This window comes from Manis javanica, chromosome 14 (genome assembly GCF_040802235.1).
Source record: "Manis javanica isolate MJ-LG chromosome 14, MJ_LKY, whole genome shotgun sequence".
Taxonomy (NCBI): Eukaryota; Metazoa; Chordata; class Mammalia; order Pholidota; family Manidae; genus Manis; species Manis javanica.
The window spans coordinates 49365230-49472953 of record NC_133169.1 but is presented as its reverse complement, the minus strand read 5'-3'; the positions used below and the strand labels follow the sequence as shown (position 1 = coordinate 49472953).

Below are 107724 nucleotides of genomic sequence, written 5' to 3'. Positions count from 1 at the left end.
AGTCAGGAAACTGGACAACATCAAACTAAAAAGCTTCTGCACAGCAAAGGAACCCATCAACAAAATGAAAAGGCAGCTTATTGGATGCAAGAGAATATTTGCAAATCATATGATAAGGGGCTACTATCTAAAATATATTAAGAGCTCATACAACTCAATAAAAAAAATCCAATTAAAAAATGATCAGATGAACTGAACAGACATCTCTCCAAAGAAGACATACAATGGACAACAGGCACATGAAAAGATGCTCCACATCGCTAATCATCAGAGACATCAAATCAAAGCCACAGTGAGAGACCACCTCACACCAGAGGCTGGAAGAGGCATGGGAGGGGTTCTCCCTGAGCCTCCAGGAGTACAACCCTGTCCATACCTGATTTCAGTCCAGTAATGCTCACTTCAGACAGCTGCCTCTGGAGCTGTAAGAAATTGTGTTGTTTTAAGTCACCTAGTTTGTGGCAATTTGTTAGAGCAGCCATGCGGCATCTCTTCCAGGAAGCTGGGACCTTGTGTTCTGGCTGCTCTGCCGGCTAGTGGAGGGATCAGTGCCTGGGGAGGTGTCATGTGGGGACTGAACCCAAAGCCAGCAGCCCTGAAGGCCCCCTCAGCATGCTCACTTTCAGCTTTCTGACAAGCTGGGGGGCCTCCCAGGCCTGGCCCAGAGCAGAGGCCAGCCTGTAGGCATAGCAGCTTCCTCAGGGCCATCTGCTTCCCCGTCCTCAGGTCCCAGGGCCAAATGGGGGAGGCTCCCTCCTTTGCAGCCTGGCCTGGCCAGAGTGGTTGCTGAGAAGGGTTTGGGGTCACAGCCTGTGCTCAGCATCCTCTCCACAGCATGGCCACGACCCCCAGCTCCCCAGCCCAGTTCCCTTGCTGGCTCCTCCCACCCCTGGCCCCTCCGGCCATTTCACATTCTAGGGCCTCCACATCAGTTCCTGACTGGGCCTCCTGGACAGAGACTGTCCTTCCTGCAGCAGAGGTGTAGAAACTGACACTCCTGGTGGGACTGCTGGCCTCTGCACAGGTCTGGGCAAAGTAGGCCTTGGCACCTGGGGTGTGCTGGACACTTGGCGTGAGGACCAGACTGGCCTCCTCTTCCCATTCTGGGCCTGGAGGGCAGGGTCGGGTCTGACTGGTCTTCTGGCCCCACTACCTCCCAGGGATGGGGGGAGGCCTGAGTGTCTGTTGAATGAGACCCTGAGAGAGTTGGTTTATTCAGGAAAGCATGAGGGCCATATTTCTCGTCTCATTCCCCATCCCGCCCCCTTCTCTCGTAGCCCGCTCTCCTGCCTACTCCCAGCTGCAGATCTGGGCATTGGCAGGAGGTGGAGGCCCTGGTGCCTGACTCTGTGAAGACTCCCTGGACCTCTCCAGCACATTGCTTAGGACTTCTGATCCCATCAGCCAATTGGCTTGGGCCTCTGACTCCCGCTGCCCTCCCTTCCCCTACACCCACTCCCTACACACACTTCTGAGGCTGTCCTTCTGCCCATTAGCTCTCACTTAGAACCTCCCTTGTGCATTCCCATAGCTCCATGCTCCTTTCAGGTCATCCAAGCTCTGACCTCCACCCTCTGGGCCCTGAGCTGGGGTGGAAACCCTGTGCAGACTGGATCCAAGACAAAGGACGTGTATTCTTGCTTAGCTGACACCCCTTGAATAGACAGCAGGCCCACTGGCCAGGGCTGGTCCCCATGCACAGGCCTGTGCACCCCTGGCCATCCTGCTCTCTCCTGGCTCTGCATACTCCATGCTGACTGCACACTCAGGCAGGCCCTGGCATGCAGACTTCACGTGCCCAGCTTAACAAACCCATGGGAAATAGTCCCTACAAAAGTCCCCGAATTGGGTCCTCTCAGTCTGCGTTGAACTTCTTCAGTCTCAGCAGCAATAACTTGGGCAGGGAATGGAATTTTCTGAGTCAGCCTTTGGGCCTGGGACCTGTGCCTGGGGGTGCTGGAAGTGCTGATTTCTCTGGAACCCCAGCTACTGAGAGGGAGGCAGGGGAGAGGCCCACGGGAAACCCACTGTGGGAGAGAGTGGATGTTGAGGGGACAGAAAACGCTGCTGCCTCACCAAAAGCAGCCCACATCTGTTGCACCCTCCTGTGGCCCCTGACACTTCCCACATCCCCATTGCCAACAGGCTGCCCAGACCCCATGTGGGGCTGCACCTGGCCACTGGGCATGCCCTTTGGGCTGCAGGGCCTCTGCTTTGTTCACTCCACTTGCCAACACTTGCCCCAGCCCCAGCCTGATGGCCTCAGTCCTTTGTAGGGACCAGACTGAGCCAGCCAAGCTCGCCAGGGGGCCTCCTCACCTCCCCCAGCTGGAAGAGGCAGTGAGGGATAGCAGGACAGGGAGTTGTGTCTGCCACTTAGAAGAGAGAATTCCGTCTCAACCTCTCTGATCACCAAATGGGGCAAAGCAGAAATTCCTATTACCTGTCTAGGCTGGGATGAGGGCAGCTACAGGAGGATGCTTTGCGGGCTAAATTCTTTGTTCAAATGTTAGCTGGCCAGTGGGTCTCCCAGGCAGTTCCCCTACAGTGTCTCTTGGAGAACGTGCCTCAGACCGGGGTGTGGTACCCAGGTCAGCAGCTCCAGGTGGGATTGGTCCACGCAGACCAGACGCCCACCTATTCATTTTCAGCAGGATATACACTGATCCTCCATGAGATGCCTCTGGAAAGTGCTCAGAGCTTACCCTGCCTACAGGTCTGGGGTAGGGGGCTCACAGCGGCCCCTGGGCACTTAGCCAGGCACAAAGGGGAGACCTGACACCCCCCAAAGTCCCAAACTGGTGAATGAAGTTCTGCATAAGGCCCATGTTATGTATTCCAAGGGCTGCCTTGAGGGGCATAGCTAAGGGGAGCGTGGTCCTCAGAGGAGAGAGGCCTGGGGGTTGGGGTCACCTGGGAGGCTCCCAAGAGGAGGAAGCTAGGCCTGGGGCTGAGAGAGTGGGGGGCAGGGGAGGGTGCTTGTGGGCAAGGCTATGGTGGTGTTGGGGAGGCAGAGCATGGTGGCTCGTGCTGGGCCAGCAATGATCTTGGAATTCTCTAAGGCTTTCCAGAAGCCAAAGGGCCAGGGTGGAGTGGGAGGTGCACCAGCCACAGCTTGTAAGCCCTGGGCAGGTGCCCGTGGGCACCTGGCACACTCTGCTTTCCCTGAGGTTGAGGTGGGCTGGGAGGAGTAACAGAGGGAGCAGAGGTATCCTGATGTACAGTGTCCTGTACTCCAGATAAGAATGGAGGGAGCTCAGGGGAGAGGGTGACGACGGGGCTGCCCCATCCAGTTGTTGTGCAAGAAAGACATGTGTCTGGTCAAATTTCAGGGCCAATGGGGAGAGTGTTCTGGTCATGGGTCAGCCCCAGCCAGTTCCCTCCCCACTGGCCCAGGAGATCTGAAATGGGGAAAGCAATTCACACTCATTATCAGAGAGGAGATGACTGCACCCAGTTTACAGACAGAAAAGCTGGGGCTCAGAGGATGGATAATGCACCCGAAGGGCCAGACAGCAGCTGCAGGCTGGGGTGGCCACGGGTTGCTGACTGCTGACTCTGGGCTGGGTGGAGGAGGGGCCAGATGGGCCTGTTCTGCGAAAGGAAAGGGCCAACCTCGTGGGGGCTGGGGGAGGGACCAACCTTGGGGTGGGTGGGGCAGGCGTAATTGCTGACCAGGAAAACGGGAGGTCTGAGAGTCGGGAAGGCTGACAGGCTGCAGACAGAGGAGCTGTGGTGCGCTCAGTCAGAGGTGGAACTCCGGTCTGCAGGGGCAGAGCCAGGCTGTGGACTGGCCCCGAGGCAGGTCTGGTCACAAGGCAAGGCGTGAGGTCCAGAGCAGGGCGGATCCCACTCAGAGGCCTCTGCGTTCACATCCCAGACCCCTCCCACCACTCCCAGGAACCCTGTGGACAGGTTGGTGTCTTCCCCCTTCTATAGGCATTGCAGTTTCATCTCGTAGTCGACCCTACCTGAAAGAGTCTCCACATACAAACCACGCATACCCAAGCGTGAGCTTCTGCCCCTTCTTCCAGCTTTATCTCAGGAAGGCTCCCCAGGAAGCAGCTCCTGAATTTCTCTGGATCCTGGAATACGTGGGCCAGTCATTCAACACTGGTAGAAATACAAGTGTGTGCTGGGCACCCACCATCCGCCCTGACAGTCGTGGGGGAAAACAGACAACCAGAGGAAGGAGCAAATACACCATGGCACTTTGATTCCTGAGGGGAAGGGAAGGATCAGCATGTCAAAATAGAGCTAAGAGGTCAGGCCTCTCTGAGCTGGGGAGGCAGGGAACGAGGGTGCTGGGGAGATCTGTGGGCATTCCCGGATGAGCAGGCCCCGATGCAGAAGGAAGGCGTGAGGCTGCGCCAGAAGGGGTGGGGAGTGGCCCGGGCAGAGTGGGACCGGTTGCTGGGTCCTGTGTTTCAGGCGCTGAGGACCTGGCGGCAGGGTTGGGCTTCGTTCTTAGAACCACGGGAAACTACCTGCAGACGCCCGTGTAGTAACCGATTTGCGTTTGGGAAGCTCCCCCTAGCGGCTGTAGGCGGAATGGGTCGGAGAGCTCAAGACCAGGTCCTGGGATACCGCTTTGCGGCCAGCGGCAGCCATCCGCTTCTAGGACTAGGGCAGGGGTGGTTGGATCTAGGGAGCAGAATTGGGGGATAAAAAAGGGGAATCCCAGGTGCAGCTTACTTCCCCTGAGGGGACGCTCGGACAACGGCAGACTCAGGGGGCAGTGGGACGGGCCATGAGTCCTGTCGGGAACTGCAGGTGAGTGACAGCCGAGGAATGAGTGCACACAGCAGGTAGACAAGTTATCCCAAGGGTCTGGCAACGACACATAGCTTAGAGTCACCATCAACACTTGTCTGACCACATAGTCAGGAGGGCTGAGGTCAGGTCCACTCCACCACATATCAACTGGGCCACCTGGACCCGTCATGGTTACCCACCCTCCAAGAAGGATTTCACCTGCACTGGGGACTTCAGCCATCAGAGATATGCTCCCAGCTCACACCCACACCTCCCACCCAGCTTCAGGCACAAGTCCAGCTCCTCTGGGACACTGCACCTGGCTGTCATCAGGCACCCCAACTCCCACAGGCCCAAGTGAAACCTATGCAGCCTCCCACTTGACCCCATGCCCACTCCCATTCCTCTTCCTGCATCCTCTGTCAGAGGCGACCTAACAACAGCAGGAAGCTTAGTCGGCCCTCTGGACCAAGCCTTGCACATAAGTCATCTGGAGGGCCTATGAAAGTGCAGGTTCTTGCTCACCAGGTCTGGGAGGCCCTGAGATCCGCGTTTCTGACCCGCCCAGGTGCTCTGGCTTCTGCAGGTCCTTGGAGCACAGCTGGAAGAGTGTGGCTTCCCTAGGCCCTTCCCCTCCCCCTCCACGTTCTGAATTCTTCCTCCATCTGTCCTGCATTCCCCTCCTCCCACAAGGCCCCAGGTCTCTCATATGGATGGCTGCAGCCACCTCCTCACCCATGTTCCTTTGGTGTGTGTTACTGATGGGTGTGCTTAGGAGAAAGCAAATGTGCCAAGATCGGTATTACTTGCCTAGTTTCCTTGACCACAGCTGTTAAAATGGGGAGGGTGAGTCCAAGGCCTCCCCCCTGTGGTCAAGGCCAGGCTGGTGGGTCCAAGATGCTCCTCACGGCTGACTCCGTACACGGGGCTTGGGGACACGCACAGAGCAGAGTCCCAGGCTGAATGACAAGAGCAAAGTCAGGAAATGAACTCTAACAGGCCATCCCACCAATCTCGTGGGCTTGTCCGACAATGGGCCTGAAGGCCCTGGGCCAAAGCGAGGGAAAGCCCTGCTCCAGAGGAGGAAGGGAGGCCTGGCCCCCTTTCCCCAGTGTTCTAAATCAGTGGGTTCCAGATTTTCATAGTGTGGACTAAAATCACTTGCTAAAATACAAACACCCTAGCCCTAGCCCCTGAGATTCTGATTCTGTCTCCTTGGAAGAGCCATTATTTTAAAAGAAAAACAACAAACAAAACGACTCAGGAAGGTGCACGGGCCCACCCACGTTTGAGCGCCCCTGCTCTTCAGCATTGATGCCGAGGGCCCCACCCGGCGGCCTTCGGGTGACTTGCACTCCATTCCCCACACATCGTTCCCTGCACGTCCCACCTTGGACACAGGCTCACTATGCAGAGTATCTTTTCTCATTTTCCCAACAACCCTTTCGACAGATCCTCATCTCCATTTTGCTGATGGGAAACTGACACTTGGAGACTGCAGGTGACGTCTCCAATCACATCTGGGAAGTGGAGGAAGCAGGGTTAGACTCAGGTCTTTCTGAACCCAGCACTGTCATCTGTTCCAATGGCTTGTAAACCCACCTGGTGGTCAAAGTCACCCATGGAGGCCTCATCAAACAAAAGATGAGGTTTCAGAATCCGCCACATGCATGGGACTCCTCACCTTCCTAAGCAAGAGTGACATGCAGAATAGTCAAGGGCAAGAACACTGCGGCCACCCAGGAGAGAGACTACACCTGGAGCTAGGGTAGGTTTTGGAGACTGCTCCCTGCTAAACCCACCAGCTGCTCGATCGTTGCGGGGTGCCAGGGTCTCAGGAAAGGAGTGGGGGTTATGGAAAATACAAGCATGGGGAGAACAGAAGAGGGAACAATAGTAACACAACTTCTGAGACTGGAAAGCAGACACTTTGGCAATTGACCTAGCAGTGGATGTGGGCTGGGCATCTGCTGTTTTCCCGAGTTAAGATGAGAGTCAATGACTAAGGGCCCTATGAGCCCCTAACATAAAGAAAAGGGATGCCGACAGGAAAGGTTTCCTCAGAGGAATGGGGAGTTGGTGAATCATGCTGTAGCAGCACTTCCGGGGGTCCTCAAGGCCCCCCAGCCCAGGGGGAGTCCCAGCGCCTGAGCCAGGTGCGGCTGCCTTCTGCAGCCCTGTCAGTACAGGGACAAGTCAGTCCTGTGGTGACAGCTGCCAGCCCCAAGCCCTGCCCCCCAATATCCTGGTCTTTTCTTCCCTGTGTATTGTGAAAGGAAGAGCAAGAGGCACCTGATGCTCAAGGAAAGCCAGCTTCCTGAAATGGAGAGATCCAGACCAGGGTCCTGAAACAGGATGTCCACAAACACAGGGACAATTCTGGGAAAGAGGACGGAGCCAGAAGTAAAACTCTAATCAGAATCTTCAGAGAGGTTCCAGACAATATTGCACATTGTATCCCCACCTGAAAGATATCTGCAACTTGCTCTATCCTCTTGGTGTTGTTTTTGAGATTTATGCATCAGAAGTATATTAAGTAGTTAATTTTTGCAAAATTCATTTGTATGTATGTTCCACAATTTACTGAACGACCCTCAGGTGGATTCTGTCTCACTTTGGGATTTTGCAATTACAAATAATGCTTGATAGCCCTGTGATTTTGCAGTTACTTTGAACCTTTCTGGGCTTCTGTTTACAGACACTTGGTTTACAAATACTTATCTGGAAAATGAGGATAATAGCAGAATTTACCACATAGGCTTGTGATGAGAATTCAATGAATTCATAACTATAAACCAGCAGTAGGTCTCAACCAAGGGAGATTTTGTACCTGCAGACATTTAGCAATGCCTAGAGGCATTTTTGGTTGTCAAAGCTTGGGGAATGAGGGCACAACTATTAATGATACCTGGCAGGCTGTGGCCAGGGATGCTGCTAGAAAGGAAATAGGTAATAAAACAAATACCAGGAGAGTAGGAGGAGGAAATTAATAAACATAAAAAATAAATTAATGAGATAAGAAAAAAGAGTAGCTTCAATACATATTTTTTGTATGTCAATAAAATAGACAAAATTCTGACTACTATGTCAAGGCGGGCAAGCTAGAAACAGAAATAATATTAGGAATGAGGAAAAAGACATGACCATAGATAAATAGAAGATTAAAAACTGTAATAATAAAGAATTCTATTTAAGATAGAGTACTGTCTACACCCATCTGATTTCATTTCCATGAAACCTCATAAAAACTACAGTAAAGGGACGAGGAGGTAAATAACCCTACAAAACAAAAATGGGCAGAACAAAGAGGAGAAATACAGTAATAAAAATTTGGAAGCTGGAAAGCAGATATTTGAGTCATAAGTGACTTGGACCCCAGACAACAGAACCTAAGCCAGAAGTGGGGAAAACTGAGAAACTGGATTAAAAATTAAAACCTAGCCCCTGCACCACAACCTGGCCATCCGATCTACCAGCTGCAACAGGGCAGTGAGGTCCCTGGCCTCCCAACTCTCACCTCAGAACCTGGCACTGCAGATAGTGCTATTATCCCCCAGCAGGAGCAGGGGAGTCTTGGGGTGTCCTGGTCCCTGATTTCAACCAGACACTGGTGGGCCCTGAAATGGGAGTAACAGCAGAGTGGTTACATCTCCTCGCCCTCTGCCCACTGCTATAAGGAGACCCAGGCCCAGTGGCCTCTGCTCGTGCCCCTCCCCTGCTAAAGCCACACAGAAACAGTAGGCCAGCCAGGGAAGTGCCTCCTGCCCCCCAGAAGAGCAGCCGGCACTGAGCTCCTTGCAACAGCAGAAGAGCAAAGCTGACTACTGTGGCACAGCAAGGGCTCAGAAAACTGTCACTGAGACCAAAGCGAATCTACACAGTACACTGGGTGACTGCCTGCTGACGTAGAAGACCTGAAAACATCTAAGGACCAAGAGTCCTCACACGTAATAACCCAAATGTGAAGGGTATGATAGAAAATCACTTGTATACCAAGAGCCAGGATAACCACCATTCAAATTAGGGAAGATGAGATGAATCAGATGTTGGGATTATCTGACAAGGATTTTAAAGCACATAAGAATGCTTCAATAATAAATTACAAATTCTCTTGAAACAAATGAAAAAAGAGAAAAATCTCAGCAAAGAAAATAATTATAAAAAACAAGAATCAAATGAAAATGATAGAACTGAAAAATATAATAATCAAACTCACTGGATAGGCTCAACCGTAGAATGGAAAGGACAGAGGATAGAATCAGTGACCTTTAAGACAGATTGACAGAATCTAATCAATCTCAACAGAGAAAAAATAGATTGAAAAAATAATGAACAGTTTTGGGGACCTGTGGGTCTATAATAAACTATTTATGTCATCAGAGTTCCAGAAAGTGAAGAGAAAGAGTGAGATTGAAACCATAGACATGGAAATAATGGCTGAAAATGACCCAAACTTGGTGAAAGACATAAATCTACAGATTCCAGAACGGGAGAGAATCCCAAACATGAGTAACCCAAAGAAATCCACACTGAGACACATCAGAACTAAACTTCCAAAAACTAAAAACAAAGAAAAAAATCTTAAAGATAGCTAAAGAGAAATGATGCACTATCTACAGGAAAACAGCCATTCTAGTGCCAGTGTGTTTCACATCTGAAACCATGGAGGGCTGGCACATTTTTCAAATGCTGAAAGAAAAACTCAACTTTCAAGCCTAAATCTGGTGACACTGTTCTTAAGAAGTGAAGGGGAAATAAAGACATTCTCAGATGAAGGATAACCAAGAGGATTTGTTGCCAGCAGACCTACCCTTAAAAAATGGCAAAAGGAAGCTTTCCAGAAAGAAAGATTGTGGTAGGAGACTAGGTGCACAGAACAGAAAGGACAATGGAATGGGGAAACACAATAGATTATCCTTCACCTCATAAGTTTCCTTAGTCATATTTTATGGTTGAAGCAAAAGTTATAGCACAATCTGCTGTGGTGTTCAATGTTTGTGGAGCAAATAGTCCACAAATTTATATTTTAAAAGTAGGGAGATGAAAGGAACCTAAATGAGGTAAGTTTTCTTCACTTTACTCAAAATGGTAAAACATTGACCCCAGTAGACTGTGATTAACTTACTTATATATATGATAATTCTAGAATAAAACATTAGGAAAACTATATAGTGATACACTCAAAAAGCTTACCAATAAATCAAGGTGAAACCCTGCAAAAAGTTCCAATAACTGACAGAAAGGCAAGAAAAAAGCAAAAGAGGAATGAGAGAGAGAGGGAACAATCAGGAACAAATAATATAGGGGGAGACTTAGCCCTAATATACCAATTACTGCTCAATTCCTATCAAAGTTTCAACAAACTTTATTTTATAGATATAGAAAAGATGACTCAAAAATTTAAATGGAAAGGCCTGCAATGGCAAAAACAATTTTTAAAAAGAAAAGTAAAATGAGAGTTATCACCCTTACAGGTATTCAGGCTTTACTATTAGCTACAGCAATCACAACAGTGCAAAATCAGCAGAGGGATACTCACAAAGACAAGTGGAGAATTAATTAATGCTCAATTAATTTGTGAAAAAGGAGGAAAAGTGATTAACAGGAGAGGAACTTTTTAGTAAATGGTGTTGGAGCCAAATAAAACAAAAAGAAACCTTTTAACTAAGCCTCCCATCTTACACAAAATGGGTCATGGACTTAAATTTAAAATGTATAGCTATAAAACCTCTAGAGAAAAAGTTGGAGAAAATGTTCTGGACCTAGGACTAGCAAAGAGTTCTGACATTTGACACCTAAAGCATAATCTTAAAAAGAAAACTCACTTAACTGGATCTCAACAAATTTTTAAACTTTTGCTTAGCAGTAGACCCTGTTAAGAATGTAAAAACACAAATTACAGACTAAGAGAAAATATTTGCAAGTCACATATCTGACAAAGGACTTGTACTTAAAAAATATATAAAGAGCCCTCAAAACCCAGCATTAAAAAGACAAACCCAATTAGAATCCATTTCCTCAGGCAAGGCAAACAAAAGCAAAACTAAGCAAGTGGGACTACATCAAACTCAGAAGCTTCTGCATATCAAAGGACACCATCAACAAAATGAAAAGGCAACATACTTGAGAATATATTCATAAATGATATATCTGATAATGGGTTAACACCCAAAATATATAAATAATTCATGTTACTCAATATCAAAAAAAACCCCTACAAATAATCTGATTAAAAATGGGCAGAGGACCTGAATAGACATTTTTCCAAGGCGACATACAGATGACCAACAGGTACATGAAAAGATGCTCCACATCACTAATCATTGGGGAAATGCAAATCAAAACCACAATGAGATAATCACCTCACACCAGTTAAAATGACCACTATCCAAAAGACAAGAAATGTCAAGTGTTGGTGAGGATGCGGAGAAAAGGGAATCCTTGTATACTGTTGGTGGGATTGCAAATTGTTGTAGCCGCTGTGGAAAGCAGTATGGAGGTTTCTCAAAAAACCTAAAAATAGAAATACCATATATGACCCAGCAATTCATCTCCTGGGAATTTACCTGAAGAAAACAAAATCACTAATTCAAAAAGATATATGCATCCCTATTTATCGTAGCATTATTTACAAAGGCCAAGATAGGAAAGCAACCTAAATGTCCATTAAATGAATGGATAAAGAAGATGTGGTACATATACACAAGACAATACTACTCAACCATAAAAAAGAATGAAATCTTGCCATTTGTGACAACATGGATGGACCTACAGGGTATTATGCTGAATGAAATAATCAGACAGAGGAAGACAAATACCGTATGGTTTCACTTATATGTGGAATCTAAAATACAAAACAAATGAACAAACAAAACTGAAAAAGACTCATAGACACAGAGGAACAGACTGGTGGTTACCATGGGGGAGGGGAATACGAATGACAGATGGGTGAAATTGGTGAAGGGCAAAAATTAGTGAGAATGTTTGATATCTTTATCTGGGTGGTGATTTACCTGAGTGTGTACACATGTCAAAATGCATCAAGCTGTACACTAAAATTTGTGTATTTTATTGTATGTACCTCAATAAAAAAGAATTCTAAATGCAATAAATAAATAAATGCACAAAAATAAAATAAAATGTTTTCTTGATCCAATTTTTAGGACCTGGCTAAAGGCTGGTCAGTTCTTGAGCAGACAATTAAGCCTAACCCTCTCCCCAGCCAGCTCTTTTATTGGGCTGTCACAGTCCCACCCACTATACACCTGCTTTAATCATCCCAAGGCAGGGCACTAGTACCTATGCCCCAGAGCCCACTGAAATTATTCAAATTAGCCACTGTAAACATGTTTACCCTGCCTCACACACTCCTCCCTGCAGAAACCACAATAAAGTCGCTTGCCCTCAGTTTCCCCTCCCTCTGCCTCCTGACCCACCCTGGTGCTTCTCCAGATGGTCCCACATGGAGTACTGTGTTCTCACATTGAATTTTGAGTAACAAAACTGTAAAACTCTTGCTGTTTTTCTCTCTTGACCTGCATCTTGTCTCACCATATCTCACCCATGTTTAAAACATGCAGCCATTCCAGAAAACAGTGTGGCCGTTCCTTTTGAAGCTAAACATGGGGTTACCATATGAACCAGCAATTAAACTCAAGGGCCTTTATCCCAGAGAAGTGAAAACACATTTTCACACAGGAACTTGTCCATGTTTCAGTAGCTTTATTCATGAGCCCCAAACTAGAAATGACCCTAAATACATAGGATTATGAAGAAAGACAGTTATATTGAAATAAAGTTACCAAAATATTTAAAATGTCATGACACACTATTTACACAGTTCAAAAGCATATCACATAACAAGATCTACTACTGGTCAGGTCTGACATCTACCATATTTTCAAAGTAGTAAATGAGTGAAAATGGTACTTCAAGATACCCCCAACATTTTCTTACAGGATGATGTTTTAGAACTATATTGTGAATGTACTAAATACCACTGAATTGTACACTTCAAAATGGTTAATTTTAAGTTACATGATTTGCACATCAGTAAAGAAGAAAGAATTAATTGGGGGAGAAAAGATCTCCCCAACAGCTGTGACAGGATATGGAACTGTTGGGATGGGTTTCCCTAGGCACTACACATGCCACTGGTTCAAAGTGGCAGGAAATGGGAACATATTCCCATCTCTGGGTTCACCTCACCCCACCTTGAATTCAATCCACAGATCTCTTGGGGGTACCTGGACCACAGAATAAAAACCCCTGCCCTTGGGGGTGACAGAACCAAGAGAAAGAGCCCAAGTACCTGAATCTTTACGTGGAAGAAAGCCACCTGCTAAATGAGTTGTTATACACGCAAGAAATTTTCTGTTTATTACAGTAGCTTGTGTTACCTTGAGGCAGTACGTTCCCATTTCTTATTAAATTACTTCCAGTCAGGTTTCTATTCTAGAAACTGAATGGATCCTAATAAATTCAGAGAGTGACCCAGGAATCAAGTTATACAGAAAGAGGCCTGGGTCTTCTGTCACCGCAACCCCTCCCCATAAAGCCCCAGAGCCCCAACCATCTCTGGAAGGACCTGCATCCTCTGCATCTCTCCAGGTTTTCACCTTGAGCTCCACTGAGGATCCCCACGGAGACCATATGGGGGTTCTGGGCTGGCCCCCTGTCCACAGGGCAGACGAGGGTCTCAGGGGTCATCAGTCTGGGTACAGAGCCCATGTGTGTGTCCTCGAGATGAGCACCATTCCCCAGCTTGCCCACTGTGATTTCCCAGGGGCTTGGAAGGTCGGCTGATGTCAGTTTTGGGAGACCTAGGCCTCATTTACCTGTCTTGAACAAGAGTCAACTTCCCTTAAACTGTTTTTAGGCCAATCTCCCCAAGAAACATCTTTCAGACTTCCCTTCTAGTTCAGTCTCCTGCCATCACTCCAACCCCCAGTATTGTGTAGCAAGGAACAAAGAGACAAATTACTGTTCTTTGCTCAGGGTGGTATCAGGGATTAATCTGCCCTCTGGCCTCGAATACCCCTAGAGGCCCCCTACATGTGGACTTTCAGTCACAGGAATCAGTAAGTACACCCACCTATTAAACATGTTTGAGGAGGTTTGGGTTAGTTTTGTTTTGTTATTTAAGGCCAAAGCATTGTAATCAATTTATGCCTTTGGGAAGTGTGGCTGGGGTAGGGGCAGGGCTACACCATCCATTTTTTTTCCCTCTGGGACCCCGCCAACTCTTTCGATCTGTGCTTTGAGTAAGGTTGAAGACAATCCAGCTCCAGGGGAGGGCATGTGACTTCTCCCTGGCCAGGGTAGGACATTGTCCTGCACATGGGGTTTGGTTCACAGATGGAAATGAGAATCAGGCCCGTGACATTTGTTCAGCTGTTGAAGGAAGCTCTCGCTTTCTGGCTGGGCTTGAACCTTGTAGGGGCTGGCATTCATTCTGCTTCAATGTGGCCCTGACTGTAAAGTCAACATGGAGGTGAGCAGAGCTGACAGTGGCATTAGCCCCCAGACCAAGCTACACCTGAAGCTGGTGGACTCTTCCTGGCCTTTTAAAGCTATTTGAGCCAACGAATTCCTTTTTTCTCTTAAAGCCATTTCAGTTGTTTTTTTTTTTAAAGCTATTTGAGCCAACGAATTTCTTTTTTCTCTTAAAGCCATTTCAGTTGGGTTTTCAGTCAATTGCAGGCTGATAGAGTGAACAAAGGACACTGCTGGGAGCTATGACTGGGACATGAAGCTTCAGCTACTATATGGGGCCCTATCTGAAGAAAATGGTGGCAAGGGGGCCTTGAGCCCAGACACTGGGAGAAAGATGGCCAGGGTGTATACACTTCCTTGGCACTGGGTAGGAGTCACAGATCTTGGTCCCTGGCCAGCGAGTCTCTACCCTAAGAGGAGGCATTGGACCAGCAGAACTGAGTGGCTCCTCAGAGTCCATAGTTCAGGCTTACCAAGCAAATTCTAATAACCTATCTTTCCACGGGCTTTCCTACTGGGACAGGATGTGTGGCTCTGCCACCACAAACATTCTGGTCCCAGAGAGGTTCATCAGTCTGATCAACCCTGCCCATCTCTGGGCACCCTGGTAACTCCAGCTGCTGGACTCATAGAGTTATGCACCACAACCTACACAGAACCTGAGTCTGAATTCCAATGCTCCAGTCACATCCAGTAAATAGATACAACAACATCGGTGATCATGACCTTCACTTGGTTATCTTGGTTATCTTGATTATTTATCCACCCATCTATCATCTAATACATCCAGTTAGAACTATTTTGATTCCAAGCAACAGAAGCCCAACTCCAACTTTAGCAAACCATGAATTTGTTGGTTCATGTACCTGAGATAGGTTACAGGCTAAAAAGAAAAATGACCAAGAGCTACCAACTCCAAGCCGCCAAGATGGTCTTTCACCATCACTCTGTCCCCAGTTATATGGTGGGGAAGATGCACTGCCTGCCAGCAGTTCATACTGTCCTGGCTTAGCATCCAAAGGGAGCCATAACTCTCTTCCTACGCCCACATACCAATCTAAGATCAGCCACATGCCTGCCTTGGAGCCTGAAGGGCAAGGCTCTTGTAACAGAGGAAAGAAATGGAGAAGCCTGGGGTCGGGAAAGTTTCAAAAGCAACCCCAGTTGGCAGTGTGGAGGCAACAACATGAATCAGATTCATAGGAGCAGCCCACCCTGGCAGGGGAGATGATGACTGCACCATCTGCTAAGTGCTCTGATGGGTAAAGGGGCTGGGAGCCAGAGGACACAGTGACCAGCTCTGCCAGGGAAGCCTTCCCAGAGGAGGGGTGAGCTAGAATCTGCTCCCCTGCTTCTGGCCTCCTCCCAGTCTCCATGAGGAATCATGACTTCCCCACTCTCAAACCCTCTGGCTCATGTGGGGCTGACCTCATACTTTGCTGCAGGGATAGAGTCAGGGCTCAAGCCAGGCCAATGAGAGCCTGCCCTGGGTTTTCTGTTGGAATGAATGGGCACGGGGTACTCTTTCTATCCAAGTCAAGAAGGTGGTAGAATCTAAGCCTGCAGAAGCTAGTGGCTGTCTTTCCTGTATGGTCAGAAATTTTGCATGACGAAGCCAGTGGGGGGGGGGGGCAGTGCAGCTGAGGGTGGAGGAGATCCATTCTTGATGACATGATGCGTGCGTGACCTTTTCAGTTATGTGACACCCTGCACACATAAATTATCTTTTTCAGCATAAAGCCTGTTTGAGTTGGTGTTTTATAACCTAAAAACCTATTCCTGCATAAGCCTGTTGGGAGTTGGGAGGTCTTTCCTAACATGAGAGGTACTTTGATGTGGATCTGGAAAGGTGAGAGGCACTCAGGTATTCAGAAAGAACAGGATGTGCATAGGCAGGGCCACCGTTGGTGACAAATGGCTCCAAATAAATCTGCTCTCCCTGTATGTGCATGCTGCTTCTGTGTTGCTTATGTGTCCTGTGTCTTCTTCTCTTGAATCTGGACTTGGCTGGTGACTGCTGTGGCCAACAGAATACAGAGGAAGTGACATTCTTCATAAGGTCTGGCAGCTTCTACTTCTTCCCTTTTGGAGCCCTTGCTTTGTAAGATGTCCAGCATAATCTGCTAGAGGGAGAAGCCATACAGAAAAGGGGGTCAGAGAGGCCTCAGTGGGGGGCCCTGAGGTGCCAGATATCCAGTCCCTAGTCATTACCTTGGGTACACGCATGAGAGAACCCCAGTGAGACCCACAGAACTGGCTGGCTAGGCACCAGATTGGTGAGATAGAGTAAAATCGTTGCTGTTTTATGCACTAAGCTTTTCGTTACCTATTTCCCTTCCTCCATACACATTGTGCTACTCATAAAAAGTAAATCCTTCTAGGCAAATTACCAGAAGGCACCCCTCTGCCCAGGTTGGAGCACAGGTTGCCAGGACGCACATTCACAGGGGTGGCAGAGACCCAGCTGGATGTCGGCAGCCTCTGGCCCGAGTCTGGTAACATTTTGTATGCCCCAAAGCCAGTGCTTAGTAGTCTGGGGTAGGAAGGCGTGAAGGGAGGCCCACAGCAGCAGGTCAGTCTGCACCGGTTTTATCCACCACTTACCCTTGCTGGCCTTTTGTCTTGCCCTGCACTTGTCCAGTGTCCCCTGGCTCTACAGGACTGTGTTGACACTGCTGATCTCTTGACACGTGTTAGGTAATGGCCTCCCAAGGCCATGCTGGGAAGAGCTCAAACAGCCTTTGCCCCTTGACCTTTTCCTTGCTCTTCCAGCTCTCCTTTGCTCCAGCGACAGCTACCCATCTCCTATCTCTTCTAGCTCAGACTTCAGTGAGGGGTGTCTCACTTCTTTGTTATTGTTAGTTCCTGGGACTGGTGCCACACTCACTTCTTCACGGTTGATCTTCCAGGAAAGAGCCAGGAGCCCACCTTAGTTTGCCATGTAGGCGGACAGGTAGCTGTCCCTACTCCCTCACACCATGCCCCGCCACATGCTTCGCTAATGGATTATTATTAGCAGTCTGTTGGGTGTCTCTCTTGCCCCTGGTCTCTGAGCTCACTTGGGGCAGGGTGCGCCTGATTAATCTCTAGGCCTTGGCCCCAGCACAGGGCCTCCACCATCAATTAATGTGTCCTGATGCAAGCATCGTCAGTCAGCTCTGTCTTTCTCTGCTCACCTTCAATCACCCTTTGAATAGAATGTCTGGTTCTTCGAAGGCAGCCAAGGGCCCATTTATTCCAGCAAACTTGTCCCTTAATTTACTGGATTTAATGACGATTAATGGACCGACTCGAGTCATGAGTTAACTTTTTCTGCACATTTGAGGCAGGAAGAATTATGCGACTGTTCACGATGGACTGTCTCATCTTTAGGCAGATCAAGATACCGGCTAAGGTCACAAGTCTGAAAGCTTATCCCTATTTCCACGTGATTGACAGGCCCAACGAAAGAGAGAAAGATCGGGAAAACTGAGGGAAGACGGGAGATAAGAGCGGACAGTCCGAGACAGAAAAAGAGCTGGGTGAAAGACGGGGCGGCGTTAAGAGCAGAAAGACACGACGCGGCAAAAGAGCAGCGAGCAAAGCGGGAGGAGAGGCGGGAGCGCCGGCCGCGGAGCGCGCCGGGGCGGCTCACCGCCCCCAGCGCGGGGGTGAAGGGGCGGGGCCTGGGCAGCGGCGTGCGTGGAGCGACCCCCCCCCGGGGCCAAATGGTCGCGCCCGGCGGCGGCGGCCAATGGGCGGCCCGGATGTTGGAGCGGCGGCGGCGGTCGGGGCGCTCGCTGGCTGGGGGAGGCGGCTGCCGCCATGATGCTTGTTTGCTTTCAATGAAAACGAGGGGGGCGCGGAGGAGGAGGCGTCGGCGTCGGTGTCGGCGGCGTCGGCGGCGCGGAGGCGAAGGCGGCGGTGGGCGCAGCGAGGAGGGCGAGGCCGGCGGCCGAGAGGGCGGGAAGGCGTAGTGGCGGCCCTTCCGGGAGGCTGAGGCTGGCGGCCGACGCGGTGGCGCTCGAAGGGGGAACAAAGAGCGGCGGCTGAGGCGGCGGAGGAGCGGCGGCGACGGCGCTGCAGCAGCGGGCGGGACTGGTATGGTGTGTCCACAGGTCAGACCCCGCTGCACTCACAGGGAGGAGGCGGCGGCGGCAGGCAGCGTACCCCGAGAGGTAAGCGAGACGGACCCAGCCCCGGACGGCGCCGCTCCCCGCACCGCCACGCACGGGCCACGCTCGGTCGTGCCCTCGGGACCGGAGCGCGCGGGCGAGGGCAGAATGCCCGCAACCTGGCGGAGCTGGCGGGTGTTGGGGGCCCCGGACGCGCCGCGGTAGCGGTCCCGCCCCTTCCAGGGCCGCGCCTCCGCGCCCAGTCGGCGCGGGCGGGGGGCGTTGATTGACGGCGGGGGCGCGCGAGGGTCGGGGGCGCTCTGGCTCTGCCCCCCGAGGTGAGTCGGGGTCCGGGACTCGTGGCCAGGACGGGTGGCAACTTTGGAGGAGTGGTTTTGTGGGGTTGCTGCTGTGGAACTTCGCAGTCACTGCAGAGCGGGAAACCAGCTGCTCACCCCGTACTCCAAATGCATTTGCAGTTCAGTTTAAAGAGTTTTGGGGGGGCGATTGGGGGTTGGAATGACATGGTAAAAGACGCACTTAGCCCTAGATGAAGAGATTCATGGTTTTGCTAAGGACTCGAAGACAGTCCTTATTACGCGAAGCAGTTTTCGTCTGTAACTTCATCTCTCCTCTTTATTTCTAAACATCAGTCACTGTGCTCTTTGAAACTGTTTTCTCTGATTTTTTTTCGTCCACCTTCCCCAAACAGCCTGCTAATAACTGTAACCTTTTCTTTATAACTGCTACTGCTAATGACAACATTGTGAATGGATGTCTTGCTTGCCTTCTCTTGGACTTGTTACTGTGTTCAGCTGCCGTTGTTTAAATAATTTGCTTGTGTTCTTGTCCGTTTTCCAGGTGGAATGTCCCATTAGTGCTCGTGTGGAATCTTCTTGACTCTTATGTGTCTGGGGATTAAATTTTGGAGAGGCAAAGAGCAAATATGAGCAAGTGAAAAGTAAAATGGCGTGTAATAGCACTTTGTATTGTTCACAGTACAGGAGGCTGTAGGAACTGAGAGGGCTATTGATCAAGATTTTGAAAACTCTGTAATTGCTATCACAGCAGTTATCACAGTCTTTAGAATGTGATCATTTTTAGGATAAAAAGTGCTTAATATTTTTAGACCTATGGTCTAGTCCAGTCGCCTTGCTTCAAACGAAATATTTGAAAAGCTGCTGATGAGGAAACAGACCTAGAAAACTTAAAGCAGCTCGCCCCAGGGAGGTGGGAAGGACCAGGTTTTGTGTGAATGTACGCTCACATGGGGGTGTGGTGTAATTGCTGGAGATTAGTTTTTTTTGGAGGGTAAAGGGTGTTTTAATGGATGGGAGATGTTTGAGGTGGTTTGAGTCTGGTCAGTTGTCAGTAGGTGAACAAGATGGATATGGTGAAAAATGAGGATGTCACAGAAGACAGACATTTTCTTGTGAGACTCAGAACATTGACTCTGAACATCCATCCTGTGTGGTTTGGAAGGTGTCTTGATCGGTAGTAATGTAGATGAAGTTTCTTTGAATGCCTATTTGATTTGTAGGTATTTTCAGGTTTCTTAAATCTTGGTGGCAAAGTAAAATTAAAATTATTGGAAAATTTCAGACTATTTTCCTCTGAACAGGCATGAGGTTGGTTGTAGAACTTGGTCCTGACTTCAAATAAAGTCATTGTAGAAATTTGCCTAGTGTACCTGTAGTTGGTATTTATTTTGGTTGATCCGTAGGCATCCCACTGTACCTGTATTAGCCTTCTTGTATTCTTTAAAGTGTAAACCTTCGTCATAACATAGTGCAACAGAGGGATAATACACAGTCTCTTTCTGGAATACTGGAATAAATGGTCAAGGCTGCTCACAGCTATAGCCATTAGGCCAAGGGGACTGAGGGGACCAGTATCTTCAGGACACTTGTAACTTTCCCCTATGCAAGGTACACTGGTTGAGACGCTCTGCTTTTAAAGTGTTTATTACTTCAGAAAAGTCCAGGCACATTCAGCCAAGACCATGTATCTTAATGGAGAAAGGACTTAGGTTTGTGGGGATGCAGTGCTGTTTACATTTTTCTTTTAATTGGAACTTAATGTTATTTAGAAAAAAGTTCCAATTTTAACTTTCACATGCTTAGCTTCCACAAAATCCTCTACTGATGTACTTTTTTGTTTAACCTTACCTACCTACTTTATTTTAGGAAGGTAGCCATTACAGTGTGATTAATAAAGCATTCTGTGTGTGAAATTAAGAAATGCTGAGTAATTAAACTAAACTTTGCATCAGACTACAATGGAATGCACCCTATTTTGGTATTTGAATAAATAATCAGAGAGGAGATTATTTGCATCCAAGGTGGGGACTCAATGAGGCTGCATTAACCTTGCCCAACCCTGGGCTTTACCTCTCCTTCATCCATTTGTATTTTCTTGATAACCCAAGTTAGGTGTCAAGGAATAGTATATCAGGCCCTGAGAATTCAAAAATGAATACTACTCTGTTTCTACCTTCTTGTAGTCTCAGGCTTAGTAGGTAGGTGTACAAAAGGTTGTGGGAGAACAGAAGAGAGAATGATTCAGTCAGTGGAAAGTGTGGGAGCAGTTTACAGAAGTAACAGAATAGGTGTTTATCCAACTGGGGCAAAGGCGTCATTTCAAACAAGGTACAGTGGGCGTGTTGAGGTGCCAACTACTAGGGTAAGGCCACTGGTGAGGTGTTACTGGAACAGGGAGAGTGACTAGAGATGAGCCTGCAAAGGTGTGTCTGGCCTAGATTTTGAAGGACTGTGTTTACTCAGCTAAAAGTGAGATTTGTATCTTCATCCTATAGCAAAAGAGGGAGCCAAAATATTTTCAGCAGGAGAGCAAGGTGATTTAGAGATATCACTTTGGCATTGGTGTGGAGGGACTGAGTGGAGGCCCCACATGTAAAAAAAAGTCACATTTGAGATTGTGTGGGGCTAGTGACTCCAAATCTATTTTTAACTTGAATATAGTGTCTCTTGTGTCTTTGGCCCCTTGATAGTATGGACTTGAGGGCTCTGCCCAGCTGTCCTATAATACAGGGTAATTTAAAATCAAAATGTCAGGATGTTTTGGAAGAAGTTAAAAGCAATCAAAATAATAAAACCCATAGAACGGTACACTTGAAAGTTCAGGCATTGAGAACCCATCTTCTGAATTAGGCTTAGGCAGATTGTAGAGATTAAGCTGGAAAAATCAACCCTCTGCTCACCACACGTGAGAGTCACCAAGCCTAAAGGGTATGACTCTCCTAATGGTCTGTTGGAATATGGGCTGTGAACATTTTATGAAATCTGGGGGGAGGGCAGAGTTTTTGCTCCAGTAAATTATTACAGTTAGAATATTGAAACTTCTGTACAGCCTAAGAGCTCCTCATACAGCTGTTAATTTACATAATCAGTTATGCTATAAACATCACATGTATTCCTAAAAGCCACTATGGTATGCAGAATTGTGCATAAAAACTGCCGGCCTTACAGGGAAAAATGGGATTGGAGCACAACAAAAGCTTTGTCAGTGACTTAACTTTATGAGAAGGAACCTAATGAAAATGTAGTACAGTTTTAAACATGTGAAGTGGTTAAGGAATACTTAAGTCCTAGGGTAAATGTAGTACTTTGCCTTGAAAAAGACCTGTTTGGCTTGCGGAAATGGAAGTGGGCATAATGTGGAATTGCTGCTTGTGACTTATTATGAAGTGGTGACAGGCAGGTTACCTGAAATCAAATGGAATGTTACAACCACCCCAGACGACACGTGGTGAACTGATGCAGCTGGTAGGTGTTTGAGGTGTGTATTTTGTGTGTGTCTACAAAGCTCAGTTCAGCTGGGTGCAGTTTTAGTGTCTTTTGCAGACAAAATTGTACATAAGCAAATGGGAATTTTGCTTTATGACGCTGAAACAAATTCACATTTTCAGAACATGGGATTTAACAGAACTACTTATACTTGAATACTAGTACTAAAACTCAGTTCCAAAAATAGTCAGATGCCCATATGTCAGGTGCCATGTATAGACTTTGCTACCCTTGTGGGGCTTACAGTCTTTTGTCCTCAGTGGCTGTATAGTGGTGTAGAAAGACAAGTGAGCCAATGAAGCACTCACCAGGTTATATAGTAATGAGGAACATACAAAGTAGTTAGCACATGCTAAGAAAGGAGCGACTACTTTTGCTTGGGAAACTTGAGGGAATCTTCTCAGAGGTCTTAAAGCTGTTTTGAAGGGTGAATAGGGGTTTGTTGGGCTGTACTGTGAAATACAGGATGCAAGGATGTGAGGGACAAGAGAATTGGCCACAAAAACAAACACTTTGTGAGTAGTCTTAGGCTTTTGCTTAAAGTGTGGGATTTCCATTATATATAATGAGGATCCACTGAGAGTTGTTAGGTGGATAGGGTGGGGAAATTGTGTGTTTGACATACCTTTCAGGAGACAAACAGTAAAAATGTGGAGGTGGGATTAAAGGGGTCAGACTGGGGCCAGAGGCTCACTTACATCCTCTGTGAGAAGTCCAGGATATCAGCATAAGAGCTAGAAAAGCATAGAATAAACTTGATTGAAAGATTCCAAAACTGGGAGCAGATAAGCACTGCGTTATAAAATTAGGAAAGAGTTCAGGCCAGAACAGAAGTTCTTCAGCTTAGGGAACTGTTGATATGATTTGATTTGGAACATAGAGGATCCTAGAAGAGCAGATTTGGGCAAGAAAAGTGGAATAGTTTTGGTTCTCAGTTTGACACATGTGTTGGATATTTCAGGTGGATATGTCTAAAATAGGTATATGGACTAGAGAGTGGTTGGGGATTTTATAATTTGGTCATTATATAATTGGTGTTGGAAGTTAGGAGATCAGTCTGGAAGAATGTATGAACAAATGCTTTTCACCTTTTTTGAGGGGAGGTAGGGTCCCCATTTGAGAATCATGTGAGAATTATGGCCCCTGCAGAAGAGAATGAAAGTATATCATACACACACATGTGTGAAACTTACTCGTGGACCACAGGTCAGTAGAAAACAGAGAGAGGAGAGGACCAGAGGAGCCGTTAGGAATAGCCAGTGTTGCATTTTGGACAGGACTGCAGTGAAGTGGTTAAAGAGGTAGGAGAACAGGAGGGCGCAAAGTTAGAGGTGCTGGGAGAGGTAAGAGTGCCCAGCAAGACGAAGTTTTCATTGGTGACAAGTGGTGCCCAGTTTAGGGTAGGATGCTCTCAGAGCGGACTGATAGAATTTGGCCATGAGCGAATATAAATAGAATTATTTTTCCTGGAATCAGGAAAGTAAACATTGGATTGTAGGTTGGGCTGGGAACAAATGGGAGATTAAGATGAAAAAGTTATATAGACTGCTGTTTGGGAAAATTTAAAGTGGAGGAGAAGGAAAAAGGGTAATAGTTGAAAGAGGAGGAGACAGGGTTGAGAGAAAACAGGCACCCATGTTAGTTGCCAGCCTTCTGTTTCCTTTAAGTCCAAAACTTGGGAAATAAATTTCATATATATAGATACATATGTATACCTATCTATCTATACCTGTATATATATATATATATATATTAGATGTATATTTAAAACTTTTCCTTTATACATTGGTTGAAATGATTGATTTGTTCACATAAAATTGTTCTCTTTGGAATCTTTTGTAATTTCAAAAATGGGAAAGGAAATTTTTCCTCATTGGAAGTGGACATTACATGATGTAAAATCATAAATACTAGAACTTTCAGTCCTCAGTTACTAGAAGACTGAAATTTGTTTTCGTATTCCCTGTGCTAGGTTTGTACTTAACAAAGTTCATTTGAATATCTGTACACTTTTAAATGTAGAATAGTAGCAAAGAGGAAAATTAGGCAGAGTTATTTTCTTTCAAAGTTATTTGCTACAAACATAGACCTCACAAAGGGAACTTGTGGCGATCTAACAAAGCAGAAATTAGGCAGTGATCTTTGTATCCAAAGAGTATCACTGGTAATTCTCTAGATACATGGGGTGGTTGTATACAGATTTTTTTACCAGGCAGATTTTGAGTCGGGTAAGTGTGGGGAGACTGATGAAAAAATAAAAAAAGATATTGGTAGAGTCCCTGCTAATTAAAGTCCAAACAGAAACGATGGTTTATTGAAATTAAGTCAGAAGTATTATTTGCAGTCAGCTTTTGGGGGGGCAAAATTTTTTGTCCATAAGGTTGTTTATAGTTGTGTGTAAACATTGCAACATAATTAAACAGGACCTTAATGAAGGTGACTGCCATGGTTTAGACAAAGAGCTTCTTTCATACATTTTCATCTGAAATTGTTGAAATGAAATGCGTAGTTTATTTGGGACATCTAAAAGAATTGTCATTTGGTTTCTAATTTTAGGGAAACTAAGAAACTCAAACTTAGGGACTTGTAGTCACAAAAAGAAATACCTGTTGAGTGATGTGACAGGCACTGTGCTTTACATATGTTGTCATTTAATCCTTATACCAAAAGAGTGAGGTAGATACTTTATAAATGAGGAAACTTTTTTTGGCCTGAAAGATGAATGTAAACACACCCTTGCAGAGCTGGGACTTGATATCAGTCGATTTGACTTTACTTTGTGTTCTTAATGACACTGCTTGCTCCACTTCCCTCTTATCACCCTCTTGGTGCTGTGCCTTTCAGTGGGCCTTTGGCATGGATTTGAGAGTATAGGGAGACCCAAGTGCTGCCCTAAATTTGAAACCACTTACATTAGTGGCGATCATGTTGACATTATATCTAACTGGCAGAATCTTTATTAATATTTGTGATTCTCTTTTTGAAGATCAAAAAGCCTTATGAGAGCCCATGTAAATATACTATTCATGGTGAGGAAAAACCCAGTTTTAAAGCATTTCACTGTTTTAGGAAGAGACAGTCACATGCAGTCAAAAATCAGTGCAGAGTGGGACTCCCAATTGAACACAGTTGCCTTGGTCTTTCTGGGTCTTCTGAAACATCACTCAGGGGCTTCAGAACAGTATTCTAGTGTTGGTAAAGGCTCCTTGATGATTTGTTAAGTCAGCATTTCACGAATAATCTTTATTCTTGTTTTGGGAAAAAATGACTAGTGGGTCAAAACTGCTAGTACATTAGAGCCTCCCAAATGATTGTATCCATGAACCAGCAGCTAGGGTAAATGTTGAACATCTCAAAGGCCAAAGTTCCTACTAGGTATTGTAACTGGAATGTTATGATTCGTAAGAGAGGGAAGGGCAAATAGGTTATGAACAATCTCGCAAAAGATAAGAAAGGTAAATGAAAAGATTTCTATTGGCAGCCATCATTTGGTGCTGGAAATACAAACTAGATGGTTGTTGCTTTTCTCATGCTAAGGGAGCAAGCAGATTTAGGATTGATGGCATCCCTCTCCTTACCTTTTTGATCTTGGTGAGGTTTTACCAGAAATCATGGTTTTGACTTAATACCCTGCAAATTAGTGGACACTCAGCTTTTGCTGATAGAGCACAAATCTTGTCTGCTTTAATATGTTTTGCGCTATGCTTTAGACGTTAACATTTCTAGGCTAACTGGTTTTTGTATCTATTTTGAGTTGAAATTTGTAGGTGACCTATACTTGATGTGTCTTTATAGGTGTATTTAGAGCTAACTTACTGGAATGAATGAAATTGCTAATATTTGACTCTGTTTTTTACCTTCAGAATTGGTAGTTTCCTGTGGTGGTTGCAGTCACCCTGCGCTTCTCTCTGGCTGTATTATGTATTCTCTTGTGTTGTTGGGCACGTGCACGTGGTCAGAGTTGCGTTTTAATGGCAGTCTGGTAAACTTCCACATTGCCTGGCAGGGACCTGACACTGAACACAGACGGGTGCCCCAGTCTTCCCCTTTCGGAACTTAGTATTGGCCACATCTGCTACTCAGCTTTGTTTTTGGAGGAGTGTTTTATCATATAAAACTTTCTGTTTTTGCAGGGGTCTTATTGATTGGAAAATTTTAGTTAAACCAGTTTGGACTGAAATTTATTTTTGTTCTACTTGAGAAAAGGGTTTAAGGAAATTTGTATGAGTTTTCTGGGGGAGGAGGAGGTGACTACAGAAACTTTAAGTTCTTAGAAATACTACTAAGATATTATTTGCCTTTTTTCATTTTCATTCTCTTATGAGTATACAGTACTTTCATTCTCTTACGAGTATACAGAGTTTTCCAGAGGCTAGCAAATGATATGTGATACTTGATCAGATTGAATTCAAAGGAGATACGTGAATTCAGCTGTCCTCTAGTATGTCAGACATTAAACAGATTTCCAAAAAAGGAAGAAAGTGTCACTAATTGTGAAATTTTACTTTGTTTTTGAAAAACAGTTTTCATAAAAATGCTGTTTATTAACGTGAGGTAGCTTTATTATATTTATTGAATTACTATTTTAAAATTTCTAACTTCTGGTATGGCAAATATTGACAGATATAACCCACATCAGTGAAAGTTCTCCTGAGATGATAGTGTTGAGCATAAAATAGGTTCTTTTATGCTGTCTTTGATTATTAGGCAGAGTTTGGGAGTGGAGTGTAGCTTGGAAGATGGTACATCTGAGAAGGAAACTAGAAGGTTCATGGTCTCAGTAACATAATATTTGGAGAATGAATGTGACATCTTGGCTTTATCTGTGACAGAATTCTAGTTGTGTGAGACAGTAATGTCGTAGACTACAGCTTTGTGGCAACATTAGTCTCAGGTTCAAATCCCAACTCTACTACTTAACAAGTGTGTGTAACCTTTGACAAGTTATAAACCCTGCGTCTCAGTTTCTTTATTTAAAGTGAAATGGGAATAACAGCTACCTTATGGGTTGCTATGAGTATTAAATTGAGATAATAGAGGTAAATTATTGCATAGCCACTTGGCAGCACAGTCTTTTGGATCAAACAAGTTAAAATCACAGTTGTGCCTCTAGTATCTCTGTGATCTCAGACAGGTTACTCATTCTCAGGACTTCCCTGTCTTTGTGTAAGAATACTAGTATTTACTTGCAGGAGTCTTGAGGGTTAAATGAAATATTGCTTGTGAAGGACCTCATAAATGTTAGCTGTCTTGTGCTCAGCACAGAATGTGGCAGGTGGGTGTTCAGCAGTTTTGCCATTACCCCCAGGTGTTTGAGGTTTGCTATTATTTTGCCTTAGCATGTCACTAAGATTATGTTTGTACAGTTTGACCTCTACGTTTATACCTTGTTTCTTATTCCAGGCTGTTGGAGAACCAATATTGTCAGTTTTGGGTTACTGTGGTCCTTTCTGTCTGGTTTCTCTAGATTTTTTTGCCTTCATGATTAGAAACATAGGTGTTAGTTTTTCTTATTCCTGGTAAGATGGCATTTCCTCTTTGCCTCTGTTAGTGCATGTGTCTTTTACAAAATGTTTGCTTTTTTTGCTATCAGCTTCTCTCTTTGAATTCTTGTAAGTATTCAGACTTTGTACTTATTATTTGCCAGGCTCTGGAGATGTGAAATATTTTAAATAGTGCAAGGAACTATATTAGACTAAGTAAGACATGTCTTTAAAAATTGATGGTGGTTAAAGATTAGTGGGTTAAAGATCACAGCGGTAGAAATACCTTCAAAGTTCAGAATAGCTTGGAACAGAGAATGATGAACTCTCCTGTGTTTGGGAGGGATAGGGAACAACCTTTCTGAAGTTGGCTATCTGAGTTGGCATTTGAAGGATGACTAGAATCCCTAAGGTGTCAGAGGAGAGATGGTATTTCAGGCAGAGGCAATAGCATAGGGTAAAGCATGGAGGTTTGTAAGAGGTAAGTGGGAATTGGGGAGACCCAGATGATGAGATAGGAGAAGCACACCGGAGTCAGGTTATAAAACCACCTAATTTATTTCTTAAGTGAGCCTGAGTTTCGGTTTAGTTCCACACATATTTGAAACTTTTGTGTCAGGTACAGTGGCAGAATCCAAGGGTACAAAGATGGAGATGTGGTTGCAGGACCCTGAGGTGTAAGTACTTGTGTTTTTAGGAGGGTGCTTTGGACAGGAGCCAGGGTGCATTAGAGTAGGGGAGAGCAGAAGGGAGAATGTGGGTCTGAGACAGTTGGAGTAGCTCATAGCTTGAGTAAGAGCCCAGGGAATTAAGGTTGAGAGGATGAGAGAAAGATTTAGGAAATAAAATGGCCTTGAACTAGAGACTGAATATGAGGGCTGAGATTAGACGAGGAAGAGTCGAGGATAATGCTCCTATTTCTGGCATCGAAAACTGGGTGGAGAACATGGGAGGAAGGGTGGGTTTAAAGACAAAGATGACAGTTTCATTTTTAAGGAGATCTTTTTGGTACCTTGCTGATTTTGCTAGCTGTTTATTCTGTCCTTCCTGTGCAGTTCCATTGCTTGCTTAGAGAGATTATCATGAGTTTTAAAATACCTGCCTGAGTATCATTGTCTGTAATAGTAACTCTAAAATCCATAGATCCACAGGTAGTATTTAAGTTTTGCTTCTTAGGGAAGAGTAGTCATCATTTGCAGAGGTTCTTTTTATGCTTGTTTGTTTTGCCACAGGGGTACTAGTGGTAAACTAGCTGCCAGTAAGGACAGCTCCTGAATGAGGTTTGTTGTTTCTATAATGGAATGCGGATAGAAAAGGGAGAAAACAAATGTGATGATCTTGAGAGTCTGGATGATTTGGGTTTAAAGTGAGATGTGGAAGTACCTTAACTCAATTGAGGCTATAAAAAAGACTTAGGAATGTAGTCCCTGGGAGCCACATGGTGAGATTTAGAGCAGTCACATAACAGCTTTAATTTGCCAGATTCAACTAATGTTTAATTTGTAGAATTCAGCTAATATTCCCAGCAAAAACAGGAGGTGAATAAAAAATATGGTGGACCTGGCATCTCAACCATAATTAATTTCACATTTAAAATTACAGAATATTTTCATATTTTATAAAAAGTTTCAAGTTTATTTTGTTTATATGAGATTTCAAATGTCTTATGTGTCTTGTTGGAAACAATATAGCTTAGTGTTGTCACACAAAGTTCCTAATATACCTTTGAATCATCATTTGGATTGTAGTTAAAGAGGGAGTAACCTTTTTTCCCTCTGGTATTAGAATAGTGACTAGGTGTTTTTATAACAGTGGGAAATAGAAAGGTTATTTTTTATTCATGTTATAATTTCCTTTCTTTGGCTATTTCCTTTTCCATTTTAAAATACCACCATTTTCCTTCTTCCCTTTCCATCAAAAGCATGGCTCAGAACTAATTTTAATTTCTCTTACTTGATTTTGAAATTTATAAACTTTTTGATAGAGCTGTCAGTGCACTCTCACAGTAGAGTATAGATATAATGGGCTGTGATTAAATTTAGCATGGGTTATTGGAAACATGAGTTACAGTGTATTTCTGTTTACTGAAAGCCAGGGATTTCAGATTGGTCTTTGAAGAACATACAGACTATTTTTTCTAGTTTTACTTTGTGGAAGGCATTCATGGTTTTAGTGCTTTGGGAAAACAGTCTGTTACCAGTTTGTGATGCACTGTGAAGGCCTGGGTGAGGGTGTGGGTAGGAGATAGTATTTGTCCTAAGCTTTGAAGTATGGATAGAGTTTTAGTGCTATATGATATAACTAATGGCATGGAGATAGGGAAATGTGATCCATATTTGAAGGATGGCAATTTGTCAGTTGCATTAAAACACAGAGAAAGTCTTAGACAAAAGTCTAGAAAGGTAGAATATCTTGAATTCTAAACTGTAAGTTTAAATTTGTTTTCTAAACAGTAGACAGTAAGCTGGGTAGGATGGGGGTTGGGGGAGAAAGGATACCATAGAACAAGCTTTAAAGCTGATAGAGGACCAGAAATCATACCAGATAACACTTTCAATTCTTTAGTTAGAAGTCTGCCTCTACAAAGGATGGTTCTTTTTCCTGAATTTTGCAGTGTAATTAGAACTTGGCTTTTAGGAATAATAGTTTGAGAGTGGTATGTAGGTTAATTGTAATCTTAAAGGCATAAATACCAATTATAAGATACCTTTAAATTAGTTGAAAAAATGGGAAATAAAGTCCTGAATTAGAGTGATGTCTGTCAAGAAAGGATTGTTGTATGATTACATGTTGGTGAGATGTTTGCTCCCACAGTAGATTAAGATTGAGATCATTTATTTCTTTTTTTATTCTTGGTACCTGGTAGGGTCCTTGGCACATAGAAGGTGCTTAGTAAATATTTATTAAATGAATGATTCTGAAAGGAAAGCTCCCTTAAGGAAGCATGGTTCGGGTGTATTGAATTGCTTTTGGGTTTCTCTTCTGTGAAAACCTGATTCTGGGTCATGAAGGGAAGAATGTCTTGACCAGTTTATGAGTGCAATGTGCAAGGCCTTGTGGAAGACACTGGTAGATACAGACTGGGTGGTAGATGCTATAGCCATTGTGTGGTGTGCAGAGGAGGGGACAGTGAACTTGTGCCTTTGTGAGGAAAGGCTTACAGAGGCTCTAACATGTAACCTGTGTTGCTGTGAAGGGTGAAGAGTAGTTTAGGGTGAAGGCTGCCCTTCAAGGGATTACCATGTTTTGAAAGACTGTCTTAGAAATAAGTTTCTCTAAGACTTTATAGGATGGCATGTCTGTAAGTGGTTGAAGCTGAGCGAGAGTATTGACTAAGTGCCAACTTTGAGGTTTGGACTTTAGGCAGCAGAAAGGGCCATCTTAAGGTTTTTAAGGAGGAGAATAACAAGATCAGGCATCTTTCAGAAGATGGATGTGGAGGAGGTTGTTTAATAGTTGAAGCTGAGAAACAAGGGGGGTCTAAATTAACTTCAGTAGTAGTGAAAATGGGAAGACAGGTTTAGAAATCCTGATGACGTTAAAACTCAAGTTTCATGAAAAATTGGATTGGAAGAAGTGAATTTTGGCACCAAGGTTAATGTCACTGCGTTTTCAAATACGTCTTACCTTGTTCCTCTGAGAGGAGCCTGATGAGTCAAACTAAAAGTGTCTTTGACACAACTCTCTCTCTACCTGCTACCCTCCCTTCCTTTCCTCCTCTCCTTTTTTCTCCTTCATGTTTGGCAAAGAAGTAAAGCACAAAAAATGGAGGAGAAAATATAAAAAGCACGTAAGAGAAAAGAGAGATGTTAAATTTAGGATTTTATCTTGTCAGTGGAGATTGGCCATAACTCAACCTCATTTTCCTTGAAAAAAATCTGGCCAATACAATTAAATTATTTAACTTCAGAGTGCCTTTTAACAAGAAACACCTTTTTTTGTACATGGCCAAAGTAACATGATCACATAATTATTCATTAATATTTTAAATATGAACTAAGTATTAAAAGTTTCTCCAACTGTCCACAAAATGTCCTTTATTCCTGACTTGTAGATCCTATACAGGGACCATTCATTGTATCTGATTATATCCTAATACTCTTCAAATCTAAAATAGTCCTGACAGCAGCTTGTTGAAGGAAGCAGACCAGTTACCCTGCAGAAAGTCCTGCATTCTCATTTTGCCCACTTGCCGATTCCTCTAGTTCTTAATCAGGATAAACATTCTTTATGTGTACTTCGTATTCCTGTCACATTGAGAGACCAGTATCTGGTTCTTCTCCCATTTGTGTTGCAAAGATTGGTGAAGAACGTAACAATTTATTCCTCCTTTGAACATTTTCTATTTTAGAATCTCAAAACAATCTGGGTGGTGGTGTTACCTTAGCATTATGCCAGTGCCAGTGATTCATCTAATGGTTTTAACCCAGTTTATAATCCTTGCCTAAAAAAAGCTTCATCAAGAATTACAAAATGGTAGTCTTTTTTTGTAATCCTTTCATTCTTCATTTATTAGTTGTCATTTTTTGGTAAAGTAGGACTTTTCCTTCAATTGGGGGTCTTTGACTACTCTGAGATGTGTACATACTGAAAGGATAAACACTTGAATCTTTCTTTTTGGTTACCAATTTTCTTAGTTTATGTCTGCCTCAAATGGTGGCTGACGTGTGCCTTTGGCCCTGCCCCACTCTTGCTTTCTTCTCGCCTTGATTCCTGGCAGTAGTTTCCTCTGCTATTAAACCATCTTTTATTTTATTTCCAGCTCTGTTTTCTGCAGCACAGATGATGATCATGTTACCCATAGATTTTTATTGATTCACTGTATTTCATTCCATTATAATTATGATTATTTTTGCTCAAATTGGCACATTCTGGACAGTGAGGACCCCTTCTAGCTGGCTCCTGTATCAAGTAGAGGTGACACAATGACCACATTAGACTTAGCGTTTGGGCACTAAAAGATGTCCCAGGCTCGTTTTATACATTTCTTGCCCCAGACTTGTAACTGGCCATTTCACAAAAGACACTGCTTTCCTGGTATTAGAGATCAAAATTGAGGGGTAGGAGTGCTGTTACTACAAAGGCAACGTTGCTTCTACAAGTCTGAGGTCAGTGGATACTTAGAAACCAATTAAAAATCATGAGTTTGTATTGTATTCTCAGGTCAGTTTTAGTATTAGCATTGTCATTTAATTTCCATGATTTATAAATGTTTTCTTACCTTGACAAACCTAGTTCCTAACATTAACAAAGTACTTGCTTCATTCTGCCATGTAAAGTAAATAATTCAGTATAACATCAGTAGTTAACATTCTTTCCACAGTGGCATGATTCCCATAGTATGGCTGGCACAATGACTTACTTAATCATACATTCCTATTGGTAGTTATTTAGGTTGTTGGCATTCTTTAAAAATCATAAACAATGCTCCAGTGAGTAATTATTCAGAAGTCCCTGGGTTTTAGCTTCGTAATTGCTTGTCTGAAAGCACCTTTTTGTTTGTCCTTACAATTGGCCAAGTGTGAGTATAGAATATTTTTTAGTTGAAGTAAAAGTTACATAAAATGATATTTCTAGCCCTTAAATGTACAGTTTGAGTTTTGATAAACGTACCAATGTAAGTCATAACTCATTTAATAATATTTTCATCATTCCCATAAGGGCAGCCATTGTTACCACTATAAATTCATGTAAATGGAATCTCTCTTAGATCTTTTTCATTCAGTTTAATGTTAGAGATTCATCTATATATGTGTATGTATCAGTAGTTCATTTTTTATCACTCAGTAGTGTACTGAGTAGTATTTTATTGCTGAGTTGATAAGGATGTGTCCCAGTGTGATTATCCTTTCACTGTTGATGGACATTTGGGTTGTTTTCAGGTTTTGGCAATTTTGAATAAAGATGTTATGAGCATTTATAGAAATGTGTTTTCATGGACATTTTAATTTCTCCTGGGTGCACAGCTAGGGGTAGATGTGCTGAGTTACAGGGTAGGTAACTGCTGTCTTAGACATTAATCAGTTCTTTGCCTTTCTTTTGTTTTTCTGTAAAACATGTTTTATTATGTGCTTTGTGTTAGTGGGAATCACGCTTACATGTTCTTCTGTGATTTGCCTTTTGTGCCTCAACCTTGTTTTAGAGATTCTAATATCCAGATACTTATTTTTTTCTCAGCTTTGCACTCTACCTTTTGCCTTAATTTTTCTTGTCCCATACTAGGCTCCTTTATTTGTGGTTTTTGTTTATGAGTTTCATGTTCTCTTTAACTTCTTTAAGCATGAGAAGCCTTTTTGTGAAAATATTTTTCAATTTCTGTAGTATTTCTTTGTTTTTTGTTTTTTATTTTTTTTGTAATAGTGGTTTTTTATAGTCATTATGCTGTGTGTTCATTTAACTTAGGTTTGACATTGGCCACTCTGTTGCTTTTTATTCAGATATGTATGGGTGGGTTCTTAGGCACCTCTCTTGGCTTCCCAATTCATTTTGAAGGTCAACTATTGATGGGATGGAGGAGAGGCAGGCTGTGGCACCTGTTACCTGTGGGCAATTATGATTGGTGGATTTCAGTTACCAGTTGGTGGGCTTTGTGATTACACATCCTTTTTTCATGCAGTGCCTTCAAATATTTGATAGTCCCCAGTTTTGACTCAGCATGTTTGTTTCCTGACAGAAAAATAGACCAGAGGCTCCTATTTTATGTCCCTGTCTGCAGCATCTATTTCTTTTCACTCCCAGCAAGAGGATGGTTAAAGTAGATTTAATTGAAGGGCTCTAAGAAACTAAATCTATTTGGGGCCATGGGTCAGGGGGATATAACTTTTTACACAGGGCCTTTGTGGACATTGACATTCTATTTTGCTCTTTTCGTTGTTCTTGCCTTATTTGTTTTCTTTTTACTTTAAATTCTTTTAAATCCCTTATAACTACTCCATATGATTCCTGTCTCTGCTCCTCACTGAACCAAAACAGTACACACACACACACACACACATTTCTGGGATACACCCCATTTCTGTAATTGAGGGGGTTAGAGACTGGATTCCTGAATTTCCTTCCCTTCTAAAAGGCAGTTTTTTGAAGATTATGGTATGAGGTTAGGCCACCCTTAGTTTAAATGTTTGGATAGTCTTTTTTTCACTGTGTTATGGTTTGTAGTTCTGCTTTGCAACACTCACTTTCCCAGGACAGTCATAGTTCTGTATTTTTAAGCCATAACCTAAAATGTCTAATTATGGAAGCATATCTTGCTATGCTAGTAAGTGATGTGCTATGTTTCTTTAAGGTAAATAATTATTCTAAAATGATGAAAAACTGTTCCTTTCATCAACAGAACAGGATGGATTTTATGCTGCCAGGATCAGTAGTGGTGTCTGGTATTGGATTGGAGGAGTAGGAGATTGACTGAATTGTGCTGTATACCTGCTGATTCTCGCCTAGCTGTTTCGTTTTGTTTTTTCTTTTTGAGTCTTTTGTAATTCTTCTCGAATAGTTTTTAAGTCTGTTTTGGAAACCTTTTTTTTTTTTTTAGATAATAACCTGCAGTGGCATACTGTATTTTTTAGAGAGCAAGATCTGCTTGTACATAATTACAAAGCCTTGGGGAAAAATCTTAATTGTATGTTTTTTTAAGTCCTTTTCTCTGCCTGGTCTCCCATGTTGTGTTTTTTTGGCCTCCCAGAAAAATGAGTGGGGTTGCTCGGTGGGCAGAAGTGCTTTTCTGCTGCTCCTTGAAAGAACTTGACTGTCCAATCTGCAATCATTTCTTTTTTTTCTGTTGTATTCCACCCTGTTGCACCCTGCCCCCCCTACCTCCTTCCTAATCCTTACCCTTAGGGATTTGGGAAATAGAGATCTCATGCTCTCAAGTTTAGTGTAATGAGGTATTAAATTTTAAGACAACCCATCTCATGTTATGAAAACCCAGAAAAAGTGGTTGGCTGCCTAGGACATTAGATGGAATGACCCGAGATCTGGGCCTGATTTTCAGATTTCTTAGTTCAGTAATACTTTTATCAATTCTCTGAAGTGTGAGCAAACTCTGGGCATTGGTTTACACTAACCAGACTCACATGATGGTAAATCAGACTTCTGAACTTTCACTAAGAAGTCAAACGATTGATAATTAATAGGATCAAAACACTAACCTCAGCTGGACAGAGCAGTTTCTTAACATGATTAAATTCCATTTGCAAAAGACAATAAAGATCTGAGAGTTGTTTTGTAAGTAGAATCTGGTCAGAATAATGGCATTTGGGTGATGTTAATAGCTCTTGTCATCAAGCTCTGGTACCCTACACAACGTTTTATATTTTCTAGATAGTTATGGGTATATTCCTATTATTCAGAAGGGGCACTTACCTCATCAGACTGTTCTCTAGACAGAATAGGAATAGTTCTTGACTCTGTTGCTCTCTGTTAGGCTTTCTGTGTCTGTCTAAAGTCTTCAGTCATTAGTATTTCTGTTTTGAAGAAATTAACATATGCAAGAACAGTTTATCAGTAATATTTCACAAACAACAAAATAGATACACTATTTCTTTTGCAGATGATTATTTCACCATTTATATTCCTGATTTTCTCAAGCTGCTTTTTAGGATTACTTACTTCCTCTTGTATTTTGACTACATGGTCTAAACCCACTTCTGTGTTTTAAAAAGAGCTCTACTTCCCATCACTAGGAAGGCAGCACAGCATAATCAAAGTAGCTTTAACTTTCTTCCGATTTTTTTTTTGTATTATGGAAACATATACACACAATTTACAATCTTAACCATTTTTTAGTGTAATGTTCAGTGGTATTACATACATTCTTAAGGTGGTGCAATCACCACCATCATTCACCTCAGTAATTCCTGTTGTAAAACTGAAGCCCCGTGCCCTTTCAGCACTCTGTCTCCCCTCTCCTAGCCCCTGCAACCACCACTCTACTTTGTCTCTATTTGTTACTGTGGGTGCCTCACATAAGTGAAATCACACAGTATTGTCTTTTTGTTACTGATTTCACTGAGAAGGTAGCTTAACTTTTAATCAGATGCATTCAAAGCCTGATTCTGCTTCTTCCCGGCCTTGTAACAATGGTTAAATTGCTTAAACTTCTAAGGGCTTCAGGTTTCTATTAGCAAAATGGAGTTAATTCCATTTCTGCCGGAAGAACTAGCAAATGAGTAAGTCTGGAGACATGAGAGGAAAACCCAGAGAAAAGATACCCTGGAAGCCAAGTGAAATAAATGTTTCTAGAGGGAGTGATCATCTATGTCAAACACTAATCATAGGACAAGTAAGATGAGGTACAAGAAATGAACATTGGGTGTAGCAACGAGAGGTCACAGGTTTTCTTCTTGACAGTTTTTGGTGGAATGTTAAAAGCATGTTGAATGGAATGGGTTTAGTTGAGAGAAGAGGACTAGGAGACAGAGTGTATACAGTTCATTTGAGGACTTTTCTTGTAAAAAGAGAGGAAAAAATGTAACAAGTGGGAAATGGAATCAAGAGTTTTTTAACAGTGGAAATAATACCGTGTGTACATGTACTGAAAGTACAAATCCAGTATAGAGGGAACATTTGATATAGGAACGAAAGGAGAGAATTGCCAAGTAATGGCCTTAACTAGGCAAGGTGATGGGGTGAAAGTAGGTGCCGAGAGAGCAGGCAGTCAAGGAGAGTATAGACAGGTAGAGGTGGGAGTTCACAGAAAGGCCTTTTCTGCTGTTTGCTGTTTCAGCGAGAAAATAGAAGAGGGAAGATGCAAGGGTTTGAAGAGAGAATTCATGTAAGAGAAGGGACTAGGAGAACTTACAGTAATTTCTGAGTGGCATGAGGAATGTGTTGGAGGTAAGTGATTGCTGACCGGCTCACTTTAAATCCACATGGTGGAAGGTTTTTCTCCAGCTGTGTTTAGCTGTGTAGGTATCTACCCAGAGTAGGTGGAGAGGTAGTTAAAGTGGATTATGGTTCATCCATATGAATAAGGTGAAGTGGGGCAGGGCAAGGACTTTGGGGGAATATGGAAGGGAATGAAATTTATTTCATCTAGATTTCGAATGTGTCTTTAACAGATAAAAACTAAAAAAAGCAACCACAAGTGAAATTAACAGTAATCCTTTAATATTATCTTATATTTAGTTCTTCAATTTGTCTGAACATCAAAAATGTATTTCTACACTTGATTTGTTCATATCGGACCCCAACAGGGTCTGTACATTGCCTTTGATTGCTGTGCCTCATCAGTCATTTAATCCACATAAATTTCCTTTCACTCCCCTTTTTTCATATCATTCATTTGTTGAAGAAATCCAATCTTTTGTCATGTGGAGCCTTCCATATTCTGCATCTGGCTTACTGTACTCTTGTGTTATTTTTTAAAAATGAAAAAATTAATTGTAAAATACAATAAAAATTACTGTCTTAACCATTTTTAAGTCTATGGTTATAGAATGAAGTATATTCACATTGTATGTTGTATTATTTATTTATTTATTTTCTATAACTTTTTAAAAAAATTTTATTTTGGTATCATTAATCTATAATTACATGAAGGACATTATATTTACTAGGCTCCCCCCTTCACCAAGTCCCCCCCACATCCCTGTTCACAGTCACTGTCCATCAACACAGTAAGATGCTGTAAAATCACTACTTGTCACCAAGTTCACAGTCACTGTCCATCAACATAGTAAAATGCTGTAAATTCACTACTTGTCTTCTCTGTGTTGCACAGCCCTCCCTGTGCCCCCCCAACACTATACATGCTAATCGTAATGCCCCCTTTCTTTTTTTCCCGCCCTTATCCAGCCCTTCCCACCCGTCCTCCCCAGTCCCTTTCCCTTTGGTAACTATTAGTCCATTCTTGGGTTCTGTGCTTCTGCTGCTGTTTTGTTCCTTCAGTTTTCTTTTGTTCTTATACTCCACATATGAGTGAAATCATTTGGTACTTGTCTTTCTCCACCTGGCTTATTTCACTGAGCATAATACCCTCTAGCTCCATCCATGTTGTTGCAAATGGTAGGATTTGGTTTCTTCTTATGGCTGAGTAATATTCCATTGTGTATATGTACCACATCTTCTTTATCCATTCATCTACTGATGGACACTTAGGTTGCTTCCTTATCTTGGCTATTGTAAATAGTGCAGCAATAATGTATGTTGTATTATTTTTAACATGTTTCTCTATCTCCCGTATTTGTGTAAACTGTTACCAGATCTAGAGAGGCTTGAGTTGAGTCAGGTTCAGTTTTTAATTTTTAATGTTTTTGAATGACGGGACAAGGATTGTACATAGTGTTTACAAATAGGTCTAGTTGTCCTGCTGATGAGATTGATCAGAGGGTTGAGGTCTTAAAACCTGATGTATCCATTTAAAATTTTTCCATTGGATTTTTTTCCACTTAATGATATATTAACCATTGAGGATCATTACTGAGATCACTTTTTTCATTAGGGGTTGTGAAATTAGAAATAATTTTCTAATTATTGTTAATTCACTGCATTTATTAGCTGGAATTCTGTTAATAATCCACTTTCTAGTTTCTGCCAGAAATGTAGGATAAATGCTTGACTCTTTCCCTTTCCCCAATTTTCAGGTGACTGAGTTTTTTTTTTTTTTTTAATTTATTTCAAGCTCTGAATTCATACAGTTTACAATAACTGGTAGTCATTCTTCTGGTGCTTTATCTGTGCCAGTGGGAGCCTCTTCACGCTGGCTCCTGTGTCCTCCACAGGCGCAGAGTTTTTGTTAACAGTGTCCAGGCTTATTTTATATCTTTCTGATCTTGGAGCTGAAATCCTCCATTTCTCCAAGATGCTCCTAGTTCTTTTAAGTGGGAAATGGTAGTTGGAGATCAAAATATGGGTGTTTACTTTTAAAATAGATGTTATTTTGGTTACTTTATTCTTCAGAATACTGATTGGTTTCTTCTCTTAATTCAACAGGCATGCCCAAAGAAAAATACGAGCCCCCTGACCCTCGGAGGATGTACACAATTATGTCCTCTGAGGAAGCAGCAAACGGAAAGAAATCATATTGGGCAGAGCTTGAAATAAGTGGTAAGACATGCAAGCATAAATTTATGGTATGGAAATTAAGATATGGTAGAAAATTAAGCTTTTTAATGCCAGTTCACAAAAGAAACAATCTGTTTTTACCAGTGCTGATTTATCTTAGAAGCATGAAGGCTCAGTGGAAAGAACATGCTTCAAGTCAGAGTTTAAAACCCATCCATTGCTGCTTCACTCATTATCAGTGTCCTTTATAAAATGGGGATGATGCTAAGGTTGAAGTGAAAATAACCTGTGAAATGTCTGTTTCACAAAGGTTTGCTTAACTCTCTGATGAAGTAGAATTGAACTTCTGCATAAACAAATTACACATTTCCAGTAGGGTGGAAAATGTCTCTTTTAGTAAAGCTTTTGGGATAGATTTGTTTCTCCTTATTTTCTTCATTTGCTTCTTAGTCTGAGAACAGATGTATTCAGAAACACAAAATCTTAAGAGTTAGAAGCGGATTCCAAGTTCCCTTCTTCCATTAAACAATCCAGACATTTTCAAAGAATGTGTGAGCCCTCAGATCTACAGAGGATATCCCAGCATCCTGGCCAGTGGGCACGCAACCTCTCTCTTAGTACATCAAAGCTGGTGAAGGGACTTTATTATTTCTCAAGGCACCATGCCTCCCCATACTTTACTTCAAGTTTGTCTGGATTTTTGCCTTCTGAAATAATAGAGTAAGTTTTTTCTTCTTTCACCTGACTGCCCTTGATTTTTGTTTTTTAAAATTTAATGCAGCCAACATTGAGCACATGCTACTTGTAAAATATTTTTCCTGGTGCTGTACTAGGCATGTGAAATACATATATATGAAAAAAACATGGTCCCTGTCATTCTGGAGATTAGGGCATGTTAGGGAGTGAAAAGAAGGGAGTGTACTAGTATAAATAACTCATAGAAAGAATATGACTGCCAGGTCTAGGTAGGAGAGTACTTACAGGAAGCAAAAAGGAAGTAATGATAATAGCATTCCTCCCTTGTCAGCTCAGAATTCTGGTTAACCTATTAAATAAACCTAAATGCCCTCCTCTGCAGCCGTAGTAGGGGTCAGTACCTCTATGGGTCTCTGCTGTTTTCTCTCCTGATTTTTAGAGTGATTTCAAGGCCTTGCTTTTAGGGAAGTCTCCTCTTTGTTACAACATCAGGGAAGGTACTCACTCAGGTCAGTGAGATTTTATCTCTGAGGTTAAGGAGAGTCTCCAGTCTCCTCCCTCTACCTCATGTTGGGAACTTGTGGTAATTTTGAGTCACTGTTACCTGCTTACTCTGAACTGTGGGAAGAAATCTGTATTCAGGATTTGAAGGAAGAGGGCAGATTCTGTAATGTTCTTAACAAGTAGCCTTATCTTTACCAAGTATCAAAGAGGATAAATATTGGTTGAATAGGTCTCTGAAACAGGACCTTGTAATTAACAAAGACACTATCAGGAGAGTGACTTTATAGTCTTAATCAGTTCTTAGTACATAAGCTCCTACGTCAGAAGTTGTCAGGGCTGAATTTGTTTCTTACTAAACAGTTATTTCATGTTTATACTTCAGAATCAGTTCCTTAGGATTCTTTGATATGAGTTCTGGGTCATTGAATCCTGGACCTCATAGGCTCCTCTGGTTCCTGGGGGGATGAGTGGTGAGTTCCTTGTGCCATTTAGGGTTACCAGTTAAGTCAAATGACTGTTACATTTACCTTTTAAAGAAAGCCTGTCTTACTGTAAAATGAAACAGATAAAGAAAACCACACAGAGAAATATGTTAATGAATTATTATAACACCAAAAGCCTTGTAACCACTGCCCCAGGTCAAAATTTGGAGCATTTTACCCCAGAGTCCCCTCCAGATGCCACAGCCAATCACAGTCCCCTTCCTGCCCCCAAAAGCAACCCTTATCCTGACTTTTACAGTAATCACTTCCTTTGTTTTCTTTTGGTTTAAACACCAAATTTTGTATGTCTATGCATACATAATTCAGTTCCCTGTCCTTTTTTTATTTGTTACATCTTAATATATGGGTTCCCCCTCCATTCTTTTATTTTCCTTACGATTCATTTGCTGAATCTTGGTGGTTCAACTGTTTGTTGTTCCCCACAGTCTGTATTTTGCTGCCTGACACTCAGGCAGCTCAGTGCATTTCTCCTTGTCTCCTGCAGATACACACAGCTGGGTGCGGAGACTCGCTGGACTCGCCTGTGAGTCTCTTGTCAGGGCAGCAGGGCGTGTGCAGGAGGCTGAAGGCCTTCTGTACCACTGATGTTCAGTGCCTGGGCTGTTAATTATCTGAGGGTTGCAAAATAGTGGTACCCAAATTCTGTCATTTCTTTTTCTACATTTTTTTCTGTCATTCCTTGAGCTACATCTATAAAGAGATGCTTTCCATCATTTACTTGATCACCAAATGTACGATTTATGTAGGAAAGGCAGAAAAGAATGCTTGTTTCTTTCTTTTTATTTGCTAGTTTTCAAGATAAACTATTGTCCTTCAAGGCTGCCCAGTTAAGTGTTTTTAAAATATCATTAAGTAGCATATTTAAACATTTGGATTTCAAACATGTCATGAGTTATAATAATTACTCTTATTTTGGTGCTTAAGTTATCTGGTTGTGGGATCATGTGGAGAGCTTTTGATACAACCCTACTTGTCTTTGGTAGTTTCTCTGTTATCTAGTATGGCAAGATTTTCTTGGCTCGTCTTGTAGATTTCTTTCTGTAATGCTTCAAACCTGGAAAATGTCATTTTTCCCAAGAAATATGTTTTGTTTTGTTTTGTTTTGTTTTATAGTTGGAGATGATATTTCAAGACCATAATGCCCATTGCTAGAGACGTTCATTGCTACTGGGTTAGTCATTCCTTCTAGGTCTTTTCACTGGACAGAGCTATGAAATGTGACATATATGTGGTCATATACATTTAAATGAAAAGATGTGCTATATTTGTGTGATAATATATACATATCTATATTACATGATAAACTATCTTTGAAGTCATAAAGTATATTTGTATATTTAAAGTTACAATGTCTTATTTAATTCAAATTCAGAATAACAGGATTTTAGTTAACCTGTCTATAATTACATCTGTGTCTCCTTTAATGCTGTGAGTTTGGTTCTCAGGGACATGAGATGATGGAATTTGACTATCCCATAATTACTTTCCTGCTTTATCCTGTATTACTACATGTAACAGTCTCTGAATAACAGTACTAAACATTCCATTACCAATATGAGTACTGAGAACAGGTGAAATTTTGAATATATCCCCTGCCACCATTAAATAATTGAACTCTATATAATATTGTCAGAGTATGCAGCTATTACATATTATCAGCTTTCCCATGTAACCTACATAAGCCCCCATGTAGACTTAGTTTTGCACATAACTATATATTCAGTGCTTCCCACCAGTTCAGTGTCTGTTGATTATTTTGGCTTTGCGGGAGTTTATTCTCTAGATGTTTCCTGAGGCCTCATGGGGACGATATTCTCTGGCTTTCTTGCATATTGGTAGTAGTGTGCCCTTTATATTTGAAAGTCAGTTTGGCTGCATATAAAATCCTTGGCTTACATTATTTCCTTAAATATTGTAGGTGTGTTATTCTGATTTTGCTGTAGGTTTGAAGACAATCTAATTTATTTCCCTTATTAATTATTTGCTCTTTTTGCCTAGATGCCCAAAGGAGGTTTTTTTTTTTTTTCCTTAAAATTTTAGTAGAATGTATCTTGGTGTGTGTTGTTCTACATCAGTATTCTCAGATGTATGTTCATTCAATGTGCAGTTTGAATTTTTTTCATTAAATTTCAGGAAAATTTCCTTGGATTATAAAATATAGTATAAATTGAGTATTTAGTATCCCTTGCTTTTTCTTTCAGACAGATTCTCTGAATTTCCATATTTGCCCTTCAAGTTACTTAAAGAAACCTTTTCAAAAATTTAAGGTATAATTTACAGTAAAATAAAAAATGGAAAACAGTAAAACTCACTCTCATTGTTGTCCATTTCTTTTACAAATACAGTTAACCCTTAACACAGGTGCTGGGGGTTCTGGCCATGCCTCCAGTACAGCTGAAAATCCTTGTGTAACTTTTGATGCTCCAAAAACTTCACTAAAATCTGCTGTTGACTAGAAGCCTTCCTAATAACATAAACAGTCAATTTGTATGTTATATGTATTATGTACTGTATTCTTATAATAAAGTAAGCTAGAGGAAAGAAAATGTGTTTTTAAATTGTCCCAGATCTCCAACAAATTTTCCAATATATTGATTGAAAAAAAAAATCCATGTATAAATGGCCAGTGCAGTTTAAACCCTTGTTGTTCAAGCATCAACTGTATATACAGCTGTGTAACCACCACCACAATAACAGTATGGACCAGTCTGTCAACCCAGAAAATTCCCCACGCTCCCTTGTAGGCAGAACATCCTCCCACTTTCAGACCCTGGCAACCACTGATTCGTTCTTTTTTTAAAAGGTTTTATTTTTTAGAGCTCTTTTAAGTTTATAGCAAATTTGACAGAAAATACAGTGCATGACCCTTCAGTTCCTGAGCCTGCATTGACACATCATCACCCAAAGTCCATAGTTTACATTAGAGTTCACACTTGGTGCACATTCAGTGGGCTTAGACAAATGTCTGATGATGTGTGCCCACTGCTATGGTAGTATACAGAGTATTTTCATTGCCTAGAAATCCTCTGCTCCACCAATTCATTCTTCTTCCTCTTTCCCTGAACTCCTGGTAACCACTGATCTTTTTTCCTGTCTTCATAGTTTTTCATTTGCTGGAATATCATAGTTGAAACCATACAGTATGTAGCCTTTTAAGATTGGTTTCTTTCACTTAGTATTGTGCATTTAGGTTCCTCCATGGCTTTTTCATGGCTTTGATAGTTCATTTCTTTTTAGTGTGCCAAATAATATTTTCTGGATGTACCACAGTTTATCCATTTCCCTACTGAAGGACATCTGGTTGCTTCCAGGTTTTGGAAGTTATGAATAAAACTGCTGTAAATGTCTATGTGCAGGTATTTGTGTGGACATAAGTTTTTAAATCCTTTAGGTAAATGTCAAGGAGCATGATTGCTGGCTCATATGGTAAGAATGTATTTAGTTTTGTAAGAAATTGCCAAACTGTCTTCCAAAATGGCTGTGTCGTTTTACATTTCCACCAGCGATGAGTGAGACTGACTGTTGCTCCACATCTTCCCCAGCACTTCTTGTCAGTGTTCTGGATTTTGGCCATTCTGATAGGTGTGGGTTGTGATATCCCATTGTTATTTTAATTTTCATTTTCCTGATAACATTCTGAGCATTGTCATATGCTTATTTACTACGTATATGTCTTCTTTTGTGAGGTGTTTGTCCAGACCTTTTGCCCATTTTTTAATTGGGTTGTTTTCTTACTGTTGAGGTTTTTTTTGTATGTTTTCATAACAAGTCTTTATCAGAAAACGTCTTTACAAATGTTTTCTCCCAGTCTGTAGTTTTTCTTCTCATTCTCTTGACAGTATCTTTCACAGAGCAGAAGCTATTAATTTTAATGAAGTCAAGCTTATTAATTATATCTTTCATGGTTTGTGCTTTTGATGTTATATCTAAACAGCCATTGCAAGCCCAAGTCATGTAGATTTTCTCCTGCATTATTTTCTAAGAGATTTATGGTTTTCCTTTTTACTTTTAAGTCTTTGATCCATCTTGAGTTAATTTTTATGAAGCATGTAAGGTATCTAGTTTTTATTTTGTTGTGGATGTCCATTTACTCCAGCACCTTTGTTGAAAAGGCTTTTCTCCATTGTGTTGCCTGCTCTCTTTTGTCAAAGATCAGTGAACTATATTTAGGTGGGTCTATTTCTGGGCTCTCAGTTTTGTTCAGTTGATATATTTGTTCTTTTACCAATACCACAGTGTCTGGATCACAGTAGCTTTATAGTAAGTTTTGAAGTCAGGTAGTGTCAGTCTTCCAACTTTGCTTTTCAGTTTGGTGTTGGCTCTTCTGAGCTTTTTGCCTCTCCATATAAGCTCTAGGATTAGTTTGTCAGTCTCTACAAAATAATTTGCTGGGCTTTTAGTTGAGATTATAATCAAACTGTACATCAAGTTGGGAAGAACTGACACTTTGACAATATTGAGGCTTTCTATCCGTGCTGTTAACTTCATCTAGTAATAGTGTATTTTTCATAACTAGATGTTAAATGTGTTTTTAATATCTTCCATGCCTTAAAACATTTTGTTTAGTAAATGTTTTGAACATATGTGTTTTGAACATATTATAATAACTTTTAATGTCCTTATTTGCAAATTCTTTTCCATTTCCAGGTTGGTTTTGTTCCCTCCTACTCCCTTTACCCCCATCTCTTTCATTTTTTTTCTCTTTTTGCATGTCTGGTAATCTTCTATTGGGTGTGTTACATTGTGAATTTTACCTTTTTGGGTACTGGATGTTTTTGTATTGCTGTATATACTCTTGAACTTTGTTCTGGGATATGCAGTTAAATTATTTGGAAACAGTTTGATTCTCTTGAGGCTTGCTTTTCAATAATACCTTTCTGAGTTCTCTGTGAATTAGGAGATTTTCCACTCTGGCAGAAACATACACTATTGTCCTGTGTGATCTCAGTGATTGTTCCCTGTGTCCTTTCTGGTTTGTCCCACCCTTGACCTTGGGCTGCTCCTCATGCATTTTCTGATCAGTACTCAGCTGAGGACTCATGGCAGGGGTATGTCCTTTTCAGATTGCCAGAGCTTTCTATTCGTGTAGTTCTGTCCTCTTTGGCACTCTGCGTTTGAACTTTAGCCACCCTGGCAACTCTGCCATCTCAGCTTACATAGACTATCAGATTCCACCTGGATTACATCTCCTTGCACGACTCTCTGGAAACTGTCCGGACATGAATCTGGAACAGTCTCAAGGGCTCACCTTGTTTATTTCCCATCTATCTATGAGCACTGTTCTGTGCCTCCTAGTGTACAGTGTTTGAAACTCAGTTTTTCATGTATTTATTATTTAGTTGTTTTAGGTGGGAGGATAGATCCAACCCATGTTACTTTATCTTGCTTAAAGTTTAAGTTTGCCAGAGCTTTTTAAAAGATTATGTCTGGTAACTCCAGTAACTGAACCTCCTGGGGGTTCTTTTGCTGTTTCTCTTTTTCTTCTAGTTTTCAGTTCTTTCTTAATTTTTAATAAATGCTGGAGATCATCTGTGAAATGGTAGAATAATTTGATGGTGTTCTCTTCTTTAAGAGGGAACGTGCTCTTGTGTTTGCCAGGCAGTTGTGGTAGGAGTGGGCAACCTTACTCTAATCGTGGGTCCATCTTATTTGAGCCTGGTGTTCAGTAGTCTTGAGGGTTGACTTACTCAGGGTCACCCCTATCCCATGTAGAGATCCCAGCTGGAATTGTGGTGGCTCCCAGGGTCTCTTCCTTGGCGGTTCTGGAATTTCCGCTTTGTCTCCTCAGCTGTGGAAGAGGTCCTGGAATTGTGCTCAGTGGCTCAGCCTCCACTCTCCTCTCATCTGCTCGCCTTGCTACCTGTGCTCCCACATACTCTTCCAGAGCAGCGTGGTGGGATGTGTCCTGCCCATTCCTCCCCTTTGTTCTCCTTATTGCCAGGTTCTGTGTCTCTTGTGTCTTGTAGTTCTCCAGTGCTTCAGAATTCATGTTTGTGGATAGTCCCCCCTATTTGTATCTAGTTTTCCTTTCCCCCGGTGGAATAATTGGTCAACACCATAGTACTCCAGATTGTTAGTGGAAGCTGAAATCCAGATGTGCACAAATTCTAAAATTCTGCCCAAAGAATCTGCAGATACCAAACAACTCTGCTGCCCTTTCATTCTTGCTGTTTCTCCATTATGTGGGGGCAGCAGCATTGTGGTCGCCTGGCTATCTGTAGCCAACTGCTTGTTTGCAGGCCTTGAGGTGCAGTGCAAGGCCAGGAGAAATGTGCTAACCAGACCCCACCAGGAACCCAAAAGGAAATAGGGGCTTGGGTCTGGACTCCTTGGTAGTAAGTAAATGATCTTCCAATCAGGTGTCTTGTCTGTAGGACCACGTTAGCCTCTTCTACTGTATGATAGTTTCCAACATCATGAACATCTCCCAACATTGGCATTAGTGTGAAAGTAAACTCTGATCAGACTTAACTGTTTTTCCAGCGAGTCATAGCCCATGTCTCAGAAATTCTAGATCAGATTTTTCTGTTTTTGTTTGTTTAAAGAGAGGATTATACTTAGCTCTTTAATAACTAAATAAGTGGTGAATGTAACTCTAGAGTCTAGTTTTTATTATGTTATCAGCTTGTGCAGCTGCCCACCTCTGGATAACCTTGGTGTCTGCTTTAGGGAAGTTCAGAGTGTGGGCAGGTAAGCAGGAGAGGAGGGAACACTCAAGTGCAAGCAGGAGGTACTGAATAGTATTTCTGAGGCCATCATTTACTTACTGGAAGGCACTTAACATGGGACTCATTCATTCATTTATTCTGAAACTCCTGGTGTGGTAGGTGATGGGAAAAAGATTTCAGAAACCTTATAGGCTACAGGAGGAGACTTCCGCAAGAAGGCAATTGTAAATACAGGGCAGAAAGCTTAAACTATTATCATTTCTTTAAGACTGTCTTAACCCACCTGATGAGATGAGGGAAAACAACCTAGAACAGCTGACTACTGAGTTAATGATATTAGCCAATTTTACTTTCCAGGGGAGAGTGGAGGTAAGCACATCTCAGGAAGAGAGGGCATGTGAGAATATAAAAGGTGTACTGTGGAAGTCTGTATTTCATCCACCTTATCACCCCTCCCAGTATGTGCACATGTACATTCACACGTAGGGTTATTAGTTTCTTTTGCATCCCTCTGCAGTCCCTCTATACATACACAAATGTAAATATAGACTCTTACTCCACACCTTATTTTTAATTCAAGAGAGTATATTTTATACATCTACACTGTGCTTTTTTTCCCATGTAATGTTTTTTGGGGTGATTTCTAAATACACAGATAAATCTCCTGTCCTTTTTAAGCTCCTGAATATTTCCATCACAGATGCTGTGGTTTAAGTGGTACTGTATTGATGGTCAGTTGGTGGCAGGCAGTGCTGCAGCGAATGACTTTATAGATTACAGCTGTAAGCCAAAGAGTGTATGTGTTTGTAATTTTGACAGGTGGCACTTGGCTCTTTATTTTTAAATAATGTAATTTAGATTTGGCTTACCTATTCCTGACATTTTTATCATCGTCATGTTATTTTATAAATTAGGATAATTTATGATATGTCTTTCCATTTGTTAATTTCTATATCCTTAAACCTAACATACATATTCATAGGTATTTTATAGTGTCTTCTATTCTTTCATCTAATTACTGTGTATATACAAATTTGTTTTCTGTATGTTAATTTTTGTTCGTTATGGCATAAACTTATTTTTTTATGTTTTATTGAGATGTAATTCATATACCATACAATTTACTCATTAAAATGTATTATTTAGTGGGTTTTATTTTATTCAGAGTTGTGAATAAATTATAAAAAATGCTTTTAAAATAATTTTCATCTCCCCAAAAGAAATCCTGTGCTTAGTAGCGGTCATTCCCATTTCCTCCTATCCCTGTAGCCCTAGGTAACGAATATTGTATTTTCTACATCTGTTAGTTTGCCTCTTCTAAACATTTCATATGGAATCATACATTATGTAGCCTTTGTGACTGCCTTCTGTCACCTAGCATGATGTTTTCAAGATTCATTCATGCATGTATCAGTACTTCACTCCTTTTAATGGCTGAATAATATTCCATTGTATGGATAAACTACCTTTTATTTATCTGTTCACTGATTGGTTGAGTTTTGGATTCTACCATGGAAAAAATTGTTTCCCTTTTTTGTCCCTAAAGAATAATGCTGCTATGAACATTTGTGTTCATGTTATTATCTGGGCATTTTCATTTCTCTCAGATACATACTTAGGAGTGGAATTACTGGGTCATATGGTAAATGCTTTACCTTTTGAGTAACTGCCAGACTGCTTTCCAAAGTTTTGGTGTCATTTCTCACCAGCAGTGTATGAGGTCTCCAATTTCTCCACTCCTTACCAGCACTTGTTAGTATTTGTCTTCTCAATTTAGCCATTTTAATGGGTTTTAATTTTTATTTGCATTTTTCTGATACTTCATGAAATTGAGAATGTGCATGTTTTATTGGCCATTTCTTTGTCTTTCTTGGAGATAATACAAACTTTTGATGATGAAAAAGTAATGTGATGCATGGATGGGAGGAAGTGTGAAGTGATGATCTATTTCTTTCATGGTAAGGAGTAAACTCTGAAAGTAAAACATGCACACCACTCACTCCAAAGGACAGATCCAACAGACAGAAAATAAGTAAGGACACAGAGGCACTGAACAACACACTAGAACAGATGAACTTAACAGACATCTACAGAAACTCTACACCCAAATGCAGCAGGATACATATTCTTCTCAAGTGCACATGGAACATTCTCCAGAATAGACCACATACTAGGCCACAAAAAGACCCTCAATAAATTCAAAAAGGTTGAAATTCTACCAGCCAACTTCTCAGACCACAAAGGCATAAAACTAGGAATAAATTGTACAAAGAAAACAAAAAGGCTCACAAACACATGGAGGCTTAACAACATGCTCCTAAATAATCAATGGATCAATGACCAAATTAAAATAGAGATCAAGCAATGTATGGAGAATAATGACACCGACCACATAAAGCCCCAACATCTGTGGGATGCAACGAAAGCAGTTCTAAGAGGAAAGTAAGTATATAGCAATCCAGGCCTATCTAAAGAAGGAAGAACATTCCCAAATGAATAGTCTAAAGTCACAATTATTGAGACTGGAAAAAAGAAGAACAAATGAGGCCCAAAGTCAGCAGAAGGAGGAACATAATAAAGATCAGAGAATAAATAAATAAAATTGAGAACAATAAAACAATAGAAAAAATCAATGAAACCAAGAGCCGGTTCTTTGAAAAAATAAAATAGATGAGCCCCTAGCCAGACTTATTAAGAGAAAAAGAGAATCTACACACATCAACAGAATCAGAAATGAGAAAGGAAAAATCATGATGGACCCCACAGAAATACAAAAAGTTATTAGAGAATACTATGAAAATCTATATGCTAACAAGCTGCAAAACCTAGAAGAAATGGACAACTTACTAGAAAAATACGACCTTCCAAGACTGACCAAGAAAGAAACAGAAAATCTAAACAGACCAATTATTAGTAAAGAGATTCAATCAGTTATAAAAACCTACCCAAGAACAAAACTCCTGGGCCAGATAGATACACCGCTGAATTTTATCAGACATATAGAGAAGACATAATACCCATTCTCCTTAAAGTTTTCCAAAAAATAGAAGAGGAGGGAATGCTTCCAAACTCATTCTATCAAGCCAGCATCACTAATACCAAAACCAGGCAAAGACCCCACCAAAAAAGAAAATTACAGACCAATATCCCTGATGAACATACATGCAAAAATACTCAACAAAATATTAGCAAACTGAATTCAAAAATACATCAAGAAGATCATACACCGTGATCAAGTGGGATTCATCTCAGGGATGCAAGGATGGTACATTATTCAAAAATCCATCAGTATCTTCCACATCCACAAAGAGAGGACAAAAACCACACGATCATTTCCATAGATGCTGAAAAGGCATTCGACAAAATTCAACATCCATTCATGATAAAACTCTCAACAAAATGGGTATACAGGGCAAGTACCTCAACATAATAAAGGCCATATACGACAAACCCACAACCAACATCATACTTAACAGCGAGAAGCTGAAAGCTTTTCCTCTAAGATCAGTAACAAGACAGAGATGCCCACTCTCCCCACTGTTATTCAACATAGTACTGGAGGTCCTAGCAATGGCATTCAGACAAAACAAACAAATACAAGGCATCCAGATTGGTAAAGAAGAAGTCAAACTGTCACTGTTTGCAGATGACATGATATTGTATATAAAAAACCCTAAAGACTCCATTCCAAAACAACTAGAACTGATATCGGAATACAGCAAAGTTGCAGGATACAAAATTAACACACAGAAATCTGTAGCTTTCCTATACACTAACAATGAACCAATAGAAAGAGAAATCAGGAAAACAATTCCATTCACAATTGCATCAAAAAGAATAAAATACCTAGGAATAAACCTAACCAAGGAAGTGAAAGACATATACCCTGAAAACTACAAGACACTCTTAAGAGAGATTAAAGAGGACACTAACAAATGGAAACTCATTCCATGCTCGGCTAGGAAGAATTAATATTGTCAAAATGGCCATCCTGCCTAAAGCAATCTACAGATTCAATGCAATGCCTATCAAAATACCAACAACATTCATCAATGAACTGAAACAAATCATTTTAAAATTCATATGGAATCACCAAAGACCCCAAATAGCCAAAGCAATCCTGCGAAAAAAGAATAAAGCAAGGGGCATTTCGCTTCCCAACTTCAAGCTCTACTACAAGGCCACAGTAATCAAGACAATTTGGTACTGGCACAAGAACAGAGCCACAGACCAGTGTAACAGAATAGAGAGTCCAGATATTAACCCAAACATTTACAGTCAATTAATGTATGATAAAGGAGCCATGGATATACAATGGGGAAATAACAGCCCCTTCAACAGCTGGTATAGGCAAAACTGGACAGCTACATGCAAGAGAATGAAACCGTATCACTGTCTAACCCCATACACAAAAGTAAATTTGAAATGGATCAAAGACCTGAATGTAAGTCATGAAACCATAAAAGTCTTAGAAAAAAACATAGGCAAAAATCTCTTGGACATAAACATGAGTGACTTCTTCATGAACATATCTCCCTGGGCAAGGGAAACAAAAGCAAAAATGAACAAGTGGGACTATATCAAGCTGAAAAGCTTCTGTACAGCAAAGGACACCATCAGTAGAACAAAAAGGCATCCTACAGTATGGGAGAATATATATTCATAAATGACATCTGATAAATGGTTGACATCCAAAATATATAAAAAGCTCACGCACCTCAACAAACAAAAAGCAAATAATCCAATTAAAAAATGGTCAGAGGAGCTGAACAGACAGTTCTCCAAAGAAGAAATTCAGATGGCCAACAGACACATGAAAAGATGCTCCACACTGCTAGTCATCAGAGAAATGCAAATTAAAACCACAATGAGATGTCACCTCACACCAATAAGGATTGCCACCATCCAAAAGACAAACAATAGCAAATGTTGGCGAAGTTGTGGAGAAACAGGAACCCTCCTACACTGCTGGTGGGAATGTAAACTAGTTCAACCATTGTGGAAAGCAGTGTGGAGTTTCCTCAAAAAGCTCAAAATAGAAATGCCATTTGACCCAGGAATTCCACTTCTAGGAATTTACCCTAAGAATGCAGCATTCCAGTTTGAAAAAGACATATGCACCCCTATGTTTATTGCAGCACTATTTACAATAGCCAAGAAATGGAAGCAACCTAAGTGTCCATCAGTAGATGAATGGATAAAGAAGATGTGGTACATACACACAATGGAATACTATTCAGCCATAAGAAGAAAGCAAATCCTACCATTTGCAGCAACATGGATGGAGCTAGAGGGTATTATGCTCAGTGAAATAAGCCAAGCAGAGAAAGAGAAATACCAAATGATTTCATTCATCTGTGGAGTATAAGAACAAAGGAAAAACCAAGGGAACAAAACAACAACAGAATCACAGAACCCAAGAATGGACTAACAGTTATCAAAGGGAAAGGGACTAGGGAGGATGGGTGGAAAGGGAGGGATAAGGGGGGGGGAAGAAAAGGGGCATTATGATTAGCATGTATAATGTTGGGGGGCATGGGGAGGGATGTGTAACACAGAAGACAAGTAGTGATTCTACAACATCTTACTATGCTGATGGAGAGTGACTGTGATGGGGTATGTGGGGGGGACTTGGTGAAGGGGGACCCTAGTAAGCATAATGTTCCTCATGTAATTGTGGATTGATGATACCAAAATTAAAAAAAAAGACTATGTTGCTACTCAAAAGACTCTAATAAAGATTGAAATTAGTCTTTGTAAAAAAAAAAAAGTAAAACATGCACTCTGTATATAAAGACTCAAATCTTTAGTGTTTTGTAGACTCTCTTAACCTTAAAAGAGTTTTTAAAAATCTCTTAGAAAAATTAAAGGTCTATAGTTACATCATTTTTCATTTTTTTCTTGTTAAAGAAGCATGTATAATTTAATCCATTTGATGATTCCTATTTATTTTTTTGTTAACATGAATGTGACGTAATGGTAGTTATACTGGGTGATAGAATTTTGATATTTTTAAAAGTGCTGAATCACTTAATAAACATGTTCATTTAAATTATAAGTTTGTTTTTTAGGAAAGTATAAGGAGGCATATAACTTATTTAGATGTTAGTGACTCAGTTTTGTAATAAACATTTTCTTTTCCTAAGGTCAAATTGCACTGCAGTGGTCATGCTATTTTGAACATAATATTCTCACTTTTCTCTCTCCTTTATCTTTTTTCTTAGTACTTACTTTCCTTAGTGTTTTTCCATCCTCAGGTTCTAGGTTTTTACCTTCAGGTCTTATCTTCTTTTCTTATTAATAGATTTGGTTAGTTTGAATAGGCTGTATCCTTCCATTGCTGTTTGGACATGAATTCCTTCCCACCGAAGTTCATTTTGGTGTGACCTGTATTTTTGCAGTTGTGTTTTCCTTTATAGATTGAAACTTCCATTTGTTAATCAGTGTCTTGGTGCATTAAGTGCATTTCCTTCCCCATTAACTTCACTGTTTTTTAAGCCAAGCATTACCTAATGCCAAGTGTTCTCAGTGCCCTTCATGTAATCTAGTCTGGTCTGCAAATCTTACAGCAGTCTTCTTCCTTTGGTGAGGTGGCAGGTCCCTTTGCCGGGAGCCTGAAATCCTAGTTACAGCTTCATCAGGAATTGTGACTTGGGGAAAACTTCAAAGTACCACCTTTCCCATTGCAGTTGAGTCTCGTTATTCACAGTGGCTGTGTTCTATATAGTCACCTCAAACACTGAGTTAGCCAGTACTGAGCCATTGCTGCCAGAGGAAATGCAGCGTTAGGTTCCTGTGAATGCTTGGACATGACCTTTTTGTCAACTGATGAGTACATACGCTTGTTTTACGTGCATTTCTTTTTAAAGATGGCTTATTTAGTTATATTGTCAGTTCATTACATTTACTTCATGGCCCACAGGACTGCATGTATCTCATACTTGAAGGAAACTTATCTAAGATGTCTTTTCTCTCTGAGGCACAGAATAGCCTTGCACTTAGTTCGGCACTGTGCTTAGGGGCCACTGTAAACATAAAAATCACCCACAGAAAGCACAGAAATGCAAAAACTGGCAGTAACTAGTGAAAAAGACACTTGTTTATGTTACGACAGGTAGATCAGAAGCTTAGAGTGGGAACTGCTGGGGTGACTATAGTTTTTGTTACTCTGAGGCACGTTTGTGAATGACTATGAAAGCACTGCACTACAGAGTATTTTTGGGGTTATACAGCTACATTTGAGGGAGTGGTGGGTTCGAAAATATGGAATCCGGGAATAATGGGGATCACCTGTAATTGCTGTTTCTTCTAAAATGTCGGAGTTTTAGAGATTCAGTCAAGATTTCTTCCTTGTTTTTTCTAAATCTGCAAATGTGGAGGTAGCAATTTAATTTCCTCACAGGTAAATAATTACACTTAGTCCCTTAGTATTAGCTAATCAACCCTCTGATTTCAGGGAATACTAATTAGATTCTTCCTGTCTCCTGGTATGTAGCAATAAGGGATTCTGGGCAGTTTAGAATGAAGTTGCTTATCAAAGTAGGGCTCTTACCCTAGGCCAGAATAATCCCAGCCTTTCTCAAGTCACTGAGCTGCTCAAAACAGAATGCTTGTTTTTGGGTGCTTATGAATAAGTACAATTTAATGGAAAAGTTTAAGGAAAAGCATCAGAATCTCAAAAGGCAAGTCCCTTTTGTTTATTAGCTTCTCCCAGAATATTAGAAACCCTAATTTCTTGAATTGCTTAGTTATACCAATAGAGATTTTATCTTGTCCATAACATGTTACTTTTGCTTCTGTAAATGTTGACTGTTTAAACTTTTTTCCCCAAAAACGAATTGAAGCCTGCCATTATTTTCATTTTCAATCTCTAGGGTTTGAGTTAACTTCCATTACTTTTCTAGGTGTTGGCGTTAAGAAATTTATCGCAGAATTTTTCTTTTTCTTGTATGGTAATTAGAGATCTGTGTCTTCCCTTTGCTTCTCCCTCCAACCGCTGTATGGGTGATTCATTTGTACATGAATCCTTAGACTTGCTTTTTTTTTTTTCCTTCCCTTCTTCATAGACTTTCTGGTTTCCTCACTGGCTACCTTCTTGTTTGAGAATTTTGTATCCTTCATACGAAGTTGAAGTATAAAATGCATTTCTCAAGCCCTTTTATTTACCTTTTCTTCTTAAGTATTGTAATACTTAAACATACAAAACATGGTTAGGCACTCCATAAATAGTTTGTGTTATTTGAAGTGTTTTGTTCATATTGAATATTAGCTGTGCGTTTTCAGTTTTATGAAATGAAAATGAAGTAAATAAAATTTGTTTTATAAATAGTGTTGCAGATTCTATTCTAGTTATTATACTAGAGTTATTAGTATACTCTAGTTATTATTCCTCTAGTAAGGAAAACACACCTTAGATCAAGATAGATTTTTATTACACAGCTTACTGAGGTGTAGTTGACATGTAGTAATCAGCATATATATATATATAAAGTGAATAATGTGATATGTTTTGACCTGTAAGCACATCTTTGAAACAAACCATCACCATGTCAAAAAATGAACATATCCATCATTCCTCCGAATCTGTAATCCCTTCTACCTTGCCTCCCTCATTTCTCCCTCCTCTCCCCCATTCCCAGTGACCGCTGTCGTTTTCATTTGCTCTTCCCCAGTGACTGCTGACTTTGAGCACCTTTTCATGTGATTATTTGCCATCTGTATATCTTTGGTGAAGTGTCTGTTTTATCTTTTACCTGTTTTGAAAATTGGGTTCTCTTATTGTTGAGTTTTGGGAGTTCTTTATTGAAATCAGGTAGTGCTATTCTTCCAGCTGTTTTTTTGGAGTGGTTTTGGCTTTCTAAACTTTTTGAATTTCCATCTGAATTTTAGAATCAGCTTGCCAGTTTCAAACTTGCTGGCATTTTGATTGGGATAGTGTTGACTCTGTAAACCAATCTGAGATCTAACAGCAATATTGAATCACCAATGGATGAATGTTTTATATCTCTTCACTTATTTAGGACTTCTTTAATTTCTTTCAGTGTTGCTTTGTAGATTTTAGTACACAAGTCCTGCACATTTTTTGGTCACATTTGCCCTTAGGTAATTTTGGTACTAAATGATTTTGTAAATGTTTTCTTTTTTAAATGTTAGTATCTGATTGATCATTGCTAGTATATAGAAACAGATACTTTTGTGTATTGATCTTTTATCCTACAACCTTGCTTAACTCACTTATCAGTAGCATTTTTATAGATTCCATAGGGTTTTTAAGATGATTGTGCCATTTGTAAGTAAAGATAGCTTTACTTCTGCCTTTCCAATTTTTAATTTTTCTTGTCTTATTGCACTGACTAGAACCCCCAGGATAATGTTAAATGGAAGTGATGAGAGTGGACATTCTGCTTTTGTTTTGCATCTTAGGGGAAAAAGCTTGTGTTCCTTTACCGCTAAGCTTTTTGCAGATTTCTTTTTTTTATTAAAATTGAGGAAGTTCTTTTTTGTTCTTAGCCTACTGAGAGGCTTTCTTTTTTTTTAAATTTAGGAACACGTTGATTTTGACAAATGCTTATTTTACATCTATTTAGATTACTTTCTTTTCTAATGTTCAACAAACCTTGAATTTCCTGGCACAAATATTATTGGGTCATTACTCTTCTAATATATTGTTGGAATTCATTTATTAAAATTAGGTTAAATTTTGGATTTATGTTCCTGAGGGAAGTTGGTGTGTAGTACTCATGAACTAGTTTTGTCTGATTTTGATATCAGGGTAATGTCTTCATAGAATGAGTTGGAAAGTGTCCTCTTGTTTTCAGTTTGTGGTGATTTTGTGTAGAATTGATAATAGTTCTTCCTTAAATATTTCTTAATAATCACTTATGAACTCTTACTGTTCTGAGATTTTCTTTGTGGGAAGATTTTTATTGAACACGTCAGCATCAATACTGTTGTGCAGTCATCACTGTCGTCCATCTCCATAGCTCTTTTCATCTTGTAATTTGCCTTCATTTTTGAAAGTTTTTGCTGTGTTGCTAGGTTGACAGGATTTTTCTTTTGGTACATTAGAAATTTTGCTCTGCTGTTGTTTCTGTTGCATTATTCACAACTAGAATTCTACAGACATTTTATCATTGTTTTTCTTTGTGAAATGTAATTATTTTTCATCTGACCACTTTTAAGATTTTCTCTGTATCATTTATTTTAAGCTCTTTGATTAAGATGTGCCTTCATTTAATTTTCTGTTCTTCATGGAGTTTTCATGTACTTGGGATTCACTGAGCTTTTGGTGTCTGTAGTTTATAGTTTTCATCAAATGTGGAAAATTTTCTGCCTGTCTCTTTTTTTGGTAACAGCTTGACATATAATTCACAGAATTCATCCATTTACAGTGCACATTTATTGGTTTTTGTATATTCACAGAGTTGTGTGTTTGTTTCTATAATCAATTTGAGAAAATTTTCATTGTCACCAAAAGTAGCATTTCCTCTCAACCAGCCAACCCTTGAGAGCCATTAATCTTTTTGTCTTAGTGGATTTTTGACTGTTGTGGACATTTCATATAAATAGACTCATATACTATGTAGTCACAAACTTCTTTCAGTTCAGCAGAATGTGTAAGGTTTGTCCATGTTGTAGCATGTACTCGTACTTCATATAATATTCTATCATATGAATATACCACTTTTTATTTATCCATTAATCAGTTGATGGACATTTGGATTGTTTCTACTTCTTGACTCTTAAAAATAATTTTGCTATGAATACTTGTATTTAGGTTTCTGTGTTGACGTATGTTTTCATTTCCTTCGGGATTACACCTCGGAGTGAATTAATTGCTATTTCATGTGGTACCTCTCTGTTTATTTAACCTTTTTGAGGAACTACATAATATTTTCCCAAGAGGCTGCATCACTTCATCTTTCTACCAGCAGCATATGAATGTCTAATCATCTTTTTGTTATACTCATCCTAGTGGGTGTGAAGTAGTGTATCATTGTAGTTTTGACTTGGGTTTCCCTGATGGCTGATGGTATTGAGCATTTTTTTAATTGAAGCACATCATTGATGTACAATCTTATATTAGTTTCAGGTGTACAACACAGTCATTCAGCAATTACCCATATTAAATCCCCACCCCCACTAGTGCAATTACTGTCTGTCAGCATAGGAAGATGTTACAGAATCATTGGCTATATTCTCCATGCTGTACTACCATCCCTGTAACCAACTTATATTATGATTGGGAATTTTTGTGCCCTTTTATCCTCCTCACCCTTCTCCCCCAAGCCCATCCCCAGTGGTAACCACCAGTCACTTCCCCATTGTCTTATGAGTCTACTGTAATTTTGTTCACTGTAATTTTGTTCATTTTGTTTTGTTTTTCTATTCCACAAATAAGTGAAATCATATGGTATTTGTCTTTCTCTGCTGGGCTTATTTCACTTAGCATAATACCCTCTAGGTCCACTCATGTTTTCACAAATGGCAGGTTTTGTTTTTTATGGCTGAGTAACATTCCTTTGTGTATATGTACCACCTCTTTATCCATTCATCAATTGATGGACACTTTGGTTGCTTCCATATCTTGGCTATTTTAAGTAATATGGCAATAAACAGGGGTGCATACATCGTTTTGAATCAGGGATTGTGTTTTCTTTGTAATAATTCCTAGAAATGGAATTACTGGGTTGTATGGTATTTCTGTTATTAGTTTTTTGAGGAACCTCCGTACTGCTTTCCACAGTGGCTGTACCAGATTACATTCCCACCAAAAGTGTAGGACGGTTCCCTTTGCTCTACATCCTCCCCAGCACCTCTTATCTCTTGTCCTTTGGATGGTGGCCATTCTCACTGGTGAGGTGATATCTCATTGTGGTTCTGATTTGCATTTCCCTGATGGTTAGTGATGTGGAACATCTTTTCGTGTGCTTGTTGCCCATCTGTATTTCTTCTTTGGAAAAATATCTGTTCACAGCCTCTGCCCATTTTTTAATCAGATCATTTGTGTTTTTGGTGTTGAGTCATGAGTTCTTTATATATTTTGGATTTTAACCCCTTATTGGATAGAATGTGTACGAATATGTTCTCCCATACTGTAGGATGCCTTTTTGTTCTGATGGTGTCCATTGCTGTACAGAAGCTTTTTAGTTTGACATAGTCCCACTTGTTTATTTTCTATTTTTGTTCCCTTGACTGAGAAGATATGCCCAGGAAAATATTGCTCAAGCTTGTGTTCAAGAGATTATTGCCTATGTTTTCTTCTGAGAGTTTTATGATTTCCTGTGTTACATTCAGGTCTTTGATCCGAGTTTACTTTTGTGTAAGGAGTTGTTAGACAGTAATCCAGTTTCATTTCCTTACATGTAGCTGTCCAGTTTTCCCAACACTATTTATTGTAGAGACTTACTTCCCCACTGCATATTTATGGCTCCTTTATTTTATATTAATTGACCATATGCATGGGTTTATATCTGGGCTTTCTTTCTATTCCATTGATCTATGGATCTGTTCTTGTGCTGGTACCATACTCTTTTGATTACTGTAGCTTTATAGTATAGGAAGTCAGGGAGCCCCATAATACCCCCAGCTTTGTTCTTCTTTCTCAGGATTGCTTTGGCTATTTGGGGTCTTTTGTAGTTCCATGTAAATTTTAGGATTTATATGCTCTAGTTCATTGAAAAATGCCATTGTTATTTTTATAGAGATTGCATTGAATCTATAAATTGCTCTGAGCAGGATAGCCATTTTGACAATATTAATTCTTATGAGCATTGGATAGATTTCCATGTATTTGTGTCTTCCTCGATTTCTTTCATCAGTGACTTACAGTTTTCAGAGTACAGGTCTTTTCACCGTGGTTAGGTTTATTCCTAGGTATTTTATTATTATTAGTATAATTTGTAAATGTAATTGTTTTCCTGATTTCTCTTCTTCTAGTTCATTGTTAGTATATAAGAACAGAACAGGTTTCTGTGTAATAATTTTGTATCCTGCAACTTCACTGAATCCAGTTCTAATAGTTTTTTTGGTGGAGTCTTCAGGGTTTTCTATATGTAGTATCAGGTCATCTGCAAATAGTAACAGTTTAACTTCTTCCATACCAGTTTGGATGCCTTTTATCTCTTTGTCTTGTCTGGTTGCCATAGCTAGGACTTCAATACTATATTGAATACAAGTGGTGAGAATGGACATCCTTGTTTTGTTCCTCATCTTAGAGGAAATCCTTTTAGCTTTTCGCCATTGAGTATGATGTCAGCTGTGGGTTTGTCATATGTGGCCTTTATTATGTTGAGGTATATACCTTCTGTGCCTATTTTGTTGAGAGTTTTTATCATTTATGAATGTTGAATTTTGTCAATGCCTTTTCAGTATCTGTTGAGATAATTTTGTAATTTATCTTTTTGTTAATGTGGTATATGGTGTTGATTGATACATGAATATTATACCATTCTTGCATCCCTGGAATAAATCCCACTTGGTCATGATGGAAGTATTTTTTAATTTGGTTTGCTAATATTTTATTGCAGATTTTGCATCTTTGGTCATCAGGGATATTTGTCTATAATTTTCTTTTTTTTTTGTACTGTCTTTGTCTGTTTTGGGCAGTAGAGGGATGCTGGCCTCATAGAATGAGTTTGGAAATTTTCAAATCCCTTCTGCTTTTTGGGGTACTTTAAGAAGGATGGGTACTAGCTCCTTAAATGTTAGGTTGAATTCAGCTGTGAAGCTGTCTGGTCCTGAACTTTTGCTTGTTGGGAATTTTTTGATTATCAGTTCAATTTCATTACTAATAATTGGTCTGTTCACATTTACTGTTTCTTCCTGGGTTAGTCTTGGAAGGTTGTATTTTTCTGTCCATTTCTTCTAGGTTGTCCAATTTATTGGCGTATAATTTTTCATAGAATTCTCTAATGATTCTTTGTATTTCTGTGGTGTCTGTGGTAACTATTCCCTTTTCATTTCTGGTTTTGTCTATTTGTGTACTCCTTTTTCTTGATAAGTTTGGATACAGGTTTATCCATTTTATTTATTAGAGAACCAGCTCTTGGCTTTGTTTTGTTTTGTTTTGTTTTCTATTGTTTTATTATTTTCTGTTTATGTTCCCCCTTCTACCGACTTTGGTTTTCATTTGTTGTTTTTCTAGTTTAATTGTGTTAGACTGTTTATTTGGGATTGTTCTTGTTTCTTGAGGTAGACCTGCATTGCTGTGTATTTCTCTCTTAGAACCACTTCTGTGGTGTCCCAAAAATTTTGGACTATGTATTTTTGTTTTCATTTGCCCCCTTGATTTCTGTCTTGATTTGTTCATTGACCCATTGATTATTTTAGAAGCATGTTGTTAAACATCCATGTGTTTGTAGGCTTTTTTGTTCTCTTTAATTTATTTCTAGTTTCATATCATTGTGGTCTGAGAAGTTGCTTGATACAATTTAAATCTTTTTTAATTTATTGAGGCTCTTTTTGTGTCCTAGTATGTGATCTATTCTGGAGAATGTTTGATGTATACTTGAGAAGAATGTATATCCTGCTGCTTGAGTTTCTTGTAGGCAGCATATAGATGGATCCTGTTTGTTTATCTATCCTGCCATTCTGTCTTTTGATTGGTGCATTCTGTCCATTTACATTTAAGGTAATTAAAAGGTATGTACTTGTTGCCATTTCATCAATTGTTTTCTATTTGTTTTTGTAGTTCCTCTCTGTTCCTTTCTTCCTCTCTTATACTCTTCTCTTATTATTTGATGATTTTCTGTAGTGTTGTGATTGGGTGTTTTTTTTTTGTGTGTGTGTGTATGTGTGTGTATCTATTATAGGCTTTAGGTTGTGGTTACCATAAGGTTCATTGATAGCTTCCTAACTATATAAAAGTCTATATTAAGTTGATGATTGCTCTAATTCAAATACAATTTAAAAGTACTTCTCTTTTATTCTTCCTCCTCCACTCTAATGGAAGTTAGATTAGACATTATATTTGATGTCATAATCTGCATTTTTTTGTGTACCCCTTGACTGACTTTGTGTATAGTTTTATTTTGTATTGTTTTAAATTTGTACTTGCTTGGTAAGTAATTGGTCTACTGCCTTTACTGTGGGTTTATTTTCACTGGTGAAAACTATTTAGGCTTAAGAACATTTCCATCTACAGCAGTCCCTTTTAACATACTCTGTAATGCTGGTTTTTGTGGTTCTAAATTCCTTCAGCCTTTGTTTATCTGGGAAATGTTTAATCTCTCCTTTAAATTTGAATGATATTCTTGCCTCATAGAGGATTCTTGGTTGAAGTTCCTTCTGTTTTAATACATTAAATATTTCGTGCCACTCCCTTCTGGCCTGTAAAGTTTCTGCTGAGAATGAGAAGTCTGCTGATAGCCTGATGGGGTTTCCCTTAGATGCTTTCAGTACTCTGTCTTTATCCTTAATCTTTGTTATTTTAATTATCATGTCTTGGTGTTGTCTTCCTGGGGTTCCTTTTGTTAGAAACTCTCTGTGCTCCCATGACCTGAGTGTCTTATTTCCTGCCCCATATTGGGGAAGTTTTCAAGAATTATTTCCTCAAAGAGACTTTCTATCCTTTTGTCTCTCTCTTCTCCTTCTGGTACCCTTATTATGCAAATACTGTTTCATTTGGATTGGTCACACAGTTGTCCTGCCATTCTTTAATTCCTAGAGATCCTTTTTTTTCTCTGTTCCTCAGCTTTGTTGTTTTCCTGTTCTCTAATTTCCTTCTCGTTGATTGTCTCCTCTACTTGCAGCAATCTGTTATTCATTCCCTCCATTATGTGTTTCATTTCAGTTACTGTATTCTTCAGCTCTTGTATTTCTTTGTTGAAGTCCTCCCTGAGATCTTCAATTATTTTCTGCAGATCAGTAAGCATATTTATGACTGTTACTTTGAAATCTTTATCAAGAAGATTGGTGATCTCTGTTTCATTTAGCTTTCTTTCTGGTGTCTTATCCTGGGGTCTTATTTGCAACATATTCCTCAACCCCTTCATTTTGTTAGGGTTTCTATGTTTCTTCCTTTGTATTAGAATGGGTCTGCTATTCTTCCTGTTCTAGATAGTAATGGCTTTCTGAAGGTCTTCTGTGGTGCCCAAGTCAAGACTTTTTACTGTCCAGTGCCTGGTTCTCTTTTGTGGTGGAGCCCCAGTTGCTGTTGGTAGACAATGGGTGGGGCTGCCTTTCTGTCTCTCTGCCTGCAGTGGTCTGTCTCAATCTGTCTTGGATGGGAGTTAGCCTCTGCCTGCCTTGCAGCAGTGGTGGTGCTGCTGGGTGAACCAGTAGAACTCTTACAGTGGCTGGATGCCTGGGTGCGCAGTTGCATGGCAGCACGGTGGAGGAGGGCCACCTGGCACGTGGCTGGACCACCAGCGAGTAGAAAGGAGTTCTTGGAGCTCGTTCCTGCAGTGGCCTCTCTAATTGGGCTGTGAAAGGGCAGAGAAAGCTCTGAGTGCCTCCCTCTGCCTCTCAGGCAGCAAAGTCTGAATGCTGCTGGGCTTGACAGGTGGGCAGGTGCAAGGAACGTGCTTTGGTGCTGAGCCATCAGTGAGAGGGTGGGGCTTTTGGGGCTCCTGTGACTGTCTACCTGCTTGGCCAAGGGAGGGCTGGGAAGTGTCCTTCACTTGCTCTTCTCCTGCAGAGAGCTCCATCCAACCTATTCTGTCTGGCACCCCTCCCACTGCTGGCCAGTCTTTCAAACTGCCACTCTTCTTTGGATCTAAGCAGTCCTGCTGGAGCATTTGTGTTTTCCACAAGTGGCAGGAATCTCACCATCCCTGAGTGCTTCAACTCACCCTTGTGTCCAATCCCAATAATCACCAGAACCCAGTGCACTGCAGGCTTGTGTTCCCAGGACAGATCTCCAGGGCCAGGTGTGCAGAGTTCCTGGGCGCCTCTCCCCTCCCAGCTCTGTTCTTCCTCCTGCCTGTGGGCTGGGATCGGGGAGGGCTTGGGTCCCACTTGATTGTGGTTCTGCCATTTTACCCTTTTCTGTGTGGTCTTCTTCACCAGGTGGTCTGTTCTGCAGTCTTCAGGTCATTTTCAGGCTTAGTTGTATTTTCTGTAGTTGCTTCTTTGGTGTGTGTGTGGGAGATTTCCACCTTGCCTTCCTACTCCACCATCTTCATTTCCCCACTCCTCGATATTGAGCATCTTTTCATGTACACGTTGGCCACTTGTGTATCTTCTTTGAAGGTGTGTCTGTTTGATCTTTGCCCTTTTTTAAATAGTTATTTTGTCTTTTTCTTGCTGAATTGTACACGTTTTTTACATATTCTGGATAAAAATGTCTTATCAGATTTATATCTGCAAATATTTTCCATTCTGTTAAAATCTTTTCACTTTATTGATGGTATCCTTTGAGGCACAAAAGGTTTTATTTTTTATGAAGTACAATTTGATATTTCTTTTGTTGCTTTTGCTGTTAGTGTCATATCTAACAAACCATTGCCTACCCCTGGCTCACAAGGATTTATGCCTGTTTTCTTGCAAGCATTTTCGAGCTAATTTTTGTATATGGTATGAGGTAAAGGTCCAACTTCATTTTTTTTTTTTTTTTTTGCATGAGGATCTCCAGTTCTCTTGCTTTTATTTCCTAAGATAAATTTTTTTCTGTCCCTAAGTCTACCTTGTTTTGGGGACTTCAGTTACATTTTTATTAGGCTGTTTAAAGTCCAAGAATTTATTGATGTAATATTTTCCTGCTATGTTTTCTCTCTATTTTATTATACATAGTTTCTATTGGTATATCTTCATTTTAGACATGGTGTGACCATGTAACTTTTAATGTCTACTAATTTATCATTATGTCTTCTGGCTGTTCTGATTGATTGATTTTCCCCCCTTCATTATGGATATGAATTTTTTTATTGGGTGCCACATATTGTGACTTTTACCTTTTTGGATGGATGATACACATTTTTGTTCTCATAACTAGTATTGAACTTTGTTTTGGGATACAGTTAAGTTACTTAGAAACAGTTTTATTCTTTCAGGGATTACTCTTAAACTTTCTTAGGTGAGACCAGAGCAACCTTTAGTCTAGGGCCTATTTTGTACCCCTAATAAAGCCAGTACCTGGTAAATTAACAAGATCTTCCCCTTCCAGTTGGAACACCAGCTAGCCTCTGTTCTGTGTGAACCTGCCGGTTGTTGCCTCTACTCCTTTTGGGTGTTTTTCTCTGCTGGCCCAGACAGTTTCTCACATACATATGCTGATCAATACTCAGTTGAAACTTGAGGGGGACAGTCTTCAGGTCGCCAGACTTACCTCTCTGTCCATCTCTCTCCTCCCTGATGCTCTGCCTTTGTAAATTCTAGACATCTTAGCTTCTCTGGACCTTTGCTCTGTCTCCTGAGCTTGGGGAGATCACTGCTTCCTCTGGGACCCCTTTTGTGCTGCTGTCTGGAAATAGGCTGAGACAATTGTAGGGTCTACCTTGTCAGTCTCATGTCCCTCAGGAATCACTCTCCTGCGTTGATTGGTGTCCGATCTCTTGAAATTCTTGTTTCATGTATATTGTCTGCTTTTGTAGTTGTTTGGAGGAGATAATAAATTTGGTTCCTGTTATTCCATCTTGATTAGAAGTGGAAGTCTCAAGACTGAGAACTAATTTTCTATTGACTGAAAAAGGACACTGGTATATTTCCATTATATCTGTTTCATTTTTCTCTCAGACTCGATCCTGGGTCATGAAAGAGCTTACAAGGAAAGTCCTTAGAAGGGATTGTAGAAACAACTGGCATCTTATCAAGAAGTGCCAAAGTACAGATTTAATATTTCATTGAAAAAAATTATTCTGTTCTTATTCACTGACTTCTGTGTCTACTGCTATTTGAAAATACAGTTATGATTTAGTATCTGAAGCAAATAATTTTAGTTGTAATTGCTAGTACAGCTTTTGTTTAGTTACATGAATGTTGATGAACTAATCACTTGGGTACTCTGGTCTTAAAACTTTGCTAAGATGAGAATATCTTACTTAACTTCTAGGCATAATTCTTGTTTTCTGGAATATAGATATGAATAGCCTCTGAGATACTGGATTTGATTTTTTTTTTCCTTAAGTCCAAATCAATTATGTTGAAATACTGGAGTTACCATTACTATCAACTATTCATATTTTTTCTTTCATGTCATAGGTGAGGCTACTTTAAAGGGTAAAGTCTTAAATACTATGTTCTTTAAAATAACAACACAATCTAAACATTGGATATTTTTTAGTCTGCTAAGTAGAGAGTTATAATTTACCATAGCAATGGATTGTCAACCCCTTCCTCACAATTTTTGTATGATAAAAACATCTAAATGTTATTTAACCCTGGGACCAAATTATATAGGACACTGTATATAGAACATTATATAACCCTTGCCTCGTACTTTCTTCTCTTACAGGAAAAGTCAGAAGCCTAAGCTCATCTTTGTGGTCACTGACTCACTTGACAGCTTTGCATCTGAGTGACAACTACCTGTCCCGCATCCCTTCAGACATTGCCAAGCTTCACAATCTGGTGTATCTGGACTTGTCCTCTAATAAAATCCGGAGTTTACCAGCAGAACTCGGAAACATGGTATCACTCAGGTGTGCAGATTCAGCTTAGTATGTAACTGTATGCCCCCTAAGACAAAAGAGAGCATTCATTTTGTTAGGAAACAACATTATCAATTTAATGGTATTTACACAAAAGCAAATGTAATTATATCCTTTATGTAAAGTTTCTTGGGAAAATAGATTGTCAACTAATAAATAATTAAGTAGATCCATTGCCTAAAATTTGTTTTATTGCTATGCTTTGTATAATATACTTTATTCTTGAACCAAACCTTTTGGACAAAGTTGGGGTAAACAATTAGAAGGACCTTGTGTTATTCCATATACCCACCAAGTTGTGCTTTTTCCTCACTAGATTCTGGGGTACCATATTATCCTTTATACAGAATCCAGAAAATAATTGACAATTAGTGAAACTTTTTTGGCCATCCCAGGGCTTAATATGTATGACAGTAGTAAAAGCCTGGGATTGAAAGAAGCTAAAATTAGTCATTGAATTTGGGGAACTGAAGTGTGAACTATATAGGAGGTAGATAGGACGTGGAGCTACACAGAGTGCAAATTAGAGTCAGATTTACCATTAACAAGTTGTATGATTTTGGGCAAGCTTCTTAAACTTCACTGAGCATTTCCTCATCTGTAAAGTTGCTATAATATCTTCCCAACCAAGGATGAGATTAGAGATATTTGAGATGATGAGTAAAAAAACTGGTTCCCTGCCTGGCACGTATTGTATTTAGTAGATGGTAATTGGTATTTCTTTTATTGCCTCTGTTTTATGAGGTAGGTGAGGTCTTCCCAATTTGAAAGCCAATTTCCAGCTATCAAGTTAATCCCCATGGAAGATCTTGCCCTATTTCATGTGACCTGCCTTTTTTCTCTGTGACTCCACTGGCTTTTCTACTGCCTTCTGCCATTTGTTTCATAGTTAAAAGGAGTAAGAATCTTGTGAGAATCTCTTTATCTTTGCTGCTTCCAGTCCAGCCTTTTTGACAGTTTTTTAGGCTTAATTATTGAATATATATTATGATCTTTTTTAATCTCCTGAGCCAAATTTACATAAAGGACCCCCTTTCCCATGTGCTGTGTTTGGAGCTCAATGGGAACCAGTTATCCAGAGCTAGTTTTCCTTGTTTGCTTAGTAGTAACCAAGGTTCATTTAAATTCTAAGAACTAAGGATTATAGAAACAGTTCTCATTCACATATGAAAATTGATAAGTAAAACTTACTGTAGGAAATTACCATTATTTCAATGTTGGGGTTTTTTTTCCTACTGAAGAATCCTTTGATAATTATATTAGAGTTATCTATACAAAACAAATCATTAAAATAATCATTAGTATTTAATGTGTCTGCTGTTTCTAAAATGAAAACAATAAATTTGGAGAAATACTAATCATAAACTTAATTGTGCAGCTGTCATAAGCACTTTTATTGGCACTACATGATCATCTTAATTCTCTTATAGCGCTTCACATTAGGCTATTTTTTAATTCTACCCTAAACACATGTAGTGGACGCCCCCATGTGCTGAACCAGTGCAGGGTAGTCTGTGGGTGGCCGGTTTACACACTATCACCTGCATGGAGTGAGATACACAACATGTGAAAGTGAATCTGTTGAATCTGTTTGTATTTACTGAATCCAATACTCTTTAAAAATTGGGCTTGTATTTTGTTGGTCTTTTTCTCATTTCATTTTTCTAGTAATCCATTTTTTTCCCTGTATTTTACAAATGTATTGGTCTTTGGCAGTTTGGGTTTTTTTTGTTGTGTTTTGTTTTTCACCACATACTATTTAAGAAGCATTGTACTAGACATTGGAATAAAACACAAAATTTTGTCATTCTTAGGAGATTATATTCCTAGAAATTATATTGTTGATTTTAGCTGCTAGGTAAAGGGTAATATATCTTCTAACTTTGTGGAATTTTTATATCCACAGGGAACTCCATTTAAATAACAACCTGTTACGAGTTCTACCTTTTGAGCTGGGAAAACTGTTTCAGTTGCAGACTTTAGGCCTGAAAGGTATAAGTGATTCCCCATATTTGTGCCTCTTACTTATGCTTTGTATGTATGTCTTTGAGTCTGAAGAAGCCGGGAGAGAGGATCCTTTTGCTAGGGATATGCAGGCTCACTCACCCAACTTGGTGAATTTTTAGATTCATCTCAGTGGTTCTCTCTCCTGTCCACCTGTAGACTGTCTTCTATCCATATATTGACTACCAGAATTAACAAATGATTTTTGGTCAGTTTTTTAATGCAAAAGGAATATAGAGCATCACAATATTAAGACCCTTCTCTGTTCCCCTTCCATTCCCTTTTCTGTTAGAGGCAGCTACTGTTGTACATCCTTCTGGTTCAAGGTTTTGTAATCTTACAGTGTATATTTTAGAATATACAAGAATACAAATTATCTGTACAAAATAAATATACAGAATACAAACCTTAGTCTGTATTCACAAGGAGTTTTCTAAGAACTCACAAACTTTAAGTTAGGGTTATCAGTCACAAATTTCCATACTGAGTGAATGTGTATAAAAGCCTCTGAAAGTAAGTGCTTGAGGAGGGGTAGGCAGTCTTTGTGGCACCTCTGTTTTGATGATGCCTTGCTCTTCCATTTCATAAAGATCCTTCACTATTTAACATCTAGACTTCTCTCTTTATTTCTTGGAAGTGTAAGTTCACAGAGATGCTTATTGCAGATATCCCGTTGGATATTGTTATGTATCTGTCTGTAATAGTCTTTTCACTGATTGCACTTTTTTTGACAAATCCTGTATTATTTTTCTTCTGAGCTTTGCAACTTAGAGCTACTTCTTAAGGTACATCGTCCTTACTTTCAGAAAATCTTTATCATTTATTTCTCAGGGCACCTATTGATTATTTGGAAGAGAGAAAATGTATCAGTTAAAAAAAATCATATCTATTGGCTACATCATCCATTCATACAAAGCCAGAATATTTCTGCCTCATGAATCAGTTGATACTATTTTCTTTAAAGTTGATTGCATAGATCTACTGTGCTTTAGTTTTTCTTCACATTTTTCCATGTTCTTCAAAATTGTTCTATAGTGAAAGGTAGGACTGTAGCCTTAGATGTGCACTTTTTAAATTTCTTATTTTGAAATAGTCACATAAACCTGTAAGAAACAATGCAGAACAGATCACGTGCCTTTTACGTAATTTCTTTCCATATGCATTATAGAATAATCTTGTCTACAGTTATAAAAAGTATTGCTGAGATTTTTATTGGAATTGTATTAAACCTGTATATCAAATTGGGGAGGATTGCCATCAGTCTTGTAATCCATGAATGTGCTATGTCTGTCCATATATTTAGATGTTCTTTGATCTTTTTCATCAGTGTTGTGTAGTTTTTGGTGTATATGTCCTGGAAGTGTTTTGTTAGATACATACCTGTCTTTTTCTTTTTGTGTGATTGTAGTGTATTTTAAATTTTGCTGTTCCGTGTGTTCTTTCCTAGTGTATAGAAATACAAGGGATTCTTCTATTTTTATCTTGTATCCTTCTGTCTTGCTCTACTCCTAGTTCTAAGAGTTGGGTTTTTGGTAAATTTTGGGGGAATTTTTAGGTTAAAAAATTATGTCATCTGCAAATAGGGACAGTTTTATTTCTTCCTTTCTAATGTGTATGCTTTTTATTTCCTTTTCTCGGTTAATTGCCTGACTAGAACTTCCAGCACTGTGTTGAAAAAGTTGTGAGAACCAGTAGCCCTCCTGTGTTGAAAAAGAGTTGTGAGAACCAATGTAATATCCCTCCTTCCAATCTTAGAAAGTATTTTGTGTTCTATTAAGTGTATTAATTGTCTTACTATTAAGTGTAATGTTAGCAGTAAGTATTTTGTAGATGCTCTTTATCAGTTTTGAGGAAGTTTCCCTCTGAGCAGGGAAACTTCCCTCTGTTTCTGAGTTTTTAATCATGAATGGGTATTTGATTTTGTGAAATACTTATTCTGCATCATTTGATATGATCATGTAATTTTTCTTATTTAGCCTGTTAATTGATTTTTGAATGTTGAACCAGCCTTGCATTCCTGGAATAATACCAACTTGGTCATGGTTATAATTCTTTGTATTGATTTCTGACTTCTGTATGATAATATTTTCTTAAAGATTTTTGACTAAATTCATGAGGCATATTTATCTGTAGTTTGTTTTTTGTTTGTTTTTTCACATGTACCTTGGTTGGTGTCAAGGTAGTATTTGCTTTATGAAATGAATTTGAAAGTGTTGCCTCATCATCTGTTTTCTAGAAGAGATTGGAGTTGATTTTTTAAATGGTAGACTTTTCCAGTGAAACAGTCTGGCCTGGATATTTCTGTTGGTTTCAAAATTATGAATTCATTTCCTTTAATAGGTATAGAGCTATTCAAATTACCTCCTGGGTGAATTGTGACAGTTTGTGTTTTTCCAGGGAAGTGACCCATTGGTTGTTAAATTTATGTGTGTAGAGTTAGTTGTTCATAGTACAGTTGACCCTTGAACAAAACAGGTTTGAACTGTGTGGGTCCACTTATACACAGAATTTTTCAGTATATATATTGTAAAGTTTTTGTGAGATTTATGACAATTTGAAAAAACACTTTCTTTTCTCTAGCTTATTACTTTATTGTAAGAATACAGTATACAATACATATAATATAACAAAATATGTGTTAATTGTAGTAAGGCTTTATCAACAGTAGGCTATTAGTAGTTAAGTTTTGGGGGAATCAAAAGTTATACACAGATTTTTGATGGTGAGGGGTGTCAGTACTTCTAACCCCATGTTGTTCAAAGTGCATACCCTTTTGATTACTATAAGGTCTGTAGTAATAACCTTTCATTTTTTACATTGGTTATTTTTATTTTTCTTTGCCAGCCAGTCTTGGTAAGGATTTGTCCGTTTTATTGATCTTCTCAAAGAAACAACTTTTCAAAAAAATTCCTCTATTTTTCTGTTTTCATTTTCATTGATTTCTGCTCTTCAGCATTTCCGTCCTGCTTTTTGCTTCACGTTTATTTTGCTCTTTTTCTCTAGGTTCTTAGGCTGGGATCTTAGATTACTGACTTAAAACTTCTTTTAATGCATGCATTTAGTGCTATAAATTTCCCTCTTGGCCCTGCTTTAGCTGTGTCCAGCTGCAAATTTTGATGTATTTTCATTTCCACTAGTTCAGTGCATTTTAAATTTTCCCTTAAGACTTCTGTTTTGACCCATGGATTATTTAGAATTTTCCAGTGTTTGCAGATTTTCCCATTGTTTTCAGTTACTGATTTTTAGTGTGATTCCTTTGTGGTTGAAGAATATATTCTATATGATTTCAGTTTTCTAAATTTTTGAAATTTGGTTTATGACCCAGAATATGGTCTATCCTAGTATATATCCTTTGGGCACTGGACAAGAGTATGTATTCTATTGGTAGAATGTTCTCTAAATATTGATTAGATCCCATATATTAATCTACTATCTATAAGTTGGATAGTATTATGGAGATTTTTGTCTAGTCAGCTGTTGAGAGAGAGAGGTGTTATCTCTAACTATAATTGTAGATTTCTCTGTTTTCCTTTCAGTTTTGTCAGTTTTTGCTTGAAGTATTTTGTATTGTTCGGTGAATACACATGTAGAATTGCTATGTCTTCTTGGGACACTGACCCTTTATCATTTACATAATGTCACTCTCTGTCTCTGGTACAATTTTATTAACTCTAAATCTACTTTATCTGATATTAGTATAGCCACTCCTCCTTTCCTTTGATTAATGTTCCTGTTATTTGTGTCTTTTTCCATCCTTTTCCTTTCAAATTGCTTGTCTTTGAAGTGAGTTTCTTGTGAACAGTCTGTTGTTGGGTAATGTTTTTAAATCTACTCTGCCAGCATCTGTCTTTTAATCAGTATATTTAGACCATTTATACTTACTAAAGTTATTGGTATGTTAGGGCTATATCTGCCACCTTATTTTTTGTTTTCTCTATGTTCTCCCAGTATTTTTTTTTTCCTGGCTTCCTATATTACTTGACCATCTTTTTGCTTGAACAATGTTCTACATTTACATTTTGATTTGTCTGTAGTGTGTTTGAATTATCTCTTTGTACATTCTTTTTAGTGGTTGCTCTAGATACTACATTATATATATATCATTTACTACAGTTTACAGGTGTTCTCATTTTACCAATTTGGATAAAGAACAGAAATCTTAACTCTCTTTATGACCTTATAATTTTCCTTCTATTTATGATAGAATTGTCTGAAGTACTTTCTCCACAAACATTGAGAACCAAATCAATGTTAAAAAAATTTTTAACTGCCAAATACGATTTAGAAAACTTAAGAGAAGGAAAGCCATTATGTTTGTCACCCCCACCCCTAGCTTTTTTTTTAACCATACTTTTTTTTTTTTCTTCCTTCTTAGTGTTCCTTGATTCCTTCTTTTTTTTCCTTTCTATTTAGGGAACTTGCATTAGTGGTTCTTTTAGGGTAGGCCTGCTGGCAGCAAATTCTCTTAGTTTTCTGTCATTTGAGAATGTCTGTATTTCTCCTTTATTGCAAGGGATATTTTCACTGGATATAGGATTCTGGGTTGACCGTTGTTTTCTTTTCACACTTGAAAAATATTGTGCCATGTCCTTTTGGCTCCCATGGTTTATGCTGAAAAATTCACTGTTAATTCTAAGTGTTTTTTCTCTACAGGTAAGATAGCATTTTTCTCTGGCCTCCTTCAAGATTTTTTTCTTTGTCTTTAGTTTTCTGAAGTTTAATTATGATGTAGTATGGTGTGGATTCCTTTGGGTTTGTCTTGTTTGGGTTTTATCAGCCTGTTGAATCTGTTGGTTTGTTTCTTGCCAGGTTTGAAGAGATTTCACAATTATTTCTTTGAGTACTTTTTCTGTCTTGTGCTCTTTGTCCTCTGACTTCCACAACTCTGAGAACGAGTATTAAATTTTTTTTTTGTTGTACTCCCACAGGTCTCTGTGGCTCTGTTCTTTTTCATTTCTTCAATTTGTTTCCTTTCTGTTGTTCAGATGGCATAATTCCTATTGTTCTTTATCTTCCATTTCACCAGTTCTTTCCTCTGACCTCCCTGCTGTTGAACTCACCCACTGAGCTTTTTGTTTTATTCTATTTTTCATTTTTAATACTTCCATTTGGATTATTTTTTAATGTTGCGTTTATTTGCCAAAGTGTTTTCTTTGCTGTCTCTTTTTTTTTTCATTTATATCAAGTGTGCTTGTAATTTCTCATTGCAGTGTTTTTCTATCATGCCTGCTGTATTTTGGTCAGCTCATTCTGTTTTTGTCATCACATTGTGGGAATCTATTATCTTTCTCTTTTTCATTCACTTTGAAATCTTCCTAGTTTTTGGTATTACGAGTGATACTCAGTTGAAACTGGATGTACTCATATTATGAAACTCTGGATCTTACTTAAACCTGTTTCTTTTTGCTGGCTTTCTCTAACATTGCTCTGGCAAGAAAAAGGGGGGCAACATTTGATGAGTGCCAACGGAGGTAGAGTTGAGATTCCCATCAGCCTCTGTTGACACCTGAGGGTCAGCAGGTTGGAGATGGCAGTTACGACTCTGTGGTCTCCCCAGTCACTGCGGTGGGGTGACCTCATAACTTCAAGGAGTTGGTAGAGTCTTGAGTCTCCTCTGCTTTCTCTGATGTCATCTCAATAAGGAAGGTGGAGAGGCACCTCATTACTCTAGGTTAAGGTGGAAAACCAGGCTCCTGTTGGTTGTCCCTACTGACACCACAGGATGGAGTAGGAGAAGCTTATTACGCCTGGAAGAGATTAAAGACCCACCTACCTACTTGGCCTTCTTGGATCTGCTCCATTAGGGATTTGGGGCACCTCCTTACTTCCTCATATGGGTGGAGGTCTGGGCCCCCTCATTGGCTTTTGTTGGCATGGTTGGAGATGGCGCCATATGTTCATTTGGTGTTCAGCTGGAGGAGAGCTGCTGTTATCTAAAGCTTTGTCTTATTAGGACACCGTTTCCTGGTCATTTGTCTTTTGTTGGGAGTTTTTCCTTCTGCATCCATTATTGCCATGTTGCTGGCTTTGAAGAAGCTCCATGTCTGGAATGTATGAGGTTAAAAAGGTAAACCCAAGGAATTTACCACTGTGTCATTCCTTAGGTTCTGTGGTCTTTAGCCATTCTGCCATCTCAACATGTTTCATATTCTTTGTCCACACATAATATACAGGGATTTTACTTGCACTGTGCAGGAGGAATAGGGGAAATGTGTCTACTTCATGTTTTCAGCAGCAACTCCTCTTGTTTACTTTTTGTTCCCTTTTTCTGAGGACTTGGTATCATGTCTTAATCCCAGAATCGTGGTGGTGTTATCGTTGTTAGCTTTTCCCTCTGTATATTGTCTTTCCAGGAAATGAAGAGCTGACTAATTTTAAATTAAAAGGAATCCCAAAAAGCAAGCAGATATTGGGGGAAATATACCGTTGGCTTCAGCTGCATTTATTAGAGAATCATAAATAGATGTTTGTGTTTGGGGATGGCTTTTAATCTCTAAGGAAAGATCTTAGAAGGAAGGATTATATAGATATAAGTAGTTAGTGGTTGCCTCTAAGTATTTTTTGCACTAGAATGTAATAAAAAGACAGCTTTCATGTGAGTCTGGTTAGAGTGGGCTGCTTACCTAGCACTGAGCAGGTTTAGTTGACTTCATTTTCTAAGACACATTAACAACAGGCCCTGTAACTTTATGAACGTACCTCTCTGAGGACTGACTAAATGAGGGTGTTGGCAGCTGTAAGCACTGTATACATGTGAGGTAATGATGTTGTGATGTGTCTTCCTGCGAAGACATACTTTGTACTTGCAGGACCACTTTTTTTACCTTTATAATTCTTAGATTCCTGTAGTCTTAAAATTAAGAGATCTTAAAGATCTTAAAGATCTAACCTTGCCATTCTTCCCACCCATGTAATCCAGCTTTTACGAAGGCTGCCCTGCTTCTTCACAGGCAGTGCCTTTCATCTTAGGTAGCTCTGTTTGCAGCCTTTCTGCTCAGAGCCGGGTTTCCTGTTAGAGCCTGCCATTTGAGTCTAGTCTTTAACAAGGAATAGGGAAAAACCACCCTTTTCCCTGGGCTGTGATCATTCTTATAGTCTATATCCTTTGATTTCTTATCATTTGGCATGGTTAAAATCTTTGATAATTTTGGCTGTCTTCTCCAGTTAATAGGATTTGTTAGTCTGTCTGAAAGCGGAGCTGCAGGATGCAGGACCACAGACACCAGTCGTGCGGCATGGGTGGGAACTGGGCTGTTCAGAACAGGGCACTGTACTTACTCCTTGTATGAACATAAATCCTGCTGAGAGGATCTGAGGTGCTTACAGATACATGTAAATCATTGCATTTGCCTTTATTTTGGTTACTTACAAAATAGTTACTGAACTTAGAGATGGCTCTTGGCCCTGGGGTTGCCCCCTTCCTCAGTGACTTAATCTTAAACTAAGTTTGCCCTGTCTTGTTACTTTAGTCAGTAGAATTTTTATAAATCTAAGTACTCACTTGTCATGAGGATGTTTTCTTGTTTGTTTTGTTGGATGCTTAGTTTAGCTTCTGTGATTCATCATATTGGCTGTCCTCTGTCTGTGTCTGACCCGCCCTTCCTGACCCATTCAGCTCACTTTGACTGTTATGAAAGTGTTGATGAGACAGGGCCAGATACAAAGCACTATTAAACATCTAGTTTGACACCAGTCCTTTAATAATCATTTTTTGGATACCGCTGTAGAACATGGTATAAATCATTTTCACTCTTCACGTCAAAACACTGAAAAAAAAGTAATTTTCTTTAACTTGGAGTATTATTAATAACTACACATTGTTAGAGACGAGCTGATAATTTCGATACATTTGCAATTTTGAAATATTTTATTTAGTACTTACCTTAATTTCATTTTGCCTATTTTAAAAATATTTCCAGGAAATCCACTTACCCAGGATATACTGAACCTCTATCTGGAACCAGATGGAACAAGAAGGCTACTGAACTACTTGCTTGATAATTTGGCAGGTACTGCAAAAAGAAGTAAGTGGTCATTTGTTTAAACCATTCTTTTAAGAAGACATGTAAGAATATTGTTTAATTTTATGTTTTATATTCAACTAGTTTCAACAGAACAGCCACCTCCAAGATCGTGGATTATGTTACAAGAACCAGACAGAACAAGGCCAACTGGTTGGTAGCCTTACTTTTCTTACTTCTTACTTTTACTTGCTCTTACAAACCTAATAGTATTGTTGGTGTGCTGTAGATTATGGGCAGTGTTACAGATGATTTGGCTTGGGAGATAATAATAAAGATTTAATTCTTGCTCACCTGTCCTCTGTACTGTAGAAATTATGTCGTAAAACACTGCTTCTCAACCAGAAGTGGTTTTTATCCCCTAGGGCACATTGGGCAATGTATGAAGATGTTTGTTGATTGCCAGGACTGGCGGAAGTGCCACCAGCATCTCATGGCTAGAGATGAGCTCTCAGCACCCTCCAGCACACAGCATGGCCCCCAGAACAACAAGCTTACTTGCCCATAGTGTCAGTAGTGCCCCTCTGAGAAAGGCTGCTGTAAAGAATTGATCAAATTCAGTTACAATAAATACACTAAAATCTTTCTGTGTTGAAGTTTCTACAACCTAGCATATCCCATGTGATACTGCAAAATTATGATAGTCAAAACACTCACTTGAGAGAGAAATTGAACTAAAGACCTCTTAATTTCCTTTTAAGTGAAATTGTATGAAATAGTTTGGGAACTTACTTTATGTGTATGACAGTATTTGGTCTGTGATGTCCCTTCCTTTCATGTGAATTAGTAATAGTTGCCCTATAGAAGAAAACTAGACATTGCCTATTAAGAAAACTACCTGACAGTTTCCACATCCTACATTAACAATTGGTGAGGTAGTGGGGGGAGCATAGAAATGAGGGGCCCTGGTATTAGAAGCTGAAGGTCTTCTAGCTTCCAAAACTTCCATGCATACCTCTGTAGCAGGTGACACATTGTGTTAAAATTTGTTATGAAATCTGTCCTTTCTTAGTTATCCAGCTTGATTTATATCCACCACATCTGGCATATAGTAGCTCTTCAGTGAAAATATATTGGATGAATAAAGTCAGACTTAAATTTAAGAGACAAGTACTGAAATTGTTTTTTTTTTTTTTTCTGCCACGTGTGTGAGTAAGTAAAGTTATCTTTCCTACAGCCTTGTTTTCTGTCATGTGCTATAATGTTCTTTGTGATAAATATGCGACCCGGCAGTTATACGGCTACTGTCCATCATGGGCACTAAATTGGGACTACAGGAAAAAGGCCATTATTCAAGAAATCTTGAGCTGCAATGCTGATATCATAAGTCTTCAGGTACGTGATCAGAAAAGGATTTGTTTAAGTTGTACAAATGCCCCAATATTGATAAAGCAAGGAGCAGCCTAGGAGTGCACTGCATTAACACATTTGAAATCCCGCCTTTAGCAATTCTTAAAATAGTGGCTTTTTCTGTTTTTAGTGAATCCTGGGAACAGTCATTAGTTGCTTTTTTTGTGACACTGTGCTGCCAAACTGAGCAAATGTGTTAAGCTGAGATTTAAGCATTTGCTGTAACAAATACCTTTCCCTTCCTAGTGCCTCTGCACACTGTTTTTGAATTGAGTGGCATTGTTACTGAAATTGTGGCATTTTCAAGGTATGATTTTACTTTACCACCAGCAGTAATAGAGTAATTAGCGCATAGTGGAAACAGCATTGTACCTGGTGCACAGTGACTGAGAGTTCTCAGTCTGACTCTCTCAATAACTTAACACGACTTGGGGCAGGTCACTTTCTCCCTGTGGCCTGAAATTATGATCTGTGAAGTTTCTTCTCTCTTGATTCTTGTTGCACGTTAATTTTAAAATAAAGAAATGTACATGCAAAGAGCTGAGATTGCCAGCTGGTACCTATAAAATGACAAGTATACATTCTGATTGGTTTCAGATAAATTATTTTGAGAAGCTGTTACATTGTTTATTCTGCAGATCAGTCCTTTGAAATTATTTCAGGCTTTCAGACTAAAATCTAAAGTTAATGCCTAGGACTAATTTTCATCCTAGGAAATAACTATGCTGTTTATAATTTTTCAGGAGGTTGAAACAGAACAGTATTACAGTTTTTTTCTGGTAGAACTGAAAGAACGTGGCTATAATGGATTCTTTAGTCCTAAATCTAGAGCTAGGACAATGTCAGAACAAGAAAGAAAACATGTTGATGGCTGTGCAATATTCTTCAAGACAGAAAAGTAAGTCATCTTACATTTTAAAAAGAACATTTTCTCACTATTTGCAATATGGGTCCAAGGGTATGAAAATTAGTTGGCAAATAAGAGAATGAGAACATTATATTATTACTCAAGAAAACAATACTTGGAGGGATCTGTTTTGTTCTGAGTCATCAGAAATCTCATTTTGGAGACATGTTGAAAGAGCTGCTGTTTCTTCAGGTGTTTACTAGGGTTTAACTTCCAATTGTCAATTGAAGCACCTTGTGATTAACATTCCCTCTATGTTAGTAGAGGTATTCTTAAACACATATTTGGGAAAAGAACTACTTAAAAATTACAGCATGGAATGTTCTAATGTGAAACCCAAGCAGAAGATAACCACATTGTCCTAACTTGTGAAAGTTTTTCAAGATGTTATTCGTATCAGTACTAGAATGAGAACAACTTTAAATGGATGTGGGAAGCTTGGTGTTATGTGTGGAGGATTCTCCATAATGTGATTTACCTGCCATCATGTCTGTTAAGGAAGTTGGGGAAACTTCATTTCCCACAAAGCTAGTAAACAACACCTTGGTATTCCCAATTCTATGTGTGTGTGTGTGTGTGTGTGTGTGTTTGTGTTTGTTTTTATTCTAGATTTACTTTGGTTCAGAAGCACACTGTTGAATTTAATCAGCTAGCAATGGCGAATTCAGAAGGGTCTGAAGCTATGCTGAACAGAGTCATGACGAAAGACAACATTGGAGTTGCGATACTGCTAGAACTTCGGGAGGAATTGATTGAAATGTCATGTGAGTGACCTTTTCACTTCCTGTAAAATTGACCTCCAAAATTCATTAGAAAACAGGAAATTCATTATGTATTAATTGTCTAACACCTGAAAAAACTCCATGAGAATTTGAATCTTTTCTAAAATACCATATCCTTTTTCTCTACCACAAAGCTTAGAATAAGAAAGCATTGTCCAGAAATGTATTTCAAATTTTGTAAGGCATAAAGTGAAAGAAAAAAATGGGTTTTTTTTTTTTGCTCACAACAATCATTCACATAAAAGAATTGTTGAAGGAAATATTAGTTGAAAAAATTGCTGTCAGTGAGAAGAACTCAATACACTTCTGATTTCTTGGCAGCAAGGGTATTCTGTAAGCTACCTTCTCTTCCTGAACTATTTGTGATCATTCTTTTAAAGATCTTGAGTTTTGGATAAAAGGACCATTTATTTCAAATTAAAAGTATCTTTAGAGTGACTATCATGCTGAGAACTGAAACTTCTGTTACTTCAGGAGCAGTTAGAACTGGGGATGTTTAACTTGCAGGACAAAAAAGGTGAGTGAAAGGTGGAACTCAGTGGCCGTCTCAGATCTAAGGAAAAGGATGTAGGTGTAATTTGTGTGGCTCAGTTAAAGGTATCTGAGCAAAGACCAGAAGTTTCAAGGAGACAACTGTTTAAAAACCAAGCTGCCCCAAACAAGGCTGTCTTTGCTCAAGTGGTGAATGCCCTGTGCTTGAAGGACACAGCCAGAGGTTTGGCTGTTTCTCAGGTTTGTTTTGGGGTAGATGTAGTCACCAGGTGGGAGACCAGTAGGTAAATTTTAGGGTTATTCCTGAAACATTACTTGCTTTGAGATCTGTCAGAATATATGGGCTAATGGGTGGGTTTTGCTGTCTGACTCTTTTCTTTTGATCTCATACAGCTGGAAAGCCACATCTTGGAGCAGAAAAACAACTTATTCTCGTGGCTAATGCGCATATGCATTGGGACCCTGAATACTCCGATGTGAAGTTGGTTCAAACCATGATGTTCCTCTCAGAAGTGAAGAACATTATTGATAAAGCCTCTCGAAGCCTCCAGTCCAGTGTATTGGGAGAATTTGGAACTATTCCACTGGTGTTATGTGCAGATCTTAATTCTTTGCCTGACTCTGGTAAGAAAAGTTACTTTATATAGAGCACTTTTTGATGTAAAATATTTTTATCGTGTATTATTTCTGATCATCCCAAATTTAGTCAAAACAGACTCAGTTTGTAGTAGCAACTGCGAATCAGGTTTGGAAGTTTTTTTCTGTGTAGTAGAGGGACCATTTTGAAAATGAAATGGTATAAAAACCTAAGGAGGAAGGACATTAGTCATCGTCAGTAAACATGTAGGTGACAACTTGAAATAACTCATTAAAGAACATATAACTATTTCATTATCTCTGGGTCACATATAATCCAAACTCCGAAAACTTAAGACAGCTGCTTTGGGATTCCAGCATGTATTTATAAAACCCAGTTTAAATTTGTCCATATATTTGTAAGATCTCAAATTTTGGTTGGCCTGATTAGAAAAATACATTTCAGGTGGAAGTTGATATCCTTTATATACACAGATCAGGCAGGTGATTTAAACAGAAAAAGAACAGGGATCTAGATGTTTATCACAAAGTAAACGAAAACAGAACTACCTTATTCTTGAAAACTTTTCCATAGATAGTGCAGGAAATAAGCCATATAGCTCTTGTAACATCAAACTAAGTATTCCTTTTTAAATTCTGACTTCTTGTTTATACCCTCTCACTCACACAAGAATACTTTGTTTGCAGAGCCTGTCTTATTCTTAAGAAATGGGAAAAATAGTGCCCAGGGTGGTGGAGTTGCTCTGTAACTAACCGGTGGCACTCTCTTCCATAGTTAGTTAGCATTATATATAATTGTTCATTTAATCCTTATCTTGATATTTTACAAATTAAAGTAAATAATTCATCATAAGCAGAAACCTATATACTTAAGATGCTGCTGGTCTTCTTAAAACTTAGAAATAATCTGAAATATTTTTAAAAAGGAACTAGTTTAAACAAATATTAAGCACTACCCCAGTTGTGTTATGTAGCCATTTAAAAAAGATTATTGAGAAGACATAAATTCATGTGCTACAGTAAAGAGAAGTATAAAATATTCCATGTACTATGATTAAAGCCATGTAAAAATGGATTTAGACAAGTCTGAGAAATGTTAAAACATTTTAGAGAATGGGAGTATGTGGGGCTTAAACCTGTTTACTACTTTTATTATCTTTCCTAGTTATCTTTTGTACACTGTATATGGCACTTGACAATGAAAAGAGTACCTTTGTTTTCGTTACAGGTGTTGTAGAATATTTGAGCACAGGTGGAGTAGAAACAAATCATAAGGACTTTAAGGAACTGAGATATAATGAAAGTCTTACCAACTTCAGCTGTAATGGGAAACGCGGGACGACCAACGGAAGGATTACTCATGGTTTCAGGTTAAAGAGCGCCTACGAGAGCGGCCTAATGCCTTACACCAACTACACGTTTGACTTCAAGGTGAGCCTGCAGGTGGACAGACTTCTCATACCTCCATTTCTAAGACAGTCTTGTAACTTCTTTATGTCTTTAAAATGTGGGCATGTGTTTGGACTGGAATTAAGCCATCTTGCATTAGTTGGTAGCAGCATTCTTTTGTCACTCTTCTGTAGAATTCCATGGTGTTGGTGTTCCGTTCCTACTTGACAGACGCCTGTTAGCCTCCCTTCCAGGGCCAGCAGTCAGGTGGAGTGGTGACAGTGGCTCCCATGGTGACTGCCACTGCTGTCTGGCAGCTCTGTGTCTTACGTGCTCATTACTAACAGCTGGACGTGAAGTTCCTAATTTGGTGTCACTTGGGGTGAGGTGTTCCATCTCTCATTTTAATTTAACTGAAACTACTCCTTGAGTGCCAAGATGTGGGTTATATTAGCCATTTAAAAATGTTTAGATTGTATCATATTTATATGCCTTCTTACACAGTTAACACCTTACAATGTGGAGCCTCTCCCTAGGGATTCTCCTTATGTTCAATACCATTAGTTTTTTAGGGCTTGAGTTCAGCTGTCCTTTTAGCCACTTGTTGCATTTCTGCTCTTTTAAATTCTAGTTTTCCATTTCTAACCTGCAGAAAGTAATCATTCAGGTTAGATTGTCTATTAGAGTGTAAGTACTAGTGTTAACTGGTTCTTAATTTTGGAGGGAAGGGCTGTTTAGACTTCTTTGGAAACTGTTAAAAACTGAAATTTTTTTATTTGACTTTGGAGGACCCACAGTACTGTAGATAATGATTTACCCTGGGAACAGATGAGTGTGTCGAGTTGAAGAGAGGCTGGAGCAGACTGGGGAAAATGCACATGTAAGTGACAGAAGGGTAACCAGAGAGAGGAGGGGACCAGGGTAGTGCAGGGGCACAGCTGCTCAGGGAAGAAGGCCTGATCAGGAGAAGAGCGAGCGTGTTTTAAGCTTCAGAAAAATGTTATTGAGAGACTGGTGAGCTCACAACTGGTGATGAGTAGTAAGACCCGGCTTTCAGATTCTCACTTCAGGCAGATTGGTTGAAGAGGAGGCAAGTGCGATAACCAAAAGGTGGAGAGAGGAGGGATTTTTTTCCTCATTTCTGTTGCTGATACAGAGCTAGGAGGAAGACACTTGTGTGCTTAGAGCGTGTTGAAGAGGGGCTGATGGACAAGGAGGAGAAGGGCAGACCAACAGGCCCTTAGCTGGTGCCAGGCTGTGTCTGGGAGCTGCTGGGAACCTGCAGGGCAGACAACCCCACCCTCATGAGCTTCCCCAGTCCAGTGGGAGAATCAGGTCCTGACCACACAAATGGGTGTATAGTTACACCTTGTATGCACATTAGCAAGAGAGGAGAATTGGGGCTGTTAGGAGTTATTAGGTGGGTGACACAAGATTTAGGAAGGTCTTTGGAAAGTGGCTGAACTCAACACTTGAGGGCTGGGAAGGAATCAAACTAGATGACATGTGAAAGGAGGAGACGGCAGAGGACGTGGCATGTGTGGAGGGCCTGGGGAGGGAAAGAGCCTGACACCTACAAGGAACCCCACCAAGGTCGACATGGTGGTGGTCAGTGAGCAGGGCGGGGGTGGCACAGATCCAGTTAGAGAGGAGCAGGGTCATCAGGGCTCACTAAAGATTCTGAGAAGACCCTGATGGGAGGGAGAATGAGTGATCATTGCCCCTAGCAGCCTCCATCCCACTGGGTCTGACAGTGGGGGGCCATCTGGTTTTGGTGGTACTGTCTCTTCCCTGTGAGTGTCTTTGTTCAGCACACGTGTCTGAGGGTGAGCCTTAAAGCCCTTGGTATTCAATGTTATCTTATGTGGGCCTTGTCTTTTTCTCCTTCTCTTTTTTTTAGGGTATAATTGACTACATCTTCTACTCTAAACCTCAGCTGAACACTTTAGGCATCCTGGGACCTCTGGACCACCATTGGCTAGTTGAGAATAATATCAGCGGCTGCCCACACCCACTCATTCCCTCTGACCACTTCTCACTTTTTGCACAACTGGAGCTCTTACTGCCCTTCCTGCCCCAGGTCAATGGCATTCACCTTCCTGGCAGGAGGTAGTCAAGTACCCGCAGAGGACAACCTCAGTTTTGCTTGCAAACTCACAAAAATCTGAATATAGGGGAGTGAGGTATGGCCACTTAGGGTTTTTTGTGTTTTCTTCCTTGATGATTTGAATTTCCAGTCCGGTTATTTGATAAGGATATAGTATGAAAGCCAGGTGCTAGCAACAGACACATTCTGAGCCCAATATGCTTTATATACTGTTAGACAGGGATTGGTGTATTTGCACCTATCTTTAATTTGTTACAAGTGATTTTCCTGTTTCTTCTATCCAATGATATTTTCATGCCTTGAAATAGGAAAATGTTTGAACAGCATATTCTCTTTGCACAGAAATCTGTAGCACTACTTTTTTGAGGCCAGTAATAACATCCAGAGACCATTCCTCCATACCTTGCTCCCACCTTTTTCAGACTTGTTTGTAAAATACAGAATTTGAATTTAGCCTTTATCATTGTATATGATCTGCAGAAGACCTGATTTATGAAATTTTGTACTAAAAAAAATCAGATTTGGAAATGATTGTATTGTAAACTAAGGCTAAGTTTTTTTTACCTGTTTCATGTGTTATAAAGGCCAGCTTGTAAAAGAAGTTGCAACAGACTTTCTCTGCTGCTGATTTGCACTGTTAGGGTTTTGTTAGCCCTTTTGTACTACTTTATTTTTAAATTGAGAACATTGCTCTTTAAATCTAAATTTGTTTGAAGCTTAGGATATTTCCTCAGACCACAGGCAACTTATCTGTAAATTCCTGGATTTTTACAAAAACTATCTACCAGGAAAGATAAGCTGAGCAGTGAATGATCTTTAGGCATTTATGGACTGAATGTAATGATTGATGTATGTACATTCTGATATTTTTAAATCTTTAACTTTTTTAAGTTAAAAAATTACAGCTGCTTAGGTGCAGCTTCTTAACTCCCTTTTGAGACACTCCCTGTCCTATCTCCACCGTGCCTGCCTAAATTTGTTCTCACCAAGCACTGCCTGTGCACGCAGAGAAAATCTGTGCATCCTCTTTTATAGTTTTTAAATACTGTTTAACATTGTGAGGATTTTATGAAAATGCTTTTGTATGAGCTGCGGCTTTTTCCCATTGTGAAGCATTTGGATGTCACACTTAGGAACAAGCTTGTAGGGTGGGTCCCTGGGTCCTCGCTTACCAGGCCTGGGCACTGCTTCTTGGTGCTAGTGCCCAGTGCTGTCCGTCACCCAGAACTCTGCTATCATGTGAATTCTTTTGTTTTCCATGTATTCCTTGGTCTCCCATGTTTTTTAAAAAATCATTCCTTTCTTTTTTTTAAGTAATTATCCATTTATGAAGCAGTATAAATAGGTATGTTTTCAAAACAGGTCCCCAATACAATTCTTCAGATCATTTTTAAAGTGACTAAGTCATTTTAATATGTCAACCAAGATAACAGCCTGTAACCCTGTATTTTGCCCATAATGTCAGTAGTAGATTAGAGATTAAATTCAGTTTTGCACTCATTTATTCTGTTCTCATTCATTCTCTCAAAAATCAAATGAATTCAGAGGGAACCTGGTCTAACCACTTTTGTTTCAACTGCAGGCAGGGAAGCAAAAGAACACCATGTGGGCATTAAGAAAAAAATTGTTGAATGATATTAACAGTTTTTATACAGAGAATGAGTCATTTTGGATAATGACTTAAAATTTTATGAAAAATGTTCAGCACTTAAGTGTGCTTATTCTGTTTTTAGTAGAAAATAAAATTGCATATTGTTTAAATAAATGATTCTCCCCCCATCCTCCTTTTAGGAAAAATTATCCAAAAGGTTTTGATCTTGAATCTTTGTCTGGGGCCTGGTTTTTCCTTGGAGGTTTTTAAAGACCTTTGTTGTGATTGTTTTCTATTTTTGCTTTTTGTTTAAGTTATGCTGACACCAAACACATCCAGTTTATAATCAGGACATTGGAAAGCTGGTATTACCGATGTAGAGCCAACGCATAACTTCTTATGGGGCTTTTGTTTTACTTTTTTGTAAAGTGTGAATAAAAGGTGTGTTTTCTCACTTTTCCTAAACACTGTGTTGGTAATGTGCATCATGAAGATTTCCAGCAAGGGCGAACTGGAGCTGGTTGGACTGATGAGACAAGAAAACGGCTTTTTCCATGGTCTGCATTGTGTAACAACAGGTCCAGAGAGCTTTACAGAAGAGGGAGGGGAGAGACAGTTGACTCATTTTGTATTTGTTAATGGAAGATGTATTCTTTTCATAGATGCTGGAACTAGAGTGCACTTGTTAGATACTAAAGGTTTGAGCTTTACACAAAATATTCTCATCTGTATTATTGTCTATGATATATATGAATTTGGGGGCAGCGTGGTAAAATATAATGGCCTGTTATGTCTTGAAAATATTTGTTCTTGCCTCTTCTAGGCATATTGCATTCTGTGGGTACTTCAGACAGCTTCTCCATCTTATTTAGGTAGTGATAAATTAAACCAAGGGTGTAGATTTACAGTTATAACCTTCAAAAGAGAAAGGAATATTTCGAGTCTGTAGGGAATTAACAGTTACACCAAAATAGACTATGATACTTTTATTAAGCAAGGTTTTGTGTTTTAAATATTTTCTGTGTCCTGAATAATTCCTAATAATCCATACTTCCTAAAATGCAATAAAGACTAGTGTATTTCACAGTATAGATTTTTTTTCAAAAATTCTGTAGCAAATATATTTAATGTGGTGTTACCATAATGTAATTTCAGTGTTCTTGCTGGATAAATTCATCTTAAGAATGTTTCATAGAAAACTGGGTATGTTTTCTGTTTTATTGATGAAAAATTTGGAGGTATTCAATTTTTTGTTGTAAATCTCTTGAAGTACATTTCAGGTGATTATTTATGCTTTGAGAATTTAAATAATGCTCATCAAAATTCATTTATGTATGGCATAATTTAAAGTTGTAGAAATACATTATTGATTGCAACTTTACCAGTCCTAGAAGACAGGCAAGGAGCATCTCCAAGAAATGTTTTTATTTGTACTTGATTTGGTAACAGCCAGAAAAACTTATTTTCGAGTTAGCACTTTGAAACCTAAGGACATTACAAAATTGGATGGAATGCACTTCCAAGTGTTGAAATGAAAATTGCAGAGCTCTTCAAAGATTCAGGTTTTTGATAACAAATTCATTTTAATGTTCCATCTTTTTTTTACTTTTTAAATGCATAGAACTAGTTTCCATAGTGATTTAATGTTGTGAGGTCATACTATATAAGGACAAAAGCCACCCTAGGCCAAACAATCCCAGCAGTTTGTTCCTTTAATGAACCAATCCAAATTCCCAGTACAAATGCTGCAGGTACTTCAAAGAACACCTTTAGCAAGTGTTCCTCCCCTACTCAGAAACAGTATTTTACAATGTTTGCTTTGTTCTTCTTTTTGTTGTGTAAATTTTAATAACCCTTACGTTAAAGTGGTGTCTGAAATAGAGTATCTAGTCTTTATTCATAGCACATTATATGGTGTAATGCACTGGATTGATGTTTGCTCACTATCCATGTAACAGCGCCCAGCACTGTCTGTCTGCACCAAGCTCCCAAGACTGTCGCGTCTGCCTGGGCGGCTCTTCCGAAGGTACCGGGAAACTGAACTTGCGCCTATGGACTGGTGGTAACAAGGGCTTTACTGGTCTTTTCAGTGGAACCTTCTTGGTCGAATTGTAACTAGCTAGTATTATATTTATATACAGGGTCTCTTTTCTTTACCGATGTATTTTCCTACTCATAGCCAACCAATAAATTCAATATCTGTTTCAATTATTTTAAAAGTGTACTTTGTATAGTGGTAGTATTGAGGTTTGAGATAAATTAATTAGCAGGTTACATTTTGAAAATTCTGAGTCTTCGGGAACAGGATTATAACTCACCCTTTGACAGGGAAGAGTGAATGGGGGCAGGGCCGTGGTACAGAGATGGTGTAAAGCTGAGGATCTCTTTCTGGGCTGTGTTAGTCTGTAAGCACTTCTGTCTTTGCCAAAGTTCAGGTTTATATTTAGGTGACTGACAGGCCTTTTGCACTTGGATTTTGTTACTGTTGTTAACCATATACCTCGTAATACAAGAAATGGGCTCATGGGTCTTCCATCTTTGAGAAGGAGGTTGACATATTTTAAATAAATGCTTTTAAATACAGTAGTAAACATTGTGTTGATGGGGTTATACTTATTAAATGTTTCATTTTGTCACATGTACATTTTATCATATTATAAACTTAAAAAATGTGTGACTTCTGGACTCTTCAGAGCACCAAGTCCATTTGCTTCTTTTTAAAAATGGCTTCTATAACAAATATAAATTTTTATTATGTCCTTGCTGGAAAAACTCACTTAAACTCAGAAGACAATATAGATAAAATGAGTGTTTGCTGAGATGTCCAGTTCTAAAGTAGTTATTTTCTACCTAATACTTAATGTATAATTTTACTTCTATAACAGAAATCTTGTTCCTCCTTGTAATTGTCCAAAAAAAAAAGTATAAAAAAGTGGAACAAGTATGCCATGTTACCTGATAAATTCTAGTTCATGTTCTTTAGAGAAATAGGACACAAGGAAATGTGAGCTCAGAAGTACTTAGAATAATTTTTTTCTGTGTTTTAGGTAACAATATTACATATACTGAGAGTTCCCTTTTTGGAGTGTTATTTAGTTATTCAAATATAAATTGATTTAAAATAAGCATTCACAAATGCTGTAAAGATATTTTAATAAACATATTAGAAAATTTTATATGAAGTTTTTACTAGAATTTTATGAGAATATAAGAAATAGTTCTGTAAGTTAATTTCCTTCAAATAATAAAATATAAAATGCTCTATGCAGGTTGCTGCCCAACTGTGTCTAACCAGTTGGACTATGGGAATTGAGAAAACTGCTGGATTAAAGGCAGCATGGAAACCAGTTTCCACAGTTTCTTCAGCACCATTAACATTTTTAATAAGATGAAAAAGGAGGTGTCAATTTTCTCACTCTCTTTGAACTGCAAACTTCACATTACTCGGTCTACTATAAAGCTGTTAAATTACTTGGGGCCCATCCAAGAAGCTGCTCACTGCACCAGTGTGACGGGCTGCCGGTTCAAGCAATCCCACCACTGGGTGCTTGGCAACCTTCCTAGTGTGGTGGGTGTGCTGCGGGCCCCAGGGAACCCAGCAGCAGGACTGGCATGTGACCCCCAGCCCTGCAGCTCTGTGATTTCAGTCTGTCCCCTTCATGACTATTCTACTAGGACAGTTTTGTTTTCCAACTGTATGTAATTTTTGAAAATGTGGTCTATGAAAGGCATTGGAAAGCAACAATGGGGTGATCAAAACCAGGTGGAGGCATGCAAGGTGCAGGACTTGCTTTCCTTCCGCTACCCCAAGTGATGCTGCAGGTGGCTGATGCTCAGGCACTGAGATGTGTGTAAGGGGTATGTGTTCAGTGTTCTGAGCTATATTTGGGGAGCTATCTGAACCTTCTCCCCTCCCCACTAACATATTTGCTAATGCTGACTTTGAACAGGCCCAGGGGATGGGAGGACTACATATAATTGGTCCATATAGGTGAATCAGTGTTGTTCTTAGTCTATTTTTCCTGGTCACCATACTGATCAGTACTTAGAGTATTTTCTTCTCAGACACTATGCTAAGATTGGAAATAGAGATTTATCAGACTTGGTCTCTGACTTCAGATTGCTCACTGACTATTAGTGTCTAGCTCACAACATGCTAAAGACACACCAGGTATGGAGGGAATAGATCTCTACATGGTGTATTAAAATCTTCCAGAAGTGACCTTAAGGCTGGTTTTGAAGGACTGAGAACTTGCTTTCCTGGGTGAGTAGTAGCTTTAGTGAACTCCTTCATGAAACGTGCCTATCTGTGAGTGAAATGGATTTCGGACATGATGTAGGTCTTCCAGTAGGAAGTGCTGTAGTGGAGTGGCTGGAGCGTGAGTACCTTTTGAACCTTGAGACAAATGCTAAAGTTTGAACTTCATTCTGCAGGTGGTAGGTAGGAGCCCTACAGGGTTTTAAGTGGTAGTAACACCACCCGATTTGTATTTCAGAAAGGTCATGATAGCAGTAATGTGGAGGATGGATTAAAAGAGTAAGAGGAGTTATGTTAGCTGGTTTCTGGCAAGGTCCAGTTGGCAGGTGATAAGCTGAGCATGGCTTGCAGTTGAGAAGAAGAAATGAAGGGGAATTTGAAATGTTTAGGAGATAGGATTGATAATCTCCCTTGTTGCCTTATTCAGGTATGGATGGAAAGAAGGTAAGTGAGTTTTGCTGAGTCGCTCATTTACGTTAGGCAGACCCTGACTTGTTTTTAACACCAGGGCCCTCTTTTTTCATTTACTGACCTGACAAAAAAATATTTCATCAAAGAATTTTGTTTCTCAGACTACACTTTACTTCATTTCCCATTATTTGTCATTCAGAGTTTAATCTGCAGAAGAGATCAGTATGCCCCAACTGAACAGTGAAGTATTTCCAGAAAATAAAGATAGCACTTGATACTAATTTGATTATTTTTGCCTGTTTCCTTTAGGCTTTTTATATTCTTGAAAATACTTGATATATATATAGAAAACTGCCTTTCAGAAGTTACTAACTAGGATGAGGCAATAATAGAGCATAATAGAGAATAATAGAGCAATGCAGAACAAAAGAGAGAAAACCGAGAATTCTAGCCCAGCTGAGTTTCCCGTCATGCGAAGGATTTAGACCTGTATTGTTCAGTATGGTAGCCTGTAGTGACGTGTGGATTTTGAGCACTTGAAGTATGGCTAGCATGACTGGACTATAAAATGTTTTTCTATTAAACAAAACTTTACTAGGACCATGTTTCCCTTTGTGAGTTGCATTGTGTAAAATAAGGAACCACTGTGTGTGTTTTACACATAAACATATCACCAGTTCACATCAAAGCATTGATTCCATTCTGACAAATGTTTTCCATTCTGACATTCTGACAAAGTTACATTACAATGTGTTTGATCATTTACACTAATAGCATGAGTTCCTATATCTATGTAAATCGAGATAACTTGTATTCATTTTAATATTAAATTATTTTCCTGGTTTAAAAAAGGAGTATGGACAAATTATTAAATTTAAGATCAGTCTACTGAAACAACTGAGCTAGTAGCACAGCTGAACAGTGAAGACAAAGAGGTATTATCACAAATTTCATGAATGACGATTGCAATTTGCTGCACCAGAGGAAAAACGTGTTTGTTGTATTAAAAATTTTTTTAAGATAATAAAGTGAACAATATTGACATGTTTTCTTCAAATACGTATTGAATTTAATGTTCCAACAGGCAAAAAGAAAGGATAAAATGAGTCACCTGAAATTAGAATGAAATATTCAGTGAAGCGTTTCTTTATTAAATAATTTATAAGAGAATATGAACTTGTAGATTGGCTGGCTATAAAAGGGCTTATAATCTTGCACAGGAAAAAAATTTAATGGAAGTATGATTTTTAAAAGTTATTTCTACTATGGAAATTTTATTAGCAAAGTATGAGGAAAAAACAAAATGTTTTACAAAAACAAATATCTTCAGTTAAGCCAAGTTTTACCTATAGAATGCAAGACCTTTCTAATACTAATCAATTGATTAAAACTTCAGAAAATTGGAAGTATTTGTTAGCTTTAGGTGAGTTGTGTGATACAAAAAACACTTCCCAGTTGATACATATATCTATAGCTTTGTCTTAAAGGACTTTACAAAGTTACCCTTCCCCAAAAAATGAATTCTCAGTAAAAATAAAATCAAAGTTACCCTTCCCCAAAAAATGAATTCTCAGTAAAAATAAAATCAAACTACAGCATAGATATTTTTGTATCTTTTACAGTCTGCCAAGGAACTTCTGCTAGATTAAGAAAAATAGTTTCTATCAACACAGTGTCCCAGCTGTGTTTGGTCAAAAACTGAATTTATTGGAATTGTTAAATAAGGCTGAATTTCCTTTATTATTTCACATTGTGATACTTAACTGGAAATAGTTGCACTCACTTTTCTGAAATAGACTCTGAAAAGTGTCACAGTTGTTCAAATCAAGGAACCATCTCCAGTTAGTGAAAATTTCAGACAAATAGAGATAGAATACAATTTAATGATCTTGTCTTCTGTACTAATGTTCATTGGTTGAATTATGAAAGAATTTTAACAATGGCTTACTCTTTTATTAATTCCAGTTGAGGATCTTGCAACTTTCAAAAGGACTCTTTGTCAAATATTTGTTAATCAAAAGCAAGATGTATCAGTGTGATACACATTTTCATCAATAACACTGCATATGCATGAACCAAAATTGAAGCTCTAAGGAAAGGAAAAGCTTATTTGTGACCTTCACAGACAGGTACAAGAATTTTTCTTGAAACTTCATTATACATACCAAAATACTGATATCTTTGTACATTTTCTGACATAAATCTTAACTGTACTCAGCATTTTGTAAATTGGCTGCAAAAATTACAAGGAAAATTTGAAGAACACCTTGTTGATACTGATAAGTTTAGAGTTGCTTTCCAAATTATGCAAATGCCCCTTTGAATTTGATGTTAATCTAGAGCCAACAAAAGAATTGGTACTAGGAGAGAAATTGATATGTTTTGGCTACAACATTAAATAAATTCATCTGAGAAGGATGACATGGATCCAAAAAGGCTTTTGTAATTTTTGAGGATTTGATTCAGTTTTGGGAAAACAACTGTATTTGAAACAATTTGAATATATGGATCTACTTCAGTTTTATGAAACAGTGTAAAAATCACTAAAATTAAAATGTTACAGTAGAAAATATTAATGCAAACAACTAGTAAAGGGAATAGACAAAGACAGACATTGAGAAAAAGTAAAATGGCAGACCATAATCCAATATTGATGTTAAGTCTTTAATATTAAAAGATTAGACTGAATAAAATATGATAAAAATAACCCAACTACATATGCTCTCTACAGGAGAGACCCTTTAGATGAAAAGATTAAAAAGTTGAAAGTAAAAGAATGAAAGGTGTCATGCAAACTATTTGAAAGTTGGATTGGCTATACTAATAGACAAACTTGAAAATAAGAAATGTTAGAGATAATGAAGGATATCTTACAGTAATGAGCAACATTAAATATTCAGCCCTGAAATACATGAAGCAAAAACAACAGGTTGAAGCAAGAAATAGACAATTCAACAATAATAGCTGATACTTTAAATGTCCTGCTCTGGATGGATAGAACTAGGCAGAAGATCAAGAAGAAAACAGAAGACTTGAACAACACTATAAGCCAACCAAACCTAGCAGACACGTGTAGAACACTGTGCCTAACACCAGAATACACGTTCTTCTCAAGCGCACTTGGAACAGTCTCCAAAAGATGATAGCCTAAATGATAAAACAAGTTTCAATAGATTAAAAGAATTGAAATTGTACAAAGTGTATTCTCAAATCATAATGAAAGTTGGGAAATTTGGAAGTATGTGGAAGTTACGCTGCACATTCCTAAATAACCAGTGGTCAAAATAACAAATCTAAAAGAAATTAGAAAGTATTTTGACATGTGAAAAGATAACACATCAGAATTTACAGGACTCAGTGAAAACAGCACATTTAGGGGGAATTTTATAGCTGCAAATACCTATTATGTTTTAAAAAGATCTCAAATCAATAAGCTAGCCTTCTGCATTTAAGACCCTGGAAAACAAAGAGCAACCTAAAACATGCAGAGGAAAGGGAATAATAAGGATTAGAATGGAAAAGAATGAAATAGAGAACCAATAGAGCAATGAAAAAGACCAAAAGTTAATTGGGAAGACCAGCAAAATTGATGAGTCTATCCTGAACAAAAAAACAGCTCTCAGATTACTAAATTCAGGAATGCAGGGACATCACTACCAATATTACAATTTAAAGGGTTATGAAGTACTATGGACAATTGTATGCTAATGAATTAGTGTATGTGGATGAAGTAGACTTCTAGAAAGATATGAACTACCAAACCGACTCAAGAAAAAATAGGAAATCTGGATAAGCTTGTAATGAGAGTTAGGAATGAAAAAAAAAATGGAAGGAAAATACCGGACATAGATGGTTTCATTGGTGAATTCTACCAAATACATAAGAATAAACAGCAAATCTTCACAATCTCTTCCAAAAATGAGAAGAAACACTTCTTAACTCACTAGGACCCAGTACTACCCTCAATCAAAACCAGACAAAGATAACACAAGGAAAGAAAACTATACACTAATATATGAATGTAGACACAAAATACCAGCAAAACGTAAAACAGGATATACACCATGATCAAGCAGGGTTTATCCCAGAAATGCAGTTGTACAGTGTCAACAGTATAAAGGATGAAACCACAGTATCATCTCATTAGACAGAGCAATTAACTAAATTGTATAACCCTTCACTTAAAAATAACCACCCACCACCAAACTAGGAATGGAAGAGAACTACCTCAACCTGATAAAAGGGTTTTTTCAAAGAACCTACAATTGACATCCTAATTGTGAAAAGCTGAAAGCTTTCCCCCTAAGATCTGAAAAAAGACAAGATGTCCACTCTTGCCACTTTGATTCAACATTGTACTGGAAGTTCTAGCCAGAGAAATTAGGCAAGAAAATGAAGTAAAAGATAAAGATTGGGAGGAAGAAGTAAAACTATATTTGTAGATGACATGATTTTGTATATAGAAAATGCTAAGCAATCTACAGATGAAAATAACTACTAAAACTAATAAATGAATTCAGCAAGGTTACAGCATACAAGATCAATATTTAAAAACCAATTTTAGGAGCCAAGATGGCGGCGTGAGTAGGACAGTGGGAATCTCCTCCCAAAAACATGTATTTTTGAAAATACAACAAATACAACTAATCCTAAAAGAGAGACCAGAAGACAGGACAACAGCCAGACTACATCCACACGTGCGAGAGCCCAGCGCCTGGTGAAAGGGGTAAGATACAAGCCCCGGCCCCGTGGGACCCAAGCGCCTCTCACCCCAGCTCCAGGCGGAAGGAGAGGAGTTGGAGCGGGGAGGGAGAGGGAGCCAATGCCTGCTAAACACTCAGCCCCAGCCATCCGCACCAGAGCGCAGACACAGTGCATGCGTGGAGGGCTGGAAACTAGGGAAACGGCAGCAAGACCTCTGAGCGGGTCCCAAAGCTGATGCCCCTGTGACAAAGAAAAGCAAGTGATTTTTGAAAGTCTTAAAGGGACAGGGATACAACAGCTAGATGGAAACAACCCAGGTCACAGTCCAGCAGCTGGAAATTCCAAGGAAACCCAGGCGCACTAACCGCCTGAGCAACAGCTCTGAGACCCCTCACGGAGGTAAACAGCCAAACAGCCCCCCGTCCATAACCCCTCCGGGGCGCGGCCATAGCAGAGAAGCAGCCTAAGGCTGGTCATGCCCTCAGCAAGGGAGCTTCATACTGGCTGGGCAAGACACAAAGACCCAGTCTACACGCTATTGCCCAACACAAGCCACTAGGGGTCGCAGTTGTCCCAGTAAAGAAAGGCCAGTAGCAAGTGGAAAGTTTGGCTCTCTCAGCTGACAGTTAATAGCACATACCAACATGAAAAGGCAAAAAAATTTGATCCACACAAGACTAACCCAGACAGCTTTGGCATCTGCTACATCTTCCCCTGAGAAGGAACCTGGGGAGATAGATTTAACCAGTCATTCTGAAAAAGAATTCAAAACAAGTCATAACCATGCTGATGGACTTGCAGAGAAATATGCAAGAACTAAGGAAGGAAAATACAGAAATAAAACAAGCTCTGGAAGGACTTCAAAACAGAATGGATGAGATGCAAGAGACCATTAATGGACTAGAAAACAGAGAACAGGAATGCAGAGAAGCTGATGCAGAGAGAGATAAAAGGATCTCCAGGAATGAAAGAATTCTAAGAGAGCTGAGTGACCAATTGAAACGGAACAATATCCGCATTATAGGGGTACCAAAAGAAGAAGAGAGAGAAAAGGATAGAAAGTGTCTTTGAAGAAATAATTGCTGAAAACTTCCCCAAACTAGGGGAGGAAATAGCCTCTCAGACCACAGAGGTACGCAGAACTCCCATGACAAGGGATCCAAGGAGGGCAACACCAAGAAACATAATAATTAAAATGGCAAAGATCAAAGACAAGGACAGAATATTAAAGGCAGCCAGAGAGAAAAAAAAGGTCACCTACAAAGGAAAACCCATCAGGCTATCATCAGACTTCTCAACAGAAACCCTACAGGCCAGAAGAGAATGGCATGATATACTTAATGCAATGAAACAGAAGGGCCTTGAACCAAGACTACTGTATCCAGCACGATTATCATTTCAATATGAAGGAGGAATTAAACAATTCCCAGACAAGCAAAAGTTGAGGGAATTTGCCTCCCACAAACCACCTCTTCAGGGCATCTTATAGGGACTGCTCTAGATGGGAGCACTCCTAAAAAGAGCACAGAACAAAACACCCAACATATGAAGAAGGGAGGAGGAGGAATAAGAAGGGAGAGAAATAAAGAATCATCAGACCATGTTTATAATAGCTCAACAAGCGAGTTAAGTTAGTAAAATAGTAAAGAAGCTAACCCTGGACCTTTGGTAACCACAAACTTAAAGCCTGCAATGGCAATAAGTACATACCTTTCAATAATCACCCTAAATGTAAATGGACTGAATGCACCAATCAAAAGACACAGAGTAATGGAATGGATAAAAAAGCAAGATCCATCCATATGCTGCTTACAAGAGACCTCAAACCCAAAGACATGCACAGACTTAAAGTCAAGGGATGGAAACAGATATTTCATGCAAACAACAGAGAGAAAAAAGCAGGTGTTGCAATACTAGTATCAGACAAAACAGACTTCAAAATAAAGAAAGTAACAAAAGATAAAGAAGGATATTACATAATGATAAAGGGCTAAGTCCAAAAAGAGGATATAATCATTATAAATATATGCACCCAATACAGGAGCACCAACATATCTGAAACAAATACTAACAGAACTAAAGGAGGAAATAGAATGCAATGCATTCATTCTGGGAGACTTCAACACACCACTCACTCCAAAGGACAGATCCACCAGACAGAAAATAAGTAAGGACACAGAGGCACTGAACAACACACTAGAACAGATGGACCTAATAGACATCTACAGAACTCTACATACAAAAGCAACAGGATACACATTCTTAAGTGCACATGGAACATTCTCCAGAATAGACCACATACAAGGCCACAAAAAGAGCCTCAGTAAATTCCAAAAGATTGAAATCCTACCAACCAACTTTTCAGACCACAAAGGCATAAAACTAGAAATAAACTGTACAAAGAAAGCAAAAAGGCTCACAAACACATGGAGGCTTAACAACACGCTCCTAAGTAATCAATGGATCAGTGACCCAATCGAAATGGAGATCCAGTAATTTATGGAAACAAATGTCAACAACAACACAAAGCCCCAACTACTGTGGGATACAGCAAAAGCAGTCTTAAGAGGAAAGTATATAGCAATCCAGGCATATTTAAAGAAGGAAGAACAATCCCAAATGAATGGTCTAATGTCACAATTATTGAAATTGGAAAAAGAAGAACAAATGAGGCCTAAGGTCAGAAGGAGGGACATAATAAAGATCAGAGAAGAAATAAATAAAATTGAGAAGAATCAAACTATAGCAAAAATCAATGAAACCAAGAGCTGGTTCTTTGAGAAAATAAACAAAATAGATAACCCTCTAGCCACACTTATTAAGAGAAAAAGAGAGTCAACACACTTCAGCAAAATCAGAAACGACAAAGGAAAAATCACGATGGACCCCAAAGAAATACAAAGAATTATTAGAGAATACTATGAAAACGTATACGCTAACAAGCTGGAAAACCTGGGAGAAGTGAAATCGGAATTTTATGAGACATACAGGGAAGACATAATACCCATTCTCCTTAAAGTTTTCCAAAAAATAGAAGAGGAGGGAATACTCCCAAACTCATTCTATGAAGCCAACATCACCCTAATACCAAAACCAGGCAAAGACCCCACCAAAAAAGAAACCTACAGACCAATATCCCTGATGAACGTAGATGCAAAAATACTCAACAGAATATTAGCAAAACGAATTCAAAAATATATCAAAAGGATTGTACACCATGACCAAGTGGGATTCATCCCAGGGATGCAAGGATGGTACAACATTCGAAAATCCATCAACATCATCTACCACATCAACAAAAAGAAAGACAAAAACCACATGATCATCTCCACAGATGCTGAAAAAGCATTTGACAAAATTCAACATCCATTCATGCTAAAAACTCAGCAAAATGGGAATAGAGGGCAAGTACCTCAACATAATAAAGGCCATATATCATAAACCCACAGCCAACATTATACTGAACAGCGAGAAGCTGAAAGCATTTCCTCTGAGATCGGGAACTAGACAGGGATGCCCACTCTCCCCACTGTTATTTAACATAGTCCTGAAGGTCCTAGCCATGGCAATCAGACAAAACAAAGAAATACAAGGAATCCAGATCGGTAAAGAAGAAGTCGAACTGTCACTATTTGCAGATGACATGATATTGTACATAAAAAACCCTAAAGACTCCACTCCAAAACTACTAGAACTGATATCAGAATACAGCAAAGTTGCAGTATACAAAATTAACACACAGAAATCTGTAGCTTTCCTATACACTAACAATGAACCAATAGAAAGAGAAATCAGGAAAACAATTCCATTCACAATTACATCAAAAAGAATAAAATACCTAGGAATAAACCTAACCAAAGAAGTGAAAGACCTATACTCTGAAAACTACAAGTCACTCTTAAGAGAAATTAAAGGGGACACTAATAAATGGAAAGTCATCCCATGCTCATGGCTAGGAAGAATTAATATCGTCAAAATGGCCATCCTGCCCAAAGCAATATACAGATTTGATGCAATCCCTATCAAATTACCAGCAGCATTCTTCAATGAGCTGGAACAAATAATCCAAAAATTCATATGGCAACACCAAAGACCCCAAATAGCCAAAGCAATCTTGAGAAAGAAGAATAAAGTAGGGGGGATCTCACTCCCCAACTTCAAGCTCTCCTACAGAGCCATAGTAATCAAGACAATTTGGTACCAGCACAAGAACAGAGCCACAGACCAGTGGAACAGACTAGAGACTCCAGACATTAACCCAAACATATATGGTCAATTAATATTTGATAAAGGAGCCATGGACATACAATGGTGAAATGACAGTCTCTTCAACAGATGGTGCTGATAAAACTGGACAAGCTACATGTAGGAGAATGAAACTGGACCATTGTCTAACCCCATATACAAAAGTAAGTTCTAAATGGATCAACGACCTGAATTTAAGTCATGAAACCATTAAACTCTTGGAAAAAAACATAGGCAAAAACCTCTTAGTAATAAACATGAGTGACCTCTTCTTGAACATATCTCCCCGGGCAAGGAAAACAACAGCAAAAATGAACAAGTGGGACTATATTAAGCTGAAAAGCTTCTGTGCAGTGAAAGACCATCAATAGAACAAAAAGGAACCCTACAGTATGGGAGAATATATTTGAAAATGACAGATCAGATAAAGGTTTGATGTCCAGAATATATAAAGAGCTCACATTCCTCGACAAACAAAAAACAAATAATCCAATTAAAAAATTGGCAGAGGAATTGAACAGACAGTTCTCCAAAAAAGAAATACAGATGGCCAACAGACACATGCAAAGATGCTCCACATCGCTAATTATCAGAGAAATGCAAATTAAAACTACAATGATGTATCACCTCACACAGGTAAGGATAGCTGCCATCCAAAAGACAAACAACAACAAATGTTGGCAAGGCTGTGGAGAAAGGGGTATCCTCCTACACTGCTGGTGGGAATGTAAATTAGTTCAACCATTGTGGAAAGCAGTATGGAGGTTCCTCAAAATGCTCAAAAGAGACCTACCATTTGACCCAGGAATTCCACTCCTAGGAATTTACCCTAAGAATGCAGCAATCAAGTTTGAGAAAGACAGATGCACCCCTATGTTTATTGCAGCACTATTTACAATAGCCAAGAATTGGAAGAAGTGTCCATCAGTAGATGAATGGATAAAGAAGATGTGGTACATACACACAATAGAATATTACTAGCCATTAGAAGAGTGCAAATCCTACCATTTGCAGCAACATAGATGGAGCTGGAGGGTATTATGCTCAGTGAAATAAGCCAAGCGGAGAAAGAGAAATACCAAATGATTTCACTCATCTGAGGAGTATAAGAACAAAGGAAAAACTGAAGGAACAAAACAGCAGTGGAATCACAGAACCCAAGAATGGACTAACAGGTACAAAAGGGAAAGGGACTGGGGAGGATAGGTGGGTAGGGAGGGATAAGGGAGGGGGAGAAGAAGGGGGTTATTAAGATTAGCATGCATAATGGGGGTGTGGGAGAAAGGGGAGGGCTGTACCGCACAGAGAGGACAAGTGGTGATTGTGCAGCATTTTGCTATGCTGATGGACAGTGACTAGGGGGGTTTGTGACGGGGACCTGGTATAGGGGAGAGCCTAGTAAACATAGTGTTCTTCATGTAAGTGTAGATTAATGATAACAAAACAAAAAAAGAAAGAAAGAAAAGGGGATTACTCCCTGATAGGTTAAAATTAACTGTAAATCAACGATTAATGCATGCTTTAAATATCCATTTTGATTACTTAAAGGGTGTCAGAGGATTGGCTATGGAGGTACATTTTTCTGATAATATTCCTTTCTCTCAAAAAGAAAAAAAGAAAAAACAGTTCCTGTGTGGTGACCTCCAATGAGTTCTACACAGTGGTATAAAGGGCATATCAAAGTGTGAACAAAGGGTTTGTTTGTGTTTATACAGAGGATCAAAGCCTAATTTGGCTACCCCAGAAAATGAACTAAGATCCGATATGAAGAGGAACTTCCAACATCAGCACTCTCTGGAAGAGCCATACCAGAAGATGATCATCAAAAAACGTCAACAAAGATCCAGGTGCTGCTACAGTTGTAGCTGCATTCATCCCACCGGTTCCTTAGCTTGCCATGGGAATGAAGAAGGAGATATCTAAGCTGGCCTGTGCATACAGTAAAACAACAAATTTGACTGGATCTATACTGTTGGAACTCAATCAAGAATTAGGAGAAGTGCAAGTTGTAGCGCTCCAAAATCTTACAACTACAGACTATCTACTGTTAAAAGAACATATGGGATATGAATAGTTTCCAGGAATGGGTTGTTTTAATTTGTCTGATTTCTCTCAGACTGTTCAAGTTCAGTTGGACAATATCCATCGTATCATAGATAAATTTTCACAAATGCCTAGGGTGCCTAACTGGTTTTCTTGGTTTCACTGGAGATGGCTGGCAATTATAGGTCTGCTTTGGTTATGTAACTGTAAAAAAAAAAGAAGAAAACCAATTTTATTTGTTAGCAATGAACAAACCAAAAACAAAATTAGGAAACTATTTCATTTACAGTAACATTAAATCATATAAAATACATATAAAAATAAATTTAATGAAAGAAATGTAAGACTTGTACACTGAAAATTACAAAACATTAAAAGAAGACCTAAATAAATGGAAAGACATATCCTGTCCATGGATTGAAACACTAGAGCTGTCATGATGGTGATATTTCCCAAATAGATCTACAGATTCAGTGTCTTCCCTAACAAAATTCCACCTGGCTTTTTGTTTGTTGTGGAAATTGACAAGCCAATCAAAATCCATATGGAAATCCAAGGAATTCCACAACCACCAAATAGCCAAACTTTGTTTTGAAAAAGAATGAAGTTGGAAAGCTTAAATTTCTTGATTTCAAAACATATTACAGAGCTATAATAATCAAGATAGTGTGGTATTGGCATAAGGATAGCATATAGGTCAACGGAATTGAGAGGCCCAGAGTAAGCCCTTCTGTTTATATAGTCAATTGATTTGTGGTAAAGGTGCCAAGACACCTCAAGTAGGGGGAAGAACAGTCTTTTCAACAAATGGTGCTGGACATCTGAATATCCACAAGCAACAGAATGAAATTGGACCTCTACCTAACACCATGTACAAAAATTAACTTGAACAAAAAATAATGTAAGAACTAGAACTATTTTTAAAACCTTTAGGAAAAAACAAAGGCATAAATCTTCATATCCTTGGATTGGGCAGTGGTTTTTAGATGTAAGACATCTAAAGCACAAACCACCAAAGGAATAAAGTAGATAAATTATACTTCATCAAAATTATGCTTCAAAGGAAAAGAACGACCACCCATAAAATTAGAGAAACTATGCAAATCATATCCTATGAGCCTAGTCTCCAGAATATATAAAGAACTTTTACAACTCAACAATGAAAAGATGACCAAATTTTAAACAGGTTGAAGGATTTGAATAAACATTCTCCAAAGAAGAGTGACTTTTAATGGATACTGAGTTTCTTTTAGGGGTGAGAAAAAGGTTCTGATACTAGATAGTAGTGATGGTTGCAGAACACTGCAAATACTGTTAAAACCTTCTGAATCATACATTTAAAGGGTGAATTTCATGGTAGATGAATTACCTCAAAAAAGAAATGAAAACATTTCTTCTGGGACTTGGATTATTTGAGATTCACTCATTAATGCATGCCATGGTAATAGCTGTAGTTAATTTATGTTCAGTGTATGAATTTGTATGAATATTCCAGAATATACCCTGTGCAAGTATCTTTGAATTCTTCCTAGTTTTCTTCCTTCTTACCCAACCTTGCATACCATTCTGCTCTGAACATTCCAGTAGGTGTGAGAGCTGCTCTGGAGCATAGACTTTGAGGGCTGGAATTGCTAAGTGTTGGCATGCATATGTTTGACTTTGCTAGATTGCTTTAATTCTGTCCAAAGTGTCCCCAAGTCTCCCACCAGCAGTTTACAAGATTTTTTTCATTGTTCCACAACACTTCCAGGGTTTGTTTTTGTTAATTTTGACAATCTGGTGAGTTTAATGGTATTTCATTGTTTCTGTTTATATTTCCCCTAGTTTTTACTATTCAGTTTCCTCTTAGGATTTTAAGCCTAGCGAGGATTTTGTCCTTTTCTGATTCATTCATAATTATTTACATACTCAGCATACTTACCTGTATGTGTGTTGCATATATTTTCTCAGTTCTCTTTTAATCCTTTTTTTAAACTTTGTATTCTGAAGTGTCACCAATGTATATTGAAGGGCAAAGAACAATCGAATGAACTCCATCCACCAGCCATCAGGAGCTTAAGTTACAATGTGGCCAATACTGTTTCAACTAGCCCTGCAGCTGTCATGCACACCCTGAGTTACTTTGAAGCAAAGTTCAGATATCATTTCATCTGTATATATTTCAAAGTGATAAGCATTCCTTTTTAAAATATATCATCAGTTTTCAGAATCATGAGTTGACTTTCCTTGTATTCTCCAAATGTTACCAAATGAGTTACTTTCCCCTCTATCAAAAGATGGATTTAAATGTATTTGATGATTTTCATCCATTGCAAATTACCCCTTCTTTGGCCAGTGGGAGCTTTATTCAAACTGGGACCTGTGTCTTTTGGGCACAATCCTGATAATCTTTGGTGGCTTATTTCTATTCCGGTATGAAAACATGTTACAGGTTCATGTTTTGGTCTGGAGCCAGTCACATCCACAGATTCCTGGTCCTCTCAGTGGGAAATGGTATCACATCGCTACAGAACTGGTCAGGTTCTACGTACTCTCAAGGGAAAGAGGTAGAGATTTTTTTTCTCTGAAAATAGCCTACACTAGGCAATTATAATTTATAATCCTGTTTCAATTTTGTGACCTAGGGTTTTTACTTAATCCGTGATCTTCCATTGGCATTTCCTTTCAACTTGCCAGAAATCATGTTTCAGTGACATAATTACTCATTTGACTTATCACAAAATATGCAGAGAATGGCCTCCTTATAGCAATGCCACCAGTGAAAAACATTTGATTGCTTCTGCAGTTCTTGACCTTGGGGTGTACCCAACCCCATTCCCAGGATGTACAGTTAAATTACTGTATTTTCATGTTACTTGGTATTAGTTCCTCTCTGGTAATTACACCACCACTGGAAACAAAGTTAGGTTTTATTTTACTTAGTTTTATTTCTAAATTTCAGTTTTTAGAAGGTGCTCTTAAAAATTGTTACTTGGCCTTTTAGAATCATGTAAGATATTTACATGGTTGCAAAATCCAAATGACAAAATAATGAATTTAAAGAAATCTAGCTTTCTCTCCACCCTATTCTTTTCCCTGGTTGGTCTCTTTTTCCCAGGACTCTGCAGGAGGAAGGCAGCTAGCCATTGCCATTAGCCTCAGGCTTCAAATGATACTCATGGTTCCCCTTTCCAAGCTCTGTTTTCCTGGGAAGGCTCCACCGGTGGGAAGTAGCAGGACCATCTCAGGATGTGGTTCTTTCTCTAGTCCCCAAACCCACGTAAGGCACTTTGTGCATGTTGCATACGGTGTTTTCCCAGAGATTTCCTTGAACATTTTAATCCAGTGCCTTGACAGAGGAACTGGTACCAGATAACCTGCAGAGAGCCTGGGTGTGTAATGTTGGTAGAGACTGGTCGTTTTTAGGTGGTGTCCTGTCCACACTGCCTTCTTCCCCAGAGATGCATACTGGTTCATCTCATTATTGGCTCATTTTTGTCTGGATCAGAACCTTACCCAAAAATTCAGAACCCATGAGAATTTGGAGGCAATGTGTTGATAGATATTGGTTTAATATGGATCCAGGTGTCAGCCTCCCCTGTTGTAGTTTGTCAACTTGTCAAAAAGCCTGCCACCCAAATTTAAATCCCTGAATATCCTTGTCAAAACAGAGAAAAATGCCACATCCATGTCTTACTATAAAACAGATAATAATGGATTCAGTTTGTCCATGAGTGTTGACAGTGAAGATGGGGAGAGTCCTCCACAGGAAACATGAAGCAGAGTTACACTTTTTTTTTTTTTGAGTTGTGACTTATCAGTAACAAAGGAGTTTACTGGGAAGTTTCCCTCCAGGTGGACATCAATGGCCAGGTTCTGGAAATCATCCCACCAACATGGGATCAGCCCAAAAATAGCAGATCCTCTGGTAGAGTAGAAGCAATCGAAGCCACTAGGTTATTTCAGGGAAACCACCAGAAACCCCAGGGAAGGCAGACACAGCCTAGATTCCCTGTAGCCGGCAATCCTGCCCAATCCCAAGGAAGCAATCCACAAAGAGCAACAAAAGGCTTTGCTTGTTTGGAGAGTTTGCCCATCTCAAGGATTAGACAATTTTCATGATTCATAAACAATTACAGAGCATAACAGGGAAAAACAAATCCCCAACTTAGCTTTCAAATCCAGTCTAACTCATACTTGCCCAGTCTCTGTCACTCAGTGGCTGGTTCTGTCACCTGCCAAATGCCAGCCATCTTCCCTCACACGCACACACGCACCCTCACTTGATCTGGGCACAGTGCCCTCTGGAGGTGTTGGCACCACTGCATCCCCGGGCCGAGGCCCCTCTTCCTTCAGCACTTCCGTAGCAGGGGAAGAAGACATCAACCCAAAGCTGCCTTTATCCATGTTTATTCAGAGTTGGGGAAAGCGCAGAACATCAGGACTGGGCGGCAGGTAACGGTCTGCAGGTGGCCCTGTCTTGTCTCCAGGCTGGGAGACTCCAGCCTTGGCTCAGCTGAAGAGTGTCGGGGACCCCTGGGAAGAAGAAGCCATGCTTGAGGGTGCTTGCCTGTGGCCCCCTGCCATGGCACCTGAGGGAAGTTGGGAGGGGCAGCTGGACCCTGGGTGGCTGTCTACAGACACCTTATTTTGGGACAGGCTCAGCAGTGTCCCCGTGACAGGTGAGTCTGTACCTTGCCCCCTCGGGCCTGCTTCAGCCCCCTGCCACTCAGATAATGGTTTCCAGGCCCAAAAACACCTCACTTCTGGGGACAGGCAACGAGGTCTCCCTGCCATGGCTGGGACGCTATTGTAAAGTTTTGAGGAGTGGAGAGCTTCCATCTGCAGAATTATGGCCTGGAGGGCTGCCCACACGGGGAGGGTGCCCAGGATGCCCATGTTACCAGTAGGGACTTCATGGCCTCCACAGTCTCAGGGCCCAGCTCCCGTCACACACTTCCTGGAGGCTTCCACGAGCTGCTCCACTGGGATGCCCAGGAGGGCCAGCACGAACCTCAGGGGGCTGAAGCCTTTCAGAAGGGGCTTGGCCATGGACCCTGCTGCGGCCTCCGCAGCGGGGATGAGGATGTCTGCAGCAAGGGGGCTCGGACTTGGCACTCAGGTCAAAAAAGAAAGCAGCAGCTGCGAACACAAACAGACAAGAAGGACCCACCTGCTCGGGGCTCGTCTCCTCCAGCAGGTGCGCAGGGAGGCCCAGCCCCTGTGCCTGGCCAGTTGGACAGGTGGC

General features: G+C 39.6%; 1 protein-coding gene and 1 long non-coding RNA gene across 6 annotated transcripts; one reads left to right on the top strand and one right to left on the bottom strand.

Annotated features, from left to right (window-relative positions):
* Positions 1–14319: 14319 nt before the first annotated feature.
* On the bottom strand, positions 14320–17907 carry LOC118969045 (uncharacterized). Its single transcript, XR_012125291.1, has 2 exons — positions 16855–17907; positions 14320–16373 (listed from the first exon to the last, which is right to left on the bottom strand). It is a non-coding gene; the product is annotated as an uncharacterized lncRNA (long non-coding RNA).
* Positions 17908–18068: 161 nt separating this feature from the next.
* On the top strand, positions 18069–89044 carry CNOT6 (CCR4-NOT transcription complex subunit 6). 5 transcript variants are annotated; one of them, XR_005056934.2, is made up of 13 exons: positions 18069–18407; positions 39565–39678; positions 67401–67587; positions 69503–69588; positions 77520–77624; positions 77706–77774; positions 78799–78956; positions 79715–79869; positions 80488–80642; positions 81546–81776; positions 82978–83180; positions 83333–83520; positions 83927–84017. XR_005056934.2 is itself a non-coding variant. In XM_073222066.1 (12 exons), the coding sequence occupies exons 2-12, from the start codon at positions 39567–39569 to the stop codon at positions 88900–88902; spliced, it is 1569 nt and encodes a 522-aa protein (XP_073078167.1). In that variant the 5' UTR covers positions 18070–18407; positions 39565–39566; the 3' UTR covers positions 88903–89044. The 5 variants fall into 5 exon arrangements, 3 of the variants coding, with proteins under 3 accessions (XP_073078167.1, XP_036857931.1, XP_036857933.1); XR_005056935.2 differs by lacking the exon at positions 83333–83520 and adding an exon at positions 85039–85195 and having other exon boundaries at positions 18070–18407; positions 83927–84018; XM_073222066.1 differs by lacking the exons at positions 83333–83520; positions 83927–84017 and adding an exon at positions 88795–89044 and having other exon boundaries at positions 18070–18407.
* The last annotated feature ends 18680 nt before the right edge of the window (positions 89045–107724 follow it).

What these genes read in the sequence shown, in the direction of transcription:
- CNOT6 (XM_037002036.2), top strand. Translation starts at nt 39,567, where the DNA reads ATGCCCAAAGAAAAATACGAGCCCCCTGACCCTCGGAGGATGTACACA. An exon ending in GCAGACTTTAGGCCTGAAAG is followed by an intron (nt 69,589 to 77,519) that starts GTATAAGTGATT and finishes AAATATTTCCAG; the next exon opens with GAAATCCACTTACCCAGGAT. An exon ending in TAATTCTTTGCCTGACTCTG is followed by an intron (nt 81,777 to 82,977) that starts GTAAGAAAAGTT and finishes TTTTCGTTACAG; the next exon opens with GTGTTGTAGAATATTTGAGC.